This window comes from Halichoeres trimaculatus, unplaced genomic scaffold (genome assembly GCF_033239565.1).
Source record: "Halichoeres trimaculatus isolate MK-OKI-2021-1 unplaced genomic scaffold, fHalTri1.1 fHalTri1_scaffold_2, whole genome shotgun sequence".
Classification (NCBI taxonomy): Eukaryota; Metazoa; Chordata; class Actinopteri; order Labriformes; family Labridae; genus Halichoeres; species Halichoeres trimaculatus.
In genome coordinates, this window is record NW_027437180.1 from 28,257,020 (window position 1) to 28,391,836 (window position 134,817).

At 39.0% G+C, this 134,817-nt stretch overlaps 12 protein-coding genes across 16 annotated transcripts in view; 7 read left to right on the forward strand and 5 right to left on the reverse strand.

Annotated features, from left to right (window-relative positions):
* The first annotated feature begins 22,113 nt into the window (after window positions 1-22,113).
* Window positions 22,114-24,435, forward strand: slc25a4 (solute carrier family 25 member 4). The gene is made up of 4 exons (XM_074690240.1): window positions 22,114-22,317; window positions 23,003-23,489; window positions 23,616-23,756; window positions 23,848-24,435. The coding sequence occupies exons 1-4, from the start codon at window positions 22,207-22,209 to the stop codon at window positions 24,003-24,005; spliced, it is 897 nt and encodes a 298-aa protein (XP_074546341.1). The 5' UTR covers window positions 22,114-22,206; the 3' UTR covers window positions 24,006-24,435.
* Window positions 23,840-31,028, reverse strand: cfap97 (cilia and flagella associated protein 97). 3 transcript variants are annotated; one of them, XM_074690219.1, is made up of 6 exons: window positions 30,825-31,026; window positions 29,139-30,106; window positions 28,467-28,747; window positions 25,952-26,114; window positions 25,107-25,240; window positions 23,840-23,975 (listed from the first exon to the last, which is right to left on the reverse strand). In XM_074690219.1, the coding sequence occupies exons 2-5, from the start codon at window positions 30,079-30,081 to the stop codon at window positions 25,122-25,124; spliced, it is 1,506 nt and encodes a 501-aa protein (XP_074546320.1). In that variant the 5' UTR covers window positions 30,082-30,106; window positions 30,825-31,026; the 3' UTR covers window positions 23,840-23,975; window positions 25,107-25,121. The 3 variants fall into 3 exon arrangements, with proteins under 3 accessions (XP_074546320.1, XP_074546329.1, XP_074546312.1); XM_074690228.1 differs by lacking the exon at window positions 23,840-23,975 and having other exon boundaries at window positions 24,772-25,237; window positions 30,825-31,028; XM_074690211.1 differs by lacking the exon at window positions 23,840-23,975 and having other exon boundaries at window positions 24,774-25,240.
* Window positions 31,029-32,968: 1,940 nt separating this feature from the next.
* On the reverse strand, window positions 32,969-38,342 carry ufsp2 (ufm1-specific peptidase 2). 2 transcript variants are annotated; one of them, XM_074683906.1, is made up of 12 exons: window positions 38,247-38,342; window positions 37,940-38,024; window positions 37,161-37,344; window positions 37,002-37,068; window positions 36,450-36,607; window positions 36,137-36,329; window positions 35,358-35,504; window positions 35,086-35,250; window positions 34,884-35,008; window positions 34,736-34,812; window positions 34,054-34,178; window positions 32,969-33,946 (listed from the first exon to the last, which is right to left on the reverse strand). In XM_074683906.1, exons 1-12 carry the CDS (start codon window positions 38,247-38,249, stop codon window positions 33,860-33,862), a joined length of 1,416 nt encoding a protein of 471 aa, XP_074540007.1. In that variant the 5' UTR covers window positions 38,250-38,342; the 3' UTR covers window positions 32,969-33,859. The 2 variants fall into 2 exon arrangements, with proteins under 2 accessions (XP_074540007.1, XP_074540015.1); XM_074683914.1 differs by lacking the exons at window positions 37,940-38,024; window positions 38,247-38,342 and having other exon boundaries at window positions 36,450-36,629; window positions 37,161-37,299.
* A 5,162-nt stretch (window positions 38,343-43,504) lies between these two features.
* Window positions 43,505-53,246, forward strand: gucy1a1 (guanylate cyclase 1 soluble subunit alpha 1). Its single transcript, XM_074699009.1, has 8 exons — window positions 43,505-44,073; window positions 44,315-44,382; window positions 45,197-45,285; window positions 45,377-46,089; window positions 48,907-49,392; window positions 50,513-50,656; window positions 51,559-51,713; window positions 52,033-53,246. The coding sequence occupies exons 1-8, from the start codon at window positions 43,834-43,836 to the stop codon at window positions 52,199-52,201; spliced, it is 2,064 nt and encodes a 687-aa protein (XP_074555110.1). The 5' UTR covers window positions 43,505-43,833; the 3' UTR covers window positions 52,202-53,246.
* An 873-nt stretch (window positions 53,247-54,119) lies between these two features.
* gucy1b1 (guanylate cyclase 1 soluble subunit beta 1) lies at window positions 54,120-67,621 on the forward strand. The gene is made up of 13 exons (XM_074699021.1): window positions 54,120-54,265; window positions 54,576-54,649; window positions 56,056-56,156; window positions 56,275-56,393; window positions 58,054-58,251; window positions 59,331-59,561; window positions 60,001-60,117; window positions 60,739-60,872; window positions 63,225-63,422; window positions 64,272-64,509; window positions 65,214-65,354; window positions 66,579-66,733; window positions 66,947-67,621. The coding sequence occupies exons 1-13, from the start codon at window positions 54,263-54,265 to the stop codon at window positions 67,092-67,094; spliced, it is 1,857 nt and encodes a 618-aa protein (XP_074555122.1). The 5' UTR covers window positions 54,120-54,262; the 3' UTR covers window positions 67,095-67,621.
* Window positions 67,622-68,985: 1,364 nt separating this feature from the next.
* fabp2 (fatty acid binding protein 2, intestinal) lies at window positions 68,986-73,217 on the forward strand. Of its 2 annotated transcripts, XM_074699033.1 has the most exons (5): window positions 68,986-69,401; window positions 70,902-71,306; window positions 71,762-71,934; window positions 72,300-72,407; window positions 72,712-73,217. In XM_074699033.1, the coding sequence occupies exons 2-5, from the start codon at window positions 71,240-71,242 to the stop codon at window positions 72,760-72,762; spliced, it is 399 nt and encodes a 132-aa protein (XP_074555134.1). In that variant the 5' UTR covers window positions 68,986-69,401; window positions 70,902-71,239; the 3' UTR covers window positions 72,763-73,217. The 2 variants fall into 2 exon arrangements, with proteins under 2 accessions (XP_074555134.1, XP_074555142.1); XM_074699041.1 differs by lacking the exon at window positions 68,986-69,401 and having other exon boundaries at window positions 70,605-71,306.
* On the reverse strand, window positions 73,075-93,847 carry usp53b (ubiquitin specific peptidase 53b). The gene is made up of 18 exons (XM_074698997.1): window positions 93,619-93,847; window positions 93,423-93,519; window positions 91,900-92,096; window positions 90,103-90,263; window positions 89,832-89,924; window positions 89,530-89,664; window positions 88,858-88,971; window positions 88,518-88,600; window positions 87,411-87,516; window positions 85,952-86,098; window positions 85,508-85,657; window positions 85,261-85,429; window positions 81,788-81,910; window positions 80,939-81,650; window positions 79,913-79,974; window positions 77,965-78,043; window positions 77,053-77,867; window positions 73,075-76,608 (listed from the first exon to the last, which is right to left on the reverse strand). The coding sequence occupies exons 3-18, from the start codon at window positions 91,991-91,993 to the stop codon at window positions 76,532-76,534; spliced, it is 3,120 nt and encodes a 1,039-aa protein (XP_074555098.1). The 5' UTR covers window positions 91,994-92,096; window positions 93,423-93,519; window positions 93,619-93,847; the 3' UTR covers window positions 73,075-76,531.
* A 3,162-nt stretch (window positions 93,848-97,009) lies between these two features.
* myoz2b (myozenin 2b) lies at window positions 97,010-99,712 on the reverse strand. The gene is made up of 5 exons (XM_074663156.1): window positions 99,606-99,712; window positions 98,607-98,773; window positions 98,124-98,208; window positions 97,309-97,468; window positions 97,010-97,235 (listed from the first exon to the last, which is right to left on the reverse strand). Exons 1-5 carry the CDS (start codon window positions 99,685-99,687, stop codon window positions 97,010-97,012), a joined length of 720 nt encoding a protein of 239 aa, XP_074519257.1. The 5' UTR covers window positions 99,688-99,712.
* Window positions 99,713-102,222: 2,510 nt separating this feature from the next.
* On the reverse strand, window positions 102,223-110,351 carry synpo2b (synaptopodin 2b). Its single transcript, XM_074695137.1, has 3 exons — window positions 109,667-110,351; window positions 106,781-108,828; window positions 102,223-103,844 (listed from the first exon to the last, which is right to left on the reverse strand). The coding sequence occupies exons 1-3, from the start codon at window positions 110,349-110,351 to the stop codon at window positions 103,365-103,367; spliced, it is 3,213 nt and encodes a 1,070-aa protein (XP_074551238.1). The 3' UTR covers window positions 102,223-103,364.
* A 5,614-nt stretch (window positions 110,352-115,965) lies between these two features.
* LOC141784330 (solute carrier family 22 member 7-like) lies at window positions 115,966-119,839 on the forward strand. Its single transcript, XM_074662149.1, has 10 exons — window positions 115,966-116,346; window positions 116,558-116,661; window positions 117,256-117,410; window positions 117,536-117,704; window positions 117,781-117,904; window positions 118,004-118,113; window positions 118,764-118,978; window positions 119,092-119,200; window positions 119,317-119,523; window positions 119,778-119,839. Exons 1-10 carry the CDS (start codon window positions 115,966-115,968, stop codon window positions 119,809-119,811), a joined length of 1,608 nt encoding a protein of 535 aa, XP_074518250.1. The 3' UTR covers window positions 119,812-119,839.
* Window positions 119,840-122,619: 2,780 nt separating this feature from the next.
* Window positions 122,620-126,533, forward strand: LOC141784286 (solute carrier family 22 member 7-like). Its single transcript, XM_074662070.1, has 10 exons — window positions 122,620-123,000; window positions 123,088-123,191; window positions 123,880-124,034; window positions 124,135-124,303; window positions 124,406-124,529; window positions 124,857-124,966; window positions 125,594-125,808; window positions 125,897-126,005; window positions 126,131-126,337; window positions 126,432-126,533. The coding sequence occupies exons 1-10, from the start codon at window positions 122,620-122,622 to the stop codon at window positions 126,478-126,480; spliced, it is 1,623 nt and encodes a 540-aa protein (XP_074518171.1). The 3' UTR covers window positions 126,481-126,533.
* A 1,832-nt stretch (window positions 126,534-128,365) lies between these two features.
* Window positions 128,366-134,817, forward strand: part of LOC141800224 (solute carrier family 22 member 7-like) — a 7,261-nt gene continuing 809 nt past the window's right edge. The window contains exons 1-8 of the mRNA XM_074682645.1: window positions 128,366-128,746; window positions 128,847-128,950; window positions 129,561-129,715; window positions 129,848-130,016; window positions 130,120-130,243; window positions 130,418-130,527; window positions 134,232-134,446; window positions 134,772-134,817. The exon at window positions 134,772-134,817 is cut by the window's right edge and continues 63 nt beyond it. Coding sequence (XP_074538746.1) covers window positions 128,366-128,746; window positions 128,847-128,950; window positions 129,561-129,715; window positions 129,848-130,016; window positions 130,120-130,243; window positions 130,418-130,527; window positions 134,232-134,446; window positions 134,772-134,817 — 1,304 coding nt within the window. The remainder of the gene's footprint in view (window positions 128,747-128,846; window positions 128,951-129,560; window positions 129,716-129,847; window positions 130,017-130,119; window positions 130,244-130,417; window positions 130,528-134,231; window positions 134,447-134,771) is intronic.

A 134,817-nucleotide genomic window follows, 5' to 3' on the forward strand; every position in this document is an offset into this window, starting at 1 on the left:
GAAAGGGCCCCCTCTCTGCAACCCCCCTCCTCTTCCCCTCCCCCTCCTCCTCCTCCCTCGTACCAATAATGCCAAAACTTGGCAGCCAACCCAGCGCATGAGCAACAGTTTCCCATCAGAGAGGGAGAGGCAGCCATGCTACAGCCTTGGCACCAGCAGAGTCTGGAGAAAGAAGGCCACTGTAAGAAGAAGGAGAAGAAGAAGAAGAGGAAGGCAGACATGAATGGAGTCTGTGAGGAGGGGAGGAAAACAAACGGCACATATCAAGGCCTCTTGATTGTGTGGGTGGGTGAGAAGTGTCAGGTTTTGATGAGATGATGAGCGTTTTCAGTGTGAAAGGGATATATTTCTGAAAATTAATTAAATAAATGAAAATTCATTGTACAAAGACCTTTTTTGTTCCTGCAGGAATAAAGAAAATGATCAGAAAATATCAGCTCTAAAATCTGCCTGAGTTCCTCCCCTGCCCCCTGCCAAGAGATGAGGCCTTCACCTTTCTGTGCTTGGCACAACCTCTCGATGTGCTCACCAGCAATGCCATCAGATTATGCAAATCCACAAAGATGTCCTATTCAACACCACCTCCATTTAGAATTGAGATATTTGGGCCAAAAATGAATAGAGCAATAAAAGAGGCAGTGTTTTAAAGGAGCGAGAGCAGGGAAGGGTCAAAGACATCTCCAGCATAAATGAAGACATAATGAATACTGTACAGAGTATCCCACTGTGGACCAGCATCTCTGTCACACCCTCTTTCTGCTCGCTTTTGTATTTCTTCTGTTGTTTTGTTAAGTTTCTCTCATGTGCAGAAATATGGTGGCGTAGAACAGCATGGGAACAGTCCAACAAGCGTGCAACAACACACTAAAGAAAGGAGCTAAAGAGAGTCAAAGAAACAAAAAACAACAAACAAAAAGAAACACAGTAGGACCAAACTCTTTGTTATTCATGGGAAAAAAAGTGCAAGCTTGTTAACTTGCACAATTAAGGCATCATTTGCCAAGAGAAAGTGCAGGTCTTTGTTTTTGCTGGGACAAAAGGTTGAGAGAGCGTGTTTTCACATCGAGCTCCATGAGCCCGTTTGGTTATCTGGTGAGCAACAACAAGGGCCACTTTTGTCAAGAGCACAGACACTGTGACATCGGAAAGTGCTGCAGATAAATCAGGTGATTTTGCATGGTAGTAGACAAAGAGCACCATACATTCCAGTTCCTGTGTGTGTTTAGGGCAAGAGAAGAGGCTAATAATAACACTGTGTGAGTAATTTCACAAGACGTCTCCAATAAAGGAGCATAATTTATGATTTAAGGCTTTTTGGTGCATGGTTAATAGTATTAAGTTGGACAACATCAATAAATTATTCAGATTTGGAGGAATATGTTAATTAAAGCAGCCATGATAAAGTTTTAGCTGCTCTAATTTACTTCTACCTCACTGTTACATTCATACTGTAACATTTTGCTTTTGCTGGAGGATCACAGTTCTCGTTTCTTGTGTCTCATTAAACTTTAACAACAGTCTTGACTGGTTTTTAATTTCACTTGCTGTTTTATCATCTGGCTGACAGTGTAACTGGTTTATGGTCAATCTGGTGTCAGTCATTAAAATTACAGATCAAGAGCTACACAAGAGTGTGAAAGGAAAAAGCAGAATGATAAAATAAAGGAAGTGGGTGAGAATAAAAAGAAACAAAATCAGAAAGCTGAAAAAGAGAGGGTGTGTAACAAAATATAAAATGTGCTGTTATCAGATAAACAGGAAAAAAAGTCAGAAAAATAAAAAACTAATAATTCAAAAGCCATCCCTACTTTGTTTTTCTTGCGGATCCAGTTTTATTTTCTCAAAAGGCTGACGTTTTAGATGTTAGAGTCAAGGTTTCTTCTCATTCCTTTCCCTTGCTTTGTACTTTTAATTTTTTTTGTCTTCTACATTCTGGATCACCTCTAACTACAGGATTTCAATAGCCTGAAATATATCAAGACCAAAACAAAAAGTCTTTCAGCACTAAATGCTCTGACATAATTTTTTCTCTTTGTGTTCATCTCATGCTTGTTTCTCTGTGAAACCTTATGCTGCTGTCTTGGCCAGAACTCTCTTGTACAGGAATCTTAAAGGGGCTGTGAAAGTGATCTTGAAAAAATCTCCCTTCTAGATATATGCATGATCGTAATCAACACTTTAAAAAGAGACTTCTTAGCTTCCAGTTCGGGTCGACCAGGAGCAGATTGATTTACAGCACGTCTAGGTCTTCATGACAACACCACGCCAGCTGATGAAGGTTAGTAGCGAGAAGAGATAAAACACAGAGATCTGTGATTTCTCTGATTAATTTTGTAGTGATGATGGACACAGGAGCCTAACTGTCAGACAGAAAAAAGACAGAAGAGCAGAAGAAAGCTAAACAGGAAAGTGATACAGCTCCAGCTAAAGGATAATTAGCCCTCAGCTTGGGCTGTATCACTTTATAACACAGGGGCTAAGCTGTTTGTGATAATATCCACTCAAACCCACATGCAGCAGTTATTCTGCAGTGTTCTGTTCAAACTTATCAATAAAATGAAGAGTGAGGTTACGTTAGCTCTACTTGGTGGATGACTGACAGGACATAGCTAACCAGGATTTACTAGCGTTACACATAACAGCCATGTCTTATGCTGCGTTCCATTTGTACTTGGAAGTTGGAATTTTCGAGTTCCGAGTGGGAACGCCCCGAGATCAGAATTTTCGACTTGTAAGTCGGAGCACCCACACCACCCCTGAATTCCTAGTAGGAAATTCCAAGTTCTGGGATAAACAGTATTTAAGCTCCTGTTATGTTCTTTTTATTTTAGAATTTATGACTAGTGTTTGATGCAATAAATCAGCTGTATAGTATTATTTAATGTTTATATCCAGAAGTACTGCTGTTAAGGCAATTTTTTCCGATTTGGCAACTGAAACGCTGAACTTGGAGATGACGTCACTCCCACTACCAACTTCCCAGTTCCAACAACAAATGGAACGAAGCATTACAGCATCGGACTGCCAGTTCCCTAATTAAAAAATGGCTGCTAAACTAATTACAACCTGACAGTGTTTACTTGTTTTCATGTTAGCCTGCAGATAAGTTGGAGCACCGGGCTGCCGATGTCGCTAACAAACAGTCGGCTTGATGTCACGTTTTAAACTGTAGCGCTACATAACTGTACTGGTAAGTCCCCTACTTCAGCGCGTTGTATCCAGTAAGAAGTTGTCTCAAACAAAGAAAATTTGTTTCAGTCTGATCTCCACTTAATTCCCAAACAAACACACGCCTCACTAAAAGTAATTTACAACAGCGTGCAGAGACTCTGGGCCACAAGGTGGCGAGGGAGTGCAATTTAAACAGATCCTCCTGATAGCATCTTTAAATCCTGTCAGATAAATTTTAAGAAATTACTCGAAAAAAATGTATGCGATGAGTTGGCTCAAACCAAAGATGTCAACATGGCTTGATAAGACTCACATCTGGTAAAGGAAAAAATATCTACTCACTAGTTTGTAATGTAGTTGATAAAGCCCTCCACTTTAACATGTCACACACTCTGGTCTAAACATGTTATGGCATGCTCTCAAATAAAGATTTGAGTATTTTTGAAGTATTTCACTAGAACCAAATCTTTGATTTAGCATCATCATAATACAGATATCTTATATCTCCCCCTCTGTTTTCTCTGAAAGAAGAGCTGAAGATCTCCGACATCACCAGAGTCCTCGTCTTAGTACTGAATGAGGAGAGGAATCCTTTCAGCTTCAATCACTCTTGTGCCTGTGAGGCTGCATTCACGTGTGAAGGTTTTCTTTAAGAGGGCCTTTAGGTTGTTCTGGGCCTGTTTGATTCCTGCCAGCAATAACGCTTCAGTGGCGAAGGGAGGATATGAAAACCGACAATGTGAATCAGGAGAATGCAAACTGAAGGCGTGTGTGTGCGTGCATGTGTTTATGTGATGTGGTCAGACGGTTTCAGCGTCTGAGGCACCTGACAAACTTGACGCCCGGGTCGACTCTTTGCAGGGCCAGAAAGAAAAGGGTAAATAAAAGCCAGAGGTCCTAATGTGCTCTCTGTGCGCTTGGCTGGACTCATGAGGGGCCAGCATGCTATGTTCAACCTTTTGTCCAGCAAGATGACGGACGCTCCTCTAGATTTAGCTGCGTCCGGGGCCAGCGTAGGGCCAGCCGAGGGGGACCCCAGGGCTCTAAGGGTCGCCCTCTGAGGTCATGACTTGGGGAACCAATCCAGAGAAAGAACTAAAGGAGGAGTGAGATTGTCAACTGGTGAGGAGGACAGACTTCATCTGACTTAATAAGAGGGTGCAGATATATTTTCTCGTGTGAATGTTGGTGGTGTGACTGAATGCTGTTAATCAAACTCAAAGAGCTGTATTGTTGGCAGGAGGCAGCTTCAGGATAGATGGAGATGAAAAAAAAGAGAGAGGAAGATTCCGGAACGCTATGGGAAATGTTGTGAGAAGTGCTGAGAGAAAACTTCAAATTGAAGACACTTTCTTTGTTTTGTTGTTGTTTTTTTTTTAAATTTTCGGCAGACTGTGTGTATGTAGTGGTCATCAAACTGGTGGCCAAAGCAGTTGTGCCCTCTCTGACCTCTCTGCGACCCTCACAGCAGGACGCCCATGTCCGACAAGGAAGACATGCTGCAGCACAACACACACTGTGGTACAACAAGCTCATAAATCAGGAAATCACTCTGAAACCAACGAAGGTCATACATCAAATCAGATCAGAGAAGAAAAGCTGCAAGGAAACAACTTTGCATCAAATATTTCATGAATTTTATCCAGAAATGTGTGTTTGTTGTATGTTTGTCTACAAAGATGATTTTCATAACATTCTGCTAATTTTTTGTTTGATATGTGACATGGTTTATTGTTCAAGACAGAGGTTGAAGGTTACAAAGAACTGAAGAGGAGTGAGAGTGTGGGTGCACTGTGAGGCCTCTCTTAAGGACTCTGGTTTGGTTTGTCCAGTTTTTGCTACGACTTTTTCGTTTTTAAACTATTTTGTTTTGATGACTGCAGTACTAGAAACTTAAATTTCATTGTAGTAATAGCTTGTATCACAGAGGAAGTGGTTAGTAGACATCTGCTGACATCTCATAACACTGATTACCAGTTGTTGGGAAGTGTTCTGCTGCACTCAGCATAAAATCGAGACAAAATCAAGGCATGTTCTTGTGAAACTTGTTTTTCTGTTGACCACAAGATGAACTGTATGAAATCCTCTTTTTTATTCTACCGTATATATATACATACGCGGGTGAGGGACTGATCCTCATTGAGCATCTTTGCAGACTGCAACACCCTGCTTTGCTTGCTCCTTCTTTGCAAGCAAATAAAGACAAAGACACTTTGATAGTTTGTTTAAACGTAACTGTAAACTTTAAGAGAAATTTCCAACTTGCTGTCTACAGCATTTCTGTAACAAGGGAGCCTAACATGCAGCAGTGGTCCCAGCTGCCTCCTGACTCTGCAGACCAAGCAATCACATTAAAGGTTTTCAGGCCTCTGCCACCAGGGTGCACTCATGACTCTATGAGAAGACATTGTTTATGTTCTGTCCTGCACACTGTTCACGCTCTATGGTCTATGTCTCTGTGTAAAAACAATGTTTCTCAGTGTTGCTTTCAAATTTAGCAGGTTAATAATAAGGTCAAGCTTTCCTTAACATGAGAGTACAAACTGCAAACACAGCGAGTGTCATATGTCATGTGTTGAACTGTTGCTGTTTGCAGAGGAAACCTTCAATTTTGGGCCCCCAGTCAGAGTCAAGGTTGTTCATAAATAGATAACATATATGAGGGGGATTGATACATCTCTTGTTACAGTCTTTCAGATTAACAAACAAGAAATTAAAAACATGAAAAGTGTTGAGTAATCTGTGTAACTTTAGCAAATGATCAAAATGCCTCTTTTTTACTTGAAACTTTATTTTTTATATAAACAAAATATTGGAATTTTTTTTAGTTTTTATTTTTTACGATTAGAAACATATGATGTTCTGTGTGCCCGATGTTCTTGTCTACATTATCATAAAACTAAACTGAGTGACTATTGTACAGAGCAGGGACTGTGTAAAATGGACTTTTTATATGTAAAAACTTGATGTTGAACCTCTTGGTGAATTTATTTGTGATGTCAAGATATTTGAAGACAAATGTTACTATAGAGAAAGTCAAAATCAAGAGATGAGGTTAGTAAAACAATCTCAATTTAAACTTCCGTTTTTTTTTCTATCCCAAATTTTTCACTGAACATCAAATTTCTTTACTACCAATTTTATCATTTAAAAGAATTCTGATTTTACCATTTTACTGCAGGATACTAGCACGAAGCCAGCACACACACACACACACACACACACACACACACACACACACACACACACACACACACACACACACACACACACACACACACACACACACACACACACACACAAAGAAGCGTTGTTTTCAGCCCAACATGAACACCCGTTAGGAAAACAAACAGGGGTTTAAAGTGCATCATTCAGAGTTGATCTGCTGCTCTCAGAGCTGGCAGCTCTTCCTGCCAACACCAGAGCTGAGAGCTGACTGTCAGGCTTCACCAGGCAGGGCTCCTTTTAGACAAACTCTTTCGTGTTTTCAAGAAAACAATTATTATTTAGATAGTTCTTTTGTTTGTTTTCTTTTTGTTGTTGTTGTTGACCTATAATTGTGTTAAGCATCAACAGGTTCTGTTTATTTTTATATACTTCTGTTAGTTTCCTTGTTAAAACATTAAAGCAAGTTGAAAACAAAAGTGAATAAGTAAAGAAAAACCTTATACCATCAGTAATATGCTTTTGTAACAACTTGCTGACTTTTTGTTCACAAATTAATTCATGTCAAAAGCATGGCGATGAAAATGTGTTGCAGCAGCTGCTGCTTCAAGTTCTGCACTCACCCATGGACAAAAACATCAACCAGGTTCACTTTTCTCAGAAAGATCCAAAGTAAAGTTTTCACTCCATTCTGATAAAGTTTGAGTTTTTTTTACTTTTTTTCTGTCGTTAAGTTGTGGAAAGTTGAAACTAATCTTTAAGGAACTTTATTAAAGAAGAAGTAAAAGAAGTTTCTCTCAAAGTAGTTTTGGCAAAGTGGCACATCCATTTCAAACTTCATATCCTCCGAGTGTTCCCATGGAAACCCGGGCCGTAGGATATGGGTTTGTGTCTGCTGAAATCCAGCGGCAGACTGAAAAATGGGAGGATTAAGACCAGCCCCTGAACAAGCCTTCATTTGTGGAGGAGAAGACACCCACAGATAACTTTATGAATGGCCGCTTACGCTTCTGCTTTTCTGTCCCCATCATCAGATCGCAGGGCAGAGAAAGACCACTAACAAGATGCACATTTTACATTGAAAACTGTTATTGTTCCCCTCTCCTAATCTGGCCCACCATCTGAGAGAGGAGGGCCACACTAAAGAGCGGGGGGCTTTAACGGGAGGACGAGAGCCAACTCAGGGACAGGGTGCAGAGAGGAGGGTGTGTGTGGGGGGGATCTTTAGCTTTAAGGAGGGGATCAGTTGGGAAGTGTAGAATGGATGTTTCTTTTTCTCTATGGGGGGAACTTTGTATTTGACTGTTGTTTGTATCTGTCTTTCAGAGGTCTGATCCCCGTGGGCCTGGACAGAGAGATGCCTCTATATGTGTTTGCCTGAGTGTCAGTGTGTGTGTGTGTGTGAGGGAGAAAGAGAGGTAGAGGGAGAGAGTAATGGTGGGATCTACCCTCTTCTTTCCTACAGCTGCAGCTCAGCGGATTAGCCGTCATCCACAAGGCAACATTACACAAGTAGCCTTTGAACAAAAGTCATGGATACTATTAATGATATGGTAATCCGTAATGGAGCTACCTCCCAGTAGTGATTATACTGACATGGGAAGAATGTCCAAGAGTCCTGGACGCAACTACCCAAACAACACTGCGGCTATTGTTGGCAGCCCTGGTCTGAGGCCTGCACCTACATCCACTGGCATCGGCCCACTAACAATCCCTTCCTTCTACACATGCTACCACACACACACACACACACACACACACACACACACACACACACACACACACACACACACACACACACACACACACACACACACACACACACATACACACACACACACACACACACACACACACACACACACACACACAAAATGCCTCCTGCTTTCTTGACACCCTTCCCTCCACCCCAACCACCCTATGAATAAAAATGAAAACCCAAAAATGGATGTAGAGAAAGAGAGGGAGGGAAAAGGGTGGGAGCGGGAGGGGAGAAAAACAAAGTGTCTTGGCCGGGATCAGCCAGGGATTTCTCCCTATGTGGTTCCCACACACTGACTCGAGCTGGATCCCTCCTCTCTGTCTCCACCCGGGTCCATCCTTTCTCCTCACAGGCAGGGGAGACCACACAAACACCAAATGATTTCATGATTTAATCTGGGACGGTGGCGGAGAGGATGAGAGTTGAGTCAGTTCGTCCTCTTTTCATTCCCCGGGAGCTACAAGCCACCAGGGCCCTGGTGGAGATGGGAGTGAGGGTGGGGGTGGGTGTTTGCCTGGGTAAATGTTCTGTGGAGGAGAGGCTGGGTCACAGCAGGGGTGTTTAACCCAAAAAACTTGTCCCTTTAAAATACAATTAACCAATTTCTGTGTTCACTGCAGCCACTAATCCACTCTGATGTTCGTCCAGTTCCTGAGGAGTTCACACCGGGGGAGCTGAGAGCACGACAGCTCTGTATAATGGTGCGTTTATGGACAAGAAACCATGTGTGTTAGAGGATCATTGACCAATAAAATACATTTACTAACAAAACAAATAGGTTTGAGTGAAGCTTCAGATATCCCTGGAGATCCTGATCTCAATTTATAAGCTCTTAAAAAGAAAAAAAAAGAAGATTAATTCATCCACTCAAACATTCATTTACATTTCATTAAACTTCCAAGGATTTTAAAACAATGACGGTCCAAAAAAGCTGCAACAGTTTATGCTTAACCCTGAGTTAATGTCTATTCCATATTTCAATCAGGTTTTATCACAAGATTTAAACGAAATTTCTTTGAAGCAGCTCATATTGTTTGTAAAACCATCGCATCAGTACACTAAGCATCAACAGCCATATCCAGCATTCATCTCTCATTTCTCAATTTGCACACACTGTTAAGGAGAATCTTTTCACAACTCCTTGTTTTTTATTGCGTAGTTAATAGTTTCACCCATATAAGGGTATGGCTGACTTGACAGTAAGGCAAAGAGGCCAAAGGCCCGCCTTTTTACCTCATCCAGACTCGAAAGGAGCTAGTTGAGTTTAGCATTACCAATGTGGCCCCTGCTGACGACTGGAAAAATGGGTGCTGTGCAGAAACTGTAAGACAACATTAAATGCCTATTTCTTCTGATCCTATCTGTTGAGATTTTAGCGCCTTATGATGGAAAAAGTGCAGCAAAACAAATTTAAGCAATTTCTCTCAACTTCATTCATTCTCAGACGCAGACAACTCTGATGGCTGCAAACTACTCCAAGAACTTTCCATTGCAGATATTATACCTTCCAAATTACACGCACACACACACACTCACACACACACACACACACACACACACACACACACACACACACACACACACACACACACACACACACAGATAAAATAACAAGGGCAGAATTGAAGAGAATCCAAGTGGCGCTACTGGTTACATCCAGAAGTATTTACATACATACTTGAATCGCGGTACAGTGCTCCAGTTCTCTGCCTGGGCCTTTCAGTGTATGATCACTTCCTCTGAGGGCCTGGCCACACTGGCCATTCAAACCGTGCCATACTCAAGCAGGACCCACCCCCCTTTCCCCCCCTTGAATCATGCTCAAGCAGGGCATGCTTGTGGTCACACTGGCCAGATGAACTGGGCTTTAGGGTTGAAGTGTTCTTAAGCACGGTTTGCTAGTGTAACCTCGTCTTCATACCCCAAAAATGCCTGTAAGATTGATTGATGACTACAAACTGGCTACAGGTTTAAGAGTTTAGGGAAGGGTTTTTTTGTCTCTGCATGTGCACTTCTCACACCTGAAGTTAAATCACTTAAGTGTTTGTTTAAGAGCATAAGATCAGCGTAGTTTTATTTTGGTTAAAGCAATGCATCATTGTCTGAAAATCTCAGATGAATATGGGTTTGGGACAGTAAAACATGGACAGCATGACAGTTTACCCAATTGGAGCCAAACTACTTGAGCTCCCTATAAAGTCTGCTTCCCTGGTTTAACAAATGGCATGTGGGTAAAAACTAGAAGACAAGTGCACAAGTCAGGTACATCTATCTAGGTTTAGCATGCTGACCATTAATTTTTCAGAGTAGTTAGTCTTTAGTTCTTTGATGCCAAAAAAGAGGATGTGACATCATGACTGACAGCTTGTTTTCAGATCAGGCTCCTGAAGTGTCTTCAGTCTGATGAGGGGATCATTTTACTGGACATTGAAATGTGTGTTTCAGTCATCTGTCATCAGCACAAGATGTCAGTGCTCACTGTGGCTGTAATTGGGCTTTGGTATATCTATTGGAGGAGATGAAAGCCCATTGTCCATATTTAATAGGGTATAGTCAGTGGTCTATTTCCTCAGATTCTGGGTCAATATAAAGAACCCAAGGAGCCTTGGTCAGTAGCAGCTATTTCCCCGACTCCAACCTCTCACACTGCAGCAGATCTCCAGCTTAGTTGTTTGGTGGAAGCCTATGTAGCTGTTTTTTTTTAGTTAATTGGGTTTGATAAAATCACAGGTCAACATTTCTATTTCATAGGGTATGAGTCATGTATTTTTGTCCAATTAATACTCTAACACAGTAAATAGTTGGGGAAAAGTTAATTCATTCATTTGATGGGTGCCATTTATGTCTATTGAAATCTATGATACATAATTATATTTCACACTTATTTAAATATTACTCTGAATCATGTCACAAATGTAAAAAAATAAAAGACTTTTACTTAAAGACTGCAAAAAGAGCAGTCTGCTCAAGAGGGGCCCGTTAATTAATGCAAATTTACAAACACCATTTAAAATGCTACTTTCTAACCATTAGGCTGGCCCTGGATCAGCACTCTTTGTAACTGCTCTGTCCTTGCTTGACTGATATGTCAAAGTTGAGGACACAGCGGAGGGGAGAGAATAAAAATACCACACAGGCGCTGACACAGGGATCAATCCGATTGGAATGATTTAGCATTTCTACTTTTGAATAAAAATGAGTGCGCTAGACGGTGGAGCAGTTTGATTAGTGGGATCCTTAAGACCCTCCAAGCCTTCACGGCCCTTTCTCTCCTCCGTCACTGCCAGAAGAAAAGTCCTCTTTCTCTCTTTTCACAAGTCCCTTGGTACCCCGGCTTTTTCCTCACTGTTGGTATTACAAAATCCCCATTGAAAACAACCCTTGTCACCTGTCAACTAAGCCCGGCTGGTTTGCTAGGTCTTTATCCTCAGCACATAGACTCACACGTATACAGAGGCTGACTCCAAGCCCCCTCCCCCATCTATGCACATATCCCCTACATTCATAGAAAATACATGGACACAGACACAACTGCAAATCCTTACCGCACACACACACACTCACGCCCACCCACTCACCCATGCTCACACACTAAAACCACATGTCTAAGAGCTGTTACTATAGCAGTTTAAAATTCATTACCCTGTTAGCTTTAACAAACGTCCACATTGGGATGGGCTGCTTTCAGCTGCAGCGCAGAGACTTCACGTGCTCCAAGAAACAGGCAGAAGACTCTGTGGACCAACCTGCTGACAGAAACACAAACAATGCTGGATTTAGCTAGCTTTGATAGCTTAAAGAAATAATTTAAACATTTTATAGCTGCAGTATATAATGACAATCTGTGGTGGAAATCAAAAGTCCATGGGTTTGAGTCTCATCTGTCTTGAGGTCGTTGTCTTCGTCTATGGTTTACTTTTTGCGTTGGACAGTTTTAACCTGAAACTGTCAAGCAGTGACAAACAGCTCACTGGAAATGGTTTTTGGATGTGATTTATAACTCATGCAGTGATTTCCACTACAGAGTCATGACTGTTTAAATATCCATTATTTGTTTTCAGACTTTTTCCGTTGTACAGAGGTTTATCCAGGTTTGATAACCTTTTTTGATATTATATTCTCTAGATAAAATGAAAAAAACAAAGGTAACTTTATACTCAGGGGCATTTTTCTGGGATGGTTGAACTTTGACGTCATTCAGTCTCTAACAGAGTGGTGAACCTCTTCCCAATTTTAGAGAAACAGTTTTCTTAAGAAACTCTGCCTCTCTCAAACCGCTCTTATACCCTCTCTTGTAACTAACCTGGTGAAAATTCACCTATTATTTGAAAAAAGTTTCTCCAGGTGCTATGTTTTGGCATTGCAACAATTTTTTAGTATTTTCTTTTATCCATGTCTCAAATATTTTGAAAAGTATCTCAGGTATCAAATTCAAAATTAGCTTTTTTTTAGTTTTTATGGAATTAGGGTTGGATACTAATAATATAAGTTATAACTGTTGACAGAGTATCAAAAACACACATTTCCTCTTATGCTAATGGTTAAAAACAAGAGAAGAAATTAAAATATTGGGTTGAAATGACATTTGTGAAGTGACTAGTATCACAAAAAAAAAGAATTTGTAACACATTATTAGAACCAATTTGAACAAATATCAGTAATCTAAATGTCTTCTTCCTCACTAATAAAACAATGTGGCTCTATAATGTATGTGTGGTCAGGGGAGGAGCATTTCTACATCCAAAACTTGTGCAGCAGCTGAACAAACCTCAGCTGAGGTCCTAAGTCCCAGCTTCACTTCAGGAGGGGGAGAAAGATGGGGGAGGCCAAACACCAGTGTCAGGTGGTGGTTGAAGGGTTGTTTAACTGATGGCCATGGAGAGCCAGAGCAGAGGGTGGTCATCCGGCTCGGTCACTTAGCCATGGTCCAGCATGCCCCGAGCAGCCGTCGCTCATTAACCCTCTGACGGGAGCTCCGGACAACGAGCACCCAAAGGTCACGGGGTCAATCAGCTCTCTCTCTGGCCATTAAATCAAGATGGACCCACAAGCAAAGACTTATCCCCCAATCAAAGGGTCAGTAATGCATTGTCCAGCACGCACACACACACACACACACACACACACACACACACACACACACACACACACACACACACACACACACACACACACACACACACACACACACTTACACACATCAATTGATATATCAAAGTTGTTTAGGCCTTTAAGACAAATTGACTCTTAAGGTTTTCAGATTAGCAGCATCAAACGTGTTTCAGCAGACGAGTATGAAGACATTACATTTTGTTAAATTTGACTGGAGCATATAAAAGTGAAGAATAGAGACTGAAGAGAGAACTTCTAACCTAACCTTTTTTATGCTTCCTGTGGTGTTTTACCAGAAAAATAAAATCACTCAGTTTAAAATATCAATGATAAAATCATTTGTTTTTGGTTTACAACATGATGGGGAATAGAGCAACAGAAATGTTCAACATGATGCCACATGTAAATGGAGGTATGTGCAGATGTTTTACAGTTCTTATCTGAAAATTATTCTACATCTTCACCTTCAAATGCTTTACTTCATCATAATGATGGAAAAGTAGCAATTTTTCAAGAATTTGAGGCATTTGTGAACATAGTTAAATGCACACTTCTATGACTGTCACTCTGGATATGCACATGAAAACGTTTTTTTCAGCTGAAAATCTGCAGTCAATGAATTCTCTTTTGTTTGCTTGTTGATTCTACCTGCTTGACAGATTTTTAGGGTGTAAATGAATAATACTCAGCCCTTTCCTAGTGTTTTAAGAGAAAATAGTGCCTCAATTGGAACATAAACTTGATGTGTTTTGGCAGATATATTGAGTTTTTAGTTGTTAAGTATATTGTTCTTTCTCTGTTTGAAGCATCTTTTTCAGGGATTTTTTTTTTTCACAGGATTAAAAAATATAAACTTTCTGGAGCCTTCCTTAGATCAGTTTGGTGAAGTCACCCTTTATTCTTCCTGTTGGAGAGTTTTTATTTTGAATGAAACAATGTCATAAAGGATGTGCTCCCTCCAGCCTCTCCACAACATAATGTTCATGAAAATACATTTACATACACACCGGCTCTACTGCACAATAGAGGCACTACAGGCCAAACTCTTGATCAGTTTCGTCATTATGCGCTTTAATCCTAGACAAGATATTTGTTCCAGCTAAAATGATCCTGCTAATTTGGGACTCTGGGCTTTTGAGAGGGTTCAGAATCTGTCTTGAGTGGCTCTGAGGTTTGAAGAGGTGGTCTTTATCAGAAGAATGAAGGATGCACGAATGAAGTGCCCACACTTACCCAAGAGGTACCATCATCATCTTGAGGGTGCTCCAAGTATATTACTCCTCCACAATGATTGGCTTGTCTTGAGGGATCACTGGTCTGTGTGGAATTCCTTAATTGTGAGGTAGAGCTAAGATGAGCGCTGCTATTTGAAATCTGCGACACTTTAATCCAAAGAAAACAAAGAAGAGGAAGGTGACAGGAGCAGCTAAGAAATGAAAGTTTTTGTACTGACCTCCGGTTTTGTTGCAGGGGTCAATATGCAAATAACATGGCTGTATTAACTCTTGTGCACCTGGATGTAAAATATACAAGATGTGTGTGTTTTTCAGCTGGTGATGAGAGATAATCAGAAAATGTATCTGCCAAATATTGTAATTCATGTAATGTCTATTTAATGACTATTACAGAATTTAGTTAAATAACAATACATTAAATATGTGTTATGGAACAGTTTTCCCCTAAAGATGCACTTAGATTTATTAGCAGCAAAGCCCAAAATCTGAAATGAAAAAATGATGCAGGAAAACTGGGTGGCACATTTCCAATCTCACTCTTTATGCTTGTGGACTAATCCTAATCAATGTCATCCTACAGCCTTACTTAACCCTGAAAATGGACTTAAAGCAAAGTTTACTCTGTCTAATTTATCCAATTTAGGAGACTTAATCTGTGAAAGAGGCTGTCGGCACTGCAGCTTCTTACAAACCTCTCAGCCCAAGTATAAACAGTGTGAAACCCACTAAATCTGGAAACTTAAAAGAAAACTCAGTGACAGAAGCAAACACAGTAAAATGTTCTTCTGTGGCTCTTAAGCTGAAATGTAAATTATTTCCATACATTTATCTGAAGATTCCTAGATGGATTGGTTGATTGATGAAAACTAGATCAGATTGTTATTTTTTTTTTATGAAGTCAAATAACAACTCTCTATCACTTTTACTTATCCATGAGCAAAAGGACACCTTTAGCATCTCTCTATGTCACACAAAGCTTTCAACCAACTGAAGCATAAACCCAGCCACTGCAATATTAGACAATTAACCACATGGTGATTAAAAAAACTAGATCTCAGATTCTGGGAGGAAGTAAGACATCTAAAACTCTTACACCCTCTCTTTCACTACTTCAGCTACATATAAGCCCAGCACGGTGAGCATACAACAACAACAAAAAAACAGACTAATGATTGACCATCATTGTTAAACTGATTTTTTAGACTTTGGCAAAACATGTCCCACTAAGAAAAGTGTAAATTTAAGTGATAGTAAATTAAAATATCCAGTTAACAACAGTCAGTGTTGATCATCAGAGGGTTTTTTTGTTTTGTTTTGTTCTGTTTTGTTTTGTTTTTGCACAAATATAACATTTTTTCATATGTTTATATTTATTTCGGTAAATTATATGATTATAATCTAACTCAAAAAATCTGTCTTCAGACAACAGTTTATCAATTCTATTCACTATGAAATTGCGAAAAAGATATTTTGAAAAAAAATAAAAATAAAAATAATAATAAAATATATATATATATATATATATATATATATATATATATATATATATATATATATATATATAGAGAGAGAGAGAGAGAGAGAGAGAGAGAGAGAGAGAGAGAGAGAGAGAGAGAGAGAGAGAGAGAGAGAGAGAGATGAAAGAGTAGACTAAGAATAGTATCTTTACACCATCAGGCAGTGAACATTCAACAATATTTACTTATTTTGTGAGTGCTCAAAATGTGTCCTGATTTTTCGTCAAAACCCTCATCATCATCTACCAAATGCTACAAGGTCATAGTAGCTGCTGCAATTCTTTTTTACGTTTTTTTCTGAAATATTCAGACATTAATTGATGTTTTTACTGTCACAACCATGAAAGGTCAACACTGTCACCTTAGTACAGAAAATATTATTTAGAATTTAAACGTATACGCATGCACTTTTGGTTGAGGCCAAAGGTAGGTCGCGACTAAGGTAAAACAAATTTTCTAATGTTAACAACACACTCATGATGTGTAAAAGAGAGTTTTTCTGTCAACATCATCAGATGTCACCACAGTCAAATTTTGGTGACACAGCTTGACGGTGTTGACAAAAATATACAAATATCCTTAATGGAAGCTTGGATTTAACTTTTTGTTACAGCTTGCGTACTTCGATATCAATGAAGCTTGCAATTTATAGAACATTTATTCCATGCGGAAGTCTATAATATGTCTTTAATAGTGTATTCCAGTGACTTAAACCATTAATGAATGTAGTTGAAATGTTTAATAATACTATTATGATTTTTTACTGAAATAAAAAAATAAGATTAATTGTATAAAATTCTGGATCTCCATTTACATACTTTAAGAAAGATAGCCAGGCAGGATCTATGTGTTAAAGAGTGCATAAGAAGAAACAGGAACTACCAAAAAAAAGCAGAGACTGAAAGTATACAGGCAGCCAGAGTTGAAGTAAGAATACCAAAGACAGGAAAAGCAAAGACGGAGGACAGAGAGTGGATGATGGAAAATTAAAACTATCAGTGTTTTTTCTTTCTCCACAGTCAGAAGTTTGCCCAAGTTCTAGTTCATATGCACATGAGTTTAAAAGTATAAACATGTAAAGAAAAAAAAATCAAAATTGAAACCTGTTTTATCCTAATTCTCATTCACTCAAAGGTGTCCCTCTGGAAGTTTTCACATAAACAGGATGAGCACACTGGGTTTCACTGTAGGATTCACAACAGGAGGCAGCACACCTGCTGCCACATCAGTTTTTCTGTGTTACTTATCAGGGTTTAAAAATATTTCACACTTTCTGTAGCCAAAACAGCAGGCACACAAATGCAATACATTCCATGAATCCTCAAATTTTTCTTAAAGCATGAATAAAAAGCATTTTGATGAGTTTATAACATTAACTTTTGGAAAAATCTGGCAGTTATCTGCTTCTAAAATAAGCCATAGGTTGGCAGTCTGAGTTCCTGGCACCACTGCGTCATTTTTTTTTTTTTAAACACAAAGAAGGTTATCATGCCCAGCTTTGAAAAAAACAACAAAGTTGCAGATGGATAGTTTTAGCTGTGGGAAGGAGTAAACAATCATGCGTCCTAAGACCTGCTCACCTCCTCCTCCTGACTCTTTTCTCCACACTACACCTCAACGCGAGGTCTTCACAATAGTACAAATGTATACCCAAATTCTTATTTTCATGAACCCCTTATTTTAAAACCTCTCCCCCTCTGAGAGGTGTCTCACCCTTCACCCCCCACTAGTTGTGGATCTCCAGGTCTTCCTGATTGGTCATGGGGATTTCTTCTTGTTCTCATCATCAGCATGTTCACATGTGTGTGTATGTGTGTCGGTTCACTTTGTCTGGGATTGGCACTACCCTGGGTATGAAACATCATGACGTTGTCCTCCCCTTGTCACAAACACAGAGGAGCTTTCCCTTCATACCAGCCCCTGCCAGGCTCTTTAAAGTTTCCTAAAACAGGTCAAAAGCCAATAATGGCTCCAAAGAGGAGAAGGGAAACACTTAAATAATCTTCTTCTCTCTAAGCCCTGCACGCTCTGTGTCTAACTCAGTGTGCATCCCAGTCTGCTGGATTTGAGGGAAGAGGATTGGCTCGAGATTTTGACTTTAAACAGGAGACTCATGGGATCGAGCATTGTGAAGGAATAAACAGCCAATATGATCTCCTTTTAGGAGGGAACTGAGCTTTTGTTGATACGTGGCTCTTTTATTCGGCTGGATTACGCTGCTTGTAATATTGCATATTAGATACACAAGGTATGTATGCATTGTAAGCTTAGATATATCAAAACACTATTTAAATTTCTACAAGACCGTTTATTACTGTCAACACATCTCATATTATGATCCCACAGGGTTTTTTTTGTGTCTTAAACATAAAGCTTCAGTGTTGATAAAACCTACTTAGTCCACACAGATGTTTATTTTGATTTTATCACTCATGTTCAACAACCTGCTATCAGGAAAAACTCCAAAGGAAACTAATCCTAAACAAACATAGTTTATACCTGCCTGAGCAATGTTCGCTAAAGACCACAGAGTATAGACAATTAGGGAAATTAGTCAGAATATTAACAAAAGGAACTATATACTTTTCAGATGTTATATTTTAGAAATAACTAGAGGAAGGAAGAGCTGAGAGACTAAACTTCACATACAGGATTTTGGTGCATTTTCAGGATCTGTTGCCATAAAGACACATGCAGAAAAAGATGAAGTGTTTAAAGGCAGCAATTACTAGATTAAAATGGACAACTGAGTAAAATGTAAGTTCTAATCTGTAAAGTACTTAAAACCTATAGTACTGGTGTCAGAGATTAAAATAAGCATAAAGAAATTATCAATATTGTCACTAAAGAGCTTGTTTGCTTTCACAGCTCATTTCATCAGTTTTGACTTCAGTCTGTTTCATTACATGTTTTAATTTCCCCACATGAACTTGGGGCTGAGTGGGTTTCAAGTTTTTACATTGATCACAAATATTTTATAAAGTAAAAGCCATTGTTGATATTTGACATAGAAGCTCAGTACAAACCACAAGCTGGAGTCAGAAGTGGTCCCATGCTGGTGAGTTTTGACCCTCATATCTGTGGTTTTAACCCTGTCTGACATTCTTAATCTCCATTATCTTTCAGTCTCTGCTGGTCAAAGATTTGAGGTCTGAGACAGTAGGGGACCATGGGAATAAAAAGATATCCGTCACAGTTGCTTCTTAAGAGATAAAATCAGTGACTGTATTGATGTCAGAGCTGTGCGTAACGGCTCTGTGTATGGGTGTGTGCACATTTGTGTGTGTGACGGGGGTCTGACTGTCTGACACCTGCAGCTCTTCATACTCAAAATGCAAATCCAGGCCCTCGCCCCCTCCACGACCCCTCCCTCCATCCATCCATCCAAGGTTACTGAGCAACGACTTTCGTAAATCTAGATCAGATTTAAATAACAGTGCCAAAAGAGGTTCAACCGCATCAAACAAGGCATTGTGGCTTTATTTTAGACAAATTTTACACGTTTAGTGTGGTAAAGTCACCTGATGAGTCACCTCCACTAAAACACACAAAAACAGGAATTTATTTCATATTTATAGACACTTTGATTTTTGGTTGATTTTTTTGGTTGAGTTCTTTTTATGCAATCAAATAATAGTTAAAAAAAATGAAAATAGATTTTAAAAAGAAATTTTAAAAAATCTAAAAATCCTCATTAGGTTATAAAAAAGTTTTTACATACGTACATAATACATGCATATATATCTGTATTTTTTCAAGGTAGTCTCAACTCACATAACCAATGTACAACTAATACATGTAAAAAAAAAATGTAAAATTTAAAAACAAAAACAAAACAACAACAAAAAAAGAAAGAAATATGAAGTTCCTGACACTTTAGAGTAAGGATGTTTTTTGCACAATGACAAATGCTTCCCTAAGTATTTGGTAAAACTGTGAAACTGCTAAAAATCACAAAATGTACTTGCTAACAAGCAGGTGCAAGCCCCCTGCGTCAGCCAGCATCTGCCGAACTGAGGTGTTCAAGTAAACGAGATCCTAAACCAGCCCCTTGGTCACAGCCTGACCTCTGACCCCGCTGTTTGGGCTACTTAACATTATTTTCCCGTGGGGAACAAGCAAAGTGTTGCATTATTTGTATTGTTGTAAGTGGGGTGTGAGTAAGTGGGTTAAAGCACCTGTTTTACTGGGTACCACTATTAGATTCCGGGGATGTTGGTGGTGCTTTAGCTCTTTACTGCCACCCATTGACTTTAAGGAGCATTGCAGCAGAATGGAGGTGGTGAAGCAAAGCCTCACAGGACCAAGAGGCGGTAAGTAGAATTTCCTTGTATACATGCAATGTGGTTTCAGGGCCACCTAAGAATACCATAATCGGCGTTTGACAACCTCATTTATCTTATTTCTTTAAACTTCTGAAATAATGGTTTATTTTTATCTGTTTGTTTGTTTGTTTGTTTGTTGGTTGGTTGGTTGTTTGGTTGGTTTTCTGTTGTTGATTCTCGACCTAGTAAGAGTGTTGCATCTTACTCTCTTGTAATGTTTACTACTGCTTATGTAAAATGAACGTTCAATTTTTGTTTTGTGCTCACTCGGAAAAAAAACCCATCGCCAAGATTTCTAAACTTTGCACGCTTGCTTGTGGATCAAAATAGTCAAACAACGCCATCAAGTGGTCATAATGTGGAAGGTTCAGTTGTAAGAGGAGAAAGTGATTGAAAAAACTGCTCTGATGTCATTGTTATAGTTAGCGTAATCCAGCATTATTTTGGTTTTCTAAATGTTATTGATTTCTATAAGTAATAAGGTAATGTTAATGTTTGGTATGTGTATGATTTTGGCCATTTTGAACGGACGTGAACCGTTTTCAGGCGTAAAGCTCATTCTGATATGCTGGACGCAGCAATTTCTCGGGATCAGTCGAGAAAATATGCTAAGTTGAATTTGAATTGGATGACGCATCTGAAATGCATTTTTAGAAGTCTTGCCTTGTGATTTCGAGACTATTATTTCGTAGATACAGCAGACTTTTGAATGCATAATGAGTGATCCTAGAACTGTGCGTTGGCAAATGTGCTTTTCTACATGTGGAATTTTCCACAGCTTTGGCGACAGGAAGCTGTAGTTCGTTATGTGGAAGTTAACTTGGAAGCGTGCTGCGATCATGATCTATGGCAATGGATCATGCTGCTTTTCCCGTGCCAGATTTGCGCACACAGGGCGTACTTCTGAGTATTTGTCCAGAGGTCAAGGCAGGCGGAATTCTGAAAAAATATTACTCTTTCCTAGTTAAAAAAAAAAAAAATCAAGTATTTAATCGTGTGTCGGTGGTTGTTGTTTTGAAAGAACAAGTGACATTTCCGTTCTGCCTTACGTTAACTTGACACGAGTTTCCTCAACAGGTGCCAGAAATGAATGTACTGAAAAACTGACACTGAACTGAAAAAAAAAGTCCATTCAGAAATCAGTTAAATAAAATCAAACGTGAGTGTTGTTTTACGCAAATGTGTTTTCCCTTTTCTCTTGTTTTCCTTTGGAAAAGAAGTGACCCAAAAGTTTGACCTCTAACACCTGGGACATCCGTCTTGGTTTTCTGAAACAAGCTGTAATTGTTTGTTGACTTTAAACTCTATAATCTCTGCTTATGCATGAAGGTAATGATGTGATTTTTTTTTTTACTCTTGTCGAGTTTTGCTGCTTTTAAAGTTAAATGTACACGCAGGTTGTAAAATTTCAGACAAAGGGCTGATTTGTGAGTTAACAATAAAATATGCAGCATAGATTGATCCATTTGGAAGATTTTAAGAAAGAACTATTTTTTTTTTCATTTATGGGCTTTCTCTAACAAAGTGAACCCCTGTATGGATTAGTGATATGGGGACATTTTACCAGCAGTCGTAGATGTAAAGGCTATATCATGACTGGAGTTTGATTTAATTGCAATCAAAAATATGTTTGAATAATGAGTAAAAGACAAATATTGTGTCCTTTAAACGTCCCCGGCTTGGTCTACTTTTCATATTTTGGGAAACATGGCGCACGCCTTGAACTTTAACCTCGGATATTTATTCAGCCTTGTTAGGCTGTTCGACAAAATACACATCCATCACTCAAAATTCTCGCGATAAATGCTGCAGATATATTAGGGCAGAAGAGGGGGCCTCATCCACTTGGAGGGGCGTTGGGTTTCCTTGGAGGACCTTGGTCAAGTTTGAAGCAAACGAGGGTCTCATAGTTTGCAGCTATGTCGGACGCGGTGGTCAGTTTCTTGAAAGACTTTTTGGCAGGTGGTATTGCCGCTGCCATCTCCAAGACAGCTGTCGCTCCTATTGAGAGAGTCAAGCTGTTGCTGCAGGTAATATCACTGACAAGATTATTGCACAAAGGGTGGCATCATGTTAATATGTTGTGCGTAAATGTGTGCGTAAATGTGAGATTACCGATGTGCCAAAGATCAAAAATGTAAAAGTGTCAATATTTTTTTTTATGTACAAAAGATCCAGGTGTGCGCTTTGTGAGTTCATATGGTCAGGTGCATAATGTCAGAGGGCACGTGAGAGGTCTTGCGTCAATGTGGAGATGGTTTTACGCACATTGCTTTACGGTGCTGGTGCTGAGACAGCGGTGATTGCTAACAACAAAAATGAAAGTGGAAATAATTCATCTTTATGAGCTATTGATACTTTTATTAAGTCAATCTTTTTTCTTTATCGCACATGACCGCTGTAACATTTAGTGGAATTGAATTGCTAAATTTAACTTGAAGCATGTAATCTAATACACGGCTGATTCTCAAGTAACAGGAGTGTCCGCTGCCAGGGCTACAACTACACACAGAAATGCCTGGACAGAAAACTTCTAACACCCACCAAGACTTTATGGAAATAAAAATAACCACTGAAATCGAAGAATATTATTCTTTGATTTTCTTATTAAACAATTCAAAAGTTTTATTGATAAATTACTTAGGATTGGTCAAACTTTGAGATAGTTACACAGGCCTGTGTTTTTTTAAATTATTTTTATGTATTTGACTGTAGGTCCAGCATGCCAGCAAACAGATTACCGCAGAGACACAGTACAAGGGAATCATTGACTGTGTAGTGAGGATCCCAAAGGAACAGGGCGTCATCTCCTTCTGGAGAGGCAACCTGGCCAACGTGATCCGTTACTTCCCCACCCAAGCTCTCAACTTCGCCTTCAAAGACAAATACAAGAGGCTGTTCCTTGGTGGTGTGGATCAAAAGACACAGTTCTGGCGTTACTTCGCTGGTAACCTGGCATCTGGTGGTGCTGCTGGTGCGACCTCTCTCTGCTTCGTCTATCCTCTGGACTTCGCCAGAACAAGACTCGCTGCTGACATCGGAAAGGGCCCAGCAGAGAGAGAGTTCACTGGTCTTGGAAACTGCATCACAAAGATCTTCAAGACCGATGGCATCAAAGGTCTCTACCTGGGCTTCAATGTGTCAGTGCAGGGTATCATCATCTACAGAGCGGCCTACTTCGGATGCTTTGACACAGCTAAAGGTGCGCACATCTTAGTGAACGTCATCTTCACCATGTCGTAACACTTTGTGTGTGTGTGTGTGTGTGTGTGTGTGTGTGTGTGTATCATCGTAACCTGCTGGTAACCTCAACTGTCCTCTCATGCAGGTATGCTGCCAGATCCTAAAAACACGCACATCGTCGTCAGCTGGATGATTGCTCAGACTGTCACCGCCGCTGCAGGCATCATTTCATATCCATTCGACACAGTCAGACGTCGTATGATGATGCAGTCTGGACGCAAAGGAGGTAAGAAGCACCTGTGCTCAAAACTTTTAATTTTATGCAATTACGCATGCGCCTTTGGGCAGTGGGCATCACTCTGTCTTCATTTCCACAGCTGACATCATGTACAAGGGCACAATCGACTGCTGGAGGAAGATCATGAAGGATGAAGGTGGAAAAGCCTTCTTCAAGGGTGCCTGGTCCAACGTGATCAGAGGAATGGGCGGTGCCTTCGTGTTGGTCCTGTACGACGAGATCAAAAAGTTCACATAATAAACTTTTCCCATCCCCAAGTCCCCCAAGGAAACCCTATGCTTTGATTAAGTCTTAATTCTTGTGATAGAGTGATAACAGCTTGTGGTGAATTGTAATATGGGCATTTCCCCCCTGAGATTGCCCTGCACAGGTGGGCTACGTTTACCTGACCCAGGATCACATGCCCCCCCAGAAATCTGTACATACACCTCCCGTCTAAAACCTGCCAAAACGCACAAGCAGTGAGGCAGGTTGTTCAGTGGAGATGTTGTGATGATGCAAATGATGACATCACTAACAGCCTCCTCATGTTAGTCACTTTGAGAAGCAGTTTTGTTCTGTGAGCACTCGAATCCATGTATCTTATCTCACACTTTATTTTACTAAGAATAAAGATGTATTAGTCTTAACAGTCCAAACTTTCTTTGTGTACATTCTGCTGTCATGGTTACCTTCCAACTACAGTAAGTCATACATGTATCCGCCTCCTTTGTTTTTTTTTCTTTGTTTCTCCGCAAGTTACTTCAGTTGATCTTTGGGCCAGTATGCACAAAAATGGAGCAGCTAAAAGGAACAGGATAGCTATTGACATACTGATTCACGCTTGTGTTTAACATCACAGCAAGATTTTTGTCCTGATACTTTTCAACAGATGTAAAATATTTAATTGCCTACTCATGGAATGAACATCTTTTTTTTAAAGGAGCAAAATGTGAACACCACCAAAATAATATCTAAATGTTTATTTAATCATTTATGAGCATAAACTGTAGTACATCACACATTGTAAAAATATAGGGATAAAGGTGCCAATTTAAAAAAAAGGAAACTTTCCGGTTTGATGTAAACAAAAAACTCAGAGATTATCAGAGTTACTGAGGTTCACAAACTACAAATGAACAATCTGAATATATTACAATGGCTTGTAGCTTTAAGCTTAATTTGCAATATTCCAGCAATTTAACAATTAATCTGACAATACAAAGCATATACAAGTTCAGATGGTCATACAGCCAATACATGCATGTATGAGAGATCTATGAGCTAGGTTCCTTCAAGATTGATCCTCTTGTACAGATTGAGAACCAAAAGAAATGTATGTTGAGCCAGAAGCATCACCTGTTTGCAGATTTCTCAGCACCAAGCAGGCCGGGCTGCACTTGTTTTTTTTGACCTTGGTGTGTTTCTGGAGTCAGTGCTGGTGGAAACTGGTCTGGGGCTGCGATGGACTGAACTGACCGGTCTGGTACCTGCTGGAGTGAACAACAGACAGATACAGATTACAGATGAAGATAAAACTTAAACCTTATATTTTAGTATATCAGTAACCACTAGTCAAATGAGCTTTATCTCTTACCATCAAATCCGGCAAATAAATGTAGAAATAATGTGAAACTATCAATAATTCAAAGTTTAAGAATCATTTAAAACTCCTGAATCAGTATGTTTATCTAACTGACATCAAAAGGTTTCTGCACCAAGTGGAACATAAACTCATGAATGAGTGATTCTTACCGGCTTTCTGTCATCCACGGCTGTTTTTCACTGCCTGACAGTCAGCTCCTTCTGTTAATCAAATCTCTGCAGCCATCTCACAGCAGCAGGTCAGACAATGTGTGATAAATCTGCAGCCTTCAGTGTGACAGCAGCATCGCAGAGCAGCACCACATGCTGATCATCTTTGTTTATCTCAGTGAGATGATCACATACAGACGACACCAGGCTGCTACAAAATAACTACACACTCCTGCTGGTGTCACCGTGTTCTTGTCTGAACAAATGTTCTGCTAGTGTTGGGTGCACAGATGCTTTTCAGCTGTGCAAATACTTTATAAGGTCATATGAGTGATATTCACATCCTCTTGCCATGTGTTTAGTTGAACAGTACAATTGTAACTACACACTCTGGATTAGCAGATTGTCGTGTTGACTACAGTAAATCTTAAAACTATTAAGCTTCTAACCTGAAGGTGTCTTGATGGTAGACCTTTCCCACTTTGTTGTGGACAAACAGACGGGGTAAGCTGGACCACTCGGGTATGAAATTAGTTGCTGGTAGTCTGCCAGTTGTTGTGAGCGCTTTAGCCCAGGTGTAGGTTTGACAGATTCCAGCCTCTTCAGGAAAGCCTGATGAAACAAAATGAAGCATTTTTACCTGGTGAGTATAGAGGAGATCATCAACAGAAGTTTTTTGTGGAAGCTGTCCATCACTTAGAAAATAAATGGCATTGTAACATGTGCAGCCCAGGTGATCCATCATGCAATAGAGTGTATTATAAACCAAAATTGGCCACAAAAACCTAAAATGCAACTTCATTTTCAAGCACAAGTTTGAAATTGTATAGTCTTGTGTGTAGGCAAGAGGCTGGATGTTAAACATGCAGTCACACTCCCACATGCATGTTGTGCTGAAAACCACCAGGAGCTCAAGAAGGCTTAACAGTCAGGAGACAGTTACGGGTCCTCTGAAGGCCTAAAAAGGCTCTTTGGTCCTAACAGTCAGAGAAACCACCTCCCTCATTTTCAACAAATATTTGGAAATCTCTTCACACAACTTTCAACCTCCTAATTGAAAGAATTAGCACTGATACATAATAAATGTCGTATGTGGTATTGACCAATCTTGATGCTGCAAGAATTTTGCTGTCTAGTGTCTTACGCAGTGATGCGTGGGGTGGATACATGTGGATCACACGGCAGATTCAATTACTTCACTCTAAGAATAGATAAGGCACAGAAGAGCACTCCTGACAACACAGAGAGATGAAACTGTAAGCAAGAGAACAGTCTGTCCTTCGAAAGACAGAAGCACATTACCCAACAACAATCTAGATCTCTGCTCAGAGGAAATAAAAAATAAAAATCAGTGCCGAAAATGTTAAAAGTTCTCTGTTACTTCAAAAAAAACCTCTCGTATGAGTGAGCAGGACTCTGCTGATTGTCAGTTATATCTTGAAACATTTGAAGCACTTGAAATGCTTCTGTCTTTGGCTCTTTGTAACATTTACGACCCGGTCAAGTAGAGTTAATATACAGGGCTGAGAGGCTAAAGCAGAACAGGCTGAACTGTCTAATATCACTCTGTGGCGCTGCTGCAAGTCTGCCACCTGCTGCCATCTGTCCAAGTCTGTTCGTGTCTGCTTTCAGAGGAGGCACTCTTACTCTAAGCACCACTGCCTACAACTGCTTTTCACAGGAATCATCAAGAGGACAAAGACTTCTTTTCCTGCAGAAAGCAACCAACCAAACAGTTACTAAACAAGGATTATTTGCATCTTTTAACAATTAGGAGAGATTACTTGTTTAACCTCTGTGTTTGTTTGTTTTTCTACCGTGACAAATAAGCTTTATAGTTGGTTTGCTATCCATTCTGAAAAACCAAACACATGGGGGTGATAAGCGGGAAACAATGTGAATTCCATTGAAATATATGATGTCATTACAGAGATTAATAGAATAGAATAGAAAATACTTTATTTATCCCCGAGGGGAAATTCAGGTGTCACAGCAGCATTTAAGAAAACAAAAGTAAGAAAGTGTATAGAAAGTGCAAAAAGGTCCATAAGAAAATAGATAATGACAGCCTGTCCACCACTCTCCAGCCCGGCCAGTCTCCACGTCCGTGAACAGCACGATGCCACTCTGCCCTCCGGCAGCCCCTCTGCCGCTGGGCTAGCACAGTTAGCTTGTCTATCCCACAGGAGATAGATCCCACGTTCCCAACAACTACAGGCTGCTAGCAGCTAATTTCACATGTAAACAATGCAGCCATGGATACATGTAGGATCTCCAGACAACACAGGAGAAAAGTAGTAAAAATATCGCAGAAGACACTAAAAGTTTGGTGTCCATGACCAACAATGAACCATACAAAGTAATGATCCACTCCAAATACAAAGGTGACGAAAAAGAGACGAAAAAAATGACAAGAAACGGACAAAGAAGAGAGAGCTGCTGCAACAGGCAGCTACTTGGGCAGCGCCTAGCAACGAAAAACAAAGTATCACAAAAAAAAAAATCAAATTAAATTTAAGCATTAAGCACTACCACAGACCTGTTGCCACAAATAATCCATTAGCTTCTGTCAATACTTCATCTCAGTTTGAGGAAGAGTCAATTTATCCTAACACACTTTTTTTTTTCGCATATGCCTCACAATTGAAACCAGTCCTGTTATGTAAACCTCAAATAAAGCTTTGATCAAATTTCAAAAATCTTGCAGTTTAATCCTAAACTGGCACACTGTGATCTAGATTTGATACAGTTTAGCACTGTGTTTGAATAACCTTAGGCCAAGTCATCAAGCTACAGCTACTACAAAGATGTGAGAGACTTTCTGTCATATCCAACAGGTATTTTCTGGAGTAGCACCACAGGACTCATCTCAGACAGGAAATAAAATGTGTTGTGAATGTGTATGTATGCTAAAGTTTATAGTTTTGTGTTTGAAGGTTGAACCCTCACAGGGGCAAAACTCACCAGGTTCTCCCTCTCAATGCGTTGTTGTTCCCGCTGCCTGTTTAGTGCGCTGTGTGAGAGGCGAATGGGCAGTAGGTTTGTGGCAGTATGAGTTTTCTTCCCTGCCATACTTGCTGGTCTGGGTCCTGGAGAGAGGCGTGAAAGCTCCCGAAGAAGTCGCTGGTTCTCTTGATCTATCCTTCGGACCTGATCATTTGTAAATGAATAGTTCTTTCTGTGCCTTCCCCCAGGATGGATGAAGACTGCTCTACCTCCAAACTGACTCTCTGAGCTGAGGGAGCCTGGGTGTTGACAAGGAGAGATGTTACAAGTTATTTCTTTTTGCAATGTCTTAAAAGAATACAGAGAATTATTTTGGTAAACAATGAACCAAACACTCATTTGAAAAACAACACAAGTACCCTGTCCTTTGCAAAACCATTGTGTACATTTTGAATGGAGTTCCTGGGGAGATGTGATGAATGATAAGTGTTCGTTCTGTGTACATAGTGTTTAAAGACAAGAACCTTGCAAACTGATGGACCAGGTGAACCTGGAAATAAATTTAATGTAGCACTATTCATGCAAATTGCATTACTTTCAGCAAAGATATGTGTTCTTGTTATCCAAAGAACTCAATGAGAAACTAAACCAGACTTGTTAATAAATAAAGTATATTTAAATATGACTCACAATCATCAGTGTCCTGATCGGAATCCTCATCTTGCTGTGTGTTGCTAAGGCCACTGGGGGGCACACTTCCCTCCTTCTGCTGCTGGTGCTGTGTAAGCGCTCCCTCTTTGGCCTCTTCAGGGTATGGTTCCAACAACTGCCGAGGGCTGAAGTCAGAAGAGGACAGGGGACTCACATCTGTCGCTGTGTCCTCTGCCTCTTCTGTAGGATTAACAGGCAAGTCTCGAGATCCTGCTGACCCCACGTGGGTCCCTCTTACTCCAGGGGATAGTGAAGATTTGTTGGGCCTGGGAAGGCTGTGGAGCCCTGAACTGCTTCTGTCTTTGACACTGCTACAGGAGCTCTCTGAGTCAGCATCAACGCTGGCCTCAGTAGAAGACGGAGATGGACTTCTTGTGTGTCGATTTCTCATCCGTCTTTTAGGAGATTGTTTATTTCCCCTTTTTGAGCTGGAGTGTTCAGCACTAGATGATAGATCTTCTTCAGAGTTATATGGACTTTGTTGGCACATATTTTTAGAATCTACCTCTTTGTCTACAGCCAACAAAGACTTGATGTTACCATTTGACCTCCTGGAGTATAAGTCAGTGTCCTGGTCACTTTCACTACTATCACTGGTTATTGTGTCTGAACCACTGACGACACAAGAAACACTGGATGCTCCGTACCTCTCTTCATCTGTTGATTGACAGATGTTTTCTTCAGCTCTGTTGTTACTAACGCTCTTGACTGGTGCCAGTTGTTTTGTTGCTCCATCACTCTTCGGGGATGCTTCACCTACAGGTTTTCCATTCAGCTTCCCGTGGGCTGCTCCATTATTCTTTCCTCCTTTCAGGCATTTCTCCACTCTGTGCCCAGCATCTTTGCTGAGGCTGCTGGAATCACAGTCACTGTCAAAAAACGAATGATCCACTTCACCTTCTAGTTCTCTGGGACTAAACATGACAGTGCTCCTCACGCCACTGATCCTGTATGGAAGTTAAAGACAGATAAGTTAGGTAGGTAAAAGGTAAGAAAAAAAGTGAAGACGTTTTACTGTTTTGGTCATTAGTACAGGTTGTTTTTTAAACTATGTTGCTGAATTTTGAACAATAAATGATCTACTGCTTAACTGGCAAGTCTTTCAATCCAGGATAAATTCTTGCCCCTTTCCTAATGTGTAAAAAACTGTTTGATAGTCAACAAAAAAAAGTTAAAATGCAATGACTGTGATGAAGTTATTATTCATCAAGAAAGTAAAGATGGTTCAAACCTCCCTCAAATGTTTTAACATTTGAGGGAGGTTTGAGCTATCCTAACAAATGATCAAGCTAAGACGGAAATCCACAAGCTTGTGTTATTATATTCAAGAAGAATGTCGACCCTAATGTGTTGGTAGTAAAACACATTTTGTAACAACATGAGTGAAGTTCGTTTATATACGCTTAATCTAAAATGGATTAACTCCCAAATCAGAAATGATGGTACACCTTAACAAAACATCTTTAGTTTAACAACACCAAACAAAGCTCGAGATTTGGACAAAGCAGACAAGGTAGAGTTTAAGTTAACCATGCCACTTTTCAACGAGTGATAAAAAAGAGGAACAACATGTATAGAAGGGCGAGTATTTTCGTACACATTCAACGCAGTTCTAAAGCTAGCCGACAGCTAGCCAACTTTAGCTGCATGTTAGTGACGTCTTACCCGAGTCGCACAATATGCAGTGTGTGATGTTATAAGAGCATTTTTCATCTACGCGTGTAATGTTGTCCAAGAACCGAGATCCTACTTTGGAAACAAGCTCTTAGTAAGCGAGATACAGGGTCACATAGTTAGTATCTGTCTATTCTACAGCGCTTGAAACTGAGCAACGTCACTTCCTGGCAACGGTTGCTATAGTCTACTACAAGCTTTGCAGACTTTTTGCGTCCAGTAGGTTCCTACCATAAACTGTATGGTCGGTCCCATAGTGATTCAACAAGAAAAGGAGAGCAATTCTGCTGAACGGGAAACAAAGAATCTCTAGTTTTTCAACTTTTAATGAAAGCTGTGATGAAAAATTTGCTGTTAAAGAAAAACAAAATTTATCTTGAGAGGAAAGATAAATGTTTTTTTCTTGATTTGGCAGCCATTCATAACAAAAATAGTATTAAAAAAATCCATGGCATTTGACATCTTCCAAGTTGTATTGTTATCAGTATTTAAATCTTTTCTTTTCTTAATCTTATTTATTGTTATTTTGGTATTTTATTTGTTTTTACATTAATTTATTCTCATTTAAGGTTTAGAGTGTCACTTTGAGGCGTGGATGTTAGTTTTTAATATTGTATCTGTATTTAAAAAAGAAAAATAGATAAATAAAAAGAAATTAAGATTGAGCAGTAAAGGTTTAATTTATTAAATATTCTATGAATCAAGGCAAATCAAAATGTTTAATTTCAAAAATATCAGCTTCTCCTGGCCTTTACCACCATCATAAATTTTATCCCCTTTTATTTATTTACTTTCTTACTGTGTTTGTTTTTTTTTTTTGTTTTTTGTTTTACCTTCCACACCCTTGCTATTTTCTTCATTTTCTTACTTGTTCTGATCTCTGATCCTTGCTGGCTCAGTATATGTTGTTAGGTTCTTGTGCTGCCTGGGTTCCTCTTCCCCTGCCTTTGGTTTTATTTATTTGCAGTACATTTGGGGTACATAGGCTTTACCTCTTGACCATGTTTTATCTTCACACTATTTAATTGCTGGCTTTTATCTTATTTTGTTCTATGACCTCTGTGACCACTTTCTGAACTACTGTTTTTACAGATGCTATATAAATAAAACCTTGTTAAAAGTTAAGTAAGTTTAGTCTGCAATAGTTGTGCACTTATGTATATACCAATGCTAGTAGTTCTCAACAGTTTAATGAGTTGTTGCTTTTTTCCACATTGGCGCATACTGTAACCCTGTACAGTGACAAAAAAAGAAATGAAATTGCATTTATGTGTCTTTGTCAGGGAAAAGTTGAATTAGTTTCAAGAAATTAATAATCTGAAATGGTAGAAGCATGGATGGGAGGTCATGTAGTTTGTCCTTGGGGATCTTATTCCAAAGTAACAGCTCCTCTAGTAGTGCAAACTCTTTAACAAGAAAGGGGATTATCTGAAGGCGCGTCCCCTGAAATTACAATTTGTCACGGGCTTTCTCTTAATAACAATGTCAGAACCAGAATTGACACACACTAATGAAATACCCATGTCTCTTAGTGAATCCATCGTATGAACCTGGGTCTGGTCACTGTCATAGAATTTGCATGCCAATACAGGATGAGTATAGATGAGGATTGAATGGGGTTATTTCTTCTGCAATCGCATGCTCATAACAATCAGCCAGTATACAAGCAATTGCAAAAAAGGCAAAAAGTTTCTGGAATCTAACTGTCAGATCTCTCTTTTATTTATCTATTCAGTTATTAACTTATTGAGAAAAAATCACATGAAGAATTCTCAAAGAAGAAAAGTATTTATTTAACTCACAAAAGATTCCTGAAATGCTTTGGAGTTTTTCCCTGAGGGTCATTTGATGAGGGTAAATTCAATTTAGCTTTTTTTAGATTTATTTTTTTATTTTTTTATAACAACTGTAGTGAATTAGGTGTACAGTGACCTCTGCATCTGTCTTAGTTCAGGTTGACTATGAATACAAAACAACAATAATTCAGTGTAACTGTTAAAAATATGCTCTGAAATCTTTAGCATGACCAAATGTAGTTTATTTTTTTAATTAACTCCACCAAAAATCCATCTACTAAATGATGTTACTGGCAAAGAGAAACATATAAGTTACAGTGATATTCAATGAATAATTGATTCTATTATTAAATTGTTTTATTTTATTAATTTTAAAGCAATAGAAAGAACAGCATGATACTGGCATCACATACGGGCCATCAGCTGACCCGGCCTCTACATACGGGTAGTGGTATTAGCTTCTGCACAAGTTTTTTTTTTTCTTGTAAAAACCACTGGTATGCTACTGCAGAGAATGCATTTCAAAACAGACTGGAGAAATTTAACTTCAGAGAATCAGCCTTGTTTGGCACGAGTCCTGGCGAGATAATTCTTTAAAGTACTAGATCAACAAAGCTCTTTTCAACCTGGTGGATTGAATTAGGCATCAGCATTTTGCTTTCAAACATCCATCCATCCATCCATTTTCTACCCCTTATCCTGTTCAGGGTCGCTGGTGCCTGGAGGCTATCCCAACTGTCTTCATGTGAGAGGCAGATACACCCTGGACTGGTTGCCAGCCAATCACAGGGCTGACACACAGGAACAGACAACTTTTCATGTGCACACTCACACTTACTGGCAGCACCAATTAACCTGATGAGCATTTTTTTTTTGGACTGTGGGAAGAAACTGGAGTATCCATAGAGAACCCCCGCATGCACAGGGAGTACATGCCAACTCCACACAGCCTTGAACTGGGATTTGATCTGGTAACCTACTTGCTGTGAAGCAACAGCACTAACCACTGCACCCCTGTGCAGCCCTTGTTTTCAAACAATGAGAGTAAGTGTAAAATGTACTTTATCATAGGATTCATCTCTATTTTAATTACAATATATTGATTGGAATGAAACAGAAACAATGCATTACAAGAATTTATTACAACAGAATTGCCTGAAAGTTGTAATGGTGGACACACTTCTTTATGACGATAAAAGGAAAAAAAAAGAAGTCTGTGTGGCTGCGAACTCAAATGACCTTAGGTCTTTGAGGCAGGCACAGATTGTAATACGCAGTTTGATCCCAGAAATCTGGTCCTTTCCAGCCACACCAGCCCTGTGAAAGATAAAATCAACGTTGTAGAAAATCAACACTCAACTGTACCTCAAAATTAATTTTTTCTATAAAGACATGCAGCTGGTGTTAATGCTTGTAACAGTCACCTTGTCTGTGATGACTTGAATGTCCTCTGCTCCGGTATAATGTGGATCAAGGATTAGATAACGGATCTGTCCAGTCATCTCGCTCCATGCAACACCTAAAATCGTGTGAGCTAAGACTCCCCCTCCTGCAACATATAAAAACACAGCATGACAATATGCCAGCCTTTAATCTTAGAAAATGCTTATAATAGCTTTTGTAAAAGGTAACAAAGAGTTTTGCCTTTGCCTACCGCTGCAAACTTTGACTTTTAAGTTTGCTGAACCTTCTTTTAATTTAATCTACAGCTGCATCATTTAAAGGCGAATCATGACTTCTTATGATCATATTTATAAATGGTATACAAATTACACACTGTACACTTTATAGAGTCTTGGTAATGGATAAAGAATATAGAACAAATACCATGTTTGGCTTAAGGGACTTTTATTTGACAACAAATCTAGCCTTTTAGAAATCTTTTAATTTTTGGAACCTAACCCAGTTGCAGAGGTCACAGAGATTAAAAATAACTTTTGAGCTGGTTTTCCATAGTGGGACATGTTAAGTCATCAATACTGAATCAACATCGCTGAACATTGGACTACAAACTTTTAAAATCAAATTTAAGTTTAGAGAGAAAAGGGCATGTAACATTGCTTCAGAAACAGTTTTGAACTTCAGTAACTCAGACACCAAGCTCACCAATCATGATGGGAGTGCCTTCAGTGAGGAAGTGGTTTGCCAGTTCTCTGCCTTTAGATCCCAGCTCAGAACCTTGACTAAAAAATGACAAGCATTTATCAAGAGATAAATCCAAATCCTGATGCAAGGTATTACCATCTCTACTCACCTCACAAACATGATCTTCGAGGTGACCCCAAGCAGCTGGTTAAGAACAACCTGAACCTCAATGGATCCAATCCACTGCCGTGATCCAACAAAGGACTTCTGTTTGTCTCCAACATCAACCAATGCCTGGAGAGGAGAAGCCCTAATTTAAAAAAATCATTTGGATTGTTATGCGTGGGATAGCTTCAGGACCAATGCTCTACCTGTTGAATCTCCTTGTGGGTGGGTACAGGCTTCTCTGTGTAGCCCTGCTGCTGGAACCAGGAGCAGATTGTTTGTAGAGAGCGATAAGCACAGCCCCAGCCGTTGTCATCCATGTGGTCCTGCATGTAGTGGTGATAGCTGTAGATGCCTTGAACCAAGTACACCTTGTGAAAAGACAGAAAAACACATGAAATTAGACAAATGGACTCAGAACATTTCGGTATCCGTCCTTAAAAGAGAAACAGAGAGGAGGGCTTCTTTTTGGATTTACCTTTCCGTCATCCAGGCTGGGATTTGTGAGGACCAGGTGAGGGCTTCGAAGGTAGCCATCTTTGTAGGGCTCATTAGGAAAGTGGTAGGCATTGGCTCTTCTAAAGAATGGCTGATCATCAGGTAGCTCGAACTGTTTATGTAATTCCTTTTAAAAATAAAACATAGATCAGACATCAAAGATAATTTCATTTTTTTTCTAGTGTTTCATGCAAACACAATGAAATAAATCCACTGACAGGGGCTGTTCAAAATGAAATCTTCATCATAATAATCTGGATTTGGAAATCCTGTCTTTTTCTATCCAGGATTAATCAATTCATCTGACCTTTGTCGTTGTCCAGTTGTAATACTGAGTAAACCTGTTCCTTATTCCTAGACTTAATGAAAGAATAAAACATCTTGTGTCATTTTCTTCTTGTGTTCAAACCTTTGAAAACCACATCAAATTCAAACAAACTGATGGTAATATGGAAAAAGGAGACCAGAAGAAGTTACAGATTGGAACTAGAATCAGACTTGATTAATCATTAAAAACATTGACCGAGACAGATTTAAGGTCAGGTTTCAGGCCCTTGCTTCTTGGAGACCACAAACTTTTACACCCAGTAGGGGCCCTTTTCCACACAACATGTACTTAACATGTTAAAACCAAAATCACCATACCTAGCTGAATAAATTCCAGTACAAACTGTTTACTTCCTCTGCTGATTTTACTCTGTACGAGCATTTAGGATTTAACAGGACAGTCTATGTAAGAGAGAAAATTGAGTTTCTAACCTTACGCTGTGTCTCCAGCTGGCTGTCGGGCACTCCTGCTGGGTAAACCACAGTCACGAGTCCTTTTGGCTCAGGAAGCAGAAAGTGCAGTGGCTCAGGTACCAACAGAGTCATCCCCTTCATGTGCTGGAGCATCACTTTCTCCATCTCACTGAGCTGATGACTTAGCGCCTCCATCAGGCGCTTAAAGGCACTACAACACCACAGAAGTCTTATCAGTGGCAAATCTCACACAGAAAGTTGATAAAACATTGAACACTAATGTATGATGTTCCAGATGGGGTTGGTAATATTTTCGTATAGAACAACATACTCTTTGATGGTGCATATGCTGGTGGTGCGGATGACACAGTCCATTGGAAGAGTTAAAGATAAAAAGTGGGATGTTCGAACTGTTCGGCTAAGGACTGGGGCTGAAAGAGGGCCTCCTTTTGTTGTCACTTCCATCATCAGGCGAAGGTTAATAACATTCTTGATGACAAGCATGAATTTACTTTAAAGACAAAAACTTAGACAACATTAAAAAGGCACAATTTTCATATCCTTAAATTTATAGGCAAAACTGAAAATCAGTAAGAAATCATTTCACGTTCATTTTTCACAACAAGGCTCCACTTCAGACCTCTCAAAAATAAGAAACAACTTTTTCCTGTGTGGTTATAAACTAATAATGTGTGATTTTTAGACCGTAAACCACATCTAGTGTGCAAAATAATGTCCAAATGTTGTGACACATATCAGGCTATTTAAAACTTTAAGTTGAGTTCTGCAATGTTTTGCAACCAAGTCTGCAACAACAAATAACAGAAAGTTGCAAAAACAATATTTTCACATTTTTATCTGTGTGAACAAAAGGGTTTCTTACTGCAGTGGAAGTCTTTTTGCTCTTCTTTTTCGCAGATCTCTTGCCAGTGATCTCTTGTTCATCTGTCCTGAAATGAAAAAAGCATATAAAAAAAATTAAAGCAAGAAGTATAAAAACAAGGCTGATACTGTTCTATCTGGGAGTTAAAGGTAAACTTACTGAATCCACTGCAGCAAATCCTCACACGGTGTCTCTGGAGTTATTTCTTTGGGTGTTGCATTAAAACTCTGATTTGGCCAAATGAAAATGGGACTGTTGCAGACAGTCAGAACACAAGATTCAGACTTCACCTGTGTTTGGAGAGACTCAAATGCTCCTTTGATGACTTTGTGCATGTGTGAAGCTGAAAGGGGACATACGGACAGACAGATGTTGTTGGTCATTTACTATTGTTCAACTGGTGTCACATTTTACCCACTGATGGTGCAGTTTCACCCCCTTTATGTAACTGTATATTCACTTTTGGAAAGTTTATCTAGGGATAAATGATTAATTGATATAAGAAATAACAGAAGTAACAGTTCACTATGCAGTAAAAAGTGAATATCACACTGTTATATACAACATTTAAAGGATTATTATATTACTGCAGGGATGAGAAAAAAAGATTTCTATACTAAAACTTACACATATGTCATCTATATAATTATTTTAGTGTGTGGTTTGTAAAAAATATGAAAGTATGTGCTACTGTTAAAGAAAAATGACACGAATAAACACAAAATCTGTGCACTTTTTGAATTTGAGTGAAGGGTAAAGCAGCAAATCCTCAGAACTGTATTTCTTTAGTGATTATTAGTTTTACTATACCTGTGTATTTTGTTATTGTGCTATTAATGTTCCATTTATGTTCGGGATCTCACTTTTTGTGAGACATTAACGACTAATTTAAAACGAAAGACTAAAGTCAGTGGTATTTGAAACGTTCGTGAACATACCATCTGTGGTTTCCAGTAAGCATTTGAACTGCAGCGGTCCTCTTGCACGCAGAATGGTGTCTTCGGACTGGGAATCAATGACAACCTGTGATGATAAAATATAAGAATTTAACTCGTAGGGTGACGCTGAGAGTTAACAACCTCAATGTGAAGTCCAAATATGTCAGCGCTATCATGCAAGGAGCCAGAGAGTCACTACGTACTGTAAACACAGCTCTTATCTATGTTTCAGAACCAAGTTAGGTGAAATATAAAGATGGACATAAATCGGAATGAGCGTTTTGAACTACTTCATGGCTGAACTCACCATGTTTGGGTCAGGTACTGTAGAACAGGTGAAAAATCTGCTGTTTCCTAAGAGCTGCAGGCAGACATGTCTGTTGTAGGAAACGTGTCTTTGATGACTGCATTCTACTGGACAACACTAACTCCGCCCACTTGTGGTGCGTTCATGGCGGCTTGGAATCAAAAGGTTTTGTCGAAAACATAAACATTGGCTGCTCAAAATGTACTGAGCTTGTGAACACCTTAAAAAGAGATAAATTTCCCCATATTAGGGGAAAATAGAAAAAAGCATCACAATTTAAGAAATAAATGACAATTGGAAAGTGTTTGAAACCGTTTTCCCATGAGCGGCATAAAGATTAATCAGAAAAGTAGTTTTCTGTTTATAGATGTATGGGATGAACATGCTGAAAACTGAACGTTTAGGGGCATCAGGGATTTTAAAGACAAACTTTGGAGATCATCCTTCGTAAAAGTTTAATATAACTGACTTTTGAAAGATGGAGGACTTAAATCAAAGATTCATTAATATTATGCTCTTGAAGTATAATTGATCAGAAAAAGATTAGATTGTATATTTGTACTTTTTTTTTCCATTTTAATTTTTCTTTGGCCACTTTTTTTTATTAATTCATTTTTGATGTTGGCATTTATTGTGGACTGCAAAAAAAGAATGTCATTGTACAGGGAAACATGTATCTTTACAGTGCACATGACAAACACACAACAATTTGAATCTTGAATCTTAAAGCCACTATGGGTGTTTCACCTTCAGAAATCTACTGTTTTTTATTTATTAATGCCCCCTGATATGATAAAACAGTCTCCCACAGTGATGCTGTTTCTACAGTATTAAGTGTGTCTCTGATGCTGGCTGTAATTTCCTGGGATTGACTGATGCATACCATATCTCATTATTCTGGCATCAGTGCTCATGTCACCCATCTTCAATGCATCACTAAGTAAAATGTCCCATCATCCATTGTTGTATCTCAATCATTATTTTCAGCTTTTTAGGGTGATGGGGGATAGAGTTCTCTTTCCAGTTTTAAAAAGACATAGAATGCAAACATTGTAATTTCATCCAAAGATACACAAACATGTTCTGTTGCTGTGCATGCTTGCCTCAGGCTTTTACATGGCAGCCATGCGTGCTGGCCCAGTCAGCTAGAGTGGACACACAGAGATATTGTATGTGGCTGTCATGCATGCAGAGGTGGGTGCTTACAGACTATCATCACTTGTGTCACCACCAAAACTGGGCCTAAAGACAGAAAAATAAAAGTCTGTCGACAGAATACACACTTTTATAAAACCATTCATTTCTCATACAAATAACATCAAAGTGTTAAAATAACAAATAAAGTTATTTAAATAAAATGAACTGCTGATATGAATTTACTGTTATGTGCTGGTTGAACCCCAGTGTATTAAAACAAAAAGTGCTAAATTCATCATTGCAAGGTTAAACAAAGCACATGCCTGGAAGTAGAGTTTCTTTACTAAAGCAACATTTTTTATACAACTGTTGTTCTTAAATTGGCTAATAAAAGGTATCCCAGTCCCCTTCTTGCTTCAATGTAACATCAGCATTGAAGATTTATTGAGTGTCTTTGAAAGGTTTTTATACACCTAAATGTTGCAACCTGAGCTTAACCTACAGTGCCGATGATATACACAGTATCTATCAGACATCATGGCTGTTAAGTCCCTGTAGACTTGGTGTGCTGTGTTTGATTTGTGATGAGATTAGCTATCTCAGCGTGCACCATAAACACAGGTATAGGGCCTTTGGAAAAGTGTTAGCAGGGAGTGAATATATGGCAGTAGCTATGGAAACTTGCTCTACAAATACACATTTATCATAAGAACATAAGCAAAGTCTATATGTAGAAGTTATTTGGTTGTGTAATATTTGTGACAAACTGACAGACTGCAGGATGCTACAGTGGAAGAAATTTTGAGCAGTGCTTTAAATGCATATAAATATAACATGAGCTTGTGTGACAGCAGATTGGAAACAGACTATTTAAAGGAGCCACTAAAATACAGGGTTTAGAAGAAATTTTATGCCTGCTTTTGTGGTATTTTCACTCAATGTTATCTAAAATTTAAGAGTCACTCTCGGTCAGTTTTTAGATTTAGGATTAGAGTTGAGACAGGTGTGCTGGTCTGGGAGCAGAGGCCCACCAGCTGTATTCATTCACACTCAAGACTCACACAAAGACTCAGCTCTGCCACATACCTTGCCATATTGTTTTTCTCTTTAAGTGAAACCATGTTTACAGCCTCTCTTGTATTTCACATTTGCTGGTTGTCTTTTTAATAAGCCAAAACCTATTTTTCAACTCATTGCAGCCCCTTTTACCCTACTCCTGAAAAAGGATACTTCTTTTTTCCACTGCCTCCAAAGATCTATCTTCTCATCACCCTCCTTTTCCCTACTTTTTTTTTCTTCAAATAAAACCTCTTCATCCACTTTATCTTCACATTCAAACTTGCAGCAAAGACACAATAAAACATCCTTTAACTGTTATAGTTAAAGGCAGAGTCCAGGAGTCAGCGTAGGTAAGCCGATCAAGTTGTCGGCACCCTTTTTTTCCAGCAGTTGGAGGGAAATGATTTTACTGTTTCCTGCACTTCTCTGTGGGTTAATACTCAGTCCAACCAACACATAGGTCAATGTTTATCATTATCATCTTCTTTACCAAAAGTCAACATGAAGACCTTTTTCCAGTTTGTATCCAGCAGTTCAATTGCATCAGCCTCTTGAATGGAAAGCTATGACAGTGTAGATTTTGAAGTTATCCACCTTATAGCAGAACAATGAACAACATTTTAAATAATTTAATCCTGAAAAACAAAACTGATACAAAACTTTTATCAGTTTACTGACTTTGCATGTTCAACTGGGCCCAGCACATTTAAAGTGCAACAAGTATTCCTAAGCAGTTATCTGATTGGACAACATGCATCCCATGAGTGCTGATCTTTATCCCGTATGTGCAAATGTGACTTCATTCCCATCAACATTTTGCATTAAAGATAATCTTCTTCTTTTAAACTGGTAAGTCTTTTAGCTCACTGTGAGAGTGAAACTTTAAATAATTGCATCAAGGATGGCCACCCAGAAGCCTATTAAAGAGCTCCCCCTTTAATCTCTAACATAAGCTTTGCTAGTGTGTCGCTGCAACATCCTGGGCCCTGTCTGAAGAGATAACCAACATAAGCAGAGGCCTCATCCAGAGCTGAGAGATGAGAAAAACACAAATGACAAAGCTGTTCATTATTTACACTCTGAAATGGATTTATTATGTCAGACGACGAAAATGCTCTTCTCAGACCAAACAAGGTCACCAAGCTGTGCCGTGGTCTCTTCTGAGCTAATAACATCTATTTTTGGGACAAGTTTTTATAAATGATCATCAACACATGTGTAATCATCATTAAACCATTCACTGATAGTGTGTCATGAAAAACCATGTGATACACTTCATGCTGCACTTACATTCCCCCAGATAAGAATGAAAATGCTCTCCTGTAACGGCTGTTATTTATTTAAAAGATAAAACACATTAGTCTCTTTTGTGTCTTTAAATATCCTAGATCTGGTTGACTAAATAGCCAATGGCTTGGCAACGAGAAACCACTTCTTGTACGACACCCTAAAATTAACAAAGTGTATACAGTGAAGCAGCAAAATGTCTTACTTTGATAAACAGCACTGCAGAGTCTTCTAAAAATTTACCACAATATTAGTTTAACATGGATCATGAGGAAATGAGACAAACAAATATGATCTACGTAATGATTCCAATCAAATGCAATTCTAGACTTTTGAATATAAGTACAATTAAGTTCATGACTTAACAGTCAGCAAGTGCACTGTTAAAACATTAAGTATAATCTCAACAAGGCCATGTGCATCAAAGCACCAAATAGATCCTTTTGCCTTTTTGTTTTGAGGTGTAAAGGCTTGAACAATATGCATCATACTGTAGAGTGTATAGATTTGACTGATTTACTGTGACATCCAGGGTGTCCACAGAGAAAAACAAACCTATAGTGAGCCTACTGACAGGATGACACTGATAGCTATCCTCAAATTATGGGTAGCAGTAACATTTCCATTGTAGGGCGTTCTCCACTGTGGGCTGTCATAATCTAATTCCTCATCAGAATCTCGTTTTTCTTGTCACTCACAAAGGCACAGCGTCAAAAGACAAGCTGTCTATTCTCAAAGGACAGTCAATACTATAGATTAGCAGTCTTTCATGTAGACCAACACAGAACATTATCTACACATGCTCGCACACAGCATCACTAACTCGTACACATCAGAGGTATCACTTGACTTACTGATCTCTTACACTGAGCTCTGAAGGCCACTCTCCCTCACGGTCACGCTCATTAAGCTCACTCTCCGATTGTCTGAAAGGAGGACCCTTAATGCCTTATCATTGTCCTTCCTCCCATTAAAATATTTTTTGATGTTTCCTGTGAGTGTCAAAATGTGGTTTGACAATTCATCTTCAATAATAGCTCCAATTATACAACCTTTCATACATGAAAATGCTCTTACATTTTAAACAAAATCCTGGTCTTTTGAACTACTTTTGAAGATCAAAGTCTAAAAGTCTTTTGTACAGAAGCAGACATTATGCACCAAACTGCAAAATGTTGCTTAGAGTTAACAATGAAGGAAAACTTAGTTTATGCCAAGAGATTAAATCAAAATGTTCCGAAACAATAAGAATACATTCATGTGCACACACTTACTTGTAATGATATTTTGATTCAATCATATAAAAGAGCAGTATTTAACTTATCAATTTAACCAGCAGGTGCTGCATCCTTTGTAGTTTTAGCTCATGGACTGGGAGGTTATACTGTCTGTCAGCTGGTGAGGAAACATTGTCATTTATAATCTCTACATTAGACTTGAGTACAGGTCATTATGGTAATGCAACAGAGATATTGTGACAATTTTGGTATTGTGAAAAATGAATACATAAAGCCTTTTATTCTGATGGAATAGTGAGAGGGAGACATTTTTACCTCCAAGATAACAACACACCTTTGAGCAACTGAAGCACATACACTTGAGTTCCCATGTGGACATGTGGGAACATATGTAGGAAAATCAGTGTCATTTATTTGTGCTGATGTAATTTTACACAATGGGCCCAGTCCAAATGCAGTTCTAAATTTGAAAAAAAAGTGCATTGCATGCGAGGAGTCGGCTGGAAATAATTTCTCCTTGCTGATAGGTTGTTGAGCTGCACCAGCCCTCACTTGCGCATGGATTGGCCTACTGCTCTTTTTTTTCTTCACTTTCTCATTGGCTTTTGGCACTGATAGTTCCCTGCCATCGTTTGCGCGTGCAGCTTTCAATGAATATTGTATGTGTGCTCTCAGCTTTTGGTGCTCATCATTTGAATCAGCGCGTCGAGCCGGAGGAGGAAGGCACTCTGGATGAGCAGAGCACCAGATGATGGAATATCTCCCGGAGACCGCAGCAGCTGCTCGACCAACACTCTCTGCCCCCTCCTCCGAGCGCAGATAAGAGAGACAGAAGAGCAGAGAGATTGTTAACAGCGGGGGAAAAGATGTTTTGCGCGAAGCTGAAGGAGCTGAAGATAGCAGGAGAGTGCCCGTTCTCCAGCGGCGCCCAAAATAATCAGCTCGGAGACTTTGAGGAGCGCTCAACGGACGCCGCGGATTTACAGCCTATTTCTAAGGACGTGCATGGAAAAACAGGCGAGGAGCTTTATCAACAGAAGACCAGTAGAGCCAAAGTTAACCTGCACACTCTTGGTGACAGCATCCGAAAATTGGCATGTCCAGAGGTAACTTAGAATACAGTTATTAGTATTCACCTCACGCATCTACTACAGTTTTCAGCATAGATTTGTATCTGCAGCTGGATCTGTGTCATGCTTGTCCTAGACAGATAACGTGCCTCTTTTCTCACTTGACATATACATGTAGTAATCCTGCTTTTTGTTGCATTTGTGGGCGCTCCTGTAATTGAAGGTGCTCTGAAGTCTTGGCAGACAGTGACCTTTATCTGAACACTTTATCATACAGTTTCAGAGGCTGCATACTGCCCTCCAACGAATGATGAGACTGTCAGATCTCAGCAGGGACTCTGAAAGGTAAAAACGTATGTTCTTTAAAAACAGCTCCAACCAAGACATGAATAAACAAATAGCTCTACAAATTTTACTGCTGCTGTTGTAAATCATGGGCCCCTGTGGCTTTGTGTATTCCTCATACGAATGTTGCACAGACATTATAGCCTAATTTGATTTTGTTTTAGCCTCAAAATCCCTTTCAAAAATGACCTTGCACTACCCTCACTACCTTATAGAAAATCCTGGTGATTACAAGAAGGTGTGAGGCAGACTCAGGCTGCTATGGAGACAAGAGCAGAGAGAGAAAGCCTCCCAAATCTGCTGAAAAACACATTACCTTCAAATATGTCATGCAAGATAATGAAACATTATCCATACTTTTACAAGTCCCTCTAGCCTGAAGTAGCTTAAAGATTGCATGGCGTGATCAGTGTATGGTAGATGGGATGAAAAAAAGTAACCTTTTTTTCAGAAGAAACATATGGATTTACAGTACAAGATGCTTGACACCATGTACTTTTTAATCATCAGTACTGTTTGTGCACCTTAAGTTCATCAATCCAGTTACATTCACTCATTGCAGACTTTTAAATGTGGGGATTTGCAGCTTTTTTATTGATCTTCTATGAGCTTAAACTGCATGTTTTAGTGGCTGATAGTTAGTAAACATAGAAAATTGTACTGAAAGAGTTTCTGTGAGATCATGGCTCAGACATTGCTTCTCTTTTCTTCAGGAAGAAACAGTTGATTAAATCAGAATTGTAGTCTTAGAAGTGTCGTGGTTCACTTAGCATTTGCTTGTTGTGTCTGACCCTGATGTCTGTTGTTTTTGCAGTCAACTGATTTGCTGCACAGATTGTACAAATTGCAGAGATGACCCAGGTCATTTAGTTGAAATGATGACTGCGTACTCAACCAAAAGAGGTAACATCAGATCTGAAGCAGAAGTCCTGATCTATTAATTTTGTTTATTGGTTATTGTGGGCTTCAGTTTTCTTTTCTATGCACTCAACAGAAATCCAGATGGAAGCTGTGAAAGTCACTCTTGGTGAGGAGCTCTTCAACATGTGCTATGAGGAAGATGGACACATTTTAAGGGTGGTGGGGGGCGCTCTTCACGACTTCCTCAACAGCTTCAATGTCTTGTTGAAACAGAGCAGCATGCCGAACCTGGACAGAGAGCATTGTGTAAACGAACCTTCAGTCTTGTGCTTGGATAAGGATCTAGGTCTGCTTACTGTCTATTTCTTCAACCCCCAACCAACCACTGAGCTCTTTTTCCCCGGTGTCATCAAAGCCGCTGCCCGCCTCCTCTATCACACCACTGTGGATGTGTTGATGGAACCCCCCGCCACTAAAGACAGCATCCTGCAGTCCAGCCCACAGCCCAGTCTTCTGTACACAGTTGTGGTCAAGGATGTTAAAAACCTGAGTCCCAGTCCTCTGCGGGCAACCTCAGCGGGGCACCTTCCTACCTCTCTGTTCTCCACCATTTTCCCCTTCCACCTGATCTTGGACCCAGACCTAGTTCTGGTTCAAATAGGACATGGGCTTAGGAAAAGACTGAGCAGGAAGGAAGGCCTGAGACGGTCTGCCACCTTCCAAGAACACTTCACCATAATTTCCCCCCAGATCAAATGTACCTTTCAAGGTATCCTGACCATGCTCAATACACAGTTCATCATCCGGATCAAGCATGGATGCTCCTCAACAGACAACACAGGGAAGGTAGGTCCCCATATCTGCTAGGCCTTATTAAACTAAAGTAGTGATGTCACAACCTAATGAGCAGGGAAAGTTCTTGCAGTCTCTCACCAGATTGAAAAATAAAGATCAGGGAATTTATAAGCATTGTAGCTTGTTAGTTGTGCACTACTTGTGCACTTGGCCTGAAGAAGGGATCAACATTATACCCCCAGTGGAGATCAGAAGCAAATGTCAAACCATTTTATCCATCAAAGGCACAGCCATGCTTGTGCTATTTATGAGAGGGTGCACAGCAATCGGTCACCACAACAGGAAAAAAAAACTATGAGTAAACATGGCCTTGGTGTAATGACTACTGACATTCACGCAGAGATGCTTGTATTTACTACACCACCAATAGTTTTATAGTTAAAGCACACACTGAGGAGTTAAGACAGGCAAGAAAAGTTGATGGGAGAAGACAATGCAGGAGTGTAGCCCTATTGCATACCCATGCCATCCCTGAGTGTGTGATTTTTATTTTTTTACATTTATTCATTATTCCAGTGGGTTTTGATTTGAAAAACTAAACAACTGATGCAAATCTAACCGTATCTGTGTGGCCTTGTTATTTCGTATAATCATGAAACTTTTCTGCTGTTTTGATAATCACTGGTTTACATGACATGCATGTCATGTAAATCAACAAATCTACTATCTTACTATCAAAACCATTCAGACAGCAGTGTATCAGCTTAAAGAGCCAGCCTGTTGACTCAAGCGTTTCAGCAGGTGCCATTCTTCTTGAAGATCTTCAGATTATCATTAAATATTTATTGAATGAGAAACACTTTACATATTCATATAAATAAAAAAAACTACACCAGAGTGCATTCCAGAGGATTCAAAACAATTGTCTAAGAGGTGCCAGTTCAAAGGGTCACTCTCAAAAATGGAATACTGCTGGTGGTCATTTTATTGTTAACTGAGAGTAAAATAAAAACACTGAGCACTCTACCAATGAGAAAAGTTCATTTTGTAGGCCCTGCACCTAATAGTTCCTGGGTATCTTAAAAGTACCACTACCCATGCATGGCTGGTTCAAAGGGTAAATTAATTACCCCAAAACTTAATTTAGACCCTAGTTCCTGCAGAAAGTTCCTGTGATGGAAAAGCACCTTATGATATCAGTGTAGTGTTAGCTTTTAAAATCTTGAGACACTTGTGTGTTGAAGACTTGCTGTAAAGCAGAAAATGGTTCTGGTCTAATGAGGGAGTTTGATCATCACTTTGTTTAAAGTTTAATTTTGGCCTTTGATGCCTTTACTCAGGCAGGACAACACATAGAGGAGAAAACTACTGCTTGTCATTGCTCCGGTGATTCTCTAAGCTTCCGGAAAATGTACAGAAATCTTTTTTGTAAACATTCGTGGAGCACAGCAAGAAGAACTTGTTCATATCCATATGAATATCATATAAATAGAAAAAAATATATCATGGTTCTTTTAAGCCCCTTTCTTTTAATATTTTATCATTACATTTTGTATTAACAGTGATAGCATGACAAAGAGCAGGTTTTTGGTTACTCGTGTGTTATCTCTCATAAACACTTTGATGACATACGTCGAAGCAAAACTTAGAGTATTTCTCCAAGTTGAGGCTCTGTAATCTAACACAGGCATATCTTGGGAAATAGCTGACTTTAAATCAACCTAACATTTTTTGTGAAATGAAAAATTACACTTTTATCTCTACTCAGTGTTTAGGTTATTAACATGATACAGGAAAACAAATTTTATTTTCTTTAATGTCCCTCACATTGAATAGTTTTCCATGCACTTTGTGAGTATATATACCTAATATACAGCTTGATATGAATTCATAGAAAGCACACACTTGATATTCAGGTTGATACTGCCATTTGTAAACCACACACTTTTTGGTCCTTGAGAATATGGGGACACATTACTGCATTTTCTGAAATATACTTAGATATAATAAGAAAATCAGTCTCTCTCTGTAACCAAAGGCTAAAACTGGCAAAATCAGAGAAACAAATATTCAATTTTGACAGCTGTGACTTTTTAGATGTGTGTAAGTGTAATTCAATAATTTAGAGATGTCAAGATTTAAAATGACTCTCTACACTAAAGATGATGTCCAGCGTATATTATGTAGCATGATTTTACCCATCTCAGTTACGAGCTGATGATAGCAATGTAAAAAGTCAAAATCCAATCTCATAAGAGGCATCTGGCTCCAACAGATTAAATGATAACCAGTCATAAACCCATTTGAACGAAAAATGATCCTTGTGGTGACACTTCTGAAGACGTCTTCTGGGAACTATGTGTTTCTTTACATTTAAAATAGTTGCAGCTATCTTTGGATTGTGGTAAGTGAAAACTGTGTATAGTTTGATGAAGTTTTGTTTGTTTGTTTTAAGCATTCCTGTTCCTCTGGAACATCAACAAACCCTTTTTTTGTGTTTACTGTTTTTGCTGACAGACGGCTCTGAACAGCTGCACTCAAATAAATATCACACAAATGACAAGTTTGCCTTTCTTCATGTCAAATGTGTAAATGTATATATATGCCGTGTGAAAGTTTGTACATGGATACATTGCATATTTATATCTAAATTCACTGATGACACTTAAAGATAAACATTATTTTTCCACATTAGTTCATGGGAAATCTACTGGTAAAATAAGCAATAGAAAATGTGTGCTTCAGAATGGAGCCAATTCAGCTCACAGAGAGAATTTTTTTGAATACAAGAACAATGAGGCCCTTTACCTACTTTATGGGTATACTTTGTGGAAAGTTAATATTCTTTTCATCCATTATTTCTTCCAGCACATGGACCTCAAAGGTCAGATGATCTACGTGCCCGAGTCAAACGCCATCTTGTTTCTGGGCTCACCGTGTGTGGACAAGCTGGAGGAGTTGACAGGTCGTGGCCTCTATCTGTCGGACATTCCCATTCATAACGCCTTGCGGGATGTTGTGCTGGTTGGTGAACAGGCCAAAGCACAGGATGGATTGAAGAAACGTCTGGGGAAGGCCAAGGCAGCACTGGAGCATGCTCACCAAGCTCTGGAGGAGGAGAAGAAGAAGACTGTGGACCTCCTCTTCTCCATCTTCCCTGGCACTGTGGCGCAGCAGTTGTGGCAGGGGCAAACTGTGCAGGCCAAGAAGTTTGACCGAGTCACAATGCTCTTCTCTGATATTGTAGGTTTTACATCTGTGTGCTCACGTTGCACCCCGATGCAAGTGATCACCATGCTAAATGAGCTGTACACCCGGTTTGACCACCACTGTGGAGAGCTGGATGTTTACAAGGTGGGCTAAATGAATGATTTAAGATATTCCAAAATCAGACATATTCAGCATAACCAGAAAACTTTCAAATGTACCCGTAATGAGTTTTGCAAAAAAAATATGAAAATAGAACTATCAGCAGGTGGGCACTAAAACTATGTCAATGCTGTTATTCATCCCACAACCTCTCCACAAATCTCACCGATGATGTTGACAAATCTGGAAAACATTAACAAAACAGCCAGAAATACATTTAGTTTATAAGATGCATCAAAAGTGATGTCCTCATCGGTGATCCAGCTGTGTCCTGTGGCAAACTAAAAAAATACTTTTATCACCCTTTTGGTTTACACAGTATTCGCAGAAAGTAAACGTAGACATTGAAAACACCGGTGAGCAAATAGAAAAATGTTAAGAATAAAAAACTACCATCAATTTACTTTTTACAGCTTAAAGGGTATGATGCCAAATACATTTTATTCTTTTCCTTTACGTTTTTAAGTTCCATGAAAACAATACAAGATTCCTCAGTGGATTTCACAGACAATGGCCAAAGCTCAAGTGACAACCCTGGTGTCTGCCAAAGGCTGCTAATCTACAGGGAGGTTGGATCATGTAATCAAAGTGTCAAGGAAACATAACAGAAAGAGCAGCATGTTTGATGAATACCTCGTAAAACGCGAGGAAGTCAGAGGTTCCTTCAGGACCCTGTTTCCACTCCACATGCATAAGGGCCTAAAAATAGTTTCACTTTGTCGCTGCCATACAGCCGCTGAGTGCTCTCTGGTCCAGATTTACAAGAACCAGAAAAGGAGACTAGACACTTTTGAACTTTTTCTTACCAGGGATCAAGCACTATTACAATTGAAGTTTTATTACTCCTGGGTTTTCTGCCCTTTGTCTTCTTCTTTAAGATGAAGAGCACGTCGACTTGTAAAGGAACTCAGATGGATATCCTCTTCACATCTGTAATTTTAACTCAAGGGTTATTGTCTTGATGGCTTTAATAAAGTGCAAAAATTCATCTTGCATAGACTCACTGATAAGGAGGTCCTTGACTTCGAGCAGGAGCAAACAGCTTTTGAAATACTTTTTCTGACTCAGGTTGGAAATCATTTCAGTAATCATCCTCTGTGTTCAGGTGGAGACGATTGGTGATGCCTATTGTGTCGCTGGAGGTTTGCACAAGGAGAGTGAGATGCACGCTGTCCAGATTGCACTCATGGCCTTAAAGATGATGGAAGTATCAGACGATGTTATGACCCCAACAGGAGAGCAAATACAGGTGAGGGTCAAGTACTGCTGTGTGGTTTTTCATTCTTCTGCCTGATGATGTAATGCTCATGGGAGTTTTCTCATACACTCTCCTAATGCCTTCATTTAAAAATATGAGCCTTCTATTTAAAGAGCTGTGACCCCTTCTCTGACTGAATCTTTGCTGCTAATAAAGTAAATCCATATTAGGCTGTTCGAAATTATCTGTAGACAACCATACTTTTAACCATTGAACACATCATGCTAATAACCATCTTTAATGCTTTGGCTTACAATTTCAACTTTATACATAAAGTAAGGTATTCCACTTGGTATCAAAATGTATTGGCTGTTAAAGTAGATATAAAATGCAATATTTGTTCATATTTGTTCCACATTGTTACCTGTATCCAACAAAAAACTGCAAGATCTGGCTTCTGATTAACAGCTTTTTATGGTATCTGCAGCTGCTGTGATCACTACAAAACAACACAGGACAGAATGACTTTATGAAAACATGCTAATGCAGTTGCTCACAACTTCTCAAAGTGATAACTTTAAGTGTTACTGAAATGAATGACATTTTTCTCACAATGTCAAATATATGTTTGTTTTTTCACTGCATTGCCTTTTCACACAATGGATTTAGTGTGTTGTGTATTGCTTTTACTCATGGAAGTAGTGCAGGAGTTAGTTATTACAACAGCAGGATTGTGGTTTATATTAGATTGTTGGGAGAGAGAATGAATTATCTATGCCTCTTAAATAGTATTTGTATTAAGTAAGAACTTTGTAGCATCATCAGATTTATCCCTTTAAATGTGGTTGCACAGATAGTAAGCTAAGTGGAAGCTCTTCATGCACTCTCAGCTGTAAATAAAATAAAAAACAAGAAGAAAATTGAATCGTTTTGGATGCTACATTCTATCACAGATGCGTATTGGCCTCCACACTGGTTCAGTCCTGGCTGGTGTAGTTGGGGTGAAGATGCCACGCTACTGCCTTTTCGGAAACAATGTCACACTGGCCAACAAGTTTGAATCTGGCAGCCAACCAAGAAAAATCAACATCAGCCCAACAACCCACAGGTGAAGTAACGCCAAATCTGAGTCCATCAAGTAGTCTTTCATGTATTCAAGTTGAAAAAAATATATTTTTTCTTTTCTATCTTCACTGTAAAAGTTAACGGCTAGTGCAGGTGAGAACAAGTAGATGTCAGAGTTTGAATATACAGTTGTCAGATTTTAATGAGCCAATCCTGTATAATATTGTTTGTTTCCTGCAGGGGAAATAAGTGCTCACGACAGGAAACTCAACTTTAAGAAGAGATCTGTGTTTCTTCTTGTGTCAAGTAATTTGCCACATTGTTTTTAGTTTCATGTTTTATTTGTGTGCTCTTTGTCCCAGACTGCTGAAGGATCGTCCAGAGTTTGTCTTTGTTCCCAGGAGCAGACAAGAGCTTCCGGCCAACTTCCCAGAGGACATCCCTGGTGTTTGTTACTTTTTAGAGGCGCCCTTCACAACTTCAGAACCGACTGAAAAAAGTGAAGCCCTTGCAGAGCCTGAAAAATGTTAAAACATAAATGTATCTAGTGAACACAGTGCCAACACCTTGTGTACTTTGGTTTTGGCTGTTTAGGTATTGATGATGTCTTCTTTGTGTCAAACTTTTGCAGCTTTTTGATTACAGAGATGTCAGTTTGAGTGTCTTTTCTGTACAATAATCCATTTGTGCAGATGTAGCAGAGACAGAAACTCACTTCCTTTGCTTTTCTTCCAGAATGAGCCATCAAAGAAAACTCATATGTAACAAAAGTGTCTATATACTGTTAATGGCAAATTTTTAGACTGTTTTCTTCATTTGCACAGTTATAAGCTTTACAATATTAAAAAAAATGTAAACGTGGCCCATTTTTAAAACTGTTCCGTAGTGTCCGTAAGCCGTAATGAATTTGACATATATCATCTTCTTCCATAATGTAGATTTAATACACAATAACATTTTGGATGTTGATCCTCAATGTGATATTGCTAAATAGAGTGGTCAATTTAATTATGATTGTTTTCTGTAAATATATAACTGGCTCATACACACCTGCCCAGACTAGGTACCTATTTAAGCACCTTGGCCTGTTGGTATGAGAGGAGAAATCAAGATTAAAACCGAGGTAAATAAATAATTTAAGCTTAAGTTAAGTTCATATGAAAGCTTTAGGGTTTAGGTAACCAAACACACTTCTTGAGCTGAGATTCAGCTCCGCATCTGAATAATGTAAGTGGAGCAGATTAAGGTGCCTTATGGATACTGTACAGGCAGAATCACAAATGCCAAAAGTAATTATATGTTTATTTTTTACTGCTTTTTGTTCCTTTGGATATAGTTCAATTTGTTGAAAAAATTCTTCCAGAGTTTTGTGGTTTCAGCTCAATATATATTTGTAATAACATGTAAGTCAATCTTCCATTTGTTAAACATGAAGCATTCCAAGATTGCATTTTCCTAATACAAGTAATGTAAATGTATTTTTTACTTTTCCACTGTACACTTGTTTATAATATATTTATTACATTAGTTTCAATGCACACCTTTGCTATAAAACAGGAATACAGCACAACAAGAATCCAATGAATGTTATATATTACCGCTCATAATGATGTATTTGAATCATTACTGATATGTAATCAAAGTGCAATAAATATTGGCATCAATAGATGTAAGTGCAAGGATATAGTATTTTATAATAAAGATATGTCCAATGTCATATTTGGTTGTGAAAACAAATTGTCTTACAATCTGCAGTGGAGTAAATACTAGCATAAAGTAAGCACATGTGTATATAAGAGAAACTGAAAGGTACTTAGACTTCAGTGCATTTTAAATGACACCATTTCCGAAATATAAACTTTTACAGCAGTTAATTATCCAAAAGTTGAAATTACACTGATGAAGACTTTATCCATATGATTTTTTTCCCTTACAAAGACTAGTGTGTTTTCACAGTAAAAATCACATATGTAATAATTCTGTCAAAGGTAGACCTGCTTTAAACACTTGACCTGCTATAAGAATAAAAATACCATTCACATTTTAAGAACCAATAAAAGCTATGCAACTTTTCTATATTTTTAATGATAATGGTTATTGTAATTTTATTTCATGAACTCTCTAAACTGGGAACTTTAACGTTGTTGTACTGCTTCAACAAAATTGAACACCCAGTGAAGGCCTATCTCCTCCAAATGAATAGTTGATTCTCCTCAAACAAATAATATTATACCAATTTTCACTGACACTTCAAAGGTCTCATTTGCTTATTTCTCAGTTCTACGAAGAAAATATAAGTTATTGAAGTCCATGGTGTATAATCTTACTTTCAGCACCAGAGCTCAGTTGCTGCCTGCGAAGCACACCAGCATCATTTCGACAGCAAGGCAGCTGCGTTCTCATTGGCTAAGAGCTGCTTACGTAAGACGCCCCCTTGTCTGTCATTGGCCGCATTCAATGTCAGTTGCCAGCTGAGGGGAAAGAAGGGGTATGGACGTAGCGTCACTCAGCATCCGTACCAAACGATGAAGATTGTGTAGGTTTCAACGGTTTCTGCTTAAAAAATAAGGAAACAGAGGAGCGTCTGTCATCATGGTGTGTATTTGATGCATTTGTATTATGTTTTAATGCCGGTAAATGTGACTGTTTTGTCGCGCGACAGGCTGTTTGCGTTTGACGTTTCCTGCTTAAGGACCGTGGCCGTTATTCAATAATTTCCTGGATATGTGAACTGTGGATTTTAACGGATATGTAGATCACAGCCTGCATTTATTCAATGTTTATTTGTGTGTTCATTTTAAACTATCTGATAAAACATATATTTGGAGGTTTTGTCAACGTGCATGCAATTCTCCATGGAAGACAATTCACAATACTCGTGCTTTTTTCCCCCATATATTTACAGTATGGTTTTGTCAATCACGCCTTGGAACTCCTCGTTTTAAGGAATTACGGCCCGGAAGTGTGGGAAGATATCAAGTGAGTTTCTGGATCATGTGTTTACTAAAGGGCCCTGTTGGTATCATAGGTTACACTGTGGCCAACCAGACTAACAGTGGGAGCCAAGGAAGATCACATGCATCAAGTCCAGTTGTTGTTTATTATGAACATTGTTATGTTGTAACTGGTAAAACTGAAACCTGTGGTTGTTTTAAATATTATGTCACAACGGTGAATCCTGATGATAATGTGATTTCCATCACAACAACAATATGAAAATGCAATGGACAAAAAGTGTAATAATTCCAACTAAAATGTGTATATGTATTTTAAAAAAACAGGGGTATGGTTATAATACAGAGGCCAGGAGCACCACATCCCAAGGAAAAGCTTTCCTACACAAAAACAGTAACAATCAACTCTTTGTTTTAAATTTGTTGAACAAATTGATAACTCTCCCACGGGTTCCTAAAACCGAGGACTTTGGCAAAGGGCTAACTTGAGATACTTAACTAGATTTACTTATTTTCTTACATTTGTATGGTGAACAGTGTCTTACAACATTCTGTGCACCAATGTAACTTTTGAATGTTACAGCAGTGGCAAACCCTGTTCAGCCAAAACAAAATGTGATTTTTTTTTAATATTCATTCTCAAGTCTTCTGTATTCTTAACAATTCAGTGTTATTTTCAATCTATCTTTTTGTTGTTTACCTCAAAATTCCTAGACCGTACCCTTCCAAGACCAACGAGATGTATGCAAGCACTTATCAACCTGCAGCAGCAGCTGCCGATTGTAAATGTTCTTGAAGTTGTTCCTCAGATAGTTTTCTAAGCTATTATTATTGTCTGAACATGTAACTCTATGTCATCTATTACACATGTATTGTTTTTGGTCTGTTTTCAAACTTTGATAAGTGGAAATAATTCTTGTTATCTTTAGAAAGATTTCAAGGCTTGGTATGTTTTTCCAGCTGTACTAAGCTCTGTTAAAATGGTGGCTGCTGGTCAGGCCAGTAAATCATCTTTGTTTTCTCTCAAATAGCAGTAATCAGAAACTCATTTAGTGTTCAGATAATTTTAAAAGACTTAGATCACTAAATGTATTAATAGAAAGTTGCAAATTCCAGCTTGGACCATCTGTAGATGTGCATCTGCTGAATGGTGTAGTTTAAGAGCAACCCAAAAACTTTACAGTGATAAAGCATAAGTGTTTATGTTACACTTTTATTAATCCAGATGGCTGTCACTGACTAGCCAGTAAAAACATTTTCATCCATTAATCTCCACTAACAAATGTCCCTCAGTGACAAATCAAAAGAGAAAATTCTCTGGTTTTATTGATCATTCACAACTGGTTGCCAAAACAAGTTGCCTACAAAAAGTGTATACTCTTACTGTGAAACTTTCTCTAGCTCCTCGGTGATTATGTCATTTTTTTACAGGAGGGAGGCACAGCTTGATATCGAGGGTCAATTCCTTGTTAGAATCATTTATGAAGATGCCAAAACATATGATCTTGTTGCTGCTGCAAGTAAAGTTCTCAGTGAGTGACACCAAATCACTTTGTGCAGTACTCTGTGAAGTACTACATTAAAATTACGTTTCGTTATGTATGAATATGGACCAAACTATGATACTGAAAAGATGTTTCTGTATTTCAGAGATCGATGCAGGGGCCATCCTGCAGATGTTTGGGAAGATGTTTTTTGAATTTTGCCAAGAGTCTGGATATGACACCATCCTGAGGGTGCTGGGGTCAAATGTTCGAGAATTCCTGCAGGTTACTTCTGTTTTCTTTTCATGCTGGTTGATCATGGTCATCATGAGGACCTGGCAAACAAATTGTGCAGTGTTTATGTCTCTAGAGGAGCTTTGTCAAGTCTTAGATGAAAAGAAAGCTGGAGGTGTCACAGTGATGTCATCATGGTCATTCAATATTATGTGACTAAAAACTTAAGAGAAAACCCTGAACCCTGATACATGGTCAGGACTTAAGATACTGACCAATTTAACTCTATAGCTAACCATTATGTATTTATTAGTCTTGTTCACTAATGTGTGGTTGTTAAATTCCTTTGGAAGGCAATCACAATTTTATATGACAGAGGGCCTGATTCACCTTAGGACTGTGCAGCTTTTTCAACCGTTAAATATGTGACAATATGCCAAAAAAGCACATCCTTTCATTTATAAAACACATACTTAAGTGAAAAATGGTCCCAAAACTGTGCTGCAGCGCTAGTAGTGTCTCTGTGTCAGTTTTGCACACATTAAAATGAGCAATTATGTATTAATTTGGGGCTTAATATTACATTTACCATGCAAACAACACCTTATTCACTAACACTAGTGCTGACAGCCCCATGTAGTTAGTGTGAAACATTTACCATCAGCTGAGAGCTGGTGGCAACTGCACCACAGTGTTAATAAACACAAATTTTTCAGTGACGTGAACTTTGATTATATTACTCTAATGTTATCACTAATGTTATAATAATCTGGGGTTAAATCATTCCCCTATTCATATGGACTGTGCCATGACACACAGCAAAATTTAATCATTTAGTTTAATTTAAACAAGCTAAATTTTTGTTTCTTTTTTGCCCCAATGAATGAAAACCCTGACATGTCACAACTTGTAACTCTCACAGCTTCTTTACTCAGGGATGCACGATATTGGATTTTTGCCGATATCCGATATGCCGATATATCGAAACCCCTTTTGGCCGATTCCAATAATCACAAGTTTTTTTGATTTTTTCACTGTAAACAAAGCTAAGTCTATCCTGTACTGGAATTTATATGTTACTCTTATTGTGACGGTCTTATTTGTTTAATAAACACACATAAAACAAGACAAAAAACATTGAATTTTACCATAATTAAGAAATGTATTATTTTTTCAAACTCAAGACATTCAGTATTGAAATACAGAAAAATAATTTCTTTAGATCACATGAACTTTAAATGTACAATGCATTTTTAAACATAACCAAGTTGCATTTGATATTTTAGAGCTACTGTAACAACCTGGTGACAGACACAGAGCTCTGCAGTGCAAATAAACGAAGTGCTACATTTTATTTAAGGAGCTTATTTTTCAGATGGAAAATAATAATAATCCTAACTGAATAGCACCTCATCGGCTGTGCCTCTTGGCAATTTTCATATCTGCCGATACCGATAAACGTGTTTTTAAGCTTTTATCAGCCGATACCGATATTGTACCGATAATATCGTGCATTTCTACTTTAAATGTTCTTTTTGAAATCTGTAAGTAGGGAGTAAATTATCCCTGTGTGTTCATATTAATTCAGAGCTTTACTTCTTCACTGTTTCATGAGTTATGCACAGCATCAAAGTACTCACCGTCACTCAGACAGAATAAAATGAATCGAGGGATCACTGAACATACTGCATATTTCATGTGTAATTTTCAGAACCTGGATGCACTACATGACCACTTGGGTACCATTTACCCAGGGATGAGAGCTCCCTCTTTCCGCTGCACTGATGCAGAGAAGGGCAACAACTTGATTCTCCACTACTACTCAGAGAGAGAGGGCCTACAGGACATCGTTATTGGCATAATTAAAACTGTCGCCCAACAAATCCATGGGACAGAGATAGAAATGAAGGTCTGTTTTGCAGTTCTTTTTTTACCTTCTTTGTGTGAAGCCACAGTGCAAATCACTCAGCCTGCTATTAAAGATAAATGAATTTTCCCTCCTTCCCCCTATTTTTTTCAAACAAAAAATAAGGCTTCCACTCCGTGTAATATTTGCTGTCAAAACATGTCTGTGCCTCAGAATACTGTAAACCTGAAGGTCAAAGGTTACGATGTGAAGATTAGACAGGAAGTTTCAAAATATTAAGACGGGAAGAGTGCTGTGCTGTGCCAAGTGCAGTTCAGCAGTGAGTTTTTGGCTAATGTCTGTGAGTCAGAGGATATTTTTAGATCCAAGTTATAGAGTCTCAAGCATGGGAGTCTTACAGGGAGTTTTTTTCTTACACAGTTTATTTTAAGCTTGTCTTACTGCGGCTGGATTCAAATTGGCCTTCTACCGTCTGTCAGGTTATTCATCCTCAAGACAGCTCCACATGTTTTATGAAGGCTAATTTACCTGACGACACCAAATACAATTTATGTGAACAACTGAGAAAAACTCAAACTGTTGGTGGCATTTTTGTAAACTTGCAGTCTACTATTCAAGTGAGCTTTAAGTTTATTGCGTTGACATCAACATGTTCTCTGAAAATATCCTCTCATGTACATAAACTGGAGACTGCTCTTAATTTCAAAGGCAAACATAATCCTTTAAATGTAATCGTATTGTTCAGGGAGGGTTTTATTCTTCTACAATTGTGTGTGTAATGAAAGAGCAGAAAATGGCAGACGCTCCAAATGTGACACCCAATTTCTGGAAATATTAGCCTCTGTTGCTGTGGCAACGGAGTGCAGAGACAGCAGCTTGACGTCAGCATGCCTTATGCCATAAACCCACTGAATAATGTCATTTTTTATGGTCTTAATTATATGATAACAGACCTGAGATCTATATCATCATTACTGATGCAAGTGCGTAGATAACATTTACAATGCATGTGTGAAGTGTTAAATCAATTTAAATGCAACTATGCACCATGTTATCATAACTCAATTATGTCCATTATGCTAAACTGATAATTGTTGATTAACTCACTTCATTTAATGCAGATGATCCAACCCAAAAGTGAGGAGTGTGACCACATTAAGTTCCTGATTGAGGAGAAGGACTCGGAGGAGGAGGCGTTCTACGAGGACCTGGATGGCTATGAAGAGAACGGCACACAGGAGACTCGGATCAGCCCGTACACGTTCTGCAAGGCCTTCCCATTCCACCTTATGTTTGACAAAGACCTGATGCTCACTCAGTGTGGGAACGCCATCTATCGTGTCCTACCTCAGGTATGTATTAATTATGCAAAGTCTGTTTTCATGTAACTCAAAGGGCTTCAGGCAGTCAGCACCTTATTTTTTAAATATGACTTACTTAGTTGTGATTACTTTGATGCCAGATTCTTTTAGTCTTACTTCAGAGACTTGTGTCACTTTCAGAGCTGAAACCAGCATCTGATTCAACATTTGCTTTTCTTCTTTGTGTTTACTGATAGGTACAGAACAGACTTTGGGTTTTTAATGTTTGTTGGTCAATAGAAGCAAAACACTTTGAACTAACTGAAAGTTGTATTTGAATGATTGCCATTTTGGAAAATAATCAACATAGTAGTGAGTTGTACATTTTTTAAATCTGGACCCGGCCTAGTCATCTAGATTGCTGCTGTAATTGTAATCATGAATAGAAAGCACAGAATCTAATAGTGTGTGATCTTATTTTGATCCTCAGCTCCAGCCTGGTACCTGTAACCTTCCTTCAGTTTTTTCTTTGGTCCGTCCCCACATTGACTTCAGTTTTCATGGCATCCTCTCCCACATCAACACTGTCTTTGTTCTGCGAAGCAAGGTAAATATGACTCATTGCCCATTTTTCTTAAATTAGAATACTACTTTTACAGGATGTAAAGCAGCACTACACCACATACCAAGGTATCAATGATCAGCAAACAGTTCAATTTTCAACGCACATGACAGAATGTCACATATCCCTGTGTACAAACATTTATGACAAATCTGTAAAATTTGTACAATATTTAAGTATTGTTGGCTACTTCAAAGTTGTTACTGAAAATAAAATATGTATGCAAAAGCAGAAGTAAGTTTTATACTACATGTAGGAAAGAATAAAGAAACGCAGAAAGAGGTTATGGAAGACAGGTTTCTAGGTTTAAATTTGCAAAGGATTAGGGTGAAAATAAATCTAGAGTGTAATTATTGTTAGACTGGATGCACTGTCCCTTCTGGAATGATCCATAATGGTAAGAAAATCAGAAAAAAGTCGGAGTTAATATTGACATTGACATGCATCAAATCTGAACAGATTCTCTCAGACTGTCAGTGATGAATGTCAGACTTGAGGTGAAAACATAAGGATTTAAAATAGTGAGCTGAAACAGTGCCCAATTTGAGGAGTATCTAGACAAGAACATGCAATGAAATATTCATAAGTGTGATGTAATTGTGACAGGAGGGCCTGCTGAATGTAGAGACCATGGAGAATGAGGACGAGCTGACGGGGGTGGAGATCAGCTGTCTCAGATTGAAAGGACAGATGATTTACTTGCCAGAGGCGGAGAACATCCTTTTTCTTTGCTCACCCAGGTAAACCCATGGTGTCATCTGTTCTGACAGCAGAATAAGCTGAATAAACACAACACACACACTCAAAAAACCTAAGTGCAGATTTTCTTTGACACCAGAATAACCAATTTCTAGCAGAGTAAATATCCTGGGGCTCAGAATTCAGGTGTTCATCCATTTGATAAAAGCCATTGTTGCTCTTTGCTGTAATGAAAGAAGTGTACACGGTAAATTTAAATAACCCTGAAATGAAAAAAAAAAATTACAACTGTTGTTTACAACTGTGTTCACTGTTTCCACTTCATCCACTGTACTGAAGGAGACTGAGAACGTGACAAGCACAATGTTTTGTTTACATGCATTGTGTTGGTTCTTTAAAAACTTTTCTTCCCCTACTCAGATTATGAAGCTAGAGCTTTCTTAGCACCTCCATCCTAAAGAGGTGGGTGTCAAATAAGAGTGAAAATAACAATTGAACAATGTGTACATTACACACACTTTGAGTTTTGTAAAAGACTTAAGATTACAAATTAAAATTTGAAAAAGGTATCTTACATACAGCTCAGGTTTAACTTATTTTTTTCTGTTAATTCAATACTGTTTAGGTTTCAATATGATTGTTTTTATGTAATGAAGATAAAGGCTTAATAACATTCTCTGATAAAACATTATTCTTTTGGTCACTGTATTCTAAAGCAATTATCTCTTAATAGGGAGTCAAGGGCGAATTGAAGATGCAGATATTTTCGATCAAAGCAAGTATCAACAACTAGAGAACTTGTTTTCTGAACATGTTGGTGTTGTCACAGTTCATTACAGCAGGTAAATAAATGCTCTGTAGTCATTATATAAACCCAGACACCTGCGGGCTTGTGATTACATGAGTTCTTCTGTTGGACCTCTATTAGCCTCTGGGACCCTTGTATAATCAATCAGACTTGTCTATTGAAATATCGGATGCAGGAGAGCAGGGTTCAAGAGATCTTGTCCTGTATGATTACAGACTCTCCCCTGAAATGTTGTTTTTCGATCATAAATAAAGCATGGTGTCTAACCTCACCACACAGAGGGAACATTTACCTTAAGACAAAGCTCAGCTCTTAGAGGATGATAATGTTGTCATTGCAGGTGGTATACATGATCTTGGTTCAAGGAAGACCCTGAGAAAAAGTTTTCAGTTAAAGAAATAAAAATAATATTTTCTTTTGATTAGTGGTGGGACTTGATTAAAACAATTAATCGAATTCATTATGCCATTTGTAATTAATTAATTGTAATTAATCACATTTTAATCACATCAATATTCAACATCAGAAGCAACACTTTTCAATTGAAACAGATTTTGGTAGAAGACTAAATCATTGAATATTCTTAATACACAAGTTTTAACAACAAAATCCTGTTTATTTTGTTCAGAAGATGTTTTTTTATTTTTTTGGATACTACTTTAAGTACATTCATCAGCCGTTATGTGGTAAATAGTGCTGTCAGGTGATTAAAAAATAATCTAATTAATTACAGGATTTGTAATTAATTGATCTAGTTAATCACATTTTAATCTTATATCTGCCTAAGGTCCCCACATAAAGGATTTCAACTCTAGGGCATTACAAAATTATAGTGCATAACTAATCGAATGAATACACGAAAAAGAGAAGATTTGTAAATCCTTAATTTTGTTTTGTTTTTTTCAACTGGACAATATTAATTAAAATTTCCGTGTTCCCTGCCATTGACATGCGATTAATGTTTACTGTATCTATAGAAGTAAATCATATTTTTCAGCTGAGGGAGGCGGGGTCTGGTGGAGCTTGTCAATCAAAATCCTGCTTGTAAACTACTGTGGGTGAGAGCGGTGTGCTCTTTGGTGGGAGAAGGAGAAGATGTGAGATGAAAGAGACACAGAGAGATGCTGCAGGTCAGAAAAGTTCAGGCAGCTCACGCTCCAACTGAGGATGTGTGGCGGTAGTTCAGAGAGAAAGTACGGCGCCATCGTGAGAGAAGGCGACGGAGATCATGGAGAGGATCAAAGTATGGAGCGCCCAAGATGAACGCGATCAATAAAGTTTGATTTGTCTGTTTTTTGGACCAAAAACAGGAAGAGAGACATAAAAGAAGAGAGTCCACTCTTCTTAAGTAACTTTGGTGTTTACATGGTCATAGCAAACATTATTATTTGGGTCTTGAATGATTGTTCAAGATGCTCTGAAAATGGCTGGCAGCCAATGAGTTAATCTTGCGTTGATTTTTATAACGTGTTGATGCGCGGTGTAATTAATTAATCTAATTAACGCATTAAAGTCACAGCCCTACTTTTGATGAAAATAACACCAATTATTTTCTTGTTGCTTTCTGTTCTCTCTTTTTTGTTAGTGTTATGAACCTAGATGATCTGACAAGGAGGGGGCTTTACCTGAGTGACATCCCTCTTCACGATGCCACGCGTGACCTGGTGCTGCTGGGTGAACAATTCCGTGAGGAGTACAAGCTGACTCAAGAGCTAGAAATCCTGACCGATCGTCTGCAGCACACGCTACGGGCCCTGGAAGATGAGAAGAAAAAGACAGACAGGTAAGACTATATTTAAGGCGTTAAATGAATCATTAACCAATAAAAGTATTATTACATGAAGCTTATGAGTTTCAGGCTTGCCTATTTTGTTGCATCAGTCAGAGTCAGAGATGTAACCATGCATAAATGCATTATCAGGTGTGATTAGACATCACAACCCATCACAACCCTGTTATCAACTTTAGCATGTGAGTAAAGTCCCTTTAACATGAGCATCACATCACATTTTTTTCTCTTAGCTGGTTACATGGCAAAAAGAAGCTTTATAGACACCAAGTTTTAAAATGATTGTACTTCAGTTGACATCAGCTGATTACTCCTAAACTTTTGTGACAGCAAAAAGGCTGTCACAAAAGTTGGTAAATTTCCGATGCAAATGTATTTCCTTTTCAGATCTCAGCTTTAACTTTTACCAGCTGAAATAAAAACAAACATCTGTTTGTTTCCCTCGAAACTGAAGTTATGTATCTTCTTATATAAGAAGAAAACCTGTCTCTGTATGTGCATCCTCAATAACATTGTTGATGCGTATTTTGTCTCACCTCCTCAGTAATCACACTCCATTCTCATGTATAGATTTTTATTTATCTGTTTTGTTGGGATCACATGTCTTTAAATTATGATGCTTCATGGACCGTCGGTATAACGCTGAGCTACCCAGTTACCATAGAAACACCACCCTCCCATCTGAGAGCAGCTTGCATAGCAAAATTGCCAAAAGGTGGTGGGTGAGCAAACAAAATGCTGATCCAGAGGGTGGACTCTAGTCTGCCAGCCACAGCCCATTACTCTCCTGCTCAAGTGCACCATCACTGTGCTCAAAATGTACATTTCTCTCCTTCCTTCCAGATTGCTCTACTCTGTTCTGCCACCATCTGTTGCCAATGAGCTGCGTCACAAACGGCCGGTACCGGCAAAACGTTACGACAACGTGACCATCCTCTTCAGTGGCATTGTGGGATTCAACGCCTTCTGCAGCAAGCATGCCTCTGCTGAGGGAGCTATCAAGATAGTCAACCTGCTAAACGATGTTTACACTCGTTTTGACATCCTGACAGACTCTCGGAATAACCCTTATGTATACAAGGTCGGGAACAAGAACTTAAACATAACAGTATCAAACATTTATGTGCATATCAAACCGTAGAGAAACTTACAGAGAATAATTTGTGCAGAAAGATCAAAGTGCGTACACACAAAAGTCTTGGATCTAAAACTAAGAATTTGAGAGCGTGTCACTAATTTTTCATTGTTTTTCAGCTTAAACTCACCAGTTAAGCACATCTGCTCTCGATGAATAATGTTATGCAATCATGCATGAACAAGTCAGAAAGATAAAATTTATATCAAATGACTTGAGTTTTTCTCCATAAGAAGAACAGTACTACCTTCTAAACACTGTGAGTTTTACAGAGGGGCTGCAGCACTTTATAGGCCTCATGCAGCAGATTTACACTCCAGGCTTTCAGACAAGAATGCACTTTAAGAAGTCAAACAGACCTCAGCACTTCCAGGGGATCAGCTTCAGGCACTGGGTCACCAAAAGAAGTAATATTTACTCTACAGGCTGAATTGCTAGGTGGTCCAGGGGTTTTCACCAGGCTCTAAGGGGCCCTGAATGTCTTAAAGCTGATGCAAGTGTGTAAGTGTTTATTTCAGGGTGTTTAAGTTTATTTCTCCCAATGCAGTGCAATAATTTTCTTTACACTGGGGAAAGATAATTTCACATGAAAAAAAGTAAATCAACCTAAAAGATGTAAATGATATTATTATTTGTTTTTTTGTACGCAGGTGGAAACAGTAGGTGATAAGTACATGACAGTGAGTGGCCTCCCAGAGCCGTGCACACACCATGCCAAGTCTATTTGCCACCTCGCTCTTGAAATGCTGGAGATTGCTGGACAAGTTAAAGTGGACGATGAACCAGTACAGGTATGCAAATAAAACTCTGGATGAGAAGAACCAAAACTTGATCTATATCGTAAACCTATAAAACTACACAAGGCACCGGCCAAATCACTTCTATTCATGGCTGGTTTTAAATTTGGACATCAACAACACCTACTATGTGAAAAAGAAAAAAAAAAATCCACAATGATATTTTTATTTGTTGGCAGATGGTAACTGTATTGACACTGATGCCAACTGGCAGTAATTCTTGAATTTCAACGCCTGGATGCAGGTTTTGTTCTAATAATTTTCACTGTTTAGCCTTTTTGTCTGTTATTTTGTGGTTTGCAGTCTTGATCTCTGTAAGTTTTCTATTATTGTGCAAACATTCATATAAGGCAAACAGCGCTTACTTCCATTAGATCACATGAGATAAATATTTTACCCTCAAAAATTTTCTGCATATTATTTTGAAATAACTGCTTCCATACATCTGGAAATGTTTCCACGATGAAGTAACAGGCTGTGAAATGTTAGATAAAAAACAGCAGACGTTTGTTTAACTGACTGTTGGACGTTGTTATTGTATCATGGACTGTTGAGACGTAACTTTGGAAAATGATGTCTGGTTAACAAAAGGCTGTTTATTTTCTGGACATGGCACCGGCTGAAGAGGAGCCCGTTTTAGCAGCTGAAACAGACTCAAGTCATCTCACGATCTCATGTCTAAAAATAGATTCCCATTTATCCTAGACACTCACTGCATGCTCATGCTCTGAAGACAACAAGCACTGAAGTGCCTACAAGATCAAGCATAAATATTACTCTGTAGATTGCTTAGAGCTACTTTTGGAATCACCTGTTTCTTGCAAACCTGAAAAATAGACCTAATTTTGTGCATGGGTTGTTTGCTGGCAACCCACCAAACGCTGCAGCTCCTCTGTCAATATCTTTAAGAATTTGTGCCAGCAGACTCAGAGCAATCAGCTGGTTTGAACACAGATCTTTCACCTGATCCACAATTTTTAGTTTACTCAAACTGATACTGTACATTTTGAATTTGCAAACCAGGTGAAATCAGCTTCTTGAGATAACTAATGAACTGCAGATAATTAATGGCCTGTGCTGTAGACACTACAGATGTCAAAGTGTACCAGGCCTGTGCTGGTATTTGACAGGTTACAGTGATATTTTAGTATTGGTAAAAGTATAACTAACATGTTGTACTTTCACAGTGTCATTTTTTTCATTGTATTTTCCTCTTAGATAACTATTGGGATCCACACAGGAGAGGTGGTGACTGGAGTGATTGGCCAGCGGATGCCCAGATACTGCCTTTTTGGAAACACAGTCAACCTCACAAGCCGCACAGAAACTACTGGAGAGAAAGGGAAAATAAATGTCTCAGAATACACTTACAGGTGAGTAGAGCTACTAAAATTGTCATGTATTGTTTTGTTTGTTGATTCCTGGTTGTAAGAAATTAACCATCCAATTTAGAACTAACCAAGAGTTTTATGGTGTTGACCAGTTGATTTGGTGTTCTTGCTGACACAAACGTGTTGACATAGAGTAAATCCCTTTTGAGCTACAGCAGCGCCTGTGATATATGATGGTTTACACTTTGGTTGCAGGTGTTTGCAGTCTGCTGAGAATGCTGACCCACAGTTTCATTTGGAGTATCGCGGCCCTGTAACCATGAAAGGAAAGAAGGAACCGATGAAGGTGTGGTTTTTATCCAGGAAGCCCACTGACACAGAGTCTTCTACAGTTCAAGCATAACAAGCTCAGATCTGGCATTTAAAAGGCCCTGAGCGTACAGAGGCACAGCATTCAGAGCTGTACCAGCATAGTTTAAAACTTGTATGGTCACACGCAGTTTGAAGCAAGAAGCCAGATTATCTAATCAAAGACATGCAGATAACTCTTCTGGAAGCAAACAGCAGCTTGGACAGCTTAGGTCCAGAGCACTGATCTCCCTGCTTGTTAGCTTTAAAATGATCAGTCAGGACTTCTCAGTGTTTGTTAGAGTATTCAGATTGGGCAAGTGTTCCTTGATAGGCCGAAGTAAGTGATATAAGACGGTATGTTCAAGTTTGGTACTCTTTTAAATGGAGTATTTTAACTCTTTAGTGTACTTGTACATAAAAACCCTTAAGGTACGTATAAATTTCCATCTATCTTTGATATTTCAGCTGCTATATTTGTCATTACTGTTCAGAAGCCAGCCAAAACATTGAGAATTTATAGTCAGAAAATTATTTAAAATGAGCAGACACAATCACTTGATATTATATTTTAATATTATATTAGTGCCATCATATTACTCTAACTATTTTAAGGGACTTATTGGATATTTGAGTTATTGCACAATGTGTATGTTATAACAGTAGATATGATTACATGCTATATATTTGTATCACTGAGAACTTTTGTTGTTTCACAAAACAGATATAAAGAGTAATTACTTTAAGATTTAAAAGTAATGTGATGTTGAGTCAGTAGTACTTTAATCTTGAATCTTATGTATCCATCACTAAATTATTAAAAGTCACATTGTTTAAAAAAATCGCTATATACTACATTATTGAAAATATTTATTACTTATTTTAATTGCACAAATCAGTTTATCAGTTCCATTAAACGTACCAAGGTAGTCTTAATGATTCATGTATGTACTGTTAACATTTTAAATGATGCTAGTTTTTTAACATAAAATTTAACCGTAAGAAAACAGAATATATATGGAATACATCTAAAAAAAACATTTGCAGCGGCAGGAATGACTGAAACTACAGTTTGCTACTGCCGCTATACCTGTTGCATTAGTTTAACAAAGGGATTGCACCTCACTTGTTTTTTTTTTTTTTTTTTTAATTTATATTCAAATTATAACATAACCCCCCAAAATGACCTTTCCATCAGTTTAGTTTTCTGTATTTTAAACACTACTTTACCGTAGGACATGTTTTAATTTTATAGTGTTGCTTTGGGACACAACAAATAAAACTATATCGTGAAATTTTTATCTTTCGCTTTTCTATATATTTATTATATAGTATGGTCTTGAGCCTCTTTAGAAAGTCGGTTTAAAAAAGAAATTAATAAAGAACATAGTGCTTCAATGTAGGCCAAAGACATCAGAAATACTCCCACAGACAGATTGTAGGTAAAGAGCGCTCTCTAGTGGCAAGTCAATGTCCCAAAATCCACAAGGCACTATTTTTTGTCACACTTTCTGCAGTTTTATCTCTTAACTGTGACCACACCTTACCACATAACATATACAATGGCTAACATTTAATGGGTGGAAATTGTTAGTCAGAACTGAATTTTCCCTAAAGTTTTTTTTGTGCATTGTTGAAGGTGAAAAATCATTTTAAGATCTCAACACGATTTATTTACAATTTTTATATTGTTGTAAAATGTGTACTATATGTGGTTAATCCCAGGATTAGTAGTTTATTTTTAGTTAACGTTTCCATCCCAGTTTTCCTCGTTTGTCTATTTAAGTGTTGAACCTTTTTTTATCAACTGATTTGTGGTCCAAAATAAAGATTAAAGCTCGAGAGACCTGGGATTTGTCCTCCAATGATTGCTCTCCTTACAGTGAATCCGCGCAACAAGGCCACACGGTGCTTTCACACATTTTAAAAGACATTTTAATAGATGTTTAAAAAGAGGGGGTTAACTTCACGTTACCTTCACGGGTTTTGTTGACATTTTGTGGGCCTGGGGCCTTTCAGCGCGTCGTTTTCGTTTTTACACAGTTGCAGAAGCAGATCAAAAAGGCGCCAAAGGTAACCAGCCGATGCGGATAGGGTCTACATTTGCTATTTAAGAAACAATACAGGCATAGAAATAAACGTAAACCTTTTCCTCCCATCCAAACGGAAGCTCCAAAGTTTCCACCTGCTAGCAAAGATGGCGACTCACCTGTCAGTTTATGAGGAAAATAACTGGGGATGCTCACCCGGCGGCAGAGCAAAAGTGATTAACGTCAAAGTTTTAAGGAGGTCCATGAGAAACCTGTCTCCTTCTAAAGACGAGGATAACTGGCCATGTGAATTGTTGCCCCGTGTAAAACTGGTAAGTGACATCTTTGTTTGCTATAAGTTAGCCACAACAACGATGGTGGTTTACAGCAGACATGACACACTGTTCTGTCATAAAATGAGAAAAACATCTTTCAAAAAAGCCAGGATGTTGTTGCCCTATCTGCAAGTTCTTAGCTGTTCCGTCTAAAGATACAAACACGATTCAACTGAAATTGTTCCCTTTCTAAGATCAAATTGTTTTAATCCTACTTTCTGTTGATGAAACCATGTATTTTTTAAGTGCTATCAAAAGAGCAACTGTGCATGGTCGATGATAGTCAACAGACCTTAAAAGGACCACTAACTTGGCAAACTAGATTTGGAAGTGCTCATATATATCATCTTACAACTATTCACCAATGAACAGTGTGTGACTGTAAATGAATGGTCCCACTGAAGGCGCCAACACTAGTTGAGTGATAGAAGAGGGCGGGTGGCCTGAAGGAACACAACAATACGTTTGAGGTATTGGCTTTGTTAATCTCAGTGCTAAAGAATCAAGACTAATCCATGGAGGGCCCACCTCATAACTTGTATAACTTAGATTCTACTGGCATTGTCTTGGTACATCATTGATATTCAGCTGGACATTATCTTGCACATTTATAGTTGATACTACAACTGCGATAAAACATTGCAGAATATAACTGTGTTAAAGATAAGCCTTCTCAAGCTCAAACGGGTAACTGTATACTTGTGGTTGAGCTGTCAATATCATTACAGCAGAGATAGTAGAAAAGGTCTTTTGACTGATAAGAGGCAGATTCATTGAGGGGGAAGAAAAGGTCAGGCAAAGGTCTCCTCTGTCACAAAGTAGGATGAGAATACACTCAGATAAGAAAGAGTTGACATCATGTACATTTTTTATTCCTGTGAGACAGGGCAGAGATCTTCAGCAGACGACCCACTCCCAACCCCATTTGAGCAGTTTTTCTGTTTTATTTTAGGTGTTCGAAAAAGACTCATTTTGGATGTTGCTTGAAACAGATCTCAGATAAAGCATTCAAAACTTTTTCTGAACACCTTAAGTCTGAAACGCAAACACCCAGTGAAACTATGCAACCTTAAATGGTATCATAATCAGCAGGGTCTATCTTGATAACTCAAAATGGCTAGTAAATGATGACACCTGTGTTTGTTTATTAACTTTAAATATCAAAGGTCCACTTTATCATCAATAGCCAGATTAAGGTCAAAGGTATGATTGTGAACTTACTATCAAGTGTAATCCTTGCCACTTGTGCAAAGCAGAATATCTAGTGCATCTACTATCTCAGCTGAGTGATAAGAGGGTTTAAAAATTACACCTGGCTTAAGTCATTTTTAAAGTGTGCAGAGTTTGGATTCACATATTCTTGTCATTTTCTTCAACAGATGTTTTTGCATAAGCTTTTGTTTAATCATATGTCCAGACGTAACACCCAGGCTTAAAAATGTGACTGTGCTTGTTGTCAAATACTAAAATTGATGTAAGCTTTGTTTCATGTTGCAGCATGCCTATGACTACTGGTTTGCACTCTGGCTGTGTTTAGAGAGCTGTATGAGCAACACCCTTTGTAAACAGTACAACCAATACAGCAGGATGTCAACTATTCAAAAGGTATAATACTTCATGTTTCACTGGGATATGGCACCATTCTCTGCAGTACCAGGGCATTGCCCAATCAGCTGTAGCTGTGAGTATTGCCCAGAGAAAACGTAAACTTTAAACAGCCACATCAGCATTTGATTGATGACAAGATAAGACGGGTGTGTGGTTTAAAAGGAGTAGCACACTTGGAGTAAGTCACTCCCTGCTGCAGAGTCGTTCTGTTCACTCACACCGCCACCATGACCTTCAACGGCACCTGGAAAATCGATCGCAATGAGAACTATGAGAAATTCATGGAACAGATGGGTGAGTAATGCCAAACTACTGACTAAATGTTTAAATGAACATGTGGCATGTTAAATGATAAATTTAATGGACTGTTTGACAACAAATAGTATTCCACCATAGCTACTGTCTGTGTGTACACTATAAACATTTTATGGTAAGGCTGTTTAAACAAAGTGCAGCAGGTCACACAAAATGATGGTAGCTGTTTTAAAGTTGGAAAGTAAGTCACACAGAGAAATTTTACTCTAACTTGTCTTTTATTTGATCAGATCTGTGAGGTAACTTGTGCAGCGATAGTTTAAGTAAAAAGTGAAACACTCAAATAGGTCTTTTGTGTTTAGCTTACAAACCCACTCACTCTCTGCAAGTTGAAAAACAATGGAAAAAACAGTGCATGAAAAATGATTAACCACTAAACCCTTTCCTTTGATTGTTCATTGTCTATTGAACATGTTCATTGTGTCTCTTCATAGGAATTAACATGGTGAAGAGGAAGCTGGCCGCTCATGACAACCTCAAGATAACCCTTGAACAGACTGGAGACAAGTTCCATGTCAAGGAGAGCAGCAATTTCCGCACCCTGGACATAGACTTCACCCTGGGGGTCACCTTTGAATACAGCCTTGCTGACGGAACAGAACTATCAGTAAGTTAAAGTTGGATCCCGTGTTGCACATTCATGATTTTCTTTTTTAAACTAAACATTTGAATTCATCTTTTTCAACTTTATATAAACAATTATTTTATTCCAAATACTGAAAGGTACCTTTGTATTTCAGCTGCTTTAGACTTTGAACCCTTGAACTGCAAGAGAATATTAGGTTATTTACTAAGCACACAAATCACAAATCAGAGTCTGACTTCTATAGCCACAACCCTTGTGTCACATTGAATTCATGCTCTGCTCTTAACATCTATGGTCATAAAGCAGTCACCGGCCCTCACGCAGACACATACAACACCTTTTGCATGTATTTATGTCATGACTAATTTTCACGTTTGTCCCTGCAGGGCTCATGGACCATGGAGGGAGACATGCTGAAGGGGGTTTTTGTTAGAAAGGACAACGGAAAGCAACTGACAACAACCAGAATCGTCCAAGGAGATGAACTCATTCAGGTAGGGTTAATAAAAAGGAAAATTAATGCACCCCCAAAACATCTCCAGAGACTTATTTCCAAAGTAGTTAAATAGTCATTAGTATATTGTAAATCTGATATAATTTGACATTCAAGTCGTCATCCTGTCAGAAAATATTGACTAACGTGATAGACTTCTCTTTTTTGTATGTGCAACAACAGTCACAGCTAATGTTGGTAGAAAATGGCCGGAAGCACTTAGTTATTCTTTTTATTTACAAACCTAGATTATTTGATAGATTTTCAATCTAAAAACTCATTTTATGCTTATGTTTTGCCAACAGAGCTACAGCTATGAAGGTGTGGACGCAAAGAGGATTTTCAAGAGGAGTTAGACTGTGCCGATACCTTGAAACCCCAAAGCGAGATGTTTAGGTTTTTCAGGTTCAGGTTTACGTAGAGTATTTTGTTGATTTATCAACAAGTTTTGCCCTTCTATCCTCTATCTTTAAAATTGTGCACTAGTTGTAATGCCTGTAAAGTTTATACAACCACTTTGCCCTGGACTGGATTTTGATACCTGACTTAATAAAGCCTCTGTGTAACAGCCTTCTCTCTTTTTCTCTTTCATCTGACATGATATCATATTCTAAGAGAAACAGTGGAGGTCTCTGCGTCTCTCAAACAAAACATACCAAGGACTCATCTGAGAGTGATACAGTAATTTAGACTTTATTCAACAATGAATAAAAATAAAATATATATAATGTACAAAAATATAAAGTGTAGACAGATTTTACATGTTTCTTAAATTGATCTGTACCTACACAAGTCATGAAGCATTCACTGGAGCACCAACAACTCAACTCAACAGTGGTGTCAGGCTGAATCCAAACCACACACAGAGGTGTATGACACCAGGATACATTTCCTGCACACCAGGCCACATCAACCAGTTATATCAGATAAAGTCAATGATAGAAATGTGTAGAGATTCCTTTTTGTTCTTGAGTGTTGATACAAGATAGTCTAATCGGGTTCTGTCCCTGTATATCAAGCACAAGATAAAATGTATGAACTGATGCAATGCCAACTGCGACTTATGTGACAAAGGACGAAGACCTTTTCTCAGACAGACTACTGCAAAGCCGTACTGTGACAGATCATGAATACAAGAAAAAACAACATGAGTTTATCTTTTCCAAACTCCAAACTGACACATAGGCATGCATTTCACATTTAATGATAAAGTTTAGCACTGAAAGAAGTATTTCAGGTGTTTTAAATTAAAGCTCTTTCACACTGAGAAGCTTAGCCCAAGGTGGTATGCACGTGTCACATGTAGCACAAATACTCCCGTTTTCTGAAGCTGACGAGAGAATGTCAAGTGTTGCCAATAGCTGTTGCATACAGAATGAATTGAGTTTGCTGCTTACCACGATGGTCATGGCTTCCAAGTCTGAAAGAGAAGTATACCTCTGGAAAACTGGACCTGGCTCAAGTCTTAAGCCCTGAGTTCCAATCCCCCAGCCACCCACCCACACACAAACACACATACAGACACACACACACATACACACACACAGACACACAGACACACAGACACACAGACACACACACACACACACACACACACACACACACACACACACACACACACACACACACACACACACACACACACACACACACAAACATACAGTACAATGTTGGTCAGATATGTCACTTTTAGCATTGCATATTTAAAAGTTTTCCATGACATCCTGCAACTCCTGTCATTCATCACCCCTATTTCATTTTGTGGTTTTGCTAACAAAAAAGAAAAGTCCCACTAAAAATGTCAAGGCACTCTTGATACAACTGAAGACACCAAAATTCGGAATTTTACACACAGCTCGAGTGAAAAGAAAAACATCTTGCTTTACATATAAAGGAGAAATTATGAATAACATGACAGATAGTGTGAAGAACTTATAAAACCATGTGTCACTAAAGAAACCATTTGAAGGGAGAAAACATTAAATATACTTAGATTGCACCTCATCTAATCCAACAGTTTAAGAATTAAGATGTCTTTTTGCAATGACTATATTTATGTTAAAATAAGAGTGAATGAGTGTTTATAATTACAAGAGCACAATCCGTAAGTGTAAAGGCATCTTACTTAAGAGATGAGACTGTTTCATAGATCAGTCTCAGTCAAAGTTTTCATTTTCTTTCAAATCAAAAAGTGTCAATTAACGCCCATGACAAATGTGAGCAGATGCTTCATTAATCGTTTACGTGTGAAACCACACAGATACATTTCACACCATCTTTTGGTGTCAGAAAGTACAAGCACAACACACAAACACAGCAAATGTAGTGATTAAATGTGTTTGGTTAGAATAGTCTAGAAATACCTGGATAAAAGTTATCATGGATAGATCAAAGTGCTAAGTGGAAACTAATAAGCAACAGGGTTTTTGGGAATAGACTTGGCAATTAGGTGAGAACATGAGAAAGTTATTATCAATATTTGTGATGTAACTACACTGATTTTGATATTCTTGGGAGTGTCTGATGTACATAATACAAGACCTTAAAAGTACCAAAATTAGTTTGAAGTAACCTTAAATGAATTTTTAGTGAATGCATAGTATGTCTTGGACAGTTGGTTGTTTTCCAGCGTATTGTTTGCAACATATCTTTATATATACAATGGATGCATAATCAAAAGTATGTGTCCTTGCATGAGCAAGAGAGGAGAAAAGGTTCAAGTTTCCAAAACTATCTTTAGAAATTACTATTTAATGAATTGAATACAAATAAGTTAAATCCAATAGAATTTATGTCCAGTATTATCATGCTCATGCTTATGCTGTACACAGAGCTAGTAAGACTTTGTAAAGGCCACATGCAGGTTTCAGAACAAGAGTAATTGTGTTGTATCAGATAGGCATATTAGATAATATTGGCATTGTTATGAAAATACCTGCAAATACAGACCTGTTTCAATCTGTCTACTGTAAAAGGAAGACTAAAAAATACAATTTGACATCACTGTGAGTTACAAAAACAAAAAGGATTACAAGAACCAGCACAATTGAAGGTAGAGTACATTAGGAGATAAGTTGTACGTACAGTGTAAAGTGACTTTTTAAATGACCAAGAGGCTGCACCAACCACCACAGAACATCACAGTTTCCAAAGAGTGTAGACAGCCAGAAACTGGATTCAGACCAGCCAACATGTTGTTTCTCAAAGATCTACAGATATCGATCAGTGGAGGCATCAAATCTGCCTGAAATCATCCATGAGAACGAAAAATCTGGGTGCAAAGATCTTCGTCATCATTTTCAAGCAACCAATGAGGTTGACTGGAACGGGGCAGCCCTCGGTCATTTATTAACACACAGATGTTGTAAAAGAACTGTTAAATGATAACGGGTAAAACAAATCAGTAACTAAATTACATAGATGTTGCAATGTCTCTTCCCTGGTAAACCGAAGCCCTCAACATGCATAAATTGATTTGACTGTCCTGATATTAGTCCCTAGACATTTAGTATTAAATTAACTATCTTAACCTGCTGTTTCAAATCTTCGGTCTGATATTTTCTATTGTTGTGTAAAATGACATCATATTCTTATAAAATATCTCAAACATATTGTCTCATGATAACATGTTGGGATTTTCAACACACATTGTCTTTTTTTATCTGTGTAATGATGCTACACAAAACACTACATCAATGTGTGGCCCCTGTAAACTGTCATGCCTCTCTTGCAATGAACACATGTACCTTCATTCTTTGATTTCTTCTGCAAAAGAACTTCCTAAATACAAAAATAAACATCTTAAACTGAGACAAAAAAGAAAAGACTCAGAATCCTTTTGTGCAAACCAAAAACAGTCGAGATTTTGGTCTCAAAAAAATCTTCTTTCAGCAATACTGTGGGATGATGGAAGACAGTATAGTAGATAGCTGATAATCTTTCAAACAAAATGCAACAGCATTTAAAATGGCGTTTACTTATGTGACAAGCTTGCATAAACACATTCCACTCTATTTGGAGATGTCTGGCTTCAGGACATGTTTCCATTCTGTAAACTCTTTGGCATCCAGTTGGTACTCTACTGACCGCTGCTCATCCATGTAAACAAATTTTACCAAGTAACACTCATAAAAAACCTCGTTCATCCAGTCCTTTGGCTGTCACTGGGTTCCATTTTGCAGTGGGTTTATTGCTATTATGGCCTGTAAAGAAAAAAAATAGAAATGAAAATCTAGTTTAACTTTAGTTTTATGGTTCACCCTGTTTAAAGCAAAACAAAGAATACAAATAAATATTGTCTATTTAAAAAGTGTCCAGTTTAAGTGGGGAAAGAAAAAATATATATATTTTGTTTGCAATGCTGTTTTATATGGTCATAGTAATTTATTTATAGAGAAGATTAGGGGATATTTTTAGATATTAACCCATGAAGTGTAAATAGATTTAAAAAAAAATGACAGGACTTCATCTGGCAAACAAATACAGTTAATAATGTTGATTTTTTAATGGTTTACCATAGTCCATCTGATTGATTTGCATTATTGTCCTCCATGACCAAAACAACCAAATATAAAAGAGAAAACTCCTAGATTATAAACAGTACTGTTATGTCTCGGATGAATTTGAGGTTTGCAAGAGAGGCTTACTTGTTTCAGGTCTTGCTTTTGGCACATCTTGTGAGTGTGTGTCAGTGGGGAGTGTGTGGCTGGTATCTCTGCGCTCAGTCACTACCACTGTCCGTGGCACTGTGGCAGAGAGAACAAGAGGCCTCTGGTTGTGGTACTTGAGACGGTATGTTTCCGTCATACAGTTATCCACATTGAAGTATGTAGTCAGGGAAACCTCTTGAGCTGGCACTGCCTGTTCACCCCTGCAGCCAGTTAGTCTTTCCTCACTTTCACATGATGACGGGGTGCTCCTCTCTGGGTCAGAGCCTGACTTGGAGCTTGCATCTGAGAGGGCTCTGAGGCCTGACATGTCAGGCTTCTTGTGAGGACTGACAAAGGATGTAGATGAAAGACGAGGACTTGAGGGAAAGGTTTCTTGAAGCATCCTTGGGCGAAACACTGCGTGGCTTGTTTCTCCCTGCTGAGGAGGGGTGCGCTGGGTTGATCTGAGATGAGGCGACCCTGTTGTGCCCGGCTGACGCTGAGTGTTCAGTGGAAGAGGCTCTGCAGTCACGTTGCTGGGAGGGTGGTATGGTACAGTCATGTGAGGACACGGGGATTCAGAGACGACAGACTCGCTGTTGCTGGAGCGGTAAGAGTTTTCTCTGTCCTCGGGCTCAGAAAGAGCTAGATCGTCTGAGCTGTTCCATTCTGAGCTGCTGGTTTTGGTGATGTGCCTCAGGGCTGTACTTTCTCCACTGTGCTGCTCACTTGGCCTGCTATCAGAGCTATTGGAGTCCCTCTCTGATGACGCTACTTTTCTGGAGGTACTGGAAGTGTACTTTGATTTCCGTCTACGAGAGATGTGTAGCACAGAAGCATGGAAATAATCACTGAATATAACAAACCAGTTCATTAGAGCAAGCTAGATAACACAATACAGGACACTACCTTGAGCTTGGACTGCACTTTAGATGTGAATGTGAAACTTGGTCATGGCTCTTTCCCTGAGGTTTGGGTTGATGTTTACCTACAATATATAAAACAATGAAGATAAAATCATGATGACAGGAAAGGAGACACAATGAAAACATATTGAAACACTAATTAGTTAAGCAGTGCTGCTTTGGATAGATTTACTCTATGGAGGGAAATAGCTTTAACATCCTGTAATTAGTGCTCAAGGTAGCCTGATGTATTTTTATCTTTTGACCTTTCCTTCTCTCTACAGAGTTAATTTAAGTAGAGCATGTTTCAAAGTGCCAAACTATTTATGTGCTGTGCACTGTCGGAAAATATATAGAGTCCAACAAACAAAAAGACATTAAAAAACAACAAACAATCAAAAGACAAGGAATGAAATGAAATTTGAAAACCTGAGTGGGAAAATACAGAGAATGGAGTAAAAATACAGTTCATTTGCACATTTTAGGCTTGGCTCTCAATTGGCATGAACTTACTCTTACTTCAAAATATTCAAGTTGGCACTGGCAGTTTGTAAGACAGTGAAAGTAAAAAAAAAACCTTGGTTGTGATGCAGGTTTGCTCAACCTCATTAGTCATTACAAATAGGGAGGAGCTCATAGAGGAAAAACATTTTTCCAAAATTCTTTTTTAAAGAAGAAGATGATTGGTTTCTGACTTTTTCATGTATTTTTAATCACTTTCCTTTCATTATGAACCAGGTATGTGTTAAATTGTCAACACAGCAAAATTGGATGAAACTCAAAGCCAAGCAGACATGTCATCTACACATCTGACTATAAAACTGTTGTCCTTTCAGGACACAAGGTGGCAGCAGCTGACTATTAAAGCCCCAAAGACCCTTGCACAGCTGGATAGACCAGTCCGTAGGAGCGCTGCAGGGTGCTGAATTTCTTCCCTTTAAAAATAGATGACATTTTTTTCTCTGTGGTTGCCCTGGAGAGGTCCATACAAGGGCAAAAACTGTAGATGCTGATGTTGCCTAAGATGCAAATAACTTGGACAAAGAATCAACCGCTGCACTCTCAAAGTACTGCATGAAAAAGAAAGACAGTTATGACAATGCCAGCAGCCGTGTCCAGCTGTGCTGTCTGAATGAGCTTTGTGGGATTATCATCAGATTAATGCCTGTGCTTGGCTGACTGGGTGAAGAGGTTAAAGAAACCAATTTAATCTTATATTCAAACTCGAAAGACGTAAATCAATAGTCAATTATTTTCACTTTGTCAGAAAACAAAGCCTTACAATTCATCTTTATACTAAAAGAAATCGTGAAAAAGACCAAAACAATCTCATTTGGAAAGTCTTGTATGGCTGGAAAGCCCAAAAAAGTGACCGTTTTTACTGTAAAATATGTGAGTTGATCATAAATCAGACTTTAAACTAGTTAGACCCCAGTGTACTCAGTTTATTTTTGGTTACAAGTCTATTAGTATCAACTGTAAGAATTAATTCTTACATTTCCCAGTAAATCTATTCCTGGAAGCATTTGCAGATTAGATAAGAGTCGTAACCAAGCCTGGGCAGAGACGTGTTCTTTGATGCTTCTCATCAAGTTATCATTTTCAGGTCATGCTATTTTTGTTGGCTGTGCCTCATTCTTTATCTCTTTTTTTTCTTTCCTTTTTCTAAACAACATTTTTAAAGTGTTGGCTTCATGTTCTGTGGAGTGGTTTTGATGAAGAAATACAGTCCACACTGTGTCAAGCCAAATTATTTGCCAAACTGTGCATTTACTCAAAGTCATAAGTAAATGCAATAATGCAGTTAAACACATAAATTAATAAATAAAACTCCACTGCTAATAATCATATTGACAAATAATAAGTTTTATTATCATACATGACTGTTAGTGAAACTAGCCATGTGGCTGAGGTTGTTACACACAAACTTACCTTAAAGCCTTTGAACTTACCATTGTGAGAAGGTGAGGACATGACACTTGATTTTGCATCGCCTCCTTTCTGATGCTGCTGGCTAGAAAATGAAAGACTATGTTTATTTTAAGCACATTTTCAGTCAGTTATATTGTCATAGTTCAGTTGGATTTTGAGTGAATATCTTTTTGTATTTTAAAATTGTTCTATCGAAAAAGGGAAATGTTAAGATTAAGAACACCCCTGGAAATTTAATTTCAAAATTTTATTAAAGAGGGCAGCTTAATCTCACTGTTTCAGTGGAACAAACTCAGTTCCAATGTTGAAAATATGCTTTTTATGCAATTTGATGAATACAACTGTGATTCCAACAGTGTAAAACTCCATGTAGTTGAGGCTACCTTTCTTGATAACTGTAGGTTAGGTAATTTCTCCAGTATTCTTAGAGCACATCTTTGGTGGTGTTTGATCAGTCTGATATAGAACCAGACAGACGCAAGAGCTTTAAAATGTTAAATGATTGGTTTCAGTGGGTCACTGTATGGTTTTTTACTGTTTTACTTTCCATATCTTAATGACTGAGTTAAGTAGATCACAAACAAATGTATTGGCAGGGATGACGTTTTCTGCGAAGAGTGTAAGTAATGTTTAATGATAGCTCAGCTCAGTAACTTAAGCTAAGGCCATATTTTGAACTTCACTTCCTTTGCCAGTGTTTGAAAACCCTCAACAAAAATAGATTAATAGCAGCCTGCACTAAATCTCTGAAGCCGAAAATAGACAACTGCAGTTGACACGCAACACACTTTTGTCAATAATCACTTGCAAACAATGCTCGGAGTTGGTATGAACAACCAATAGTTTTTGATGTGTTCAATAGACCTCTTGTGTGAAATACAGCAAAGATGTTTATTACACATACAGGAGTTAACAACAAAAAAACAATGAAATATCTTCTACTTATTGAAAAACCATCAAGGCAGAGATTACCTCCTACTTAAGCGCAAAAGCTTCAGTTTCCATTGTAAAAAGTTTCAACTGAACACAAAAGAAATGTCTCTTACCTTTGCAAATGTGCCTCCGGAGTCGTTCTCTGGTCTTTAACAACAAAGCAATCGACACCAGGTGAGTCTGGATTGGTGGAGCCACTGCTGAGTCTATCACTGCTTTCATAGCCAGACTCTGTCCTTTGGATGGTCCAGGTGTCACTACGTAGAAGGGTCTTTGGCCCACCCTTGAGTCTGCTGCTCCGTTGGTTGGCCCTGCTCTCTGACTCTACAGAGCTGTGGCTCTCTGTCTCATGCCGCTGTTCATCCTCATAAATCGTCATCAAACACTTCTGCTTCCGATCGTCTCTGGTTCGTACATGTTCTCGTTCTCGGTCTCGACTCTGTTCACTGTGCAATCTTTCCTGGGACGATGGCTTACTGTGCCGTGGGCTGTCATGTTGTTGTTGTCGACGCTGTTCTAGTTCATTCAGTACAGTGTCAACATTTAACACCTCACGAATGGGTCTCCAAGTGGACTTTGATTTGTTGTGACTTCCTTCACTGCCACCTTTTTCCCAATGATCTTGGCAGCTGTCCTGATCATGGCGACTTGGGGACGTGTTGTTCCTCCGGCTTTGAGTACCTAAGGAGTTGCCACGTGGCTCCTGAGATCCTTTGCTCGAATGGTTTGATGACTTTTCACTACGTGGATGGGTTTTTGATTTTTGGTCCAATGAGGGTCTAGGTCCATTTTCTGGAGGGGATGAAGATCTTGCATGTGCCATCTCTAGAGAAAGAGAGAGAGATAAAGATTGAACATGGATCACTTCAAACATGGTTAGACCTAACCAGATGTTTACAACTGGTTTGGCCTTGTTGGGATAGAAATCCTCTTCAACTCTAAATGAAGACATGATGTTCTACCTCTGTGTTGTGAAGAGTCTGCCCTTCGATGTCCTCGATCTTTTTTTGAAGTTTCACTTGGCCTCTTTAAATTTTCTGTTGGAGGCTCCTGGAACTTCTTGGGGCTGCCCAGGGGATGTTTCACTGAGGAAAAAACAAGGAAACAATTTGACGGATGAGAAGTTGCTCAACAATTTAGAAAAATGCACTAATGTTTTTAGATTTTACAGAGGCTGTTGGGTAAGTTGCTCTGACTTGTGACGTCAGTAAATCAAGCAGTGAATAAAGGTCACTTGGTCTTTACGCTCCCTTCAGTTCTTTAAGTATCACAGAATATGGGGACTATGGGGAAAATGTCCTGTAGAGAGCTGAGTGGGTAACCAGTACAGGCCGGATTCAGGGTCAGAGTTTGGAAGTTGGGGCTGACTGCTGGATAAGTACCAGTCCAGTTCCTGAGCACTGCTGAGTTGTTCTTAAACAAGGCACTGAACTAAGGTACTTGTTGGCGTGCAGCCCCTTCACTCTGACATTCTCCACCCGTGCAATCAGTTTGAACATGTGTGTGTACTTGTGACCTGTGTGTTTAGCTTTTTAATAACAGAGCAAAAAATGAAATTCCCCTCAGGGATTAGAAAAGGAAGACCACTGCTGCGTTTCATCCCAAATTAGCTCACCAGCATGTGAAAAAGTCTCATATGGACCTCACTAATTGTAAGTGTTCAGGGCTATATTCCCACTCTGTGTCATTGGATGGTACTACCACCAGTGCAGGTACTTTTTTTAGGGTTGTTAAAGGGTACCAGAACTTGTTAGTTCAGAGTCAGTCTAGAAGTCTACCAAGTCAGCAACTTGAGCCCTTCCTCAGTCACTCACTACGTACTCTATGACAATTAAAAGTTATTTCTTTCATTCTCACTTGGCATTGTAACAGGTGTAAAGGCAAGGAACAAAAACCCATTAAATAAACAAACTCGGTCAGCAACAGGCCCACTGCTTCCACATTTATTAACCCTGTGTTAAAGTTAAGTCACTCTGCAGCACAATAAGGTCACTCAGAAATGCGGGAATCATATGCCACCAATACCAACACATTGCCTAAACAGTCTTTCTAGCTGTGACATTGACTTAACTCCTGCTGTTGCAAGTTTGACAACTCCCAGCAGCATTCCTCAATTCTACTCTCCAAAGCAGAAACTGTTGTTCAAGAACAATAATTAGGCATTACATACGTGTTTTTTTCTGACAGCATGTGTTAATAAACACATGGAAATTGATGATGTATGTTGAAACAGAGGTGAGTAAGTAGTAGCCTGTAGGTCATTGTAGGGTTATAGTTATAGGGTTCCAGCTTTGTTTATGCAGCAGACATTCAGTTGTTTCACAGGAGTAGTTATAGTTAAGGATAGAAAAAACACCTAGAACTGTCAGATTATTTTCCAGAGCACACTTGGCCATGTTAGCATCAGTATTATTGTGACTCTCAGGCGGTTTATCCAAGTGTAATTATTTGTTTTTTAGTTGTGAGAGTGGTTAAACAATGATAGAGGACCCAACACCAAGTACAGCATAGCACGTCCAATACAGAACTAAACCTCAGAAAAGAAAGTTTAACAAACAAGTTTAAACAGAAAATTTGGGACAAGTATTTATAAAAATTAACAAAACCTGAACAATGTCAAATTCCAAAACAAACAAAAACTTTCACTTACACATATTATGGTATAAACAAGAATCCAGTCCCATGCCAGTCAAAGAGCCTGGGCAACGCACTAAAGCGAAACAATCCATCTAAACGGGCACCGGCGCCATTGCCAAAACACCAAGCAGATAAATAAATGGACTCTAACATCAGAAATGTCTGAGGGAGAAGTGAGGACTGTTGAGCAGGAGCATGAGTGCGCTTGGCCACAGGAGTAGGGATTAGGGAGTGAGGCGTGGGTGGTAATCTGCGTGCAACAGAGGCATCATCCCCATGTCAAGTTCAAGCCAGCACACAGGGCAGGACAATCTTTCTGCTTACGGTTTAACAGCACTCTCTAAATCCCAATTCAAACCGAAACTGTAATTTGCAGAGCAAATTTGTCTGGTGCCATAGGTACTGATGGAGTTTTATGTTGTTAGAGTGAGTCAGATAAAAGACGCTGAAAGGCAAGAAAATAAGTTTGAATTGAAATTGAAATGAAAAATGATAAATATTCTGATCTTTATCATGACCGCCTGCTGTTCACTATTACTGTGAATACAACAGATGTCACAGCCATCACAACAGCCTTTCTTCACTGACGTTGTGCTATTTTACAGGAACTGGCCTCTATTAAGAGAAAAAAAAAACTTCTTGTTGGCATTGAGGTGGAGAGTTGCATTAGATCACTGAATTATTTTATATTTGAAGACTAGTTTATACAGTTATGCACAACCTTGGAAGGACATGTGTACACTTTGTGTGACTAAGTGGGTATGAAGCTCAAAGCACTTTACTTTTAAAACCAAATTATAGTGAAATAATGTTTGGGTTGAAAAAGGTATTTTTCAAGTGATTTAATAAATATTCATCCAAACAAAGTAGCTAAGATACTTTATTATTACAATTGCAAATAATTTAAACATACAATGAGGAAAATAATTTTTTACCTGCTGTATTGTAGTTATTCAGGTGATCATCTTTGGGTTTTCTAGACTGAGTTATTATTTCAACTCTGTTAAAGTAGTGTGGTTGTTTTAGTGTTTTTGAGGTGCAAGAGAATAAAAAAATCAATTATCAATAACAAAAATATAAGTTTGATTCTCAGACTATAACATAAAAGCCTTTCCACTATTTTTACGTAATTTTATTTCTAAGTAATTAAACATGTAATGGTTAAGGTTTAAGCACTTAATCAATCAATCAATCAGTCTTTATTTTTAAATCATAACAAATGTTATCTCAAGACACTTTACAAAACATTCACAGGTCCAGAGCCGTAAATGTTAATAAAATTTTACTATCAGAAACCCAACATCAAGACAATCAAAGCAGTCTTATCTTATCTTAATCCACCATGAGTACTTGGAGCAAGTGCTTTTAAAAAAATCATATTCTCTATAACTTGCTTAATTCACCTCCAGTTTTAAATTGATTATTTTACACTCTTCAAAATATGAAATTGAAAGTTTTATTGTGTTTCAAAGCAGATCTGTGGGTAATATTGAGTGGTGGTTTATTGCAACTCCCTGGTATTAAACAAATGTAAATCTTAGCATAATCTTGAATATTTCAGAGAAAATAAGTGTAATTCAGCCAGAATGTGAGCACTTTTGCTTCACTGCCCAGCTTGTCTATCATCATTCAGCCTTTGAGTTACTGTAAATAAATAAAAAAATGGAATTACAAGGTTTATAAAACATCTGTGTCTTCACAGTGAAGTGTGTTTACAAGGATGCCTGAATTCACACACCTCTAATGTCAGACGAATATTCCAAAGTAAAGACTGCTGATATCTGAAAAGTTGTCTTACCCGTTGTGTCACCATTAACTTGGGCTTTGTATCGAGGACACATTGAGGTTTGCCTTGGTGCATCCTCATTAGAAACTGGAGAACCTTCAGGGTTGGTGTAAAATAAAAGAAGTGGCTGGAAATGGCCTCTAATACACTTGGTTGCTACGTCTTTCCATTTAGATCCAATCTGAGCACAAGGAGAACATGATGTAAGAGCATGTAACGCGCAGTAACAGGTAGACTTTTAAAATAGAAAAAAACTGACCTCCTTTACTGTAGCATCATCAAAAAACATCCATTTTGAAGATTTGGTGTGATAGGCAAAGGCTGAGTAATGTTTACTGGAAAAACAGATCATCCCCACCAGATGTAGCTCGCTGCGTTTGGCGTTTTCATCAGTGACACGGTTGAAAAGCTGTGAGGAAGCAAATTGGAGAAGTTTGATCCCTGTCTGGATTGGATGGCTGATAAAAAAATCCTTGGAGAAAAGGAAGTGTGTTTTCCTTGCTTGATGTAAAACTTTTTTAAAGGTCACAGCAGTCTTCCAAGGATTTAAGTTATTTTAAAGCAAAAACTAGTAATGCTCTACTTGATCATTGGGGATGTTAATATTCTCCATATTCTCTCTTAATGAAGGCTTAATTTAATTAATTCCTACAAAAAAACCTATCTGGGTTTATTATCCTGTGAAGTTTGCTTTAATTCTTACCCCACACAGATTCAAACGTGGGCCAAGCGATCGAATGACATCATCTGTAAGATCAGACTGCTCAGCGTCCCATACAAATCCAATTGTGACGATCTCTGGACAGTTCATAAGCACACGGCGAATCTTGATACTTTGACCACAGTTGCTCTGTAAAATATTGCCATAAACAAAAACAGGTCAATAAAATCCACCAACATTCAGGCATCCGATATTTTTTCCGACAACATTTTTTAAGAGGTTAAGCTGTTTTTTTTTTTGTTTTTTTTTTTGGGGGGGGGGTTCCTTTGTCAGTGTCTTCTTGTCTTCTAGACCAGTGGTTCTTGAACTTTTTTCAGTCATGTACCCCCTATGATATGTTTTTTTTTTTTCTGCCAAGTACCCCCTAACAAGCACAAAGCAGTTTTGGATGGGAAAAAAAGAACATAGCACTGTACTGTTAGTGTCTGTTGAAAACGATATTAAATTTATGAGCTTAAACTTATATTGGATTAAAACATTAATTAAATGAATGGCGATAAAGGAATTTTTTCCTTGGTTGCTATTTTTTGAATATACATACCCTGGAGTGCCCTTACGTACCCCCTGGGGTACACGTACCCCCATTTGAGAACCACTGTTCTAGACCGAAGTAATCACTGAATTTGTGCAGCACAAAGACTGGAGACAAGGAGGAACAACTAGCACAGATCTACAGTCTGACTCATAGATTGCAGACAGCTACTAAGTCCAATTTCCTGCACAGTAACATAAGTTTTACTCAAAGTTAAAATTTGTAGCTAACTTCCTGAAGATCATATTATTTCTCTTTAGCATCTTTTCTTGAAAACATGTTGTCCTCCTATCAGCAAAAGATGAAGAGAGTAGTCCTGAGTGAGTCATAACTCACTGTTAAAAGTGAATTGTTTACATAGCAGACACATCTTCAGAGCTAATTTATTCTTAACAAATGATTGAAAAACTTTCCTCCAATGTCTGGTTGATAGGCCGTGACTTCACCTCTTTTCTTTCACTTGTGTTGTTCAGAAGTGAACTAAATCTCGTAAGACACAGCACTACAGAATGTCATAACAAGAACACGTTCAAGGACAGAAAAGAGCCAGACAACATTCATTGTATCTGCATCATTATTACTAAGTCTGTACTCTGGCTCAAAGCTTGAGGGAGAATAATGGGGCAAGGAAGGCTTAACCAAACTGAATCCTACTGAAGAGGAAGATAGCATTTCAAAATACAGATGAGAGAGAATCAGTGGATATGGCCTTACTGCTATTTATATCCGAACAGTAGTCTGGCATCGTCATCTGCCAGCAGTTTCAAGTGCCACAATCAAAAGTACAGAGTATACTCTGCATAGCTGATTGGGTCATTTTGTCCAGTTTTTCTTCTACAGCACGCTACCTGATAAGTTGAATTACATGTATGACTCTGAAAATAACATACATGATAATAAAACACATACCGGGCAGCTTCGGAGGTCACCTGTGTTGTTTGCTGCCTGCAGCAATTCTCCAAACATGTCTGACCTGAGCCGCTCGCTCTTGCCCATCATACGATCAACCTGTTGGCTGCAAATAAAGAAAAAGAACATGTAGACTGAAGATGAACAGTTTTCTCCATTAGTCAAAGAAAGTACCTCAAATGAATATTTTATCCAGTTGACATATTTCACAACTGGATTTTTTTTTGTTTTTGGTGCTTCATATCAAATAATTAATCTAGTTACAGCTATAAGTTAAAAAGACTGTGAAGAACTTGGGTTTGGTGTCAGTTCAGTTCCCCATCAGATAAAATGGTGCTTCTTATCTTTCTGCTGATCCCATTATTTCAGTTGGTAAACTGAAAAGTGCTGTACACTTTCAGGAAGAAAATGTGAATAAAGGCTCGTTGTACAAAGTGATCCCTTTGCCTCAGCATTAACAGATAAACAGATAAAAGTAATTTGCAATAAGATTTATTCACTTGTGTTGTTGCATCTATAGGCATCAAAGAGACACCAGAGCTAATTTGAATCTCTTTCATATCCAGTTCAGAAATGCCCTTATACATTTGACTTGTATATAACAGCTGCATAAAATGTAGAAAAAGTTATGAGAGGAAAAGTGCCGTTTGTGTTAAAACTCTGCAGCTTTACATAATGAACTTCAATACCATTGCCCAAAAATAAATCCTGCTTGCCCTGCCAGTACAGAAAGACACACTCATGCAGCAGGTGAGCTGACCACACGTGGAGCACTTGTTGCACCAAAGAGAAAAGAAGCTTCATTTTTGGTTATTGAATTAACTTGGCTTCCTCATACTTTTGAGAAGTTCACACATAGTTAACTATAATAAATGTTAATATTGTTGGGAGCTCGACAATTAACGTAAATAAAAATAAAATTTGTGATGATCAAAGTCCCATGGCTTTATAAATACAGGAAGAAAATTGATCTAAGATGCTTAAAATTGCAATCAAATAATTATCTAGCAACCTTAGTTAATGCTTTGACATTTAAATCAGGATTAGCACTCTGGCCTCATTTTTGTTTCCCAAATTTTAAGCCGTGGCAGCAAGTCAAGTACTTACCATAAAGCAGTGGTTGAGACATAATGTACCAGTTCTGTGAATGGATGTGGGTCTGAGGATGCTCCACAACAGCGGCATACAAACTGTAAAAAAAAAGGATATTATCTTAGATATTACAGCCTTTGTTTGCATTTTGGGACATGGATCTAGAATCATTAACATCTGAAATATTTAGTGAGAGCAACTTTTTATTTTACTCTTAAAATAACTCATTTTAATTTTAAAAAAAATCACTACCTGATTATTTTTTTTATCCAAATGTTTTTTTTTAAAAAAAGCTCTTTGGTTGTCAAAAATAATGTCAAGTTAATTAACAGAGGATGTCAGAAAGCTTAATTACCTGCTCATAAAGCATCATTGCAAACTTCTGATGGGTGATGCAAGATTTTGAGGAACAAGCATCGGTTGAAGCATCTGAGACAATGTGTAAATGAATTCGCTCCAGGATGTTCTCCTAATATGTACCAGAAATAAAAGCAGAATCAAGCACAGAAATATTAGTTGTATTCTGTCTGCCGATACTTTCAAATTAGTTCCTCTTCTATTATGTTGAAATAAAACCTTAAAACTGCTGGCAAGATCAGAACTTTATCTTTAAATTAAGAACTGAAAAAGAGTAACGTCCCTAATTTTTAAATTAGGCTGGTGAAGCCATGCTTGACTAAGATATTATTTTCCTACAATGAGCTCAACACAAATATAAGCTGTAATTTTATAATGGATAATATAAGGGAAAATATGTGACAAACAAAACTTATCCAAAGGCCGGTATTTTGATAAATGAATTCTTAGAGTCTAAAAATCAATTGGCCAATGCGCCTGTATATAATTTACATTCAGTCATTAAAAGGTTAAATATACGAAGCCAAGTCACAGTCAGAAGCCTCTACATTTTAACTTCCTGTCACAGAGAAAGAAGCACCATCATATTATTTAACACAGAGTGAACCCTGTAAAGGTCTTCCATTGAATATCACTTTGATTAAAAGCCAAAGGCACCATGTCAACCTACAAAGCACTCAGCAGCATCGTCCATTAGGCCGAGCTGGAAGCGTTGTTCATCTTTGAATGTCTCAGCTAGAGCATTTCGCAGGCTGTCGGACGGAAGCACTCGCTCTCTACTCTGCTGAAACTGGCTGAAGATACTCTGAGGAAAATAGAAAAAGCACATTTTAATTTCAAATAATGTTTAGTAGTTGCTGAATCCAAATGTACCATATTTCCACAGCATTTGTTTTGGTGAACAGAAATTAATAAAATTTTCCTTATTACTGCAATAGCTAAGTTTAGCTCAAAGTGTAGACCAATGCAAACCTTCAAAGCACAGAAAATGCAGGCGTCACCAAGACAGAAGTGACCTGAGAGCTGCCTCAGACTCCTCCGAAAAATATCCAGCTGCCAGAGCACCTGGGAACATACAAAACAACAACATAAATCGCTCTGCAGAAGACTGGTAACAGCTCAAGGCAATGTCATTTCTCTTACATCATTTTCTTTGCTCAAATTTCAGAGAAGAGTGAATTTTTGTTTGATGTCTTCAGGTTACACGAAGGGCTTGGCAGAACTGCTCCGCAACTTTCCTCACCTGAACAGCGCTGTTCAGAAAGCAGCTATTTTGGCCAGGTTCGTTCAGCAGGCCTTTGGTGAGCGCGAGAGACAGCATGCTCCCAGGCTGGTAGGATTTTTTTAGGCCTCCTCCAGGTTTTTTGAACATCTTCACCCATGCCATGGAGTTAGAGCCTGCAACTGATGTAAAAATATTTGGATTTGTCTCTTGTTTGGCAACTTTAGAAAAGACACTTGTCTTTGCTTCTTCCATACTTAGCCACTTGAGAGTTATTAGTGAGAACGCATCAGTTAACATCACAACACAAAATTCACATAATAAATATGTGAAAAGCGACCTTGGGTTCTTTGAAAGGCGCTAAATGAATTTAAGTTATTATTATTATTATTATTGTTATTATTATTATAAATAAGCAGTATGAATATGTATATTTCTGATTTAACAATGAAAGCCTGTCTCATATCTATTACTTGATTTGTAAAAGCTTATTATTTTGGCAGTTATTTTATTCATTTAAAATGTGTTTAACCAGGAAAGCCTCATTGAGATTGAAAATCTCTTTACCAAGAGTAAAAGATGACTTTCAAATACATCACCAAAAAGTGTTTTACTACTCTATAACAAAAAAACAACAAAAAAAATGTCTAAAGCACTCTATTTCATTATATCTGGAGCCTACATTTAAAAAAAAAAACAGATTAGTAGTTTTCCTAAAATTATCATGCTTACGTATGTTCCTCGTGTACTCAGAGCATGATTTTGCTCTTGATCTTTGCTTAAAGCTAAAGCGAGGTTTAACTTTTGCAATAGCTCTCAAGAATAACTTTGAAAAATGTTTCCAAGTAGATACAAGTGTTTCAGAAGAAATAATAATGTTATCACTAGTACCGATTCCCGTAAAATCAAAAGGGACTGTGACTGTGAGGGAGTGGAAGAGAAGAAGGTTTTCCATGCTGGACATGAACACAGCATTGCAAGGTTGTATATTTAAGAAGAAATGTGTTAAACTGAGAACTTTGAGAATTTACTACTATAAAAATTAACATTTATTACCACATAAACACACACAAAAGTACAGAAAATTGGTACCATTGAGTACCAGTACCTATTGCATTGGTACTGTATCATTTGAAATGTAAATGGTATCCCTCCCTAGTGATCACAGCAGGTTCAAAATATTTAAGAACAATAATAAAGCTATAGCCATGTGGGTTTAATATTAACACAGATGTCAAATTACTAAATTTTAAAACAGTCTAAACAGTTTTCTCCAATTTTTCAGACGACAGACCACTTATCCCATGAGAAAACTCACATATCACCAAGCTAAATAGCCTTGGAACAAAGGCCCAGAAAGAAAACTGATGTATTATAAACTCACATCATACATGTTTCAACCAGCATCTTTTCATTTTTTAATTTTTGTAAATGTTCCATAAAAAATACGCAATTTACTCGCCCACTAGGGGGCGCTGTCTAGACCACAATTTGAGCAACACTGGTCTAAAGGTTATGTTAAAGAAATTTAAACCTTAAGAATTGTGATGTAAATGTAGTGAGCATTGATTTTCCACAAAGCTCTCAGTTATTGCAAAATAAGAAAGTTTAACTTTTATATAAATTAAAATAAAACACAAAAAAATGCATTAACGGGTCCAACCAGTTGCTTTTGCAACCCAATAATACGCTGGTGATATTTAATCTGATGATAAACAAGCCTGTGTAAAAATTCAGCTAATCTCAGACATGCTTTCACTGAGTTTCTCATCCAAAACAAGTGTTCGGGTCGGCAGCCAGATGAGTCTTGTTATCTACCTTCTCCAGAGTTGGGGGGAGACTTGCTGCAGCTGGACATGCTGGGAGGTGGGAGCTGGTGCGTTGGTCTGGCCATGGGCTCCATCCATTTCATCCCCAAGCTCCTCCAGAGCGGTTAGTGGAAAGCATGATCGGGATCAGCCACAAGGCAGCCTCAGCAATGTGCCACTGGACATTGAATGGCAACTGGACAATATCTGAGGACGCACATTTGGGCAAAGGTAAACCATTAATATAATAATACACAAACATTATTCAGTTCACAGTGCCACTGCCAAAGCTTTAATGCACTACAGTCATTTAATACTTTAAAAAAAAAGCTTCAAGTGCATGCCAGCAGGGAATAAAAACCTGAGCTCAATGTAAATTCCCCCTCGTCATGTAAAGCATTTTAAAATGAGAAGCTGTGTGAGGCAGATAAACCATGGTTTATATAAATCAGGGCTTGTTTTGTGCCATAAGTGGTGAGTATTGTTGAATGTTTTAGAGACTGCTGTCTGCTGTTCACAAGCACTAAACTATCATACAAACTCATCTTGTAAAGACAAGACAACTCCATAACTGATAGTCTAGGAACACAGCATTCATATAAAATGGCATTGTTTACAGATGCTTGATACAGATGTTTTCATTCATCTGTAACAAAAGGAAAAGAGAGTAGCAAGAGGAACAAACTTATTCTGCAGAGTATTTGTTTGAATTATTTCCTAATTTAATCCTTCCATTCGCCAACATTCACATTTTCAGTGTGTATGGTCCAACTTTCATCGAGACCATTTGAGTTTGTAGTGATTAAATTCAGGACCCCTCAAATCAGGGTGAACACATTATTTACCTTTTTGTCATTAAATTGCATCAAACATTGAGAATGAATTACAACACAAATATCTAAAGACAACCCCCCAACACACATAAACACACACACTACCGCACACAAAAATCAAAGCACAAAGAAAATCCTTTTTTACTCTGAACAACACACATGAGCGCAGCTATTTCATTTCAATCAATCAACCGTGTTTTCTCACCACCTGATGCCGCTCCTTTGTTTACATTTGTTAGATGTATACATCAGTAGAGTAAACACGTCAACTACGACTGCATCACTAGATTTCGCTGTAAGAAAAAGCACCTTTGAATATACTCCAACGTTTTCATCATGAATGTCATCATGAATTGAAAGCCAGCATTTGGCGTCAGTGCTCACATGCGTTTCTGCACTAACCTCTCGGACACCATGTGATGCCTGTACAGGCCTATACAGTCTATTTGGAAGCGCCCATCTTTGCAGTGGGGTTCATAAAAAGGACGTAAACACAACACTGATCGGGGTTTAAGACCATCTAATGCTTTTGCTGCGTTGAACACCCTAAAAAGCTTCGACGAGCGCTCCCCCACAGAAACAGCATGCTGCAGCCTCACAGTGAACTGTGTATGTGAACAGCGCCCGGTCAGCTACAGTGGCATAAATATGCCGCAACTTGCACTGAGACATGGAGAAAACAAGTGCTCTGCCGACTCACCTCAGAGGGAAGCCGATACGTGGAAGCTCGCTTCAAATGCAGGCGCAGGGCGGTCCAGCTGTCAACCGCGCAAAATCCCAGCACGTCTCTCCCAATCCTGAAATGAAAACAGGCTAAAAATGACTGCAGTTACATCCAGACGCGTATAACGTACTATCTGTCATAGTGCAGCGGTCCCAATCCCTCCGACACGCACATAGGCGGCAGCACAAGCCTGTGTTTGTTCCCTCACAGACCCAGCCGGGACAGTGATATTTCGGTGAAAATTCGTCCCCTTTCTGTACACGATCGGGGCCAGTGATGGCCTGTGTCAGGATGTCCGACGCGGATTAGTGATGTTTTGAGACTTGAGAGGTCAAACTCCGCCCCTAGTGTAGCCTGAAGTGCACTGCTGCTGTATCGCAATCTTCAATCCCTGCATGGCAAACTGTGTGCTGGCGGAAGGTCAGACTTCCAACTTGTCATGATGATGATGAGAGAAGACATCACATGACTGCACTGGTTTCATAATCATGCAGCACTGAGGGTACTAAACCCTGCCTGTGTGTTTTGTCTCTTTTCCCTTTTTCAGTGATGCTCTTAAATGTCAAACAACTGAACAGAAAACCATTTTACGTCTGAAATGAAATAAAATACCAAATGTGTAAATATGTCACAGCTGCCGTTAGAAGAGACAGTCCTACTTTTATTCCCATTCATGTAATATTAAAAAAGAATTTTAGCAAATGGCATCTGAAATTCATCCAATCAGCCATTTTTATCCATGTGACTCTTCTGCTGCAGCAAACCGGACATGGGATCACAAAAAATGGGGCAGATGGAAGGCCTGGAAGGGGAAAGCCTGCAGAGCAGAGCAGGTTTTTAAGTGTAAGCAGGGTGGCTAATAGAGGCTGATGGTGCTCATGAGGTCAGTCATTAAAGGTGTCGGCAAATGTCAGTGAAAAACAAACTTATCCGAATAAATAGAATATTAAAAAGTACATTAGGAAAAGAAGAAAAAACAAAGAAATCCCCTAAGAGTCTCACATCTATATATCAAATGGAAACCCAAAGTGATTCAATGACGCAGCAAACCCAGAACAATGTGAGAATTCTCATGCCACACGAAGAGATGATCAGCTGCTCCGTCTCTGACTTTTTAATATATTTTCTTAATCTGAGTGTGTGTTTGCACGCAAGCAAGCATTCACATTTCTACAAGTCTGTGTGTACAATGTGTGTAATGTGCTAGTGTGCAAGGCTCAAGCAAGGCTGTGAAAAACAGTGTAATTTAATCTCCAGAGCTGTTACACTGTGAAGTCCTCCCTGAATCTGATTCCAAGAATGAAATCTGTTTGAGAATATTAACCCAGAGCATTGTACAATAATAAAAAGAAAACTGTGACACTCAGCAGCTGTCTGCAGAAAGTTGGGGAAAAAAAGGCACAGCTTTGATTGCTCAGTGATGTATGAAGTCTGTTCCATGTGCCATGTACAGAAGAACATGTGTGTATGTAGTTGAACTCTGTATAGCCTGTCTCTGATCCCATCTTTGCTCCAGCAATAGCACTGAAACCTCCCTCGAGACCTAAGAAGCATTCTGGTATTATTCAGAAGAAGAGAAAAAGGCTGGAGGAAAAAAAAAAAGGACGAATCATTCCTTGCTCTGAATGTTGCACTGCTAACTTTGCTTCAGATGAGCTGTCAAACTCAACTGTTCTTGAGGTTATTTTGGGAGATGTTTTTTGGATCTGTTTTGTTCTTTCTTTTTCCTCAGACTGCAGTGTGTAGTGGTTCAAACTTCCTGAAATAGTGGCTTAGCTAGACTGCCAGTAGCACCTAAAAGTCTCCTCTTCTTATGGTTCAAATCAGGTTATGCTGTAGTTTATGTGTTGGGATGATTATTATTTATAGTTTAGACTCACAGAACATGCTACACACGCTGACATCACTGGTTCTGCTTTCAGCTGTAGTAAAGGATGGAGATGATAACTTAGATTTGATTGTTGTTGGCATGATACTTCTGAAAAGGCTTGATGACGATGGTTATGGTGCTGTGTGTTTGCAGGTGTCAAGTTATGTTAACCCCTATTTTTAACTCTTTCCTGCCACATTTTTATGAAAAGTACAAATAAAAAGTTTGACATTAATATTTTATATTACTTTTTGCAGAGGGTTTGGCATAAGAGATGGGTACCGAATTAGGTTCTTTTATGGGTACCAACCAGATTCCATCTGGAGCACCGAGTACCAATTCGCATAAAATCAAATAGAACCATGCTCAAGTACTTGAATGCATCCCTGTGAATGTGATGAAGTGGAAGAGTAGGCGATTTTCAATGCTGGACATGAACACAGCATTGCAAGTTTATATTTTGAGGAATAAATATGTTGATTTGAAAAACTTCAAGATTTTATTATTAAACAAATAAATATTTGTTTGTTTATTGCTGTGTACTCTATAATTTTGATTTAATGTCATTATTTTCTCCAAATTTATATATATATATATATATATATATATATATATATATATATATATATATATATATATATATATATATATATATATAGATATATAGATATATAGATATATAGATATTTCTGTATGTGTATACATTCATGCTTCCATATGCATTCATGTAAAAAAAAAAAAAAGGAAAAGGTAATTTGTATTTCTTTGAATGGAGATGTTGGATTGCATTATCTTTTCAACACAATATTTTGGAAAAAAAAAAGAACAAACAAATATTTATCAACACATTAACACACACAAAAGAACGGATAATTGGTACCGTTGAGTACCAGTAGTGATTGTCAGATATTGGGCATCGGTACCGTATCGTTTCAAATGTGAAAGGTACCCATCCCTATTTGGCATATTACTTTAAAGGGCATTAAGCCTTGTAGGTAAAACTGATGTTACCTCAGGATACTAAAATATTATACTAGATAATATTACACTAGCTAACAATGAAATACTTATCCACATACTTTTTCTGTGGTGGATATGGGAAATGAAGGTACACAGAGCTCTCAGCCATTCTATTTGTGACAATCTTTGAATATTTGTATATTTTAAGCTCATTTTTCATTTTTAGCTAAATTAACTCTTTTTGGTTTGCAGAATTACATGCCTTGACATAAAGTTAGCAGTAACATAAGCTCTTCATTCAGTGTTTCATATCATTTCATTATACCACTAAATGTAACTTTCTTTATGTTTCAGTTGTTTGTCATCCATCAATAGGTTTTCATTTTTTATTGTTCATTCCTTATTTACATCACACATTCATCAGTTCATTTAAATATCACTCAAATTTACAGGTTTGCCTTTAGTGTCACAGGAAACTGCCAGACTTTTTGATCTATATATTAACCATGTCTTTTGCTATTTACACAATGTTTTAAACACAGTTTATTCTAGTGTTTACCAAACACCCCAGTCAACAAATGCACAAAACATTTTCTGTCCATTGAACGGTGGAAATTCCAAATTATTGCACTTAGATGCAACTGTGCTAAGTACTGACTTTGTCTTTCTGTTGATGTGGTCGAAAAACTACAGCAGACATCATTTTGCCAAATTACAAACTAAGCAAGAGCATCTACAGGTCATCGGACTCGGGGACTTGAATGGGCTCCAGGGTGATAGTGGGGAGGATCAGATGGGTGCCCTCAGATATCCAGCCCTGGGCTGTTCTGTTGAAGGTGGGGCGCTTGACCCCTGGGTCCTGTAGCTCAGGGTAACTGGGCGGGTTCAGGTCCAGCTCAGGGAGCTTGAATGTGATCCCTCTGGGAGCTTTGTCAAAGCCACCATACGGTGTGGCGACCCTGTAGTGACATCAGGAGTGAATGGTGGTCTTTTTTATGCGCTAATCTAACTCTCCAAATGTTCATTTCTCACCTGTTGAAACACTTGTACAGGGGCAGGTCTTCTCGTGGGTCTGGTGCTGCCATTCTTATTTTGATTGTTTCTGCAAGTTCAGGATCACTGAGGATGGCTTGCTCCCATGGGGAGTGATAGGACTTTGGCATCTCAGTGGCGTTTAGCTTCTCAGTGTTCCCTGTCAAGAAGCAAACAAAGAGAGACACAACGGGGGAAAATGTCACTATCATATCATGATCATATTGTGTAATACAAGGATCTAACTGTTTTGTTTTCAGTTACGGGTAAATGCTTTTTATTTTTGCTTTGTAGGGTTTAGAGTGGATAGGATTATGAATAGACTCTGTGCTTAGAGAACACTTACAGGCAGACTGAGATGTCCATCATTGGGATCTAAGGCCTTAAAATAGCACATAGTTGTAGCGTGCACTCATCATATAATGTGTCCACATGCAACGGCTCCCTACTGGAGCATTTTAGCATACATGGCACAGGGCTCTGACTGCTTTTCAAGCATAATATGTTATAAATAAAAGATGTGAAGTCTTCTGGGTTGTATGAAAATCATTGTTACATATATGGCTTCTAGCTTACTAAGTTGCTACAAGGGAACACCAGCTGTTGTGACTGTATGATACCAGTGGTCATTATTATGACAGCGTTACATAACCCCACAGCACATAGCAGCTTAATTTTTTTTGATAGTGTAACAGTGGTAGAGATGATGTAGAAATGATCCATTTGTCAGTGTTTAAATCATGTGTGAATAATACTGCTGCATTCTGGGTTTAACAAACCAATAAACAGCCTCTTAGACTGATCAGCACAGTTACCTGATTCAGCGTTTGCTGTGTCTGCAGTATTTCCATCAGCTGGAGCATCCACTGTAATTTCCACAGTGGATGTTATAACATCATTCTGGAAACAGAAAGCAAAACACCAAATTTGAGTTGAGCTACAAAACATTCAGTTGGCTCACCTACTTTGTAACTGCTGTTGTCTCTGGTGCACTGATACACACACAGACACATATCATCAGGCACTGATAAGTGAAGCAGGGTGCAGCTCCTCATCAAGTGCATGAGCAGCCTCTCAGATTTGGCTGGAGGAAACCAGAGGCACGAGGCACATGTCTGGGTTATCATCCATGTGTTATGACACTTCTTTTTTTCTTTCAAGAGCATATTTCCTGATAAATGTGCATTATGAGTCACACACACAACATTTCAGGCAGATCCCTGGATTCAGGAGGATCAGTAAAAAGTGTTCCCCTGAATTAAAAATGCAGAGTGGCTGAGTTACCTATCATGACTTACATTTAGCTGTGCGTTTGCCTCATTCTGGATACTTTCAAATGTGTATTTTTCCGATCTCCTCTGGCGCATTTTGAAAAGCCGGGACCCTCTGTTGGTTAGCAACGATAACTCCTCTAACATTATGTCCTTTGGAGTGCTGAGCTTCTTCCCCAGATCCATTTCGACCCCTGATTAAGTGGAAAGTAAAGACCAAAAAAAAAAAAATAACAATTTTGTTGAAGAAAATCATTTTACTTCATTTCTGATACAATCATAGATATTTTTTCAAGTACACATTCTTTGGCATTCGCGCTTCGCTCGTAAGAAGTTGATGTGTGCGCCATGATGTCCTATTGAAATATGTGTTGCAGGCTGTGATCAACTCATCTCAAGGACACAGAAATAGTCAATCCCTGTCTTTTTCAATGCATTAAGTGATGACATCCTCATAAGATGCATATTCTTAGATTAATTTCACAAGATTAAGTTATCACAGCCTAACTTTGGAAGAACAGCAGCAACAGTATTTTTACCCCTAGCTTGTGGGTTAATCCAGCCCTGGTTTTAGATCTGCAAAGAGCTGGATAGAAAATAGAAATATAAATTCCCATGGATATAATCCTCAACTGGCAAGCTTTGGGAGTGTCGATAAAATACATAAAAGAAATAAAAAAATTCACATTTTCCATGTTCTAAGCCCTGTTATGGGACATGAGTTATCATTGTACTTGAGAATGAGTTTTTGGATGTACAGGATGCTTCCTCATCCAGCACTACAGACGGTATGTACCCCAGCTGTCACGGACCGTCACATAACAAACAGCTACACAGTTGGCCCACACAGCTTCCCTCCCCTCTCCAGAAATAGACTTTTGAAAAGGACAACGACAAAGGATCAGCCACTATAGGTACTAAATCATTCCATTAGCTTATTTATGGAGGAGCTGGAGAGTTGCCCTGACATTTTGAACCCCCATCAGAAATCTCTTGCAGCAGTAACCCTCAAAACTAAAGTCATACCATTGGTACCATGGACCTCTCGGCAAATAGCTGCTGCATGCTTCTTCCTCTCTCCAGTTGGCATTGTACAGAATTGTGACATTGTGGCTTTGGCAAGGTTGGCAGGAGTACTGGAAACACAGGACACAGGATGTAGTTGTTCTGCCCAAGTCATTAAAAATGAGTTTTTATTCCCCTTAGAGCAGTGGTGCACTGGCAGCCCATGTGTTGCTGTTTGATGTGCAAGTGTACCGTCACCATTCAAAGATCATTATACAAAAATACTCTTTACTGAGACACTTTTGACATAAATTAAACCAAGAGAAGCTGATAAAGACATCCTGAAGTCAGGAGTTAGAAAGTGAGTTTTTGTGATTTAAAATGGTCCTAATCTTTTGATTTCAGAGTTCACTTGAACAACATACTTTTTTAACACTACGTTAAGTCTGTTGGCATTAATAGCCACCTCTTGAAGTATCTGCTATATCAGTGTTTGCCATGTTACAGTAATCTCTGCAGGGGTTACGATCATTAGATTACACTATATTACATAATCCCAAATCCCCATTGTGCTGATATGAGTCTGTCACATGTAATTCTTAAATCTGTCCTCTTCTCTGGATTCATTTCTCAGTAAGTCAGTTACCGTTAGTGGTATCTCCGTTCATGATGTCACACAATGAATCACCTTTGTGCAACTAAAAGGCAAATATTGTGTTTTAAGTTTAAAAAAAAAAAGCATAATAAGTAAATGTCCGGCAGTCACAAAATATCATGCACAGAATAACTTTGTGGCATCTGCAGTGGTCACCGCAATCACATTTTTGCCAAATGCAGATTGCAATACATGACTCCAAATATACATATTTTTTTAAAAACTAACTCTTCATTGCATTTCTGAATCTGCTCAATTCTTAAAAATATCTCTTAAAAATGAAACAGACAGCAAAGGGGTCTGAATCCGATTCTAATGGATACTTCTTCCAGTTCCAAAACACAGCAGCACTGAATTGACTATTTTAATATACTTTCATTATGATTTAAATCTGATATTTATAATATCCACCCTGTAGGCAAGTATCCCTACCTGTGATGGTATCCCTGGTGTGCAACCTGTATCCTTGAAGAGGAGACACAGAGGCTCAGGGGTCAACCTACAGTAGGTAGTTTGATCTTCCCTGATCTTCACACTCCCGGACACTAAAGCCAAACTGTGAGTGTGCCTCTGTGTCTGTTGTGAATGGAATGCAGCTTGCATCAATAGGCTAAATTTAACTTGTCAAACACTCAAACCACTCTCTAACACCATGGGGCAAGTATGGCTACCAGAGAAAAAGAGAGAGAAAGGGAAGAGAGGGGGTGGAGGGGAAGATGGACAACATACATGTTGTGTGTGGTGTTCTTTAAGGCAACACCCCCTGTCCAGGGACATGTTTTCCTCCTCGTGCCGGGTCCATACAGTGGGCACGTCTGTGAGCTGATGTAACCTCTGAGGCTGTAAGTCAGGCTGGAGGTTAAAGCTGGGCACAGCTGTCTCAAATATGTGTCCCCTCTCTTTAAACTTATTTAAACTATTGTTAACTGAGACTCCAGATAATGATATATGGATCCGAGTGCTGGTTTTGCTTAGCGCTGAGAGACTGCACCCCTTATAGCGACACTGACTCCATGTGGCACTGACCACAGCTTCGACTTTGACCCTCGGCCTTTAAGTGTATGTCATCCCTCTTATCTCTTGGCCGTATTTCCTGACTCTATGGGCTGACCAATCGGAAAAAAAAGGCAGAAGCCCATAAGCTGACACACAGATCTGTGTGGGGAAGGAGTTAAAGATGAGTGTGGTCTAATCCCTGGGATAGTGAGCAGCCAAAACCATTTTTATAAAGCAGTATCAAGGTCAGTGCCCTGGCTGCTAAAGGTATCGTCCTTCTCCAGACATACTGAACATTTAATCTTGTGTAATAAAATAAACTGTCGGTACGTGAGAGAAGTATCTAATGTAATCTTAAAGGTATAAGCTTGAAAATCTTGAATTCAAAAACTTAACACCCCTTGAAAGGGGTCGACCATAGTATCTCTCAATGCCAACAGACAAATGAAACTAAGTTTGTGCTGCGTTTGCTTGGCTCAGCCTCACTGAAGAAACAAACCCCTGCAGGGTGAGTGAAAACTCATCTCTGTGTCCTGCTGTGATTTCTTCCGGGAACCAACATCCATTTTCAATGCTGTAAACGTACGCTCTTTCAACAGCGGGCAACAGGATTAAGTACCACTGTTTGAGTTCTTTTGGACACATATAAAGGATGAAAATATTTTTTCCAAGTTAAAAAAGTTTTTGAGATTGACACCTTTAAATTTTGTGATGTAAATAGTCTTCTTCGTCAAAAATAAAAGTTATTATTATTAAACACAAATACTATTTGTGACTTTGAAAGATACTGGACAGGTATAAGAGAGGGGTTTTTTTGCAATCAAGAATTATGTGTCTTGTATTATGCCATGATGTAATACAGGATGAGAGCCAAAGAAAAATAAGAGTTTTTTAATGACGTTGAATTTTTATTGTCTTGTGTTTTAAAGGTGCAAAAACAACAATTTTTCAAAGAAAACCATGACAAAAGGATAGGAGGCCCCAAAATCTTAGCCTGATCAGCAACAAACATGGTAACATTTGTCATATTTAAACCCCAACACTCAATGGCAGAAACTGTTTTTGACAACAGATACCACCTAACACCTCCTTGTGCATCAAATTAAAAGTTTTGATATTTCCTGAAGGCACGCATCTAAAACAAATTCCTGGTTAACTCAATAGAATAAATATAAATTAACGTCAAGATGATCATGCCATTTTGAAATCTTGTGCAAACAATGTCTTAAAGATCAAATCAGTTAATAAAATGTAGCTGCTCTTTTGTCTCTTTCATACGTGTGTTTGCTGTGGTGGTTTTGATTATAGTAAAAGAAGTGAGGGATAAATAAGATAAGTCATATTTGAAAAATGATTCTATAAAATTTGCAAAGTGAGGAATAATAATTATAATTATAATAATAATGTTACAGTGGGAGAGTGGGCACTAAGTCAAAAAGAGACGCACACAAACACATACACACAGTTTTGTAAAGTGCCATATTTCTCACAATATCTTTAGAATTATCTCAGTATTTGCTAACATTACTCGTAACACCTTTCTACTGAAAAATCTACCACACACTTTTTTACACATTCAGTTTAGCCCTCAACACACTTAGCAAAACTCTTCATATGCCCTCCTTGAAGTCCATTTCTGTTAGTCTGCTTTAAAAAACAACAACAACAAAAAACCGACAAATAATGAGTGAAACAATTCTGACATTATCAAAGTATCAGTATTAGCAACATTCTCAGTGCTCATCAGATGAAACACATCACGTCACTCACAGCTGTAACACATCACATCAATCTCAGCTGTACCACATCACAGTAGCTATAGTGAATTTTCATGCCTTTAAACCTTGTTTCCACTGGTAGTACAATGAAGACAGGCACCAGTCACTTTCATCAACTATAGAAGACAAATATGATCCATGCTCAGATGTTTCCAATATTTTAACACAAGTCAACAACAACCCATGTTTGCCCCAAGTTCCTAAAACTTACATGATCATCTTAACCATATATGACTAACATTAAGATGACAGGATATATATTTTTCTGTTGTACGTGACCCCACATCAGTGGTCAGACACTTGATGGCACTGCACTGCTCTAGACTGGGGAGTGTACTTTGTTGGACAGGCTCATTGTCCCATGTATCCGATACCCGCCCTGGTGGCAAGCCTGAGAGGCTGGGCAGGTCTGAAGGGAGGCCCATAGAAGGCTGGTTTCTCAGGTGAAAATGTCCTGCTCATGGCTGGAGCCTGGAAAGCTGGAGCTGCATCATAATGACCCTTGCTGACAGCTGGAGGATCAAGGGACACCCTGCGCTTCCATTCATCTGGAGGCTCTGGCAGAGATTTGCGCTGCCCTGCAGCTTTAACATTTGAGGCAACCGATGATGGGAGGCTCCGAAACAGAAAGGCCTCATCCACTGAGCCAGTGGGGCTCTTGGATGCTGCCTGCCACGGTGTAGGGGGCTTGTAGACTTTGTCCTGAAAGGACATTTGCTGCTGTGAACATGAGGGCTGGACTCCAGGTGTGTACTCAGGTGATAGAAATCTGGGAGGCTGCAACAGATTTGTTTGCCTGGGCAGGCTGAGAGAACGGCTTCTTCCAAATCCCTGAAAAAAAAGAAAGCAAATACAGATTGAGTGCTATGATGACTAAACTGCAGACTTTGCTGCCACCCTCAGGCCTCATCAAGACCCTGACAACAGAGGTACAGCACTTTAAAAAAAGAAGGCCAAATTGTATTGAACAGAAACTGTCCAACTCCTGAAACAAATGGTCAAAAACAAAAGAGGCTCTGAAGATCAAAAACTTTCTCTATATCTACTTTTGCTATAAGATGTAGAATTTTAGATGTGTTTTAACTTCAGGACTGATTTTCTACATGGTATAACATTTTGTACACTGCATAGTAACAAAAAGCAGGTGAAGATTAAGCCCTGTGTAAATGTCTTACAATTCCATTAGAGAAATTGACTCATGCTAGATAATACAGCTTAAGAACTTACCTCCTTTTGTCCAAGTATCTTAGATGGACACACAGTGGCAGCTTCAAGTTTATCAGTGTTTTGTTGGAACTGTATCCATTTCGTGATTGTTTTGTGGAAATGATTTCATTTGCAAAGAGAGGTTATTCACTCTAAACCACTTATTTATTTTTTCTGTTCTCTATTTAGGATTAGAACTCTGGTTGTGAGCCACTGCTGAACATCACATTAATTGACTAAGTTAAATACCACTGTGACAACGCCAGAGAAAAAAAATTTGAATGGGGGTTCAGTATGCTTTGAAAGGAGTTCAGATTTATCATCCAGTTAAACAAGTTGGTAAACTAAATGTTGCTCACTGGAGGTTAAAAAAACTCTGTTTGCATGTTACTTTAAGGGGTCAAATTAAAAGTTTGTCCCTTTTGTTTAACTGGTTGTTAAAACTGCAATTTTTGACAATAGAGACCATGTCTCTTCTTTTCTGGTGTCTAGACTTTTACCGTTACCCCAGTTAAGTGGCCTTTTTATGATGTCATAGAATTCAATTTGTTTTACTCTATTCATTTTTAAAGCTTCAGTTATTATTCTAGATATTTAGACTGCTCCTACTGTGAAATTATTGGCGCATTGCGAAGTTGACAACTCATTAGCCACTTGTTTAAAATTGATGTTTTTGTCAGTTTAAGTAAATAAATGTTAAACTAATAGGTATCCTTAAAACTATAGAACAGAATTATGTTTTGACAAGTGGCTTACTTCTGATGTTAATCATGGAGAAATCTCTTGAATAGCAATATTTGATAGATAGACAACCAGCACTGTCCTAAAGCACTAAATGAAAATCCTCTTAGAGCAAAGATCATAGTTCAAATGTTATCGTATATAGATATGGAGGTGCACCAATAAACCAAAGCACATCATTCCATAAAGGTGAGTTGTGAAGTCATACCTGTGAGTGGCACTGAAAACCTCCAGCAAAGCTTGATGTCAATTAACTGGCCAATAAGGTAGAGAAATGTGGAGAAGTGATCTTGCTGAAGTCTCAGTAACTCTCGTGAAATTCTTCATCAGAATGTGAAGCAGTGAGAAAAGTATAGGAGGAAATATGAGTGAATGACAAAGAGCAATATAAGTGTTGTGCTGGAAATATTGAAGCTCGTGACACAGAAAAGTACACAGGCAGAAGGAAAGAGAAATTTAATAGCATAGTTGTGCCAAATTCAAGAAGTGCAATCAACAGTGATATGTTTTAAAGACAGAGACATCAAGACAAACAGACAAACGTTTCCTGTTTCCATTCAGCGTCTACTTTGACAGCGGAATAGTTACAAATCTGCATTTTAACTTGTTCATGTTTAACATCAAGGATGAGGACACAGAATGTCTGATGACTGCACTGATGGTTCGGTAACTGGCCATAAATAAAAAGTGTAGAAATATATATCCACATAAAACACATTTAAAGTAATCAGGAGTAGTAATCACAACTAATGTTATTGCTTTTACCTGTTGTGAGTTCATAAAAGTTTGGAATGAGACTGAAGGAATTGCAAATTGTATGCATCCAAAAAAAGAAGTGCATAAACAGTTTCTCCTCAGACACACTTAATTATTAAATCATCTCTGCATGTGATTGCAAAATTAAGTTACTGCTACCCAACAGGAAGTTGAGTATATATTTAGGTTTTGATTAATCCTGAATAATTACAAGTTATTGTCAAAGGTATTATTTAGGGTCAGTTGTAGAAAAAAATGCATGCCGTGCATCTTGTTTTTTTTCTTTACCAAATATAACTAAAGAAAGATACATCTCAAACTTGAGACCCTTGTTAGACAAGGCCCTCTTCACACATTATTGCACATATAACAGCACTTCCTGAGAGTCACTCTAATACTTTGTTAGACATTTCCTTTGTAAGGTACACATACACTGCCAAGTTGAAGGAAATGAAGTTACATAATGTAAGAAACTATTTCAGATTTATAATCAACAAATATTGAACTTGAAGCTTTTCATTGTATCACTTTAGGCTATTTTTATACTTTCCCCACACTGGTAAATAAGTAGATTCTGACATTTGCCAAGTGTAAAGGAGTTTGGATTTGGCCTACATACACACAGTGCAAAAATCCATACATTTCCACCTGTTGGATAAGACATTCAAGTTGCTACTACACTGCAGATGTATTTGTGTTCTACAGTCTCATTTTTTACTTCACCAACACTTTACCAATTACCACAACCAGCATTAGTGCTAATTGATCAAAGCAACGGGCCTCCACTGTGGGCCAGCCACCACTGGCTTCTTAGCAGAAAACTTTGGCCGAGGTGCCATTTGACGGACACCCCTCGCAATAAGAGATGCAGGAGAAAAGGCTGCAGCTATGCTGTCATCAATAGACGACTGCTGAGAGGTTGTGCTTGCAGGCCGGGCACTTGGTGGCTGCTCGCTGCTTATGTGAGGGGCTGTGGCAGTGTGCTTTTCATCCAAGTGCCCTCCAGTTGAAAGAGGCTCAGCCGGCCTTGTGGTTTTGCGGGCAGAAGAATTAGGGGAACTTACCAGTACAGGAGACTTTGCAGGGGCCTCTGCTTTGCTGTCAACAGTAAGCTCAGTGGCTTTATGGGCAGCCCTCTGTTTACGGCTTTTGATTGCCTCAAATTTTGAAGCTGGGGTTGGTTTGGGGCTGGGGCTGGGACTACTGGCTTCTGGAGCTGCATCATATTTAAACAGTGATGAGTCCAACTGATAAGGCTGATGCTTCATAATATCTAAGGCATTGAGGTGCTTTGGGGGTGCTTTGGGTTTCTCTTTCGTCTTAGGCTTGATGGTGGGGCTTGTAGAGGGGCGTTGCTTGGCTGCTGATGGAGGGTAGAAAGGAGCAAGAAGAGGATTATAAGATATAGGGGGTGGGGCACGAACATTGGAAGAATATCTCCAATAGTTGGGGAGAGATGAGGTTGGGGAGGGGGTTCTTGTTTTGTTAGTTTGGACTCTTTCAGCATCAACTACAAACTTCTCCATACGAGACTGTCTTTTGGCAAACAACTCTGCACCTTTTCCCTTTACAGTTTTACCATCACCAGCCTGATTAGCTCCTCTGTCTCTGACATGACCCTTTAGAGAGGCCTGTGATGCTTTTAATTCATGGCTGTATGACATCCCTGCTTGTGGTGGACAAGAGGCAACTGATTGTGGAGCATTGTCTGACTTATTCCTCAGGGGTGAAGGTGCTTGATGTGGGCTATAAGTAGGACTGCGAGAGTGCATACTCACAGGGGATCGTGACTGCTGTTGACTCCAGCTATTTGTGGTTGGCTGTAGATGAAGCTGAGAAGGGGAGCTGACCGGACCCCAGCCACTGGCAGGTGTTTGAAGTGTTGCCTGAGTCTGATCTGGTGCCCAATGGTTGCCCATCTGTTGAGACTGAGCCCAGTCTTGCTGCTGTAAGTAATGCTGACTATGAGGCCCCACAGGGCTATGAGAAGGCTGTAAAACAGGACTTCTTGGTGGAATAAAGGGCTCGCAGGTGGGACTCCTCCTCATCCAGGGTGGGCAGTTTGGGTTGATGGTTGGTTTGGGGGCAACTGGAGGGGGATTCTTCAGTTTTACTGTTCTGGGTTGCATAAAATTACAAGCCTCTGCACCCAGACTAAATAAGTCTTCTTCTGGCTCAATATAAGACTTTCTGTCCCCTTTGTTTAGAAGCTGATGACTTGATTCTTGCAGCAGCGTTGCTGGCTGTTTGTTGGTGGTTCTCCGTTTTGACTCCGGAAGAATGCCAGTCTTGATTGCTGGCACAGATATTCGCTCATGTCTTGATGCTATGATGTCCCCAGTTGGGGACCAAACCCGTGGATTAGTATTTATAGGCACAGGTACTTTAAATCTTGGATCTTGCCTCTTTGTCACTGGAACAACGCCACCACCTGGCATGACAGAAGCAGTAGTGCCATCCTGAAATCCAAGGAAAGGCTTTGCAGTTCTGTTTGGCACCAAGGGTCTTGACGCATTGGATAGGTGATTCATTTGTTCTTGGTATTCTACGTGCTGCTTGAAATTTTCATCCACATAGCCAGCCCGATCAGTATGCATGTACATTTCTTTGGGGTCATAAATATTCTGGGCTTCTGTGGGTTCAGGTTCAGTTGATCTCTGCACCGGTAATCCTCTCCCTACTTCCTCTTGCTTTGACACTATTTGATCCATCCGTTTGCGACGTTGGGCAAACATCACAACACCTTTCCCTTTTGTGTCTGGTAGCGCTTCCATTTCACGAAGACTTCCCCAATTCAAACTTGAATTGTGCTGGTGTTGTTGAACAGAGTAGTCCTCTTCCAACTCAGACTCACTTGTTACCTCAAAGTTATACTCAGCTGATCCAACGTCTTCAGTTTCTTCCTCTATTTGGTCATCACCATCAAACTTGTTTTCACCAGTCCCGTAACTCACGAGTGTGTATTTCTCAACCCTCTGGCGACGTTTTTTGAACAGCAAGGCTCCTTTATTCTGAGGGTTGGGTGCATTAGTTAGTAGCAGAGCAAGTCGCTTACATTTAGACTTGTTCTCCTTGACTTGTTTTTCTGACTGGCTCTCGTTGTGACCGAGTCCTGAGACAAAAGAAGAGGCAGAGAGATAGAGTGAAGGAAGAGAAGTGGGAAGGTGAAAATACACACTTTTCTTTAGACATTTTCTCAGGGCATTCAGTGAGAATGTGAGAAGTATCCAACTGTTCAAAGCTCAAAAAGTGTTTTCTAACAATAGGAACAGAGTTTTCAATAACTCTACATTTTGGACAGTTACGTGATTGACAGTGTTTGATCACTATTTTCAGATTGAAGCAACCCTTGTTATTCCTTGAAGCAAGCACACTAAAACCAAATTTCCAAGTTGTCCCTGCTGAAGCAAGCACACTAATAAAAGCATCATATTTACTTACAGCTAACTTTGGGGGGTCCATGGGGCAAGTAAAGCTATCAGCTCACTTTCCATTGCAGTCAGTCTTACGATTGGAAAAGGGATCAGGTAACAGGCCAGGGTGACACATGCTGGTGTCTGTCAAATTTGTTTCTGTCAGCCTCATCATATGGTCATATTTATTCTTATCCTGCCCTGACGATTAAAGCCATGGGAATTCTCCCTGTAAGTCTACCTAAAATAGACCCCAGGTTACAGCATGAAAATAAGCCATGCACATAATGCTTTGCACTAGTTATTTATCGATTAAAGGAGGTCTCTTACTTTATGTGTAAAAATGTCATTTGAGGTTATTATTAAAAGTTATTTTGTGCCTGTTACTGCAGTGAAAGCAAACAGAACTACACCCAGGCAAGAAATAAATATACATGAATAACATTTGAAACACTGTATTTATGCTATACACTGTGCTATTTAAGCTCTCAATGTCTGCTTAAATATAATAAGTAAGGGTGGAAGACAGATACTTACGTGTGTGCCTTGCCCTGTGCCTGTCCGGTCTGCACAGATCTATGTCAGACTCTGAGTTCCACTTCTCTGCCTGCTCAGCACCCTCATCTGAAATTCCAAAGAAGACAGAAGCAGGAGGTGCCTCGCTGCTCCCTCCTTCCTCTGAGGATTCAGCCCTCCTGTTCCCAGTCCCTGAGCCCTGCCTATTGCTGGCTCCCAGGGGCTGTTCTGCACCCAGGGTCAAGGCCAGGGTCATATCAGCAGTGCAGCCAACAGAGGAGCAAGATGAGTGGGAATGCGGCCGTGATATGTGGCCAGCATATGGCTCTGAGTCAGGACGCTGTGGTTGTGGAGACAGTGGTGTTGGAGAGGTTTGGATGGGAGGGGATTCTGCAATAGATCCTCTTGATTCCCTGTGGTAGACATTATCTTCTCCTTGGTATGAGACCTCGTCTTCACTTCCACTAAGTTCACGCGGGGACTGTGGCTCACCTGCAGATTCCCAGTCATGTGGTGGAAGGTGTTCTGGGGACTCATTGTCAGATCTTTGGGAATGATGAGTAGGACGAGGCTCTGATTGGTACTCTACGTCACTGGCATCATCTTCATAGTAAGACTCGGATGCATATAGTTCCTGGGAACCATCTGAGCCTGACCAAGGGGCTGAGTTGTCATTGTTTTCTGGGGCCTCAGCTTCTGGTTCCATCTTTAATGCTCTTTCACAATGTCCCAGTTGTCATTAGTCACACCTGTATTAAGATAAAGAAAAACTTTCAGGAGTCAATAACTGGGACTAAACAGTTAAATGCCCTGCAGAAATTATAGGTTAGATTAGCAGATGTTTTTCATATTTATGTTAACATTTCTGATAAAAAGAATTTAGTGTTAGTTCACTTTGTAACATATCTAACTATCTTGTAATCATCTAAGTTATTTGTATCCCCAATAGGGAGTGCAGCTTTGCTTTGGCAGTTGCATCAGGGCAGCTGTGGCTCTAAATGGAATGGTATGTAATATCGAGGGGGAAACGGCATTCACATCCAAAAGCATTGGCAAAACAATTGGGTGGCTGTTTTCCGAACTCCTGTTTATACAGCAGGTTTCTCTGTCTCTCATCCGCCGCAGCCATAAATATCAGCTCAGCGATTGTTGTCAGCATTTCCATTTAAGTACGAGGTTTGAGAGACTGTTTGATGCAACGTAGAAACACTCAGCTTCCTATGCCTTTACTTAAAGCCAGTCATTGTTTTGTTATAGAAATTTTTATCAACAAGTCAGTGATGGAAAGAAAGTTAAAAGATGAAATCAGCAGGGGAAACGGTCAAAGTAGCGGTTTATTGGCTTATTGTATATTACCTATAACACACACACACACACACACACACACACACACACACACACACACACACACACACACACACACACACACACACACACACACACACACATACACACACACACACACACACACACACACAAACACACACACACACACACACACACACACACACACACACACACACACACACACACACACACACACACACAAACACACACAATGATATTCTGTAGACCATGTCTCCTGAACAAAGAGCATTTCTGTTATCTTACACTACAGGATCTAAACCTTTGACTTCGGCAAACACAGGCCTCCCATTTTTAAACTGCAGTACTTAAGGTTCCCCAGAAGGTGGTGCCAAAGCATGGTAGAGTAACTGCAGTAATGAGAATCTCTTCTCTATTTATCAAGAGAAAAAGTACTTGTGATTAGAAAAGCATCATGTTTGGGGGTAGGATTCTTATTTGAATAGTGCTTTATAAACCACGTCTTGTTTTCAACAGGCTGTGAACAGATGATGTTTTATAGGAGAAAGACCCAAGGTTGTTTAGAGGTTACAAGAGCAGTAGTTATTCACCTTATACATTTATATAAGGGTCACGAAATGATGTACTAACCGAATGAACTTTGACAATAGAAATTAAAAACTCAAATTTCTAAAAGGGTCAGGACCAAGCCCATTAGAGACACGATGCATGGCTAAATTTACAGGAAATCAACTTTAAAATCTAATGCCCGCAAACTGGCTATAGTCACAGCTTGTACTTCGTACAAAGTAACAAAACAAAAGAACCAGATGGTAAAATCAGCTGTTCTGAATAAATTAAGTCTCTACTAAGGGTGTAATTGTCCTGAGGGTGGCACTAGAGGGATGTAAATTCTTAAATGGAGACTGAATACTGATGTACTACAAGCTGAAAAATAAGTAATAGACAGTTTGAACAGAGAGAGGCCCTCAAAATGGCCGTCACATTATTTCCAGTACTGTTTTTTGCACAATATGTCAGAGCGGTGACAGCTACTGTGGCTAAGTGCTGGAATCAGTCTTCTCAGAAGGTCTAGGGTTCGATCTGAACTCCTGCAGTCACATGGTGAAATGTCTTTGGCTCCTGCTGTTGGGTTGTGGTGCATGAATGTTTATGAATGAGGTAAGACAATACTGATGGTACCTTACTATAGCAGCCAGCACTGTGCGATTGAAGAGTGAACGGGCGAATGAGCAGTGTAACAGCTCTTGAGTGCTCAGAAAGATGAAATAAGAGCTATTTAAGTGCACGCCTATTCATCATTTACCAGTCTTGACTGGTGTTTTCTTGACAAATGGAGTAAAGACTGACAACCTTTCTCCACATAATAACCACAAATTTAGTAGTCTATTTATCATTTTCTATTTTTACACAGTCTATACTTATTCAACCCGAGATAAGTTCAAAAGAGTCCTGTCTAACTTATTTTTCAGTTACCATGCTGTAAGGGTGCTTAACTTCACTGGCAGGAAAAAACAATATCTTTTAAAATTAATGTTTATTTTGAATGTAATCAAGGACAGTTAACTGTGTGACAGATGGCTGACTTTGAGTTTAATCCAATGAAGGCAAAGTATTCATGTTTTTGGACTCTGAAAAATGTAACTTTGCTCTAGGCAAGTAAAAGGAAAAAGGAAAATTCTCCTTTTGAGGTGTTGAAACAGGTCTTCAAAATCATTTTTTTGCATGGGTTTATGATTCATTTGTAGTACAGTAAGGCTGTCACTGATTCTGTTTGAACTTGTTAACAATCTTTTGGTCAGAAAAGTCACTGACTTCAAAATTCATCGTTCCATGCGGTTAATGCACATTTTTTTTTATATACGGTACGCTGCATGGGAAAGGTAAAGCTGTGCAGCATTCCTGGATCACTGTTTTTTTTTTTTAAACTGGCATATTACATAAGACTTCCTGACTTTGTTGCTTTTTAACTTCACAGAGTTCTTGTGACATATGTGTCTGCAGGGTTACTTAAATCTTGAACAGACGGTTGGACACTGTGTCCCATGCAAACAGGTCTCTTCACACTTGGTTCCACTTACTCGACCATCATTAAGCCTTACTTTGGTGCTACGAGAGGTTCTGTTCCCTTCTATGGCAGTAACTTCAGTGTGTTTATTCATCGCCATGGAAACAGGAAGTCAGCATCCCTGACAAAAGAGTGAACCCTTGGTCTGAAGGATGACCCCGCCAAGATCAGATGTTTCCATGTTACCTTAACATTATACTCTCTCTCCTTTCAACCAGTGAGACCCAAGTTTGAAACACACTTGGAACATAACAAAAAAATTTACTAATTCTAAAATACGTTTTTTTTTTCAATGAAAATGTGCAAGATTAATGAAACATTATTTACATTTTCGTTTTAATCAACTGTAGCAGCAAAAAACATATCTTGCCTGGTGTTTGGTAAAAAGGATAAAACACCAGCAACTGTATCTCATCTTACAATTGTACCACATTGATCTTGTATTGATCAACATGTGTTTTGTCATTAGCATGCCACAGTGAACACAGCTTTTATTTAGTTGTTTTTTTTGCAACAGGCATGCTATTATAAATGGGTATGAATGAGTGAATGTATGAATGAATAAATGAATGAAGGAATGATATTTTGACTGTGAGCAGCACTGCACTTATGTCAATGACAAATTTCCTTTCAGGGACAATAAAGTTTATCTTATCTTATCTTGTCTTATCTTATCTTATCTTATCTTATCTTATCTTATCTTATCTTATCTCAGCAAGGAGTTCAGAGAGTTCATAGAAGCCAGCACAAACTTATAAAAGCAACAATGAAATAACAGTTGGATGGTTAAAACAAGATGTGATATGTCTCAAGAAAGTCACTTTTTTAAAGGTGTATCAAGGAAGTTAAAAGGGGCAAAACCCAGGCTTTACTTACAGAAGTCATCAATGAGGCCAATATAAAAGACAAAGATGCTTCATCAGTCGATATCCAGCATTGTGAACTTCACATCCTGCTAATAGTACGGTGCAGCATTGCCCATTCATGTAGCTACTGTATTTAAAGAGAGGCAAGAAGAGGTGATCCTGCCCCTAACACCCCCCTCCTCTCTCCTCTCGCCTTCTCTCTCCTTTGGACACGACTCAGTTAGCATCACACAGCAGCAGCACGTTGACATCATGAACTTGTCCTTAGCAAACTTTAAAGATATTTTTAGTATGATGTTAGCTGTGTCTTGTGCTTGGCATCAATGCAAAAAAATCTGTTTTGGGTCATTTTTTCTAGTGTTCATCTTTCACAGAAACACAAACAAGTCAAAAGTGACACAAAATGTAGTCACTCTCCACGTTGTTTCCAAACACTTCATTAAGTGTCATAATAACTGTTTTCTTATCATTAAGTTGTGCATTTCATGGGGTTGTGATTTTAGAGGGAAATGCCACATGAGAAAGCTGCAAATAGAGGAGGTGAGACTGATGTGCACTCTGACAGGGTGCCCATACATGGGAAGAAACCTGAGAATAAAAAGAAGGTTAACAGAATTTATATGCAAAGGAGAAACTTTGCGGCTGCAGCAGCTTCCCTTTAATTTACGCTTTCTTGAGATCAAATGTACAACAGCAGCCACATTACTCTTTAATATTGAGTGACGATAGTATACCTCTCTGAGTGGCTTCAAAGCTGGATTTAAGGGAGAATTTGCTTTTTGTGTCACCTCAGCTTGTAGCAACCAAGGAAACTAGTTTCTGAAGTTTGGGAAGTAAAATGTTTTCCTATTTTTGCCTGATGGAGGATTTTCTTTGTCTTATAGAAAGCTAAATGATGCCCCAGATTTTTTCAATATAGGTTTTAAGTTAAGATTTCAGATAGGCCAGTTTAGCAGCTGGAGTCTTGTACTGCCATTCTGTGTGGTGTTGGTATTATATACCCAGAATGGATATTTCATTGTCTTGCTGGAATATGCAGTGTGTTCCTTGAAAAATACATTGCTGCAAAAACAGAAAACATTGTTAAGCAGTTTTACACTTAGCCTTTGACCATCTGCATTGAGCTTGTGCCCAGAAAAGTTGCCACCTTTTCTATTTATATATCATGTTTAAAGATGCTCTCCTCTTTCCAACAGAAAGTGTTTTTCGTACGTATGAATCAGTGGATCTATCAATCTGAATTTATGTAACGCCAGATCACAGCTAACGTTACTGCAAAACGCTTTCAAAAAACATTAACAGGTCTTGACTTGTTAGTGTTATACCATTAACAGAGACCTAACATCAAGACAGAAGTCTTATCTAGTCTAATCCAACATGAGCACAGCACTATGGAGCATTCAGCAAGTTACAATGACATGGACAAACTTCTATCAAGAAAGGACAGCCATTAAAGAGCAACAGAAACACAACACTGACTGCATTGCAATAAAACATATCACATTTTACATTTCATTTGCAAAGACATAATTTGTTTGGCATCAGATTTGACTATTCTAGTTAAATAATTACAAACCCTTATTAAACCCTAGAAAAACACAGTGAGCATATCAAACGCTGCTTTTAGAAATACTATGAAATCTAAACTAGTTGTTATTTCAAGCCTTTTCCATAATCAGCATGTACGTTGATTCATCAGCAATAATAACTCTAAAAATTCTGATGGAGCATTTCTTTTTGGTGTGTTCTTTTGTCACATATTCGAAAAGGTGATATACATACAATCTTGCTTAATGGCTACAGATAGTCACTCAATCCTTCTTGTTAATTGCTTAATTTAATTGTGTCTTGTTCATGAACATGTGCCCATGTTATGCCTATCCTTATCCTGCAGATAAACTGAGTAATAGAGGCCAATTGTACACAATAAAATCCAGTTCTGTGGAAACTCTAATGATTTACTTGGTGCTGGTGAATGTGTCTTGTGTGGCCTCTGCGATTTAACCACAGCTTGGTTCTTTTACATCATTCAGCCTCGTGTCAGCCCTCTGAGCAGCAAAATGAAATTTGACAGCATACTTTCAGAAATTAATGGATTTGGAAAGTTCCAAACAAAGCTAGTTTTGATCCAGTTATTTTCTCGAATTACTCTGCCATGCCACTTTCTGCTGAACAATTTTATGGCAGCTGTTCCTCCTCATCATTGTAACATCTCTGCTCTTGATCATGGAAGCCTGTTTGAGAATTTAACTCTGGAGCAGAAACTGACAGTCAGTATCCCTGTGGAAAACGATGGGACACCGCAGTCCTGTGTGATGTTTTCAGAGCCACAATATCAGCATTTGTCAGGCTCCAACAACAGTCAGGAAATGCAGACTGTCAAGTGTCAGAACGGATGGGTGTACGACAACAGCACATTTAAAACTACTCTGGCAACTGAGGTAAGTGTCTTCAGTAATTATAACGCCATGTTAGATTTGGATATACGTCCATCAGAAATTAAAGAGATATTGCTGGTTTTTAAAGAGTGTTATCCAATTCTTACAATCATATATTGAGTTTTGAAATTTAATGCAAAATGTACAGAAAATGTGTTTTCCAACAGCCAAATTTGATCTCAATTATTCAATGTGATTGTTGGGTTCTTTGCAGTGGGATCTAGTTTGTAGCAGAAAGGGGATGAACAAGGCAACCGCCACTATTTTCTTCATTGGTGTGATGATAGGAGCTCCAGTATTTGGGTTTCTCAGTGACAGGTAAGACTATTGATGAAAAATAAACTACTTTAAAATGTCACCCACTCTCTTTAACAAGCATCAGACTTTAAAGGTAAGTTTAAATAATCTGTACAGTTAAGGCATACCAAAGTTCAATTTGAAAAAATATATTGATGAGGTTGCACGCTTTGACTTGAGATCTTGAGATCTTTAAAATGTTAAGTCTGAAAATCTGGTGATGAAGAAGAAATGGTTAATTAAAGTCATTCAGATTTTTGAAGGCGCAAGTACTTCTTCTGCGGGTCAATACATGAGCTAGTCATCTAGCTTTCATTTATCATTGTCTCAGACAACAGGTGGACCAAACTCTAAGCTAACTAACTATTGTCAGAAAGGAAATCCTAGAAATAACCTTAAGTTAGAGGAACAGCAGCACACATTTGGTTAAACAGCACATCTGCATTGAACTTTTTTATTTTCTTAACTCCAGAGAAAGTTTTACTGACATGAACTATATCAATGTACCTAATTAAAACACCAACAGCAAGGGCAGATCACCCCATAACAGGTGGAGCATGTTTCACTAGTTTTGAACATCTTGAATGACTTCATCATTCACCTTCTGATGTCTAGGTTTGGGCGACGGCCACTGCTGTTGGTATCCTACTTATTATCCATGACGTTTGCCATCCTGAGTGCATTCTCCACATCATATGTGATGTTCGTCATCATGAGATTCTTCACAGGGATGGCACTTGCAGGGATAAGCATCATCTCTATTGTTTTAAGTAAGTTTACTTAAAAAGGTTGAACCACTGAGGTTAAGAAAAACAGAGTGGCATTTGTCTCTGTTTACATAAAGTTTGACAAACAACTAATTTTGAGTTGTTTTCTCTGTTTTATCATCTTCCAGATGTTGAGTGGTTTGATGTTCAACATCGAACCTTTTCTGGTATAATCATAAGCCTGGATTGGACTCTGGGAAACTGGCTTCTGACTGGCATAGCGTACAGTGTGAATGAGTGGAGGATGCTCATCCTGGCAGTCACCTCGCCCCTCATAGTGTCCATCATTGCCTGGAGGTCATAAAGCTTTAAATGTTACATCAGTCGGCATCAGAAAAGAGTGAATCCTGAACCGTCTTGTTTCTGGCTTCAGGTGGCTTCCAGAATCAGCAAGATGGCTTCTGGCCAACGGGAAGGCAGAGGCTGCTCATGAGTACATATTGAAATGTGCTGAAATGAACAACAGATCCAAGAGTGTGGCTACAGTCACACCAAGGGTACAGTTCACAAATAAAACTGATAAACAACAGCTTCAATGAAAAAGAATCACAGTCCTGCTCAGAAGTGTTGTGCATTGACATTTTTCTTTCTTTAAGGCATTATTGGAGTCTGCACAGGATGAAACAACAGATAAGAAATACACAGTTGTAGATCTTTTCAAGACCTCTAACATCAGGAGGATTTCTATATATTCAGGCATTGTATGGTAAGTCTAGATATCATGAGGTGAATTCAATGCTCATTGTTTGTCTTTTTAGGAGGCTAATGTGTGTTTTCTTTTAGATAAACAGTCCTGTGATTTTTTTTCAAATAATATCAAGTCTGTCAAGTTTTAAGCTGAATATGTGGAAACAATTTAGCCTACTGTAAGTTCTTAAAAAATGATGGTAGTTGCACCAATGTGACTCAACATGTCAATTAGTAAACTTCAGAAGTAACTGAGGCTGGATTTTGAACTTGAGGCAGATCCAGGCTGTTTCTTCTTGTTTTCTGTGTCGATACAAAGCTGAGCTAATCATTGCTTTGTTTCAGTCTTTTTTCCAAGTGGAATACATTCTGTTTATTACTCATACCTAGAGAGTTAAATTGTTTAATTGAATATCAGTCACTGTTATGATGTAGTTGTATTCATACACTATTTATGGATAATATTCAAATGTATAACAATTTCAATGTTATCATGAAAATGTTAAAGATTTTCAAAGATTATGTGGTGTAACCATTGACTTAAGATGGTGGGTGATTCATATGAAAAAAGAACCAGATCATCAGATGTTCTACTTTGCTCAGAAAGATTTGTTATTGAGATCTTTTCAATTAATGCAAAATCTGTTAATTCTTTGTTCAATTTTCCAGGTATGGAGTTGCATTTACATATTATGGGATAAGTCTGAATATCACTGGGTTTGGACTGAACCCCTACCTCACGCAAATGATATTTGCATCCATTGAAATGCCGATGAAGATTGGTCTGTATTTCTTCCTGGAGAAACTTGGCAGGAGGCCTGGGGAGATGTCCGCCCTGCTGCTGACTGGCCTCTGTCTCTTCATCAACATGTTTGTCCCTGCAGGTTAGTTTTTCTTTTTATACAATCCCGGGATTTTGGTCTGGAAGCGTTTCTTAAAAAAAAATTCAATATAGCTCCAAAATCTCTTGATGAAACATTTAAAAGTCCTCCCTCAGGTCAATGGGTCGTCCGTACTGTTGTGGGTGTTATTGGAAAAGCGATGTCTGAAGCCTCATTCACAGTCATCTTCCTCTACACCACTGAACTCTTTCCTACAGTCGTGAGGTTAGTCAAAAACAAGCACAAAATGTGATACAATTTCGACAGCTGACAAAGATCCTGTGTACTGTTGTGGCCATATGTTCCTCAGCTTTAAATTAACCTCATAATTTACTTCACAGGCAGAATGCTTTAGGTTACACGTCATTTTTGGCACGGCTGGGTGTTTCCATTTCCCCGCTCATTATCCTTTTGGAGGATGTGTGGTATCTCCTCCCTGCAGCTACTTACTGTGCGGTGGCAGTGGGCTCTGGTTTAGTGGCTTCACTCCTGCCTGAAACATTAAACACCCAGCTGCCACAGCACATCGAGGATCTTGACAAACCAAGGTAAAAACAAAGGATTAAGTGCAACTTAATATCAAAGCTAAAGTCAAGGATTTGCAAAGTCAGTCGTCTTCACTGCTAAAGAATAATCCAGTCAACCCTGCAGAGGCTCGTTGGTTACTCTACACCACGTTTTACTCATCACCTTGCTTGAGAGTTAATGAGTTTTATTTATATGCCTGTGGTAAAAATAACAAGATGTTGTGGTTCCCCTTGTATGGAAAAAATCATTAACAAATATGTTATCTTGATTTCAGAGTACAATTAACAAGGAAGGAAGGAGTTCAGTGAAAACACATTTTGGGGCCATGACAGCAACATGGTGTTCATTTTTTACAACTTGTCCAAGTGTTTACCTTCTCAGCCCCTAAGAAGACAGGAGAAGAAACACACAAGTAGTGTTCCTGTATATGAACATGCAGCTGGCAATAAAGTACTTTTAAAAGCATATCATATTGTTTTCATTGCATTTTGTCATTTGAATGGCAGATTGACTGTACTTGGAGACCATCACTTACTTGTTGGAAAGTATTACTTGATTAAAAGACAGTCAGACGCATTGACTGCATTACAAGATGTGAAGCCAAGAGACCACCTCTATACATACTGTCCAAGGGGCAACATCTGGTTAGTAAAAATGTAGCCTATACAGAAGTGCTGAAAGTTGCTGTTCAACAAGAATCTGCTTGAGGCTGGCTGCAGAAAAACCGGAAGTCATGCATACACCCAGCCATTAAAATTGACTTTTTACGGCATCAAAAAGCAGTCTGGTTCAAAAAACGGCCTGGGTCTAAAATGCCAAATTCACCATTGGCACACACTGTTAGGTAAGTGAATTTTTTTCTAACTTGGTGGTGTAAAAGTTATTATGATCTTTGATTGTCCAATCAAAGGCACATCTCAGGTTATGTGTCTAGCGGGCGCCCTGTAGCTGTTCCAAGCATAGCAAATGTGATTAGGTTCGCAGATTGGCTTCATTTCACGGTTTTAGAAACAGACAGGTGACGCTGCAGAGGCTACGTCCATGTTTTATACAGTCTATGGTGCTGACATAGTGCTCTGGTGCATGAGCAAGGTATGCACAGAAGAGACCTCAAGGCTGACGTCACAACCTGTCCACTCACCAAAACGTGTTTCATAAACTGGTAAATCGTTGGGGCGGCAGTATTTCATTCCACAGGGACTTGGGTTTGTAACCAGAGGGTTGGTGGTTTGAGTCCTGGCATGGACCAAGATTGGGAATAGCTGGAAAATACTTGAGTACTGTGCAAGGTACCATTCCCCCCAGCAACTTAATGATCTACACTTTGGCAATGCAACTGAGATGAAATTGTAAGATAACTAAGGACCCCTCAGGTGAATACACTCCACAGCAGAACAGATTCTTAATAATAATAATAATAATAATACATTTTATATGTAATCCAAATAAGCAGGGGTCACAGAATAGGGAGGTAGGTGGAGCCATGGGTTGGGTGTCCTGGGAATTCTGTCTACTCTCTTGGTTGGGCCTGTGGCCAAATGTAGCCCCGGGGAACGGAGTAAAAGAAGGGCCAGAAAAAGTTGCACAGTGCAAGTTATGGAAGAGGTGACAAAGACAGCAATGGTTGGCAGAGGGTAGGCAGACAAAGGCACTTACGCGGAGGAGCTCCAACATGGAGCCCACAACGGTGAGGTGGCTCAGCGTTATCAGTGAAAACGGAGCAGGACTAGCGAGACTTACCTGCGGGGCCCCAAAAACAGGGCCTGCTGTTGATAGTCAATAGTAGAGGTCTGGGGATATTAGGGACTCCAGTCGATCTTCCAAGGCTGTGCAGTGGCTAGCCTTAGCTTTGATGAAAAACAAGCTGACAGCTAGCGCACAGTTAGCTAACTAGTGAACCTATAGCTATCATTTGAGACAGGCTTAATGGATGAAAAGCTATCTTGGACACAGCTCTGCTCTCTGTAGCTTTGCTCTGTAGATTCTTGTATTGATCCAAATCAGACTTTTATGGCTTTTTAGGGTCAATTGACTCTCGTATTAGTGTTGGTTATGAAATCGCTCGCTGTTCTTCCTCTTGAGAACCAAAATTACCTTTTTTCACAAATAATCTTCAGAAAGCAAACAAGAAATTTGACTCTGGTTTTGAATTGTGCTCTCTGTACAAATATTTATGAACAAATACTTAATATAACAAATAGAAAACAGAGATTAAGTGAGTAAAAATAACATAAAATTTTGTACAAAAAATAATTTTCAAAAAAATCTTCAAATGCGTGTATTTTTCAACAGAGCTGAAACCCTGTCTCAGACGAATCAACTTGATGTGTTTTCATTTAAAAGTTTGGGTTATATTCCATCTATTTACATCGACGAGGAAGGGTTTGTGATTATGCTTCAACCAGTCAGTAGGGGGGGCTTTAAATCTTTTGACTCCCCAGTCAGTGAACATACATGGCATCAGTCTGTGGTCATAACTACTGTTGCACACATCAAATAACTTTAACATGCTTGAAGAACTCCATGAAAGGTTATACGTTATTAGAATGCACCTTATTTCTGCAATTGATATTGTTAATATTTGTGGACTTGAGTTATAACAAACAAATCAGCCCCATTACAGATTCCAATGATTACCTTGGTCAGTGTTGTCTGATAGAGAAAAGATTTACTAAGCTTGAAACCAAAATCAAGTTTTTGTTGTCTGATGTGTGATCTATGTGAATCCTATAAAACAGGGTTGATACTCTGGTAATTTTGATGCCCTGGTAAAAACCTCCTTTAGACTCAGTGTCAGTATTGGGTGATTTGTTGTTTCAACTGTTGGGAGAATTACATATCGTGTTTTCTTTCTTTGGTTTGAAAAAACTGAAGTGAATTGTCCTCCACAAGCTCACTTGTTTACCTTCAGTATTCATTAAATATTAATTTTGCCTTTTTGAGTTACAGCATTTCTTTAAACATTCACATTCCCTTAGCTGACCATTGACCAACAGCAGTAAACTGTGTGCAAAGCCTTGTGAGTGCCTTTTGCGCAAAGTGTGTTCTTAAGGTTGCATGCTGTTTTTCTCAAAGCTCTTGTCTTAATTAGACGTGTTGCATCATCAATTAAGAAGATGAAGTTTGATAATATGCTTGCAGAGGTGAATGGCTTTGGGAGATTCCAGCTGATGACCATCCTCTTGATGGTGATTCCTCGCATTACTTTGCCTTTTCACTTTTTAGCCAATAATTTTCTTGCTGCATATACTCCTCACCACTGCAACACCAGCTCTCTGGATGATGGAGGTATTTTCAAGAATTTATCCCAGGCAGAGCGGCTTGTTGTGAGTATTCCTGTGCAGGAGGATGGGACTCCGAGCTCCTGTCAGATGTATTCAGAGCCTCAGTATCATCTGCTCTTCAACTCCTCCAACATCACTGAGCTACCCACAGTGCCGTGCCAGAATGGATGGGTGTATGACCACTCCACTTTCATATCTACTCTGGCCACAGATGTGAGGTTGATTTCTTTGCAATTTACCATTCCCATAAGTAGCCACTATGAGCTTGACTTTTCTGTGTGATGTCTGCATTTTCCACAGTGGGATCTGGTTTGTGATAATAGAAGAGCAAACAGAACCACTGCCACCATTTTCTTCATCGGGGTCATGATTGGAGCAGCAGTGTTTGGATATCTCAGTGACAGGTTTTCAAGTATTTAAATCATAGGGATAGGTTTATATCTCTAATTCATACCTGTGCAGTTTGTATTATAAGTGTTCTTATTATTGTTTTTTTATTATTATTTGTAATAATCATTTATAGATCATTTTAACACTACTGCATGAAGTATAGTTGCAGAAAATCTCACATCTGACACAGAGCATTATTGCTGCTATTTTTTACCTTCCAATGATACTAATTTACAAGTTAATGGGAAAACATGCTGTGGAAAAAGTACCAAAATGTTCTCCAACCACAATTTTTAACCACAGCTTTATAGAATTAAGAATTATTTACGAAGTTTCCCCTCTAGTTTTTCAAGTATGCATTGAAATTACCAGCCCGATGAGGCATTGTTTTTAAAAATGAAATCCCTGTTCTGAGGGGAATATACTGATTTCTTAAACGTGTGCAGTGTATTAATGTGTCAAAGACAGATGTAGATTCAGTACTTCTTGTTTGAATAGACTAAGATGATCCTCAATTAACTTGATCCTTTGTAAGCCTGATTGAATATTTACCCTAACAGTTCCTATCAAAGATTAAACCAAATACAATGATCATCCTTTCCTGTCTTCCCTATAAGAAAAATATTACCCAAAGAATACATTAAATGGAGTGTGGTACATGATGTAGTCTTGAGATTTACCTCTAATTGTTTTTCTCTCCAGGTTTGGAAGAAAAAGGATTCTTCTCGTGTCCTACATTTTAACCACCATCTTTGCATACGCCAGTGCTCTGTCTTACAATTTTGCCATGTTTGCCGTCCTGAGGTTTTGTACAGGAGTGGGAATATCAGGAATAAGCATTATCACCATTGTCCTGTGTGAGTTATATAATTTGATGAACAGTGATTTCTAAAAAGAACCCAAAAGTTGCAACACTAAGATTGTTTTAGTTAATCTGAAATATCAGCTGTTTTTCAGGCATTGAATGGGTGGACATCAAGCACCGCACTGCTGTGGGTGTTTTGATGAGCCTGGACTGGAGTTGTGGTACTTGCTTTCTGCCTGTTATCGCTTACTTTGTGAGAGACTGGAGGTACCTGACAGCTGTATTAACCACTCCACTGTTTCTGGCAATGGCCACCTGGTGGTAAGAGCAAAATGAAAGCTGACTTATGGCTTTATTTGTTTTCACGTGAGCAGAGTAACTAGATGAGAAATCTCGAGTTAACATGTGATATGTTTGTCACAGGTGGCTTCCTGAATCTGCCAGATGGCTGATAAGTAACGGAAAGGTCCAAAGAGCTCATTTTTACCTGAGCAAGTGTGCACAAATGAATGGCAGAGAGCAATTTATGGCTGATCTTAAGCCTGAGGTAATTTCTTTCAAATTAACCAATACTTATTTACTTTCTTGATAATAGAAAGCATTTTCTGTTTACCATATATATATATATATATATATATATATATATATATATATATATATATATATATATATATATATATATATATATATACATGTATATTCACAAATGTACATCTAAAGGCTTTGGGCGTGAAGACATTGGGTGATTAAGAATGAAATAAACATAACATAAAATAATTTGGCAATAATTTTTAGATATTCTTTGTTCTGATCATTTCTATCCTGTTGCTAATGCTTATTTTAAATCTCACCAATTTTCCTTTATGTTCTAAAGGTTCTTTCCAAAGTAATTCTTGTAGAGGATGACAAAAGGAAATATTCATATTTGGACCTCTTCAGGACCCCCAGGATGAAGAGGGTTGCTCTTCTAACTGGCATTGTGTGGTATTTACATTTAGGGTTTTTGCCCTAGAGAATAAACAATTATTTTGTAACCTCATGTTTTAAAAATGTTGGACATGTGTGTTCAAAAGGTTGAGAAAGTGCAAGTAGTGACAAGATAACATTTGTAATAAAAAAAAGACCAGGTAGCTCTGCAGAGAAAAATATGCATCACTCTGAAGTGGAAATCACTGCATTGGCTCAAAATCACTTCTGAAATAATTGCTTGTGAGCAAAATATGTCTTTGCATTGATCAAAACCTTACAGACCTAAACCTTAATAAACATGATCCAGAAACACTACCAACCTCATAACACCTCAGCCTAAGTAAAATGAAATAAGGCATCAAGAAAAATATTCTGTAATCTGAAGTTTAAAAATGAAACCTTCTATTTGGAAATCGAGGATGTTGTGTCCTCCACTTTAAATATCACAGCACAGCTCCAAAGCCAGCATTGGTGACAGTGCAGGGATGCGTAGGCAACCATAGTATGGTTCTCTTACACATCTGCATGCACCATTAACTTGTTACTTAAAACAGCAGTTTCACTTTGAGACACTGAAAGTTCAAGTCAACGATTCCTGCAGGTCAAATTGAAAAAAAGCAACATTTTCTCTCTCTTTCACAGGTTTGCAGTTACCTGTACATATTATGGAATCAGCTTGAATGTAACTGGATTTGGTGTAGACATTTACCTTACGCAGTTCATTTACGGTGCTTCTGAAGTTCCAGCAAAATTGTTCATATACCTCAGTTTGGATAGGCTTGGTCGTCGGCTGAATCAGGCAGGAACACTCTTTTTAACCGGAGTGTGCATCCTCTGCAACATGTTTATCCCTTCAGGTGATCAACTCTTATGTTCTTACCTTTACTTGTTTTTGATACATGCTCTAACATCAAAGAGTTATTCACTGCTTCCTTTCTTGAACAGATAAGGGGGCGATCAGGACTGCTGTGGGAGCTCTGGGAAAGACGTGTGCAGAGGCAGCTTTTACAACTGTGTTTTTGTACACAACAGAGCTTTATCCCACAGTAATGAGGTCAGTAAACTACTGTATGCAGAACTTATTGTTTGCACACCAAAAATTCCCCCAAGATGGGAATTGTAGTGGTATGACCTGGTAACCTCTTGCTGCACTGATCTTGTGTATGTTTGTCCACACAGGCAAAATGGACTGGGTTACTGCTCGTTCATAGCTCGATTTGGTGTGTCGGTATCACCTCTCATCCTGGTTCTTGAAGAAGTGTGGGGTCATTTGCCGAGTACCATTTTCACCCTGGTGGCTTTTGCTGGTGGGCTATCAGCTTCTTGTCTTCCTGAGACAACTAACGTTCGTTTACCAGAGACAATTGAAGATGTGGAACAGACAAGGTATTGACACCTTAACTTGTGTTGATTCAAAATTTGATCACAAAGATAATTTTTTAAGATTTTGATGACCAAAAAATGTCTGTTTTTGTTTCAGAAGGAGATCAATTTCCCCATCCGAAGAAAAAAACCCTCAATATGTATAATGACTGATCTCCTGAGTTGCAGAGAATCTCAGTGGTGGTTGTCTTTTACGATGCAAAATTTGGAAATAAGACAGCACAATCATTGGAATATTTCAGTCATCATTAGATATTTTCAAGAATGAATAATTTTCACAAGAATAACAAAAAGGATCAGAAAAGAAGGTAGAGTGAAAAAAAGACAATTAATGTCAACCTCTGTTGCTCTGGTATCTAATTCCTCCTTGTATGACCTATGTCACCACATCAACATGCTCTGATGGAACAATGAAAAAATGCAACGTTTGACGGATATTAAACTATCTTCATGTATCATTTTACCACTCAAACAGAGCTGGAACCCCCCAGCCTTACAACTCTGCCTCATCCAACAATCACAGTTCACATAAACTGGGGACCTGAATTTAGAACACACTACTTTCTTTAACTGTTATTAAGTTTTGTAAACACATAAAACATTTTATAATGTGTGATGAGCTGTACCTCAATCACCTGCACTAAGGACTAGCAGCACTTACCTTTATGTTAGCTCCGTCCTAGCTCTTTACCATTATATAAGTCAGTAAATTGCAACAACATAACCAGATAACTTCCTGCACAAAAGAAGCCATGAAAACATTTTGACATGTAGCCATGTGGATGTCTGTTGACCTTCGACATCACAGTCATACTTAGCAGCAGCAGCAGTAGGTAGCATAAGTAGCTTCATTTCTGTATATCCTTACATGATAATGTCCCTCAGAATAATAGCTTTAAGGGAAATGTAGCTGTGTCTTTAGTATATTGTAACTGGTTTATTGTGCTTTCTACAAGTGTGAACAATTCTTAGTCAGCTGGGGGCCCTCTGTATGTCTATTTTGTGAATGAGGCTTTGATTAAAATGAATAAAAACACTTAACATAAATTTAGTATTCATGTTTGTGGAGTTGTTTATTATTGTAACTAGTTCATCTTTGTGGATATTTAAAGGACTCATGATGGTTTTATTTTTTCAATCTTGGGCGACATCAACATTTCTGATTTGGGTTCTTAAAGGAAGGGTCTGCAGGAATTTTCGTCAGTGCCAGCCGCAGCACACACCCACTGCCTCCAGCCTGCTGAAGCTACGTGAATGCGCTCACCAGCCCAATAACCACATGTAGTATCGCATTTCTACGTGGGAGAGACTCAAGAGCCATGCACCTGACTTGGCATAGCTCAAGCTAATCACATGTATTTGACAGAAACCTACTTAGTAGAAAGCCAACTCACATCACTCTATATCCCATGCTGCTCTCCAAGTCCCCGAAAATGAGTGAAAATAGAACCAAGAGTCACCCTTATTTAGGGAACAGCTTTGGCATTTTGTTTCACTTTGGCTATGTCTTTCTGATACATCCCCTATCAAAGCTACTCTGATTAGCTTCCTCTCACAATCATCATCACGTACAGACACTTGCGCACTGGGCGCCCTGTGATTGGCTGATCTAACCATGCTTAGTCTCTGCTCAAACGTGTCCTGAAATAACCAAAATATGAACACAAAGGCTTAAGAGAGGGTTCAAGGCAGATACAGACGAATATCAATGAGACTTCCAATTGATCAGGAGAACTGCAGGCTCTACTTTCCTTTTCTTTGGTTTGAAGGGACTTGAATGGATTTTCCTCAACCAGCACACTTTGGAAGATGACCTCTCTGCAATATTCACTAAATATTAATTTTACCTTGTTTGGTTAGGTCATTTCTTTACACATTACACATGTTCTCTTAGCTGACCATTGACCAACAGGATTTTAAAGTGTCCAAAGGCTTTCGAGTCCTTTTCAAACATATGTACTATCCTCTTAAAGTTGTGCATCTTGGCTTCTCCTCTTGGTCCTCTTAAGTGTTACATCACCAGCTCAGAAGATGAAGTTTGATAATATACTCACTGAGTTGAACGGCTTTGGGAAATTCCAGCTCAAGCTGGCTCTGTTGTTGGTGATTCCTCGCATTACTTTGCCTTTTCACTTTTTAGCCAATAATTTTATTGCTGCAAATACTCCTCACCACTGCGACACCAGCTCTCTGGATGATGGAGGTATTTTCAAGAATTTATCCCAGGCAGAGCGGCTTGTTGTGAGTATTCCTATGCAGGAGGATGGGACTCTGAGCTCCTGTCAGATGTATTCAGAGCCTCAGTATCATCTGCTCTTCAACTCCTCCAACATCACTGAGCTCCCCACAGTGCCATGCCAGAATGGATGGGTTTACGACCACTCCACCTTCATATCTACTCTGGCCACAGATGTAAGGTTGATTTTTTTTTTCTATCATTAGTTGCACTAAACTTATATTCAAAGCAAGTAAGAGCCACTTTATTCTTCTCTTTTTGTGTGTTTGAATACAGTGGGATCTGGTTTGTGATTATAGAAGCGCAAACAAAGTCACAGCCACTATCTATTTCATGGGGGTCATGACTGGAGCAGTGCTGTTTGGATACCTCAGTGACAGGTGTTCAAGTATCAAATCAGGTTTAATCCACATCAGGGTTTATGGCAATAAAGGATTACACACTTGATGATTTTTGTTTGAACTGACCAAGAATGAAACAATAGATTATAAAAAACAGAACAGAAAACAACTTTAAAACAATGATGCATAAAATCTTATTTATAAAAGTGACTTTATTGTTTTTGGGAAGTTCAAGACATTGCCACCAGTTTTAAAAATGAAAAGAAACTGTTTGCAAAAACAGGCTTCTAACATTTTCAAATAGTGTAGGGAGTCATTGCACCTTGTAAAAACTGCTCAAATAAAAAATAAATTGCAGGGGGATTATATCAAACGCAGTAATACTCATTCAGGAAGTCCAAAGTTTAAAATCCACTCAAGGTTTACTATGCTGATGAACAGAAAGATGCTTCACAAACTTGTGACCATATTATGATGCTGAATCCAGCATTAATACATAAATAACTTTAACCCAAACTTAGAGAGGGTAGCTAAAGAAAGTTTTTTTTTTCACAACTTTTTCACCACACATCATGTACAGAAGAAATAATCTGATTGAATTTGCTTGCATGGTCTTTTCTTTAAGTTTATAACTGTGTTCCTCTCACAGGTTTGGGAGGAAAAGAATGCTCCTTGTGTCCTACATTACTGCCCTCATCTTTGGATATGCCAGTGCATTTTCATATAACTTTGCCATGTTTGCTGTCCTGAGGTTCTGCACTGGAGTAGGAATATGTGGATTAAGTCTTATTCCACCGGTTCTGTGTGAGTTTTTTTGTTTGTTTTTTTTGTTTGTTTGTTTGTTTGCCTGTTTGTTTGTTGTTGTTTTTGTTAAATGTGCACATATGAGACATGCATGGTTTAATAGACCTGAGTAATAATGATTGTTCTTTTCAGGTATTGAATGGATGGACATCAAGACTCGAGCTACAGTGAGCATTTTAATGAGCCTGGACTGGAGTTTAGGTACTTGTGCTTTGCCTGGCATTGCTTACCTTGTTAGGGACTGGAGATACCTTATCACCACAATAACCAGCCCACTGATTCTGGCCATTGCCACCTGGTGGTAAGACCAAAATTATAATGATAATTTAGATAGAGTAGTGTGACTTCTTAGGACATGGATAAGATATTTAGAGCCGACATACTGTATGATGGCTTTGCTACAGGTGGATTCCTGAATCTGCTCGATGGCTGATAAGTAACGGAAAAGTCCAAAGTGCTCATTTTTACCTGAGCAAGTGTGCACAAATGAATGGCAGAGAGCAGTTCATGGCTGATCTGAAGCCTGAGGTATCAGATTTTATATTTAGATACCAGACAATCCTCATTCACTTTTCATACTCTGCTTCCCCCAACAAAGAAACAACAAAAAGAAATACACTGAAATCTGAATTAAACTCGAATTTACAGACATATGACCCGAAATGGTTGACACAAATTTTTACGTCCCCTACTGTTCCTCAGGATCTGTCCAATGTAATTATTGTTGAAAATGAGAACAGAAGATATTCATATTTGGACCTCTTCAGGACCCCAAGGATGAGAAGAATTGCTCTAATTACAAGCACTCTCTGGTACTGAGTTTTTTAAATGTATTTTTCTCTGAAATCACATTACAGGAGATTTACATGTTCATACATTTCCAACACACACTTCCCATATAATTACAGAACATTAGCTTAACAAAAGGGTAAAGAATGACTGTAAGAACAGTCTTTTGTAGGTTAGTATCATATTTAAATGAGATATAAATGACAGAATTCATTTGGAGGGGTTTCTCCTCCGTGGCTGCCACATTGTCGTGGGGGAGGGGTTTTAGGGCTTCAGTGCTCCTAGAAGCTATGGTGTCAGGTGGAACCACCCCTGGTAGGGTCTCCCAAGACAACCTGGTCCTAGGTAAGAGGTCAGACAAAGAGCGGTCAAAGGCCCCTAATGATAAGTACTAACGGGATTTCGTTCACTCTGGCCGGAGGGTCACCAGCGCCTCACCCTAGAGCCAGGCCTGGGGTTGGGGCCCTCAGGTGACGGCCTGGGAGCCAGGCCTTTACCCATGGGGCCCGGTCAGCCCAAGCTTGAATGGATGACATGGGTCCATCCTCCTGTCGACCCACCACCTGCAGGAGGAGCCATAGGGGTCTGGTGCGATGTGGGCGGCAGACAAAGGCGGAGGCCTTGGCAGCCTGATCCCCAGTTACAGAAACTGGCTTTTGGAACATGAACGTCACCTCTCTGGTGGGGAAGGAACCTGAGCTGGAGCAGGGGGTAGAGAGATACCGGCTAGATATAGTTGGGCTCACCTCGACACACAGCTTGGGCTCTGGAACCAACCTTCACGAGAGGGGTTGGACTCTCTTCTTAGCTGGCGTTGCTTTGGGTGAGAGGCGGAGAGCAGGTGTGGGCTTGCTTGTAGCTTCCAAGCTCTCTGCCAACGTGTTGCAGTTTTCCCTGGTGGACAAAAGGATTGCTTCTCTGGGTCTTCTGTGGAGAACAGGTCCTTACTGTTGTTTGTGCTTACGCACCAACCAGCAGCTCAGAGTACCCACCCTTTTTGGAGTCCTTGGGACGGGTGCTGAAAAACACCCCAACTGGGGACTTCATTGTCCTACTGGGGGGGCTTCAACGCTCACGTAGGTAATGACAGCATGACTTGGAGGGGTGTGATTGGGAGGAACAGCTTACCTGATCTGAACCAGAGCGGTGTTCAGTTGTTGGACTTCTGTGCTTGTCACAGTTTGTCTACAACTAACAGCATGTTCGAACAAAACAATGTTCATAAGTGCACCTGGCACCAGGTCACCCTCGTTTGCAGATCAATGATCGACTTTGTAGTTGTATCACCTGATCTGTGGCCGTATGTTCTGGACACTCAGGTGAAGAGAGGAGCAGAGCTGTCAGCTGATCACCGCCTGGTGGGGAGTTGGATCAGATGGCGGGGGAAGATGCCGGACAGACCTGGCAGACCTAAACGATCAGTGAGGGTTTGCTGGGAACGCCTGGCTGAGGACCCTGTCAGGATGATCTTCAACTCACATCTCCTGCAGAGCTTCAACTGTGTCTCGTGGCCAGGGACATGGAATCCGAATGGGCCATGTTCAACGATGCCATTGCTGAGGCGGCTGTCCAGAGTTGTGGGTGCAGGGCAGCTGGTGCTTGTCGTGGCGATAATCCCCAAACCTGTTGGTGGACACCAGAGGTGAAGAAGGAGTCTTACAGAGCATGGTTGGCTTGTGGGACTCCAGAAGCAGCTGGCAGGTACCGGCAGGCTAAGCGTTGCGCGTCTCTTGTGGTCACTGAGGCAAATACTCGGGTGAAGTTGTGGGGAAGTTCGGTGAGGCCATGGAAAAAGATTTTTAGTTGGCCCTGAAGAAATTCTGGAAAACTATCCGGCAGCTCAGGAGGGAAAGCGGCCCTCTGTCCACAATGTTTACAGTGGGGATAGGAAGCTGCTGACCTCAACTGAGAGTATAGTCAGGCGGTGGAAAGAATTTTTCGAGGATCTCCTCAATTCCACCAACATGCATTCCGTCAAGGAAGCAGAGCCAGAGGACTTAGGGTCGAACCCGTCTATCACTGTGGCTGAAGTCCCTGAGGCAGTTAAACAACTCCACAGCAACTTCAGCCCCGGGCGTGGGCGAGATCCATCCTTAGTTCCTCAAGGCTCTGGATGTTGCAGGACTGTCTTGGCTGACACATCTCTGCAACATTGCATTGACATCGGGGATGATGCTTCTGGATTGGTAGACTGGGGTGGTGGTTCCCCTTTTCAAGAAGGGGGACCAGAGGGTGTGTTCCAACTACAGAGGGATCACACTCCAGAGCCTTCCTGGTAAAGTCAACCCCAGGGTGCTGGAGAGGGGAGTCCGATTGTTGGTCCAACCTCGGATCCAAGAGGAACAACGTGGTTTTCATCCTGGCCGGGGAACACTGGACCAGCTCTACACCCTTGCAAGGGTTCAAGAGGGGGCATGGAAGTTTGCCCAGCCAGCCCACATGTACTTTGTAGACTTTGAAAAGGCTTTTGACCGTGTCCCCTGAGGTATCTTGTAGGATGTGCTCCGTGAACATGGAGTCAATGGCCTCTTGTTACAGGCTGTTCAGTCTCTGTATTTCTGGATTAAGAGCTTGGTCCGTATTGCCAACAATAAGTCAAATTTGTTCCCAGTCAGGGTTGGACTACGCCAGGGCTGCTCTTTGTCACTGATTCTGTTCATTACTTTTATGGACAAGATTTCTAGGTGCAGTCCAGTGGCAGAGGGAGTCAAGTTTGGGGGCCTCAGGATCCCATCTCTCCTTTTACAGATAATGTGGTCCTGTTGGCCTCATCAAACCATGGCCTCAAGCTCTCACTGGGGCGGTTAGCAGATGAGTGTGAAGCAGCCAGGATGAAGATCAGCACCTCTAAGTCTGTGGCCATGGTTCTCAGTCAGAAAAGGATGGATTGCCCACTCAAGGTCGAAGAGAGTCTTTGCCCCAAGTGGAGGAGTTCAAGTATCTTGGGGTCTTGTTCACAAGTGAGGGGAAAATGGAGCAAGAGATTGACAGACGGATCAGGGCGGCGTCGGCAGTGGTGCAGACGCTATACCGGTCTGTTGTGGTGAAAAGAGAGTTGAGCCAGAAGGCAAGGCCCCCAATTTAATGGTCAATCTACGTTCCGACCTTCACCTATTGCCACCAACTGTGGGTAGTGACTGAAACAACAAGATTGCAGATACAAGCGGCTGAAGTGAGCTTTCTCCGCAAGGTGTCTGGGCTCAGCTTTAGAGATAGGGTTCGGAGCTTGGACATCCAGGAGAAGCTCGGAGTAGAGCCGCTGCTCCTTCGCATCGAGAGGAGCCAGATGAGGTGGTTCAGGCATTTGATGAGGCTGCCTCCTGGACACCTCCCTGGGGAGGTGTTTCAGGCATGTCCAAATGGGCGGAGACCCCGGGGCAGACCCAGGACATGGTGAAGAGATTATATCTCTCAAATGGCCTGGGAACACCATGGTATCCCCTCAGAGGAGCTGGTTGAAGTGGCTGGGGGCAGGAGCCATTGGGCTTCGCTGATGGCACTACTGCCCCCATGACCCGGGGCGGGGTCAAGCGGTGGGGATGGAATGGAATTTTGAGGGGTTGATATGTTTGCCACTCATCATCAAGAATCTGACTGCTTGCTGTAGCTGGATATTCTCATTTCAACTCACCGCTCCTTTCAGATTTTCATTACTGACACAACTAGCCAATTAGAGTAAACCCCCTTTTAAGGTCTGATATCCTGAACTTTCCTCTTTCTTTTATAGGTTTGGAATGGCATGTACATATTATGGAATCAGCTTAAATATTGCAGGATTTGGTGTGGACATTTACCTGACTCAGTTAATCTTTGGCATCTCTGAAGTTCCGGCAAAGCTGTTTGTCTTTTTCACCTTGAACAAAACTGGTCGACGGCTGAACCAGGCTGGATCACTCTTAATCACTGGACTGTGTATCCTCATCAACATGTTTATCCCTTCAGGTGATCAATTCATGTCTGACATTCTGTGAGCACATGTTTAATCAGCACATTCAATTTTGAATTCCTAACCAGATAATGAGAACAGACAGTATGGAAGGATTTTAATAAATTAAACAGTATATAAAGTGGCCCAAAACATGTGGTCACAGCTTCTATAAAGCATCTGTGCTGTCATGTACCCAGTGATAATTTCATGATATTCTATTACAAAATATTTACTTGCTGAGCACAAAGTAAAATTCCAATCAGGTTATATGAAGTTTAATTTGGCACTGAACAAAACAGATCACAAGGTTTTTGTTGTTGTTTGGTTTGTTCTTTTCAGATAAGGGGCCAATTAGGACAGCTGTGGCTGCTTTGGGCAAGATGTT

Bases quoted from the DNA above. Each gene is read 5' to 3' on its own strand.
- slc25a4 (XM_074690240.1), top strand. From the start codon at position 22,207: ATGTCGGACGCGGTGGTCAGTTTCTTGAAAGACTTTTTGGCAGGTGGT. The intron at 23,490-23,615 runs GTGCGCACATCT...CCTCTCATGCAG, and splicing joins ATGCTTTGACACAGCTAAAG to GTATGCTGCCAGATCCTAAA. The intron at 23,757-23,847 runs GTAAGAAGCACC...TCATTTCCACAG, and splicing joins GCAGTCTGGACGCAAAGGAG to CTGACATCATGTACAAGGGC.
- cfap97 (XM_074690219.1), bottom strand. From the start codon at position 30,081: ATGTTTAGTCCCAGAGAACTAGAAGGTGAAGTGGATCATTCGTTTTTT. The intron at 26,115-28,466 runs GTGAGTTTTGCC...TTGTTTCATCAG, and splicing joins GCATTGAGAGGGAGAACCTG to GCTTTCCTGAAGAGGCTGGA. The intron at 25,241-25,951 runs GTTAGAAGCTTA...TGTTCACTCCAG, and splicing joins TACCATCAAGACACCTTCAG to CAGGTACCAGACCGGTCAGT.
- ufsp2 (XM_074683906.1), bottom strand. The intron at 37,069-37,160 runs GTAAGTTTACCT...TTTTCATTTCAG, and splicing joins GATTTGCTGCAGTGGATTCA to GACAGATGAACAAGAGATCA. The intron at 34,813-34,883 runs GTGAGTAGAGAT...GTCATTTTTTAG, and splicing joins TCGAAGATCATGTTTGTGAG to TCAAGGTTCTGAGCTGGGAT.
- gucy1a1 (XM_074699009.1), top strand. From the start codon at position 43,834: ATGTTTTGCGCGAAGCTGAAGGAGCTGAAGATAGCAGGAGAGTGCCCG. The intron at 45,286-45,376 runs GTAACATCAGAT...TGCACTCAACAG, and splicing joins TGCGTACTCAACCAAAAGAG to AAATCCAGATGGAAGCTGTG. The intron at 50,657-51,558 runs GTGAGGGTCAAG...ATTCTATCACAG, and splicing joins CAACAGGAGAGCAAATACAG to ATGCGTATTGGCCTCCACAC.
- gucy1b1 (XM_074699021.1), top strand. The intron at 58,252-59,330 runs GTCTGTTTTGCA...CATTTAATGCAG, and splicing joins GGACAGAGATAGAAATGAAG to ATGATCCAACCCAAAAGTGA. The intron at 64,510-65,213 runs GTCGGGAACAAG...TTTTGTACGCAG, and splicing joins ATAACCCTTATGTATACAAG to GTGGAAACAGTAGGTGATAA.
- fabp2 (XM_074699033.1), top strand. From the start codon at position 71,240: ATGACCTTCAACGGCACCTGGAAAATCGATCGCAATGAGAACTATGAG. The intron at 71,307-71,761 runs GTGAGTAATGCC...GTCTCTTCATAG, and splicing joins GAAATTCATGGAACAGATGG to GAATTAACATGGTGAAGAGG. The intron at 71,935-72,299 runs GTAAGTTAAAGT...TTGTCCCTGCAG, and splicing joins CTGACGGAACAGAACTATCA to GGCTCATGGACCATGGAGGG.
- usp53b (XM_074698997.1), bottom strand. From the start codon at position 91,993: ATGAAATGGATGGAGCCCATGGCCAGACCAACGCACCAGCTCCCACCT. The intron at 88,972-89,529 runs GTAGGTTGACAT...GGTACATATTAG, and splicing joins ACGATGCTGCTGAGTGCTTT to GAGAACATCCTGGAGCGAAT. The intron at 85,658-85,951 runs GTAAGAATTAAA...GCTTCCTCACAG, and splicing joins CACGTTTGAATCTGTGTGGG to CTTTTCAACCGTGTCACTGA.
- myoz2b (XM_074663156.1), bottom strand. From the start codon at position 99,687: ATGTCACAATTCTGTACAATGCCAACTGGAGAGAGGAAGAAGCATGCA. The intron at 97,469-98,123 runs GTAACTGTGCTG...GCTTCTTGACAG, and splicing joins CACAGCAAACGCTGAATCAG to GGAACACTGAGAAGCTAAAC. The intron at 97,236-97,308 runs GTGAGAAATGAA...ATGTCACTACAG, and splicing joins CTGTACAAGTGTTTCAACAG to GGTCGCCACACCGTATGGTG.
- synpo2b (XM_074695137.1), bottom strand. From the start codon at position 110,351: ATGGAACCAGAAGCTGAGGCCCCAGAAAACAATGACAACTCAGCCCCT. The intron at 108,829-109,666 runs GTAAGTATCTGT...CTTTTGTCTCAG, and splicing joins GCACAGGGCAAGGCACACAC to GACTCGGTCACAACGAGAGC. The intron at 103,845-106,780 runs GTAAGTTCCCCT...CTTTTTTTTCAG, and splicing joins CTGCAAAGTCTCCTGTACTG to GGATTTGGAAGAAGCCGTTC.
- LOC141784330 (XM_074662149.1), top strand. From the start codon at position 115,966: ATGAAATTTGACAGCATACTTTCAGAAATTAATGGATTTGGAAAGTTC. The intron at 117,411-117,535 runs GTAAGTTTACTT...ATCATCTTCCAG, and splicing joins CATCATCTCTATTGTTTTAA to ATGTTGAGTGGTTTGATGTT. The intron at 119,524-119,777 runs GTAAAAACAAAG...TCTTGATTTCAG, and splicing joins GAGGATCTTGACAAACCAAG to AGTACAATTAACAAGGAAGG.
- LOC141784286 (XM_074662070.1), top strand. From the start codon at position 122,620: ATGAAGTTTGATAATATGCTTGCAGAGGTGAATGGCTTTGGGAGATTC. The intron at 124,530-124,856 runs GTAATTTCTTTC...TATGTTCTAAAG, and splicing joins TGGCTGATCTTAAGCCTGAG to GTTCTTTCCAAAGTAATTCT. The intron at 126,338-126,431 runs GTATTGACACCT...TTTTTGTTTCAG, and splicing joins GAAGATGTGGAACAGACAAG to AAGGAGATCAATTTCCCCAT.